The following is a 144,179-nucleotide window of genomic DNA, read 5'->3' as shown; positions in this document are numbered from 1 at the left end:
TCACAGAACTTGTCTTATTGAAGAGAGGGAAGCTTGCACAAAGGTATCTTATTAAATAATGTCACCAACATGAAGTTCATTATTATGCATAAGCCATCCTCAGAACAGATTTGTTAATTGCTACACATTTGCATAATTAATGAACTCTCTGATGAATAATGCCTTTGCAGATTTGTGCAGCATTGTTTTAAAATAAATTATAAAATACATGTCAAATGAGGAGTGCTTTTTTAGAATCCCATAGCATTCTTGGAAAATTAATTACCAAGTGCTTGTCACATTAAAATGAGTTTGTAGTTTTTGTGCTCTTGGTCTAAAATTAATCACAAAATGAAATGTCAGTTAATTAAAATACATCACTGTGTTGCTTTAAAAACTAAAACTGAGGAAAGTCTGGCAAAACTTTGAATACTTTTGTTGGTTATATGGATTTCAGTTTTTATTGCACTACAACAATTATAGCCTTGGGAGTTGTTAACATATTACTATTTCAGCAAATGAAATTTATTTTATTTTATTGCACTTTTATTCTTGAATAATGCTACTGACAAATAAAATATACAAAGGAATGATATGGGAGAAATGCTACTTCTAGTACTGTTGTGTTTTGCATTTGATCTTTTTAGCTAATAAAAATATAAATTTTTAAAAAGTTCATTAGAATGTAAATATTTCTTTGAATATAACATTTCCTCTTTCTAAATGCTCTGATACAGTCTCAAAAGCCATAATTCATGCAAAGAGATCTTCGTGAAATTTGATCAAGGAACAGATGGGAATTATTCAATGATACAAATAAATGACATATTTATTGCTGCCTTCTAAGTTTGTTCGACCTCAGATTTTCATACAGTAATTCTCTTTCAACATGATTATGGGAGATGTAATCTCGATGTATATGGAGGGCACCAGATTAGGAAAGTTTACTCTATTAAAATTTTTAACAGATCTTTAAATTTATTTTTTAATGAACACCTAAATAATCATCAAACCGATATAATTTTTGAAAGCATTTTCCTGGCTTCTTGTCTTGAAAAAATAGGTGTAATTTAGCATTAGTAGAATTGATATGATAAAAAATAATTATAGCAGCAGCACTCCAGCAAGCATTACTAATGCACATTTCAAAGTATATTAATGTTATAATGCTTGAGATGCCTTTTAAAGTCACGCAATTAACATATCACATGGATGTTACTGACTGCTGCATAACTCCATTCAGTGTTTTTAGGATTAGAGATTTATGGTCCAAAGCACTTTTTGGTTAAATCCATGAAACCAGATCTTACCTTCTTGGTTGGTGAAGGACCATGCAGGAAAGCTCATGCACACACATGCTTTTGGATATTATTCCAGCAGCATATCCATCAGGCAAGGAATGGAAGGGGGAGCCTGGAACCCCCCCCCACACACACAGTGTGTCCCCGGGTGGCAAAGTGGGAGGCCCTAACTAGTTTAGCTTTTATGCTATAATGGTCGTTTGGAGGAATCAAATACCTCCTGTGGAACATCAGGCCTGGTGAGTGGCAGCTGCCTCATCAGTATCAACTGAAGGCGGAGACCTCATTGGTCAGAACGACTTCAGAAGAACAGCACATGATGTGGTGGCAGCCACTTGAACAGTGTGTGCATAGCGGTGTAGAAACCAAAGGGAAGACTACTATACTATATATTTCCCTGGAAAATCATGTTAATGGTGGCAAAACCTAACAGTGGCCCCTAGTACGGGCACCCCTTAAATGGGGCAGGGATGCTAAGAATTTCCTGGTCCGCTTGGTTTGGACAAAACTCAGCAGCACTTTTTCATTGGCTGTTGACAAAAATAGGATTGTCAACATGATCGCTAATGTCCGATGGCAGAAGAAGGAGAGGAGGAGGAGGAGGAGGAGGAGGAGGAGGAGGAGGAGGAGGAGGAGGAGGAGGAGGAGGAGGAGGAATGGAAAGTCTAGATTCATAAACCTGCACTCTTTCCTCAATGTTCTTCAGTGTACATGGATTCACTGGAGTTTGCTTGTTGCACTAGAACTAAAATAAGCAAGTTCCAGAATTAAGTATTTTGTCACAGGGATAGCAGGCGGTGGTCTTAAGAGGGAGCTGAATAATGCAAGTATATGGCCTAGCTATTTAATTCTTCTGCAATGCTCTGGGTTCATTGCCTCAATCAAGCACTATGGATAATGTACCATAACAAAGAGTTGCAACATTTTTCATATCAGCACATTGTAAAACATTCATATGGGGTTGTTTCAAAGTTTGAAGCATTTTTGAGCATTTAAAATGGGTTGCTCTGAGCTTAGAATCAGGGTTCTTATCATTCAGGAGCCATTTTGTTCGCAATTTCTTTCTTTTACAGCCCATGCTCAGGACACTCTCCTCCCTCACTTGTCTATTTCTTGGAAAATCGTTACCTCATCTACTCTCCTGCTTTTGACATCACTGGGTCTACCAGCTGAAGAATAACCTTACTTAATTCTCTCCATAGTCAAGGCTATGGTTTTCCCAGTTGCAATGTATGGCTGTGAAAGTTGGACCATAAGAAAGGCCGAGCACCAAAGAATTGAGGCCTTTGAACTATGGTGCTGGAGAAGATTCCTGGGAGTCCCTTGGACTGCAAGGCCATCAAACAGCTTAGTCCTTGAGGTGATCAACCCTGACTGCTCTTTAGAAGGCCAGATCCTGAAGATGAAACTCAAATACTTTGGCCACCTAATGAGAAGGAAGGACTCACTGGAGAAGAGCCTAATGCTGGGAAAGATTGAGGGCAAAAGAAGAAAGGGGGGACAGAGAATGAGGTGGATGGATGGAGTCACCGAAGCAGTAGTCGTGAGCTTAAGTGGACTCCAGAAGATGGAGAGGACAGGAAGGACAGGAGGAGCGTTGTCCATGGGATCATGATGGGTCGGATACGACTTTGCAACTAACAATAATAATTCTCTCCTGTCTTAATCTGCCATGGAAATATTTCTTGTCAACACTGAGTTTAGCATCAGGGATTGTTACACCCACCTTACACCCAACTGCTTCATCTCTTTCTGGCAAGTCAGTTGGAAGAATTTTGTCAGCCATCGACTGCCTCCCTAACCTCCCCCCACATCCAAAAATCCCCACTTTGCTGCAGAAAAGGTTGCATCAGGCCTGTTTTATTGCTTGTGCCAGTGATAAGTACCTACCTGATTGGAAGACTAGAGCAAATTCTCAAGATTTTTCCAGTAAAGCTAGGAGCCAGAAGTGATACCCATTCTTTCTGACAGGTTCCCCTCGCATATATGTGCTAGTTGTTCCCGACTCTAGGGGGCGGTGCTCATCTCTATTTCAAAGCTGAAGAGCCATGTCATCATGTGGCCGGCATGACTAAATGCCGAAGGTGCATGGAACACTATTACCATCCCATCAAAGGTGGTCCCTATTTTTCTACTTGCATTTTTTTAACGTGCTCTCGAACTGCTAGGTTGGCAGAAACTGGGACAAGTAACGGGAGCTCACTCCATTATGTGGCGCTAGGGATTCGAACCGCCCAACTGCTGATCGACAAGCTCAGCGTCTCTACCCACTGAGCTACCGCATCCCACTTTCATGTAAGAAGGCTTTAATTCAAACAGACACATTGAGTTCAAAACTTCTGGAATTATTGAAACAGCCTAGGAACAAACTCTTTGGAGCTCCTTTTATTTTGAATTTGAAACATTTTGTACATCCCTACTACCATAGGAACAGATGCTGTGGCAGATGTCAGCCATGGAATCTGGCATAATAAATGGCTTATTATCTGCCAAAAGATATTAAATAGATACTCTTGGCCTGTTCTAAACAAAGTATGCATGAATATAACTTGAGGTAATCCTTAATGAACATTATATAACAAACTCTATTTATTTTAACATAATTATACTTCATTTCATTACAGCAGACTTTAGCCTTTTCAGTTTCCATTGAACGCTGGCCAAATTATTGTAGTTCCTTAGCAGCTAAAGTGTCAATGGGTCCCATGATAGGTTTAAAAACGAATAAATATTGGAACTTTTTTTAAAAAAATCTGATCATAGACTATTCTGAAAGAAAGAAAGATAGTAATCTGCCCAGATTTCATCTATGAATTGATTCTGTGCTTCTACGTTTTCTTTGACAGCAGTGAGAGCCCAGATTTTGCATTAGCTTTCCATTAGTTTAAGAAACAAAAATTATCTTAATGTTCCATATTCACAGATTATTAGTTTGCAAGCAACGTGTTCTCTCTTTGTTTTATAAATCCAATAAATCTTTACTAGAATATTTCAAATAATTTATAAGAAATTTCTTTTGCTGCCCTATGTGTATTTGATATATCAATTCCAAAAGAATTTTTATTTAAAGTTTAAGAGGCATTGCTATTATTAAAATCATATAAAAATAACTCATTACATAAAGTCTCCTCAAACTAGGAAATGTTAGGACCACAATACGAATTGAAATAAATAAATCTGTCTTTGTAATGTTACACGTAACAATAGCAAATATAAAAAGCTTACCAAGGACTTTGTTTTGTATTAATCCCCAATTTATTATAATTTAATTTCTTTTGGATTAGACTCTTTCCATTTCATTAACCTGCAGGATGAGTCATCATCTCCCTCACCACGGCTGTCCTTATTCTTTAATCCACTCGAGCCAGATTGGCAGAGATTTCTGTAGATTGACATTCCTAAAGCCTACATATCTAAGTAGAATATTCAGACTAGAAACAGATGATACAAGTTATCAAAATCTTTTAGCTTTATTTAAAACAACAACATATAATTTAATTTTCTTGAAAATATACTCTGTATATTTTCAGAGTATTTATACTCTGTAAGTATAAATGTAAATCCTTGCAGAAGTAGGACAGTAAATTCTCCAAATTACCTAAAATAGGAACCATGAGTTCAAAGAGAGTTTGTCCACTCCTTTCTCCATCTGGTATTAAAAAAATATTAAACTTACCTTGCCTTTTACTTGTCTTTGACAAGAACTTTGTATTTTTGCTAGCTTATCTGAATGGATTGGAAATGAAGTGTATGAGTGTAGTCCCTTCAACAGTTCAGAATTGTATCAGTGACAAAGAGCTAGAGATAATACTAATGAAGGAGGATACCGTATTTGGAGCTCAAGGTTGAACTGTGAGGTTCCTGATGATCTCTGAGCTTGGTTCTTTTCTTGCAGATGTTTCATTACCAAACTAGATAACATCATTATGAGCCGAGGTGGCGCAGTGGGTAGAGTGCAGTACTGCAGGCCACTTCAGCTGACTGCTAGATCAGCAGTTCAGCGGTTCAAATCTCACCGGCTCAGGGTTGACTCAGCCTTCCATCCTTCCGAGGTGGGTAAAATGAGGACCCGGATTGTTGTTGAGGGCAATATGCTGACTCTGTAAACCGCTTAGAGAGGGCTGAAAGCCCTATGAAGCGGTATATAAAAATCTGCTATTGCTATTGCTATTGCTATTAGCTTGGCAACCTAGTTTGGCAATGAAATATCTGCAAGAAAACAACCAAGTTCAGAGAACATCAAGGACCCCACAATTAGAGGTAATGCTTGTTAAATTGATAAATGACACAAAGTGGAATGGTAATAGCCATTGTAATTTAACAGAAGACAGAAATAAAAGTAAAAAGAAAATTGATTGGTTGGATAAATGTGCTGAAAAAAAAACGGAATGAAACTCAACAGAGACAAATGCAGAATTCTTCAGTTCAGGCAACGAAAATCAGATCCTCAGTCATACCGCAAGACAGGAGATATCAGAGTCAGCAATAAACCTTTGGGATAAAGATCTCGGATTAATTGTTGTTTGCAAATTGAATATGAATATGTAGCTGCAAGAAAGAGGAGCAACAAGAATTATCAGGAGATTAGAAATTAAGTCCTATGAAGAGCAATGAAATATCTGGAGAATGTTTACTTACTGAAGACTGATTAAATAGTAGAAAACTTTCCTAACAATGAGAGCAATTCAACAGCAGAACTAGTTGCCCAGTGAGGTGGTGGGCTCCTCTTCAGTATATGTGCTCAAGCAAAAGCTAAACAATTGTCTTTAGGGGATGCTTTAATTGGAATTACTGCAACTAAGCAGCCTTTTCCGCCATTATGGTTCTATAATTCTATGAACAATGACTGATACAGTATATTAAGGTATCAAGAAAGGTGACAAAGGAAGAAAGCATAAAGAGAAACAAGGCAAACAGCAATTTTCATTTGTCTGTTAAGATAATACATTTATTTGTCTCCAGGTTTTAATGACACACCTTCCATTTTGTAGGAGATTTCTAAATATTTCAATCTAAAAATATGGAAAATATAAGCCTTCTGATTATGATTGGCATTCACTATTCAGTGAAACTAGGCATTTTACATTATAGAGACAGAGACAGAAGAAAAGGGGGTGGGGAGACAGAAAGATAAGGGAAGTATGGGACCTTTTTCATGTTTGGACTTGCAAGAAATTGAATGACACTCCAAATCTCTAATAATAAGGGGAGACTGCGGGGTTAGTTTGCCCAGGCAAATTATTAAACATCACCACCCTGCTATCAGAGGATCCTGGGGCTGCGCTGCAATGGAAAAACGGACAATAGAGCAGCTGGCACAAGGGAAGGAGGAGGGAGGGAGAAGAAAGAGAGGAAGTAGCCACCTCATTTCCTCATGCCGGCCACCCCACCGCCCATTTCTCCATTACACTTAGATAGCAGGGGTTCGCTACCAATTTAACAACTGGTTCACCTGAACCAGTGCGAACCGACTGAATACCACCACTGGTTTATTTGCTATGTTTACAGATACAGGGAGAATAGAAAGGAAGGAAATTCTGAGATCATTGACTTATAATTCCAAACCATGCAGAGCTCTTAAGCCTTTCACCCAATCAGAATGATTTTAGCTAAAAAAAATTCTATCTGCCTTAGAAATCTCAATTTTTCCACAAGCAAAAAGATGGCTGCTTTTGTCCAGCTGTAGTTTTGCCACAGTAGTTTTTTGACCATGGTTACATCCTTCCATTCCTAACCCAGGGTGAGAAATGAGGAAGATTTTGACCTGAAGTCAAACAAACACAAAGGCCACCATATAGAAAATGGAGGGAGGTTGGTAATCAGGCCTACAACTGATCATAATCATTCATTTGGACACTGGTCTGCAGATGATACCCTCGCGTTCCTTGGTTTCCCTCCCCTGAAATTAATTGCAAAACTTTCACAGATGCCAGCAGCAGTTGACCAAAATTCTTGGGTTATTGCTTGTCAGACTATTAATGGATTTGGCTAACCATGACAATCATTCCATTTCTCCCTCCTGTGAGTTACTTTCTGTGAAATTTATGCATAGGTTTTGCCAAGATTTGACAACTTTCAGGGCATTAACATAAAATTAGACTTCAGAGCTGAACAATGGGTGGCATTAAAATTACCAGCAGGGGAAACCAATTGAAGAGAATTGATTTCCTTTTGCTCTTTTAGATTTTCACTTAGCCTTTTAAAATTATCTTGCTTTCTTTATACTTTCATAAAGATTCCCTGTAGAGTAAGGTAAAAAAGAGAGAGAGAGAGAGAGAGAGAGGACCATTTGCCTGGATGCTAGATTCTTCTCTTCATTTGTGTAGCGTTGGTGAGGCGTGTGTATTGGGGAGGGGCAGGGAGGCATGATAGTCTCTGGCAAAATGGTTGACAGCACCTTAAACAAACGTAACTAAACAACAACTATCCCTGCAAGGCACCCGAGGGAGGGGAATATTTTCTGAGAGACCTATTTTGCGGAGGATGAGTCTGCTTCCTCACAGATTGCTCGCTGAATGCCATTACAGGACACCACTCGTGTGTTAATAAGCTGGGACATCTGGTAACCAGCTTTTTTTTTCTGATTCATTAACTGACTCCATTTTGATGACCAGAGGGTATAATAGGGTGGAAGCCGGAAGGCTTCTTGGTCTTCACAAATGGGGGGGTTGACCTAACTTCGTTGGCTCAAACGTGGCCTATTTCATTTTTGCCTCACGTTTGACATTATTAATCTACACATTTGAAAAATGATCTGTAAAAGTGCAACATGTTGAGTGCCTCTTTTCCTCTTCTGATTGTCGAAAGAATGATGTTGGTTTGATGCTCCAGCTTTGTTCAGAGTTGAAATGGTTCAATTTGCTGGTTAGGAAATGACTTTGTTCAAATGAGGTTTACATGTTTTAGACCAGAACACATTAGCTTATTCTCCTCTGAGGCCCAATAAGGCTGGCTTTAATGCATTCCAACAAAGTAGAATTTAACTTAAATTGAAGCTGGGAAATCAAAGCAGCGTCCCTGCTTCTGTTGATCTGCCTGCTTATCCCTTGAACGCATACAGAAAAGGCTCCAAAGGGCTCCGGAGAGAATGATTGAGAAAAAAAAAAAACCTGACTTGATGGTACATGTTGAAAGATGAAATGGACAATGAAGTTTCCATATGTTCTCCTGATGCAGTAATTAGGAACTGTCACATACCGTTTCATTTTTTTTAACCTTCCTTGGAATGAAGTTTTCTTTAAGGCACATTCACTCTGCACCCTTAAACTGCTCCTGTTCTGTGCTGATGCCAGCTTGACACTGCTCTATGGACAGAGGTGCTTGGACAACAGTTTTCAAGATATTCAGTTTACACTGCAAGCTACCAAAATACTCTTGCAAGCTAAGCTTGGATAATTTCCTGCTGCTGTGCCCATCCCACTTTGTGTTAAAAAAAAAAAAAGCAATTGTCAATTGCATTCCTTTCTGCACGTGGCTCTTCCTGGACATGCGTACTTTAATATAGATAGTCCTCGACTTATGACCACAATTGAGCCCAAAATTTCTGTTGCTAAATGAGACATTTGTTAAGTGAGTTTTGCTCCATTTTATGACCTTCCTTATTATTATTATTATTATTATTATTAATAATAATAATAATAATAATAGTGACCTTCTTTACCAGAGTTTTAAGTGAATCTCTGCAGTTGTTAACTTAATAACACGGTTGTTAAGTGAATCTGGTTTCCCCGTTGTCTTTGCTTGTCAGAAGGTGGCAAAAGGTGATCCCATGACCCCGGGACACTGAAACCGTCATAAATATGAGTCAGTTGCCCAAGTGTCTGAATTTTGATCACATGACTCTGTGGTTGCTGCAATGGTCATAAGTGTGAAAACTGGTCATAAGTTACTTTTTTCAGTAACCCCAAACAGACACTAAACAAACTGTTGTAAGTTGATTACATTTAATTTGGGCTATTTGGAAATTGAGACAATTAAAAAGAATCTCAGTGACTTCTATCTCAAGTGACCATAACTCAAGTGATTGGGGGGGGGGGGATCAAATATTATACAATTAGATTTATTTTTTAAAAAATGTGTGGGGGAGAGTGGATGGCTCAAAAAAAGAAGAAGATAAGAATCCAACAAAACATACTGTAATAAATTCATTTGAACTTTTAAAATTTAAGATAATTTAATCTAATGTATTATATTCATAAAGCATTCCAATAATTGGATCTAAATGCCTGAAGACCTTGAACCATCAATTTAATTGCCTTAATCAGGGTGAAGACATAAGCAACCTGTCTGGTGACAGAGCAATTTGTCCAAAGAGCAACTTCCACTGTAGAGAAATATAGATTATCTACTTTCTCCTGTATCTCCCATAAGGAGGAAATCCACATCATATCTACCTGGCTAGGGATTACTTCAGGCACATAATCTTCCAGGTATCCTGATCCAACCCATATACTTCATAGGTCAAAACCAAAACTTTAAACTGTACCTGGAAACCAGGGGTGAAATGAACTTACCTTTGCTAGCGGTTTACAAATGTGAGAACGTGCGGGACCTTCTGTGCATGCGCAGAGCATCAAAACGGGACATGCCTGCTACTGAGCGCACCTGCAAAGGTAAGTGAAGAGGGGAATCTGCTGTGCCAGATGATTTAGATGAGCTAGAAAGCAAGAAATCTGACGATTCTAGCTAATATAAATCGCGTGTCACAGCTGATCATCAGAAATACCGGTTCACCTGGAACGGTAGCATTTTTACTACTGGTTCAAGCAAACTAGTCTGAACTGATAGCATTTCACCCCTGCTGGAAACCTAGTGGTAATTAATGTAGAACCTGCAGCCCTGCCAGAGTTGGGTTCCTACCAGTTCGCACCTATTCAGTAGAACTGGTTCGTCAAATCTACCAAACCGGTTAGAAAAGGTTCCACCAGTGGACCCGGAAAGCAGGCCACACCTACAGAAGAGGTTCCAAACTTTTTTGAAACCCACCACTGGTCCTTGGATATGATTATTCTACACTATCATGCTCATATTTATAAAACTCAGTGCCTCTGTGAAAGGTAAGGATGACTACTGCGTTTGTGGTGCAATCAGAACATTGCGTGTGTTGAAGTTGTTTTAATGCAAACCAAAGATGCATTTTAAAAACAAGTTTACATCATATTCTTATGCATGCCAGTGCTGTGTGTGAGGTAATTTAAGGTGGTTGTGACAAGTGTCATCGGCATCTTCATATCTGGTCGCATGGGCGGAAAGCCACTGCCATCCGGTCACATGGGTGGCAAGCCACTCCCACAAAGGAGGCCACACCCACAGAGTAGGTTCGAACAATTTTTGAAACCCACCACTGAGCCCTGGGGTGACATGCAGGGGTGGGTTCCTGCCGGCATTACTACTGGTTCGGCGCCCGAAAAAATTTGCCCAACACACAAACCAGAAGTCCGTTTCTGAACTTCCGATTTCAACATTGGGCAGTTTTTCACCCTCCAGAGGCTTCAGGGAAGCTGAAAATCAGGGCCGAAAATCAGCTGGCTGACAGGGCAACACCTTACATGCCCTCAGAAATGGCTCTGGGTGCCACCTGTGGCATACGCGCTATAGGTTCACCATCCGGGGTCTAGGTCTTGGTTCTTGCAAGTTTGCTACCTAATGTGAAATTCTGGGAAGGACTTTTATGTTTTGGATATCCAAGCTGCAACAATTTAGAGGAAGTGTGTTATAGAGAGAATTATACTAGAATTGATTTAGAGACTACAGCTTTATTGGTGAGAACAGGGGAATGGCATTGTCCTGGTTAATGGCACAGCTGTTGGCGGTGCCTGTTCTGGTATCTGTAGCAGGTTGATGTGCAGAGGGCAAAAATGAGCCACATTTCTCAGGAGGACCCTGCATATGTCAAATATATTGTTTCATTAAGCCGATCCATTTATCACACAACTGAATGCCAATTAAATTGCACAGGATGGCTCAGGTATTGAGCAGGCAGTTGGTGCCAAACTTCATCACACCTGAGCTTCCTGGCTTAACACACTGAGCAACCACACAGAGTAGTAGGCACTGACCACACACTTAAGGGAATTTTTTTTAGTGAAACCACCCCCTTTTTAAGAGGAGGAAGAGGAGGATGAAGAACAGCTATTAGCTCAGCTAGACAACTGGTTAACGGTGTCATCACTTTTAACATTTCGATGAAGATGTCAAGGCTAGCATACAGCTTGTGCCAAATATCTCCATAGCGTGCAAATTAGATCAGTGTAATTTCATCAGGTTGATCACCAGAGTTATGTAGCGAGCTTTTCACAGCTTCTGCTACAGGCAGCCAGCACAGCTGAGCTAATATTTTTTATTGTTCCTTCAATGTCAAGGTTCAAAAAGCACAGCCAAGTTCTCTGCACAAAATGTCCATGGCATTAGCATTAGTTCCAGAATCTCATCCTTGGAGCATTTCTCCGGCTTCTACAACAATTATCACTAAAAGTAATAATTGAAACAATGTTTTAACATGATATGTATGATATTTCCCCCAAGTGTTGCTGTGCTACCTAATCATGACAAGGGAGGAATGAATAAAGAATGTTAGGAGCCTACGACAAGAATATACAATCCCAGTGAGTCACACTGTTTATATGGACATGAAAAATTGGCATTGCTTTTGTAATTAACAAGGGTATAGTAGGAATAGTACTAGGCTATAATGTAATTAAAGACCAAATAATATAAATTACATGTCATGTAATATGGTCGAAATATTGATAAGAGGAAAAGAGGAGGTTGATGAATTTTATGATCAAGCTTAACTTGAAACTGACAGAACATTCATGTAACATGTGTTGTTTATGATTGAAGACTGGAATGCCAAGTTTGGAATTATTAAGGAAGAAAATGTAGCTGGACTGTACGGCCAAGGCAACTGAAATGGGGCAGGAGAGTGACAGATCAATTTCTGTCAGTTCAATGCTTTCCACATTGCTAACACAGTCTTCAACCAAAATAGCACTTATTTGCATGGACATCACCATATGGAGTTCACAGAAATTATATTGACTATATATTATTGGTAGAAGGAGATAGAGCTCAGTTATATGATCAAATACTGGTAAAGATAGAAGAAATAGATTGAAAGCCTGAGATGTCAACATCTAAGATACTTTAGAAAATATTCCCTATTAACGTCCATTACTAGAAAATGAAGTTAGATCTGGTCCTTACCAAGTAAAAGGATACAGGAACTGGCATTATACCTGGGAATATATGGTGAGCAACAGAAGAAGAATCAGCAAAGATCTTAATCAAGCTATGCCAGAAAAATTTTAGAAACCAATACAGTGGCCAATAGATTGGGAAAGGTCAATCTACATATCTAACACCAAAGAAAGGAGACTTATCAGAGTATGCAAATTGTTGCACAACATCCTTATTTTCATACACTTGGAAAATAATGTTTAGGATTATCCAACACTAAAGCTCCACATTCCAGATGTCAGATATTCAAGGTAGCTTTTAAAAAGGCTACGGAAGATGAGAAATTATAATTATAGCAACTATGAGTACCTTATTGGAAGACCTGAAGGATCAAGTTGGGAGCAGATCCTCCTGGAGAATATTTATCTATGTGATCATTAAGAGTCAACATTGACTTAATAATACACAATCAGTTGATCAATAGACCTTCATGATCTTAGGTTTCTTAAGAATTAAACTCATAAGTCATTACATATCATCCCTACTCCTGCAATTAAATTATGATCCCTACTTCTGCAATTAAATTAAGTATTGAGTTTAGATTGCAACATAGATCTGGATTGGAAGGAGAGATGGGAGAATGACAAAGACTTTTTTAAAATAAAAATTTACATCACTGTGTTGTTACCATCCTTCAAAAATACAAAAGGGATGGAACTGTTAGCTTCAGTTATTCTTTGCCACCAGGCTGAATCTGCAAAATTTGGAGTGCCAACAAAATATATTTTACATCATTCTTTCATTCAGTCATTTCATTCATTCCATCCTTTAAATCACAGTAAATGTATAATTGTATAGCTTAACAATATTTTGTAACATTCATGGATATTTGTTCAAACTTACGTATATCTCTTTGCTATGGATTGTTTTATATCAGTAACATTTATTGCATTAATTTCTTTAATTAAGCTTAAGGTAGAATTCAGCTCTTACTCTGTGATTTCATCAGATGCTTCTACACCTACATCATGAATGAGGTTAGCACCTAAGGAATTTCTACAGGCATACTGGGCCACAGATGCCAAGCTTCAGGAAGGCTGTGGCAACAGCATCTGGTATCTGAAAGCGATGTAGGCATTTGTGCTTATGGAACAAAATTGCCTCTGGGCATATCACAACTCAAACTGTTCATCTGATGTCAAGGAGCTCTTGTTCTGCTCACCTTTGGATACATCGGATGGGTATTTTATTTTATTTGCTCCGTCAGAACCCATCAAAGCTGTGCATAAACACACAATGCTGTATTGTGAATCTTCTCACATAATAGCCTTTACTTTTATTAGATAGCTAAGCTGACCCTGATTATGTGCAGCAAATCATTAAGGGAAAAATAGGTTACCCTTTACCCCCTCCCCCTCAAAAACCACCCAAACAGCAGATGCTGTTTCTAAGTGTTGAATATTTGCCATACATTGTTATAAGGACATGGTTTTTATTTTTAAGTGCCTGAACACTATCTTTGTGCGTGTGCTTGCATGTGTGCGCATGTGTGTATGTATAATATATATGTGTATGTGTGTATGTTTGTGTATGTGTGTATATATTTATATATGTGTGTGTATGTATACACACACAGAGATACACACATACACATCCTGTTCCCCCAAAAATAAGCCCTCCCCAAAAATATTGCAACACAGCAGCAGCCATGAGGTGACAACACTCGCTGCCTCCTGCACTTCAAAAATAATAAGAACTCCCCAAAACTAAGGCCAAGAGCTTATTTCGGGGGTCAAAAGAAAATAAGACCCTGTCTTATTTTGGGGAAAACATGGTAGGTATATATATATACATACATACATACATACATACATACACACACACACACACACACACACACACACTGTACATATATATGAGTGTGTGTGTGTGTCTGTGTCTGTGTATGTATGTATATATGTATGAATTAAATTTAACAGGATTTTTAATGCTATGCTTCTAGAATACCATGCTAGTATATATTATTGAAAAGTGAAATGTACGGTAAGTCCTATGCATGTAAAATTGTTATGGAACACCAACTTATAAGAATCATCCTTTCAACTTGTGTAAATTCAGATAAATTTCAATCAAAGAATTTTTTTAAAATGTTCCAAGATCATATTGGAAGCTGGCTCCTTCTTTTAATTGTGGCAGAAACAGCAGAACTTCTTAAAGCAACTTGGGGTCCTAAACACGGTGGGGTTCTAGGTTAAGACTGAGTAGGTATCAGCCTAAAAGCACCAAATTTTAGGGGGTGCCAAAATTGAACAGATTTTGGGAAAACACAATTAATAGCAAAAAGCAGTAACAGTACGCTCTGTGAGCTACCATGCGTGATTGAGGGTTAAATATATTTTTTGCAGTGTAAATAGGGTGAAAATATCTGTGAAAAAAAATGTAACTGGACATTATAAGTGCAAAGCTAAAAAAAACTTGAAGGAAAAAAAAAAGAAACAAGAGGCACCTTTTTGAAATCAAAATCAGAAGATTAGCTAAAAGGGTAAAGCCGGCCTGGTTCTCAGGATACATTTAGCCCTTGAAAGCCATGGATGCAGACCTCCCAATGTTTCCAAAGTTAATTTTTAAATACGTGGGGAATAATCATATTAATTAAGAACTTTTGGCTGAGCTCCAGTTCACACAATCAGTTGTGTCCGAGCCACATGGGATCACACAGTAAAGAGCAAAGCTATTCTTGTATTCCTTTCTCTGGAGCGTTGTAGTAATCCCAATCCATTTTCATGTTTTTTTTAGGTAAATTATCACAGTGGTCTAATTATATATATAAAAGCAGCTAAAATATTTCTCCCAATTGTATCAGCTTTCTGCTCAGAAGTTTCAAGATGTTATATATGATCCATCTTTTTTTTTAGCCTCCCGGCAATCCCACTGAGGTAGACTACGAAAGATTGGATGTGATTGGATCAAAATGAGCCAAGAAACCTCATCTTTACTGGGTACAGGTCAGTTTGAGCTTCTCTATGGTGTTTGATGCTTTAAGTGCTGACATTCACACTAGCTTGCACTTATCAGGTTATGCTAATCTTGAACATGGAAGAATAGTATGGAAATGGTATAGGGTCCAACAATACCATCAGATTAAAATGGTATAGGGTAGGGGTGTCAAACTCATATTGTCACAGTGGTGTCATGTGACATATCGGGACTTTTCCCCCTTTGCTAAATGGGGCATGGCCAGCATGTGACACATCTGGCCCGCGGGCCAGGAGTTTGGCAGCCCCAGTATAGGGTCTCCTGCTTGAGCAGAGGGATGGACTTGACGTCTTCCAAGGTCCCTTCCAACTCTATTCTGATTGACTGAAAAGCAAGATCCTATATTATATATTTATATACAAAGTCATATAGTGGCCTGGAATCCACGAAGGCCTATAAGCAGCTCACAAAATAACAACAATGCTGGATGCAAAATAAGGAAAATAACTTCTTGGCACAACATAGCTCAGCAAACAGCAGGTGGGAGAGTGTCCTAATAAATTCAGCTCAAATCCAAGGAACTGTTGTAGCCTTGATCAATGTAATGCCCTCTTTTTAATTAATACCATCTGTGGAGCACAGCTAACTAATTAGGCTCTGGGGCATTTGACTGAGATCTAGTATGCCCCCATTTTTGATGAGTGTTGAACTGGCATATCTTTGTCTTACTGAACTGGTTATATCAGAAGGTGACATGAGGGACAATGAAATGTTCCCGAATACAATATGAGAAAGAAAACAAATGTTTGGAACATATTTCTAATCTGCACTGACTAACCTCTCCCATCAGTATATGAATAGTGTTCCTAAAGATAGCTCAAGTAAATGCTTTATTAAATTACATCTTTTCCTACGTTTCCACACTGAACTCTTATTTTCTGTCTTCTCTTCTTTTATCAAATTGTAACCTCTCTGAGATTGGGAATTTTCCCTCATTGCTTGTAATTTGTTTGGTGGCAGGTTGCAGCTTTACAACCAATCTTTCAAACAGAGTTTGTGTGCTTTTTTAGGTCTGAAAAAGATTGTCAATAATTGGATTATAATCCAGGTGTCCTTTCCCTTGTCTTCCCTTCTCAAAAAGCTACAGGAATAAAATTGCACAATTCTTAGTCTTACTATTAGTAATACCACCCTGCTGATTGGCATATATAACAACAAAAGTATATTGAATTTTAACGTAGCAGTGAGAAACCTTGTATCCAATAAAGCAATTTATTTTACCTACTATGGCAGAGGTGGGTTCCTACCGGTTCGGATCGGTTCAGCTGAGTTGGTAGTAACTCGGTTAGACTCGCGCCCGAACCAGTTCTATGTTCGGTGGCGCCATCTTGATTGTCTGTTCTGCACATGCACAGAAGAATCTTCATTGGAAAAATGTATTTTTTTTCCTTTTATAATGTTGTGCACATGTGAAGACCTTTTAAGGTGCCGATGCGCACATATGCGGAGCAAACATTTTTGCGCACCGAACCAGTAGTAATGCCGGCAGGAACCCACCCCTGCACTATGGCGCTGGCTCTCCCCAAAATTTTATGTGCAACCTCCCAATGTTGAAGCCACTAGCCTAGAAAGAGGGAGACTATGAGTGCATGAAAGCCACCTGGGCAACTTTGGGTCAGCCATTTTCTCTCAGCCCTCACACAATTGTTGTGGAAAAAATAAAGGGAAGGTGTGTTGGATATGTTGGTCACCTTCAGTTATTTGTAAAAATAATAAAAGGTGGGATATAAATAAATAATGAAAATTGTTGAACTGACTGGGAACAGTGATTGCAGTGCTATCCAATGCAATTTATATGTAAATAGAAGATTGCAAAAGGGAGTAACTAGTATCTGCATATAAAACGGCAAATGAATTCCCTACTTTAAAATTGGGAAAAGAGGTTTTTTTAATTGTTATCTCCATGGAAAGGTAAATGGCTCCTTCCCCATTGGGTTTTAGAAAGATTACTTTACACTTACCAGCATCCCCTTGATGTTGGGATTTTAAAATTTGTTTAAGATAATTGATAGTCCCATTGTTTAGCTACGCAGTTAACTTCACATTTTAATTTTGTAATTCTGTCATTTTTTTCACTTGATTTACAGATGTAGAGCATCAAGCTTAAAGTTGTCTGTAATTGCAGAAGTATATAAACTAAGTAAATAAATAAATCTCAAGATAAGATAGATGTCTTCAGTGTAAACTGAAAAAAATGACACAATCTGGGGGTATAAACCAGTGGTGGGTTCTGGACTCTGTTCCAAGCAGTATGGTTGGAACGCCCCCGGCGTCTCCCACATGCACTGGGGCCGCCCACCGCTTGGTTTTTTTTTTTTTTTGCACCTTTCAAAGCACGAAGGACAGATGCTGCTCTGGGAGTACACTCTATGATTGTGGGCTGCAGAGGGTACAACCATAGAGCGTACTCCCAGAGTGGCATCTGTCCTCCGTTGCTGCTTCCAAAGCACGGAGGTAGGATACTGCTCTGGGAGTACGCTCTATGGTTGTACACTACCATAGAGCATACTCCCAGAGCGGCATCCGTCCTCCGTGCTTTGAAAGCCAAAAAAAAAAAAAACAAGCGGCAGGCAGTGCCAGCAGCGGAGATGCCCTGGATCTGCAGGTACTGTAGAGTTAGTCAAGGGCATCGTGAGCCTGCGAGTCACTCACACAACCCCCCTCTCCAGCCATGCAGAGCCACATTCACTCACCTAGGGGCATTCTGAAGGCGCCAAGCCGCGGGAGGCGGAGGGCAGCGAACAGGCGCTCGCGTTGCTTGGTGCCTTCCGGGTACCACTAGGTCAGTCAGCAGCGCTGTGCCCAGCTGGAAAGAGGGGTGGCTGGACGGCTGTTCGCAAGCATGGTCACCTCATGGCTGTTTTGTTGCTGCTGCAACAGTGCAACACAGCCATTTGACCCTGAGGCTGTGCCCGGCTCTTTGGGAGCCCGGTTGCAAGGGACCCCTCCCCAGCAACCCAAAAACAATAAGTCCTCCCCTTTAATAAGCCCAAGGCCATATTTCGTGGGTCAAAAAAAATATAAGACCCTGTCGTATTTTCAGGAAAACACGGTATAACTAAAAGTAGTTATATATAACTTTAGAAATTCACATCGAAAGCCCATATTAAAAACCCAAAAGGTGGAGTGCAAGTATTACAGAGTTTAAATAAAACATTCAAAATTATTTTAAACTCCTTTCTCTCCTTCTCTCAAGAAACTAGATAAGTGTTTTCAGCTTCAAGAGGCATATACTGCTTAAATTTTGTAGGGTGTAATGTGTCCAAAAATTAAAAGGGAAACTGAAATATCTTCATGCATTATATAGTAAGAGCATGTCCTTTCAGAAATACTCAATATGTATTTTAAAATGTTGCTTAACAAGTTTTATTTGTGATGTGAAATATTTCCAAAATAATATCCTTGTTTTATTTATTTATTAAGTTTATATGCCACCCATCCTGCCTCAAGATAATTTCAGGCAGCTTACAACCAATGAGAACAACAAGAAAAAAGATTTAAGCATTGAAATAGTAAATATTAGCACTCAAATTGACTTTAAAATTACTGAAGATGGCAAACAAGGCAGCAAGGTTCATATGGGGGAAGGTGGAGTCTTATCCCAGTCCATTAACTGCCTCCACTCCGGCGCACCCCCATCAAGGACCTAGGCCAGTGATGGCTAAGCCTTTTCTAAAGGCGTGCCAAAATTGTGTGTGTGTATGCTATTGCACGTGCGTGCCCAGACCCACAATGAAATGTGCCCTATTCACCTCCACATGCACACGCCCCCCACACACATGGGGGGAGTTTTCACTCCCCCCCCCCCCGCTCTGGAGGCTTTCATGAAACCTGGAGAGGGTGAAAATGGCCTCCCTTCCCCGGCCCCCTGGAGGCCTTCTGGAAGGCAGAAATGGATCATTTTCAAACTTCCAGTTGGCCTGTTAGGCCCATTTTTTGCCCTCCCCAGGTTTCAGGAAAGCTTCCAGAGCCTGGAGAGGGCGAAAAATGGCCCAACCGGAAGTTTGGGAACGAACTTCTGGTTGACCCATTGGGCTTCTTTTTCACCCTTTCTAGGCTCCGGAGGCTTTCCTGAAGCATGGGGAGGGTGAAAACGGTCTCTCCCGGCCCTCTGGAAGGCCAAAAATCAGCTGGCTGGTGCACGCATGGACATGGGAGCTGAGGGCTGCGTGCCAGAAAATATGGCTCCGCGTGCCACCTGTGGCACACGTGCCATAGGTTTGCCATCACGGCCCTAGGTCAATCAGCAAATCCAGGTCTGCAGACCATTTTGGAAGGCCAAAAGCGAGGGGGTGTATCTCACCTCAGGAGGCACGATGTTCCGGCATGTGGGAGCCATGGCAGAAAAGTTCTTCTCCTGGACCTTGTCAGCCAAAATTCCTTGACAGGGTCCTTAGTATTCTACTTCTGTTGGCATGGGTGGAGCATCCTAATCTCATCGGGATTAGTTAATCTCATCCCTTAGTTAACCTGTTGGCATGGGTGGAGCATCCTAATGGGTGGAGCATCCTAAGAGCCGAGGTGGTGCAGTGGTTAGAGTGCTGTACTGCAGCCACTTCATCTGTTATCTGTTATCTGCAGTTCGGCGGTTCAAATCTCACCAGCTCAGGGTTGACTCAGTCTTCCATCCTTCCGAGGAGGGTAAAATGAGGACCCAGACTGTGGGGCCAATATGCTGACTCTGTAAACCACTTAGAGAGGGCTGAAAGCCCTACGAAACGGTATATAAGTCTAACTGCTATTGCTATTACTATTGCTAATCTCATTGGGATGAGACAATTCCCTTAGTTAACCTCAACCCATGCCATGAAGGGCTTTAAAGGTAAGAACCCACCCCTTGAATTGGACCAGGAAGCAAACTTATATAAATGTTCTTAATGTACAACAAAGATGGTAGAGGCAGGGCTTGATATGTATGTTACATAAAGCACGATATTTCTCTAGAAATACTATGGAAGCAGCAAAACATCTATGGAGATTCTTTGTCATCCAGGTCATAATTGTCCCAAAGTCGACAAAGTTCCTTTGTGTTTCCTTGAAGATGTTTTGCTTCTCATCCACGAAGTTCAGAGTCAGAACTGAAGAAGCTTCTTGGATGAGAAGCAAAATGTCTCCAAGGAAAAACAAAGGAAGTCCAGTTGCCTTTTGAAAAAAGCACTTTTGGGATATATTCAGAGCAGTTTTTAATAACAGCCCCAAGTACTGTATATAGCATGCATATAGTGATCCAACCTGATAGCTATATGAATTGCTATAGGTACTGTACATCTTCCTGCCCGGGGTAGGTTTACAACTGACACACCAGCCTAACAGGATAAACAGACTTTCACATCCCGCTATCTCCACAGCAGCAGTCCTGGTCACAGATAAGACATCCCTTACAATTAGAGGCACCACACTCTTTTCTCTAGCCATGGTACTGATGTTGCTGAAGGACCTGATACCTGGCTGGGTAATCCCCATCAATGACAACATCATCACCTAGCCAGGTTTTGATAATACATGCCAGATCTATCGTCTCATCCAATACCAAACCATGGATAAGAATAATCTTATTGCAGATATACAATATCTAGCATTAACTATCAACCACTTATGGCTCATGGCACCCACAACTGGTTCACAGGATGAGAGGTTAGAAGTGGAGAGAGCTCTCTTTTGCTGGGACAGCCAATCTGACACCTCCAGCCATATAGCCCTCAGCCCAAACTACAAGGCTACTCCTCCTATCAGGGGCAGGTAGGACTCATTTCACCAAAAGATCTTTCCCAATCAGAAATTTAAAAAAAGAGGAATCTCCCCCCAACTACTCAACTTCCAAACCAAAAATGTTCTGTAAAATAACTGCCCCCTGATATCTTCCCACTAGTATCAGGAAGCCACAGAATTTCATCTCACCTAACTTTTGCTTCTGTTGGTCTTGCCACTTGTCATGTTATCTTGCCGCCACCCAAATCACATTCTTCCAGTTGATGGGAAATAAGAAATAAAACCACATTTAGGGAAGTCCCTAGATTAATTACAGATTATCTAAGAATAGAGGCATTCAAAATGTTTTGATTCAAACTGCTTTGTTTTGTGAAATTTTCCATTTTGCATTTAAAATAACAATTTCAAACGTGAACAGGCTACTTACATTTTGGAAGCATTTTAAGGTCAAAACACCTCTTAATTCAAGCACAAAATATTTTAAGTTTGGAACACTTCTGGAGTGCTCAGAAAGTGATTTTCCGTGCTGGATACAACTGGTCCCATACCTGGAATGGGAGACTTTGCAGTTTCATGAAGTTTTGTACTCAAAAGTGCAACACATTTAAGTGTTTTGCATAGCATTAAGAATTGCATTAAGCATTCAGTTAGGATCACGGAATCTTACAGAACATTGCAATAGAAAGATGACAGGTTGAGCAGTTACAAATAAACGATGATTTATTGTGCGTAATGGGTGTGTAATGCCATACATCTGCACCCAGAAATAAAGAAATGTAGGAAAACCGTAACATTCTTCTCATTGAATTCTGAGAATCATTTTGGTCAAGTGAGTAAGGCACCAAGGTAGAAACTGGAGACTATGAGCATATTTAGGCATAAAATTGAATCTGAGCATAAAAGCTGGTTCTGGGCCAGTCACATTCTCATAGCCCAACCCTTACAGGGTTGCTGTGGGGAAAGTCGGAGAAGGAAGGAATATTAGGTATGTTCATCCCCTTGAATTCTTTATAAAAATAATAAAGGCAAGATAAATATGTATTATTTAAATATGTATTTATTTAAATTTCTATGTAGTCCATCTTGCTCTTCAGATAGCTACTATATATTAATAAATAAATTCTGCTTGCAATGTGCTGCTGCACTGCTTAGCTTCCTAAATAGTTAGCTGTCCAGAATGGTAAGTACTTCTATATCTTATAAATCCTGAATTCTGCATCTTGGGAGTTGCTCTAGTTCCACATTTGAGGTTGTCCCAAGTGTTCATTTCACTGCACTAATTGGATGATTTATCTTATATTCACTAGTGGTCCTGATTATGGATATCACCAGTAGAAAGTCTATTATCCTTCTTGTCTTTCCCTGATGCATAAAGTTTGGTTCTGCAATGTGCCAGATTCAGCAATCTGAACACAGTGCTTCTTAACTCCTTCAATTCAGAGATAGAATGAATTGGGAGTTGGGGAGAACAGACCACTAACAAGGACTTTTTTTTAATTAGACGGTTCATTTTGTTCTGTTCATGAAACCAGCTTGCTTGTTGCACTGTCAAAAAGATTCATAGGACAACAATATTTATTGATTCCTTGACTTGAGGGACGGCAGCAAAGCTTGATTTGTAATTGTTTGATTTACTCTGGGCTGCCTGTGCAATTGTATGTTTTTAATGCTATTTAGTATTGTGGGTTTGTAGAACATATAGGAATGGGAGGCTATATAATAAATTTAAACAAACATCGATAGAACTAGAGTTTATTGGATCATTAGGACAATTGTCTGGATTTGCACAACCAAACCATAAATTTATTGGTTTAAAAAATGAAGTTAGCAGAACATAGTAACATTGTAATCTAATGTATTTTTTTCTGATTTCAGATTCTGATTGATCAGGGTTGTTAGTAAACACAACTTTTTTCTGTGTTCACTCCACAGTGGTATGACATTAACCAATGTTTCACAAACCTGGTAACTTCAGCTCCCAGAATTTTCCACCAAATACAACTATTGTTGAAAATTGTAGAACAACTTCTACAATTTTCAGCAATGAAAATTGCTGAAACATCTGGAAGTTGCTAGAGTTAAGGAATATTGATACAGACATTCTAATCCTAATCTAATTGCTTTTTATACCACATTAGCAATGCTTGGGTAACAGTATGAGCTGACAGCCTTTTAAATGCTATACTTCACATATGTGAAGCCACATTGTTGAACAAAGGTTCGAGTCACACACCAAATTAGCCTTCATCATTTCTGGCAACCTTTCAGCGTGTTTATGGAGCTATGTACTGAGAATTTTATATCACTTCGTTTCAAAGCTATTTACAATTCTGCCCTGTTCTGAATAGAATCGAATTCTTTATTGGCCAAGTGTGATTCGACACACAAGGAATTTGTCTTTGGTAGCTTTCGTGAAGTTAAGGGGATAGTAAAAGTCTACCATGCAAAGACTTTCCATTCATAAGCATTGTTCCCATTCATCTCCAAAGATACCCAGTTGGTTCCGCCTCAGTTTTATTTTACAAGCCCTTTACTCCTATTTTATTTTTACACATTCCCCCCGAGTCCTCAATGGGGGGGTTGGGGAGCAATAATCTCGATTAGACACAGCCAAGAACATGTTAGCAACGGACCTCTGGATCCTCTTTAACTTCTTTCCTGAGGGTTTACAAATCCGCCCGGACCGATGGACGCCTTTGGGATAATAAGGGAGAAATAATTTGCTCGCAGACGCTGACTCACGACTTTGGAACTTAACGTCGCCCGAGAGAATTTGCAACCCCCTGGCCGCTTTTCGTGGCCTCTCCTTGGCACATGGTTTGGGGAAGTCCGTGGGCTGAAGGAGCTTTCCCCCCGGTGGAGTAGCCTCAGTCTACCTGTGGCGTAAATATGGGACGGGGCGGGGGGGAGAGGAGGAGTGCCACGTGTAGAGTTGCCTCCAGGTACTTCTGAAAAGATTTTCCCTTCAGTTTAATTTGCCGCCAGTTCCCAAGACCGCAGACTTTTCCCGCCTGGCGCCGCCAGGTCATTCTCCGGGGCAACCCAAGTAAGTTTCATACACACATATACACAAACCTCCCCCCTCCATCTCTCCCCCCCCCCCCCCGCCCGACCGCCCGCTTCGTTGACATCCGCAGAGCCAGGCAGGCATCGGCTCCAAATTGAGAGCAGCTGCGGCGGCCCCGAGAGCTCGGACTCCCGCCCTCCGGGAGTCAACTTGGCGCTGTGTGTGTGTGTGAGGGGGGGAAAGGGTTGCGAAGCGCCCCCGGAAACTCGTCGGAGTCGGCCCGCAGAGCCCACCCCACGACTCGAAAGCTTGCCGCGGGGAGGCGGGTGGTGGTGGTAGTGGAGGAGAGCGAGGGCAGCTAAAGCGCAGCGTCAGCAATAGTAAGTCATGAGAAGCCATCCCGACTTGGCTTTTTGGTAAGGGCGGAGGGAGTTTCTCTGCCGCCCCCCCTCCCCCGTCCCTGCCGTCCGGGCTTAACGGAGCGAAGCGGCTGGAGGCGACCGATTCATTTTTTTTTTCCTGGATAGTTTGAGCCCACCTCACTTCGCCCGCCCACCCTTTCCCTCCCTCCAAGAACCCCAAGTGAAGTGATGTGGGCTGCCTGGGACAAGCCGAAGATGGGATTTTCCTCCGCCCAGCTGCTGTTCTTGCTAAGCTGTTGCCCGACGGCTTGCCGCCCTTACAATCTAGATACTCGCAGCCCCCTGGTCTTCGAAGGGCTCAATGGGACGTGGTTCGGCTATTCGGTGCTGCTGCACAGTTTTGGCACCAGCCGGTGGTGAGTAAAGGAGGAGGAGAGGGGGGGCTTTTCTCTGGAGGCTGCTCGCTTGTCCCGTGGGACTGAGGATTTTGTGACTCCCCCCCCCCGCCATTCAGCCCCCCCCCCCAGCGCATCTTTTTGAGCATGCCTTGCTTTGGACCAGTGGTCCCTTGTTTGGGCCCATGCCCCACCTAAGCATCTCTAAAATCCTGATGCGCCCCCCCCCCACGTGATATATAATTCTTACTTTACTCAAAAAGTGAACTCCACTCAAGGGGAGGAAGCCTAAAAGGCCATTAACTTGGTTTAAACAAGGTTCAAATTTCCCCTGTTAAAAATATAATTCCCCCCCCCCCCCGTGGGGCGTAGGCCCCACAGTTTATGGTTTTATTCAACGGTGGTTTCAAAGCAGGAGGTGAGACCTCCTGTTCTGAGTCAGGCTAGTCTGGGAAAGGGTTTTTTTTTGGGGGGGGGGGGGTTTGTTTCAAGCAAAGTTTGGTGGGGAGTTTTGGCATCGCAGCCTTTCCAATATCCTGGTGTGCCTTTCAGATGACTTGGCATTGCCATTCCTAGTGATCTCTGGAAAACATTTGGAACACGATGACAATATTCTCTGTTTTATTGTTCGAAGAAAAGCTGTCCCTTTGGATGTCCTTACTGTTCTAAAACTGGCTTTTATCCTACCTTACAGGCATTTTTCTTAATACATGATATACAAATGCAGGTCGGGTGTGAAAAATCTGGAAGCTGAATTAACTTTTTAAATTAAATTTACATACACGGTTTGATCTTTTTGTAAAGGTTTTCTTGTTTTTTGTCCTTGAATTTTCTTTTGCAAAGTGAAGTTATAAACATACAAAATGATTTATCCTTATGGACCTCTTTCAGAATTTCCCCCCTTTCAGATTTGGCCATTAATTGTTCCAAGAAACTAAATTCACCATAATCTAGAGGTTACCAGCAGGAAGACAAGTTACTTCCTCACATCAAATTTGAGTTATGGCTTCTGTGTTTTTCCTCATGTGCTGTCCCTTCCACACTTACCACAAACTAAGCTATTAATGCAGAGTGGGGGAGTCTTCCAGTTTTATAAGTGGAAGCATTCATTTCTGTTTCTTTCTTGCTATCTCTGTGAGTCCCAGGCACTGAATGAATGCTTGGTTACTCAAGTCTGGACTGCTTTTGTATGTGTGTGAGTGAGTGAGAGAGAGAGTTTTGAATCTTTTTTCTTTCTTCCTTCAGGCTTATAGCCGGAGCCCCTAAAGCCAGCTGGCCCAGTAATAGCTCTGTGGTGAATCCAGGGGCAATATTCAGATGCCAAATTGGAAATAATCCTAAAAGAGATTGTGAGATTCTCCAAGTGGGTGAGTGGAAACTGAAACATTGATCTTGCCTTTTGGGTTGTCAGATCACTTCCTAAGCAACCATCAGGCCTGGAGAAGAAGAGCAAAGAAAGACTTCTCAGATTTAATAAGCTTTATTAGGAAAAATGCTGCTAATACAAGTATTCAAGCACACAACTTTGCTTCCAGAAAATGGAACCTATGTATAAGCAATTCTGTGTTAGAATCTGCCCATCCTCCTCCTGTGCATTCATTGTCCCTTCTCTGTCCTTGGGGATTTTAATTACTAACCATATCAATGAAGAATCTCTTGCACTGGTAGTCAGTCCTGCTGACCTGAATTTCGAAGTTCTTTGCAATGCTTCAACCACGATCAGTTGATCAAATATATTAGGTAAACGCTTTACAAGAATGTTCTGCATCACCTTATTTCATTATTTATAACATTTATATACCAAATCTACATTGTCTTTTAGTAATTTCCTGGTGCCACTCTTGTCATGATGAAATGATAAAAGATTAAGGTCAGCACATAAGAGTTGATTATTCTGGAAGAAAACAAAGATTTATTAGCTTTTTAGGTAGTGCTTCCCATGGTAAACGTGCTCTCTGATGCTTTAACCTTGGAATTTTTTCTTTATTTTAACATATCTATTAATATTTACTGAACTGTAATATATATTTATATAATATAAATAAATATATAATACTTCAATATAGTTTCTTCAACAAGACATCCAAAACAGCATGTTTTGTTAATTACAAACTAAATTTGAAAAAAAATGCATTCCAAATTGTATATTTTGTCAAAAGTACAGTTCAGTTTCTTTTACCAAATGCTTATTTTAAAAAATACACTGAAATCACAAACAAAAGAAAAGTTTCATAAATTTAAATGGAGTTAGAGGCCATAAACAGCAAATAATTTCTACATACCCATGTAACTCTGTAATGGCTTGCACCTCTTTGAAGTGTATCCATACACTTTTAAGAATATAGTTAAAACATTCAAGACACTGACTTCCAACATAATTAAGATTCAAGGCAATTTGCAGATTAAAATCACTTAGCTGTTGACACTGAATTAGTTCTTGAAGCTAAAACTGTTCTCTCGTGTAGTCTCAATTTCTTCTTACAGACAAAGTTTGAGGAATATTCAGAAGCTTACGGTTATGAGAACTCTTAAAGATTTATAGAAATAAGAGTGTATGAATTTCAGAGACAAAGTTAAGTTTTCATTTTAGCCAGTAAACAAAAAGAGGAGAATAACCTCTAGAATTTTAAAATTAGGCTAAGTGGACATTGATTTTCATTTCAGTTACTGAAATGCATTTTACTCAATGAGTAGATGCTGTAACTAGAAGACTTCATGATAAATTGGCAAAGGAATGCTCTCAGCACTGAGCATCTGTCTGTCATAATGTGTAGCTTTATGTAAAATACAACCATTCAAGGAAAAGGGTCATAGTGAGTGCTATATATTCCCTGTAGGCTTTTTGGGAACATAGTAAAATCTCTGTGTTGATGCATTGAAGACTAGGTGAAAGATCAGCCCTTTTCTTTAAATCTTAAGAATCCCTGTGGACTGGATCACATATCTCTGCTCATTACTTCATAGCTGCAACTTCAAATGGCAGTATTTACAGTATGTGTGAAGGAATTGGGCCAAAAAAAGTTGTTGTACTATTTTACTACCTTAGAAAATATCTTCATATCATTCAATAATTGATTCACAAATCATGCAAAACCATGATTTACTTGCCAAATAAGTCACAGATCACTTGGTTTTATTATTTGTAAATTTTTGTACTGCAAAAGTTGACCAAGTTGACAAGTTGATGTCATGCTATATCAAATCAAAACAAAAACTATTGTAGCTTAGTATGAACTTTAGCAGTTCATACAGGAAGTTAATTGACACATTGCAATGTAGTATGTATGATTTTGGATGAATGTGTTATAGGTCTTATGATTGTAAGTGTATGTTATAGTATAATATATTGTATAATATACCACGTTTCCCCGAAAATAAGATAGGGTCTAATTTTCTTTTGACCCCCGAAATAAGCACTTGGCCTTATTTTCGGGGAGGTCTTATTATTTTTGAGGTGCAGGAGGCAGCTAGCGTAATCACCTCATGGCTGCAGCTGTGCTGCAATATTTTCTGGGAGGGCTTATTTTAGCGCATGCGTTCAAAAGTCCGATTGGGCTTATTATCTGGGGAGGTCTTATTTTCAGGGAAACAGGATAGTGTAATATAATAAAATAAGTTGTCTGTTGATTATAAGAAGAGATGCATTATTGTTTGTTTAGTTATGGCTTCCTTTTCCTAGCACACTATGTTCAAACAGTCCGTGGTAGGTTTATACAGTATAATAAAGCAAAGAGTTTCATGTAGAATTATCATTTAACTTTGGACAGTAACAATTCCATTAAAACCACCAAGGTATTGACAAAACAGACCTTCATTGGTTTCCTTAATTTAAAAACAATTACAGTATCTCTCATTGCCAGCCAGTAAATTCATTTAAACATTGAAGTCTTGCATCCAGGTGCAGCATAACTAAATCCGAAACTAAACTTCCAAGTCTATCAGCCTGGAACTAAAAATACAGCTTTGAATAAATTGATTTTCACATCGAGGAAAGATATGCACTTTGCACTTTCAGCAAAGATGCACTTTCAGATTGGCATGTCATCAGACAGGTCATGGCATTTGAAAAGTACTTTCAGAATGAATCACCACAACCGGTAAGATTTATCGTTTATTACTCTCTGTTTTATAGATAAATCTTACGGTTTTTAGCAGTGAATTAAATAAATTGACTGCTTAGAATTTGCTTTAAGAGTGGAATTTGCATTGTCTGCTAAGTACAGAAGCAATTACTCAGAAATGGAGGATGGAGTCATTTCCAAAGAAGTTGTACAAAAAAGCTGTTGTGATGCTCAGCTCAGCACAGTCACGTAAGTCAAAGTATGTACAGTATAGATTGGTACAGAAGTAAGCAAATTAACTGTAAGGGAGATTTTTTTTGTCTTGGATGGATTTGTCATACCGGTAAACTTTGTTTCAACTTTGTTGAAAACTAAAACATGAAGAAATGAAATTCGTTTTAAGGCAGATCAGAACTTGCACGATGCTACTCGTGTTTCTTTTAGCGGGACAGTTGGAACAAGTATACAAACCCTGCTTCCCTTTGGTTCACGCTTTACAAATAAGAGCCTCTTCTCTACTGAAACTCATCCTTTCTCATGTTACATAATAAATTATGGAACGCAGCAAACAATTTTGATGTTTTAATTTCTGTTGTCTGATATTTTAATGTTTTGATCCTGTAATTGTTTTATTCTATTATTTATGATATTTTAAGCCACCCAGAGTTCCTTGGTTGAGAGATGAGCACCATATAAATTTAATAAATAAATAAAATAAGACTTGGGACACCAAAAGGTTTAAATTGGGCCACTGATGAATTTGAATTTGAATTTATTATATTTCTATGCTGCCCTTTTCCCCTAAGGGGACTCAGGGCGGCTCACAATCCAAGTCAAGGGAGGGGGTACAAATAAGGAATAAAAAAGACGAACAGAACAATACACAATTTAAAAGCACACAACAACCATACCATTCGAGGGGGGGACAAAAGCTCTTTAGCCCCAGGCCTGTCGGAACAGCCAGGTTTTAAGGGCTTTGCGGAAGGCCTGGAGGGTGGTGTGGGTTCAAATCTCCATGGGGAGCTCGTTCCAGAGGGTCGGAGCAGCCACACAGAAGGCTCTCCTCCGGGTGGTCGCCAGTCGGCATTGGCCGGCGGATGGAATTTGGAGGAGGCCTAATCTGTGGGATCTAATCGATCTATTGGAGGTAATTGGCAGCAGGCGGTCTCTCAAGTACCCAGGTCCAATACCATGAAGGGCTTTATAAATCTCTCCCAAGTATCAGACAGAGTAATATTAGCCATACTAGAGAGGGCCATGATTAGATTTGGACCTGCTAGTTATACAGCATGTGCCTTTCCAATGAATTGCAGTCCCACTTGCTAGATGTGCTAGAACAGTCACCTCCAACCACAGACCGGTTTCATGGAGACAGTTTTTCCACAGACTGGAGGGGAGTGGTTTCACATGCATCCAATGGAGGAGCTTTGCTTGTTTGCGCGGCCCGGTTTCTGCCATCCCGCGAACCAGTGCTGGGGGTTGGGGACCCTTGAGTAGAATGAGGGAGAAGGCTATGATCTCATATGAAGAGTGATTGTTTTTCTGGGACTTAATATCCTAAGCCAAAGAAGGATAGTTATACTGAAATATGCTCATAGAATGCAGTGTGGTTTTGAGGGGCTGCCATAAGTTTCAGTTCTAGGCCTTGTACTTATTAATATTTCTGTTAGAAACTTGAAGAGGTAGAAAAATACCAAATTTGCAATGATGCATAATTGGATGGGATATTTATTACTCCAGAAGGGAGAAATCAGATTAAAAAAGAGAACCAGATGGTGTTTGGTTAAGGTGTCGGCCTAGAAACCTGGAGACTATCAGTTCTAATTCTATCCTAGGATGAAAAACAGGCTGGTAACTTTGGGCCAGTCACTCTCTCTTAGTCCAACTCACCTCACAGAGTGGTTGTTATAAGGGAAATAGGGGGAAGAAGGTGTATTGGTATGTTCGCTGCCCTCAGTTGTAAATGGAAAAAAAAAAATAGGTGGGAGTAAAATCAAAAAAAAAATCCAATGTTGATAGGAATATTCTTTATTAGCCAAGTGTGATTGGGCACGTAAGGAATTCGTCTCTGGTACATAAACTGTCAGCATACATACAAACAAAAAAGTAGTAAGTCATAGATTATAATTCATAAGACACAAACAAGTGATAAATAATAAGATCCCTATAGGAGAAGTTAGTAGGAATTAGGTTTATATAGGTTTAGCAATCAACAGAATTAAGTTTTGCATAAAAGCAAAATTCTGCTAGAAAACAGAACTAAATATTGGATGATGCCTATCTGGTTTAATAATACTGTTTGTCAGGAAGATCTTAGAATATAGTAATTGGGCACTGCATTGGGCACTGAGTATGCATCAGCAATGTAAATACCCAAAAATGCAGTTTTAGGCTGTATCAGCAAAAGTTTAATTGCCATATCATAGAAAGTTATATGTGTGCCACGTTCTGCATTGTTTAGAGTCACCTCAACTATTATAACCCATTCTAAGTACTACACTTTAAGAAGGGTTCAAAGAAACTGAAACTGATTTAGACAAAAGTAACAACGATCATGAAGGAACTGAATACTTAATCTCCGGAGAAGCTAAACGAATTGGGATAGTTTAGCCATGAGAAGAGAATAGATATGTGATTGAATTCTCCAGCTTCTTGAAAATGGTCTTGAAGTTCTCAAAAGTTTGTCCTCTTAAGAGTTAATCCATATGAGGCTGTTTTTGGTTTTCTGAAGCATTTTTGTTCATTTTCATTTGCAACATTACATGCTTGCTCATAAACTTGTTTTTACATACATTCCGTTTTTCACTCTTCAATACAAGTAGTAAAAAGGAAGAACCTTTGACATAGTTACATATAGTTTTGTTTTAAAATAATTACCTTTCAAATGCAAATCATGTATTGGCCAAACTGGAAATATGTTGGAGTAAAAAAAAATACTAATTGCTTTTAGAATGGTTTTGTATTTCAAAATAAACATTTTACCTAATTTAGGAAATACAATCCCACGGTTTTACAAAGAATTAACATTTTTGTTTTAATACAAAGTACTTGTCCTGTGCTAGATCATATATGTTTCTATATCCAGAATATTTATTTTGAAAACGAGCTGTGCCTTATGGTATGTTGTATTTTACTTTTTACATTTAGTGTATTGTTTTAGAAGGCTTATGAGAGAGACAGTTATATAAACAGCTAAATAGTTCAAACAGGAGACTAAGCTTAAAATCCAGAAAAATCATACTTCTGATCCTAAATACAACTATTGATGAAATAGGGCTAAGCAGGTTGGATCAGATGATTTGAAGTAATACACAGCCTAACCATTATTTGGGGACACATCTACTTCTGTTTTGTGCACTTATTTGTTTATAGAATGGCAGTTTTGTCAATGGAACCTGTTCTCCATTCCTTAGGATTCCCAGTTCTTGTTGGGCCTGGGAAGGAAACCTTTGTTTTTTAAAAAAACTTTATTAAATTTTAAGAAAAGATAAAATATAAAGAAACAGAAAAATGGGAGTTAGAAAAAGGAGTCCAAAAAGCACAAAATTTGGATTCCAAAAAAGTGTGTAGGGGAAAATAAAACAACTTCCAACGTTATTTGATACATACAAATATAAAATAAAATTTATCTCTTACTCTAAAATCAATAATACACAGTATAATCATAAAGAGTTGCAATCTTCAAATCCTGGAACAAAATTTACTGTATTTTATGATGCTGCTGGAATTACAGAATGTGGCTGAGAAACATTATTATAAAGACTTTGAACTGAGATGGTGTTATGGATTTTCCTTAAGTTTTTATAGGAACACCTATGAATTTCCAGTGATCAGTTGACATGCAGAAATTATTTCCAAGCTCTCTTATGAAAGAATTATCTTGAGAAATCAGTGATTAAGGTTCCTTGCTTATACCATAGTTTTTTCCCCCCAACCTTCAGATTTCTGAACCTTTCCAAATTTGACAAGTGGTAGTTCTAAACTGCTGAGCAAGGGTGAAGAGAGAGGTTGAAAAAGGTTGCTGAACCTAGTGTTGGATGTGACTGAACTTATAGCCAGTTTTAAATATATGTACTTGTACAATGTACACTCATCAAAATCATAAAAGATTGAGAAGTAGAATTCTTATTTTTCAGCAAGAAAATACGAGAAGCTATGAAATATGGACTAAAAGCAAAAGCTATTTGATAAGAGCATTTTAGAATGTGATAGAATAATGTATATCTGCAATAGTTTATAACCGCATAGCCCGAGATCACACTAAGGAAATTGGTGGCCTCCTATGTGGTTTATATGTGGCAAGTGGAAATTGCAAATTCTTATTTACAGCTGGGTGTAACAGTCGTCTTTGTTATTCTGGTTGTGAGGTTTTATTTTTGCCTAGGTTGTGTGGTTTTTTTTCTCCCTGTACTGGATTTGCTATGAAACTAAATTGTTGTTGTTTATTAAATTTATAGGCCGCCCAATCCCGCAGGACTCCGGGCGGCTTACAGAAATAACTAAGAATTCTGAGCACAAAGTTTTACTTATCTACCCTGCCTTTTTCACTTCTCTTTTGCTGGGTCACCTGCCAAATGTGTGTTCTTTCTAATATGGGCACAGAGATAAATCTAAGTGCCATATTTTTTGGCGTATAAGACGCACCAGAGTAAAAACGGGCCCATTGTTTTTCCCAAAAAAGGCATGAATAGCGTTTAGGGGGCTTGCAGAGTGCTCCGGTGTGTGTGCCCCCCCCATGAGCAAAAAATGGCTCATTTTTCGCAAAAATGGGCACGTTTTTTGTCAAACAAATTGCATGCATAGCCTTTAGGCAGCTTATAGAGTGCTCCTGAGGGCTGGGGGGGGGGGCAAAATTGAGTAAAAAACAGCCCATTTTTTCACTCATTTCTGCCCTCCCCAGCCCCCAGGAGCTCTCTGAAAGCCTTCTACAGGCTCTGCATGGCCATTTGTGAAGGGTTGGGGCTTCAGGAGGCAAAAAAATGCTGTATTTGATGTATAAGATGCACCCAGATTTTCAGCCTCTTTTTTGAGGGGAAAAGGTGCGTCTTATACTCCAAAAATATGATATATAGATTTTATATGGATAGCTATTAACTACTTTAGTAGGTGAATTATGTTTACTGACTCAAACTTTATTTATGAACACATACAAATGCATAATAAACACAGGTGCAGGCAGCCTGGGTGAGTGTAAAAAACCTTTTAATTGCATTGTTACAATAAAGCCATCTTTTCCAAGGTTTCATTGTTTTATTTTCATTATTCCGCTTGTGTTCATTTTGATGTTTAGGTTTTTAGGAGAAATGTTTACATAAAGATTATATTTAGGATCAAGATTAACTAAGATTACAAGGACATGTGATGGCCAAAGCTTCAGAGCCCCTGCACTAAATGCAATGTCATTTTCTTTTAGGGTGTCTCCATTATGGTGTAATTTTGAAACGTAACCGGTTTACTTATAATTTTATTTTCACATAGACAAAGCAGAGGTAGTATGTTCAGTGACTTCAAAGTTCTGACAGCACTGAAAAAGTGGACTTAAAACCTAGCACTTGCGAGCATTGCAGCATCCCCGTGGTCACGTGATCTATATTTGGGCGCTTAGCATCCAGCCATCATTTATGACCATTGCTGCATCCTGCTTCAACCGTCCCTCCCTCTCTCTGTCCTTTTGGCTGTCGGAATGCACAGCACAGCCAAAATGAAGAGGTCTCTGTGTTCTGTCACCATAGCCTCCCTGCAGCAGCCAGGGGCAGTGGTGGAGGCAAGCCTAGTGCCCAGAGCATGCACACACACACACTCTCTCTCTCACACACACACACACTGGGGCTTGAGGCCAACTAGAGCAGCAAGCCCAGTGGAGGTGAGGAGAGGTGAAGACAATGAAAGTTAGCTGGGAGAGCAATGGGAAGGAAGTGGTGGGAAGGCACCGCTTTCTGGTTGCCTCTTCATTTTGGCACTGCTACGCAGGGCAACCAAAAGGTCAGATATATTGGGAAGCTTGGTATGTAGAGAGAGTTGAAATGGAGACAGTTCACACAGGGCAGGAGAAGCATGAGGTCCTGGCCTAATGACTACAACTGGGATGGCTGGGACTGCCATATGCTAAGTGGTGCGTTCACATGATATTTCATTTAACAATTGCTTTGCTCAGCGATGGAAGATTCAAGATTTAATGAATTTGTATGCCGCCCAATCCCGAAGGACTCCCGGGCGGCTTACATAAAAACAGTTTAAAAAAAAAATACTATAAAACTTAAAATAAGGAAACAAAGCAAGTTAAAAGAACCCAACATGCACTCAACTTTAGTGGGGCTGGAACTCAATCAAGGGTCAACAGAGAAATTCCAACACCGATTAGGATCACAATTTGAAGACTGCCTGTAACTAAAGAATAACTCTACAAAGTTACTGTTCTTTGAGTACTTTCAAACCTTTTTTAAAATTATTTTTATTAAAGGTGATCCAAAAGGCGAAAGGTGTGGAAAAACCTGCACTGAAGAAAGAGATAATCAGTGGTTGGGAGTGAGCCTAGCAAGGCAGCCAGGAGAAAATGGCTCTATTGTTGTAAGTATTATCTTGCATTTCCGTGGGTAAATGAAGTATTTGGGAAAGGTCTCTTTTTCGATAACAAATTAAACAGAGGGCTGTAGCTCTACAGGCAAAAATACTGCATTTCTGAAACATTTTTCTTTAAAATCCTATAGTAAGATTTGATTGATGGATTAATAGCCTAACTTTGTGGCTCTGAAAGTAGTTTATCCTTTGTCAAGCTATTTTTTCCCCAATCACCATACTTATTTTCCTGTCTCATTTTTATCTAGGTCTGTGGACACAGGTGGAAAAATGTGTATTATATTTCAGAACACAAACTTCCACATGGCATTTGTTACGAGGTACCTCCCAATTTTCGAACCTTGTTAAGTCGAAGAATATGCCCTTGCTATAAGGGTAAGTAAAAGATCTTGCTATTGAATAATAGAAAATAGAATTGTAAACAATTTGGAGAAGAGGCAACCAGTAAAACTTCATGTTCAGCCTCATGTATTTTGAGGCAGCTTTGAATGCAGTCTGTGTTTATCTTATTTAACAACATGGTTGGAAATCCTGCAAAGGAATTTTATAGTACATCTCTCTGTGTGACTGCAAAGGTGTATTACAATTATTTATATAAAAGGAAATGTTAAGGCTGTGTTGGAAAGAAAGCATGATTGGTGTCTCTTCTAGTATTTCCTGCCCGATGTATCCATAGAAAGACATGAATAGGAATGAAGCAAAAAAGGTCTTAGGATTCCTTGAACTTAGGCTGAACTTAGCCCAATACAGCTGGGTTCCATCTATGGACAGAAGCCCATTAAAAATGACAATAATAATAAAATTTCATCACATTGCTTAGTTTTTCCAGGATTCCTCAAGATATTGGCCATTATAACTTTAAAAAATTCTTTTGGTTTCCTCTTTGCTAGATTATCTGACAATCTTCCCCAGGCTGATTTACACTAAAAGTGGAAGTTAGTTGGACCAAGGCAAGCTGGTCTTCATTTGAGGCAGAGCCAAGGCCTGGAAGAATAAACAGAGTTTTAGAGAGAGAGAAATCCACTTGAACAGAACAAGTTTTCTGTAATGAGATCTTTACATCTTGATCAGGGGTCCCAGAATATTTTTGAACTTTACCAACCTGGAACATTCTCATATTCTTTTCACCAGATTGTGTCTGAAATTGTAAAGGGAATGGAAGAAAACAGCAATTCAAACAATTCTTGTCAGTGAAGTCTAAAATGGAAAATAAACAAATAAAAATCCACATAGCATATGTACTTATTAGGAAAATGTTTTCCATAATGAGTCTTTTTATTATTTAAATTATTTAAACTAGAGTTCTGGAAATGAAACTGGGTAGTGATGGTTTCTTTTGAAAAATTTGCTTTTTAAAAAACCTTTATTCTTCTGGCATTTGTAAGGATAATATCTTGCCATCAGGTAATAGTTTAGCTAATTTCAATTTGCTTGTCAAAACGTAGAAAGCATGTTATATTTGTGAAGAATTAATTCTTTTAGTTCATTGGCCTTAATATGTTCTTTTTCTGAATCACATGGTGAATATCCAGATTTTTGGAGAAAATATGGAGAAAAATATGGATCTTGTCAGGCTGGGATATCAACATTTTACACTCAGGTGCGCAAGTTAAGATTATTACTTCACTGTTGAAGCTATTTATTTTACTCATGAAATAAAATAGGTTTAGTTGGTAATATACAGGTAGTCCTCATCTTACAATAATTTAGCGACAGTTCGAAGTTACAACATTTTAAAAAGTGACCTATGACCATTTTTCACACTAATGCCCTTACAGCATCCCCATGATCACATGGTTTACATTTGGATGCTTGACAACTGACTCATGATGGTTGCAATGTCCTGGAGTCATGTGATTTTCTTTAGCGACCTTCTGACAAGTTGAACTCAAGGGGGAAACTAGATTCAATTAACAACCGTGAGACTAATTTAACAACTGCAGTGATTTGCTTAACAAATGTGGCAAGAAAAGTCGTAAAATGAGGCAAAACTCACTTAACAAATTTGTCACTTAGCAACATAAATTTGGGGCTCAATTGTGATCATAAGTTGAGGGCTACCTGTATTGGGAAACTCGCAGTTATTGCATGCTAACTCAAAGGTCTGAAACGAGGCCTTTCTGGGAAGCTGCTGCTTCATCTATCTGCAAACTGGAGCTTCTCCTTTATTCTCCTCAAGATTGAGCTTTCTCTCTCCCTTTTTAACCCCAACCACCACCTCCTTCCTTGGCAAAAGATGAGTGGAATGAGCTGTTGAAAAGAGGTTGCTTCAGGTTGTCCTCTCTAGAAGAGGGGGTATCCAACCATGGCAACTTTAAGCCTCATGGACTGCAACTCCCAGAATTCCCCAGCCAGCAAAGGGAAATTCTAGGAGTTGAAGTCCTCCAGGCTTAAGGTTGCCAAGGTTGGAGACCTCTGCTCTAGGCTGCTTGCTGCATCTTCTTCCTGAGAAGCAGATGTTTTCACAGTGGCACCTTGGAGTTCTAAGCAAAGATGGAATATTGTTGTTTAGTTTCAATCAAGACCAATCTGTAATCCTGGGCTGCGGTTGCAAAGATAGTAAGATTGTGGCAAGGTTTTTAATAAATACAATACCCTGTATACGCCCAACGTTTCTATTTTGAAATTAACAGAACATAAATTAAAATGCGATCTGGGATTATTCACGCAAAGCAATAATAAAACTCACCACCTTCCCTCTGAGGTTGAACTTTTTTTATGCTTTACATGAGAAAATACATATATTGTATAGTGTATTGCTCACAAAACACCTTTTTTCATTTGACCTGCTTGGATGTATTTATCAATGGAATAGCTACTGGAGCTTCTAAACCATGTATTAAAGGTTTACCCTTTAATACTAAGTTGGAGGAGGATGTTGGATGATTGTACATGTATACTGCTATTTTTTTCTTTTTTATGTATATTGAAATGGAATTATAAATACCATCAACACAAAAGGGAGTTTGCTCAGAAGCTGAAATACACCAAGTGAATTAGAGGAAGAGTGGGAAGCAGAGGAGAGAAGAAAGATAGGAAGAGAGGGATAGGAGAGAGGGTGAAGGGGGAAGATGAGGTGTATAAGGAGGAGTGGTAAGGGGAGAGAGGAGAAGGAGAAAGGAAGGGGAAGTAGAGTAGAAAATGATGGAGGGAAGACAGAATGTAGAAAGGGGGAGGAGAGAAGGGGAAGAAAGTGTCGGATAAAGTATAAATATGGTGTATGGAGAGCAGAAGAGCCAATAATTGGGTTTTTTTTCTTTTTCTTTTTTTGTCTTTGGTAGTTGATGGTAAGATGAATTGATGTAAGTACTTAATAATACAACTTGATATTGACTATGTAATAGTATGCATGTGATTATATGTTATGAAAATGGAAAATAAAAACTTTTTATGATGAAAAGGTTTACCCTTTTTGTTTTCTCCTAGGATTTAATTATTATGGGAGCCCCAGGATCAGATTATTGGGCTGGTTCCATCTTTGTTTACAATAAAACAGCAAACATATTTATCTCATATCTGGATGTGAGTCATCAGATAAAGTATGGAAGTTATTTAGGTAAATGTTTTTTATTTAATATTTGCATATGAACCTTCAGTTTAACACACCTCCTTGACGCTATGCTTCCCAGACAAAAAAAAAAAAAGGAAGGTGGTGATCCTCTAGGGCAGTGTTGGCTAACCTTTTTGCCATTGCATGCCAAAAGCAGGGGGAGTGCGGGGGGGGGGTCATGTCCGTGCGTGCCCACACCCATAATTTTATGCTCTTTCCCCCGTATATGTGCACACCTCCCTCCATACATGCCACAACTGCCCTCTCCCGCTTTTGGTGCGCGATGGCACAGTGGACCCATTTTTCGCCCTCCCCAGGCTCCAGAGGCTTTCTAGGAGCCTGGGGAGGGTGAAAACGGCCTCCCTCCAAAGGCCGGAAATGGTCTGTTTTCCGACTTCCAGTTTGTGCGTTGGGCTTTTTTCCGCCCTCTAGAGGCTTCAGGGAAGCCTTCTGAAGCCTCCAGAGGGCGACAAAGGGCCCAACATGCAAACCGGAAGTTTGGGAACGGACTTCCGAGTTGCCCGTTAGGCCATTTTTCTTCCTCTGGAGGCTTCAGAAGGCTTCCCTGAAGCCTCCGGAGGGTGAAAAATCATGGCTGAAATCATTTGTGCGCTGGAGCTGACAGGGCAATGCCTCACGTACCCCCAGAAATGGCGCCGTGTGCCACAGGTTTGCCATCACAGCTCTAGGGAGCAGTGCACTTCCTGACAGGTTTCTTAGTGCCCTACCTGGTTTAATTTTAACTTGTATGTTTCACTCAACAAAGTGAGTGAGAAACAAGTATGCTGTGGAGCTAAGCAGAAGCTTCAGGTATGATCAGCATTAACTTTGAGTCCTCAAAGTTCATATTCATTCGTATTCTTAATAAAGGAAAAGGTTAAGGGACTTTGTTGTCTTCCTGACATATGGGATTTTCCCTTTTAGCGCTGAACCTACAACAGGCCACACAATTTATGGATTGTAATTGTAGTAGAGTTAGACCATGTATAATTGACAGACTAGATTTTATTACAGATTTTAGTTATTTATTATTTTATATTAGAATTTTTAATTGTATATTTACTGAATGCTTTTATTTGTTCTGGTCTCTGGTCTAAGACTGTAATAAATTGGGAGTTGGGGGAGAGAAACAACTTTGAGCCCTCTGTGGACTTCATTTGTATTCTTAGAAAAGGAAAATGTTAACGGACTTAGTTGCATTCTTTATATATGGGATTTTGTGGGGTTATGCAAAATATTTTGAGTGTGAGACATTTCTTGTGCTGTGCTTTTCGTTTAATGTGATGAGGGTTGCAAATCAGATTCTACCAGAGCTGATATTAAGATACTGAAGTTTCTTCGGTTTTTCCCAAGAATGTAGCATGCATTACTTTATTGCACTCTTTATGTAGAAAATCTATTTATTTTAATTCTAACTCAAAGGATTATTTCATTTTCTTTAAAAAAATTATTCGCCTTTTAGATTTTCAACAGGACATATGCAAAGCAGTTCTCAGTGATTGCACTGCATATATATACACACCCAGGAAATTGGTTTTATAAGTCAAACTTACCAATTTTAACTTAGGTGTAAACAAACATTTGAGCATTCCCCTCCCCCTTGTTCAGTCATTCTGCTCAGTAAGATATGTCGAATGTGCCAATTCAGCATATAGTGGCATGTATTCCCATCCATGTTGTGAGATAAGCAACAGAGTCACTTGATTGCCCTTTGGGCAGTATAAATGGGAATTATTCTATAGAAGCATATGTCCACATTCTGTTGAAATATCCTAATAGTTGTACCTAAATAGGTTGCTAAAGGGATTGGATATCCACCTTTTGGACATACAAGCGCAGACTTAATATGTTTATTTGTATGCAAACTCACTCATTCCCAATTATGGGAATCAGTGCTCAAATAAAGAATTCCTTTAATCTAAAATTTCAGATTATTTGCAATGAAACAATGCTGCACCTGAAAACTCACTGCTTCCATTCACTGTTCTTTTATGGATAGGTTATTCTGTTGGAGCAGGTCACTTCCTTTCTGCAAGTAGTTCAGAAGTAATTGGAGGTGCTCCCCAGCAGGAGCAGACTGGTAAAGTAAGAGGTTTTTCTTTAAAGTGGTAGATTATGAAAATATTTCTGTGTAAAAAATAAATTTATAGCTTGCAAAATGACATGAAAGAACTAATTGCCAGAGGTTCTTTGATGATAATGTAATAACACGAGGCTATTTTTTCCCACAAATGTTTTCCAAGGACATGTTTTTCATGTACACTTATGCTGCTTGTTTCAGTGGATGCAACTGCCAATGTGTATTTGTGCTAGATATGGTCAATGTTCCTCAGACTTTTATCCACCAAGTATTAATAGAAGGTTCATTTTTTTCGTTGCTAGAAGACTTGACGTATCCAATTCAGACCATTGCCAAGAGATGTTCCTAAGTTGATCACTCTTGCACTTTAGTGACCCAAGACATTTTGCTGCTTGAAGTGAATTCCTACTACTGGTCTGTATGGAGAAGCTGGCTGGATCAGTGTTGAACCCTACATTATAACTGATGAAGTAACTTCTCCTATTTCAGCTAAGACAGCAAGCAAGATTAGGTCAAATTGTGCAACATAATCACTTTGACAAAGGAACAGGAAGTTCATGAACGTTGCTATGGCTTACTGCAACCCCATTGCCTCAGGCAGTTGCTCCATTCAGGCCATTTCTCATTTTTCACCTTGTAGAAACACAATATTTTGTTAGCTTCTTTTACTGATGAAGAAACTTCTTGGGTTTTGTTTGTTCGTTTAGGGCCTCTGATGCAGCTGTCCTCTGTTGTTTATTTCAGGTTTACATTTTTAAAATTGAACCCAAACAACTATCAATTTTAAGTGAATTAAGGGGTAAAAAGGTAATAATACTTCTGCATTTATAAAGTTTGTTAAATGTCATGATACATTCATACACCTTTGGTGATTTCACGGCTAACCATTTTCTCTTCTGTGTGGGTAGTTTGGTTCTTACTTTGGAGCTACTGTTTGTGCGGTGGATCTCAATGGTGATGGCCTTTCAGATTTACTAGTTGGAGCACCCATGCATAGTAAAGTCAGAGAAGAAGGAAGGGTTTATGTTTACCTCAACTCAGGTTCTGTAAGTATTCCTTTATTCTTGTTGAAGAATGTTGTGGAGTTCATTCAAATGGATAAAAGATTCATTCCTAGGCCTGGCTTTTTCAAAACTATTATTATTATTTCTTTTATTCATTAAACATGAAATTCAGTCATTATTATTATACAATTGTATCACAGCGGCCAGTTGTTTCACCGGATTTGGCATTGGTTACTAGTCGGGCCCCACCCAGGGGCCTAGGACGTCGTAACGTATTTTCTTAATATGCGTGCAGATCCAAGCAGTGCGGCTTTTTGCATTTGACTGATGGTGATTTTGTCAATTTTTAACTGTTTTAAATGTAATTCCAGTGCTTTTGGAATAGCACCCAGTGTGCCAATTACCACTGGAATTACCACTGCTGGTTTGTGCCATAGTCGTTGAATTTCGATTTTTAAGTCCTGGTATCTTGCGATTTTTTCATGTTCCTTCTCGGCGACCCTGCTATCACCTGGTATTGCGATGTCTATGATTGTGACCTTATTTTTCTCAACCAGTGTGATGTCTGGTGTATTATGCGCCAGTATTTTGTCGGTTTGTATACGGAAATCCCACAAGATCTTGACCATCTGATTTTCGGTGACTTTTTCAGGCTGATGTTCCCACCAGTTTGTTGCTGTTTTAATATTATAATTTTTGCACAAATTCCAATGGATCATTTGTGCTACTGAATTGTGCCGCAATTTATAATCAGTCTGCACGATTTTTTTACAGCAGCTGAGTATGTGATCAACAGTTTCATCAGCTTCTTTGCAAAGTCTGCATTTGGCATCATCAGAGGATTTTTCGATTTTGGCCTTAATGGCATTTGTGCGGATAGCTTGTTCTTGCGCAGCCAGGATTAGTGACTCTGTTTCTTTCTTTAATGTACCTGTTGTTAACCATAACCAAGTTTGTTCACTGTCCACTTTATCTTTTATTTTTTCCAGAAATTGGCCATGCAGTGCTTTGTTCTGCCAACTCTCCATTCTTGATTTTATCACATCTTTTCTGTATTCTTGTTTCGTCTGTTGGGCCTTCAGTAGATTTTTGTTCTTTACTTCGATTAATAGATGTTCTTGACTTTCTTTTAAATAATCAGCCAGTGCATGTTTTTCTTCTTCAACTGTTTGCTTCACTTGTAATAATCCTCTGCCACCTGATTTTCGGGGCAGGTACAGTCTATCAGTATCACCACGTGGATGTAAACTGTAGTGCATTGTCATTAGTTTCCTGGTTTTTTCGGTCCAAAAGGTCCAAATCAGCTTGTGTCCAGTTAACTATACCAGCTGTGTATCTTATAACTGGTATTGCCCAGGTATTTATGGCCTTGATTGTATTTCCACCATTCAATTTAGATTTCAAAATTTTCCTAACTCTGTTGGTGTACTCTCGCCTGACAATAGTTTTTACTTCTCCATGCTTGATGTTATCCAACTGCAGAATGCCTAAGTATTTGTAGGCTTCATTTTCTTTGCATTTAATTAATTGGCCATTGGGCATTTCAATTCCCTCACATGCAGTGATTTTGCCCCTTTTTATGGATACAGTGGCGCATTTTTCCATGCCAAACTGCATTGAAATATCGGTGCTGAATACTCGGACTGTGTTTGTCAATGATTGGATTTCTATTTCTGACTTTCCATAGAGTTTCAAATCATCCATATATAGTAAATGCGAAATTTTTTCAGCTTTTTTGGCTGTTTGGTAGCCTAATTTCATTTTTTTTAAGATTACTGATAGTGGGATCATTGCGATGATGAAAAGAAGAGGTGAAAGTGAATCACCCTGGAAAATTCCTCGCTTGATGTTAACCATTCCGTAGCTCTCATTATTATTATTATTATTATTATTATTATTATTATTATTATTATTATTATTATTATTATTATTTCCTTTGCAGGTAGAAATGATTAACATGTTTTAACATGGAAATGCAACAAATGTCTAGATAAAGCATCTATTGTGAAACTGTCAGAATATAGTTATGAAATTTTACAGTGGTCCAAATATTTTAACCCTTCTTCCATGCTATATTTTTTCTTCTTTGCCACACATCTATAAAGAAAAGTCATGTTCTGACTGGTAATGTTAGAAGGAGCCTTTACATCTGGAGGCATCTAAGTTTTTTCTGACTAATTTCTATCTTGCACCAGGTTAGCTTAGAGCAGTGATGGCTAATCTTTTTCATCGCCAGGTGCCAACCTGTGTGCTGGAAATGGCACGCAAAACAATCCCACAAAGAATGTGCAGACTTGCTGGCCTTTGCGGGTGTGGGAGTGCCAAAACCCAGAAGAGGGCATTCCGTCGCACATGTGCGTGCCAGAATCCGAACTTCCAGTTTCTGGCACGTGCACCCAACAAATAACTGGCCTTCGCACATGTGTGCAATGAAAACCTGTGAGTTTGAAGAGCTCTGCTCTTCCGGGTTTTGTCACTTCCATGTGCATGAAAGCAGGCTGGCCAGTGCACATGTGTGCACAGCAACGCAGAAGAGGAACCAGTGAGGCTGCACATCCCGTGCAGGATGGCTCTGCATGTCGTTTCCAGCACGCGTGCCACCATATGCTTAGAGTGATGCAAAACAGTTTCTTGGATGTCGTGTCCCCCTCCCTCTTTATAAAAAAAATTGAAAGATAGTATCGAAAAGCTAGGAAGTATAACTACTTCTTTACATTTTTATAATGCTGTTGAAAGAACATTCATGGAAGTGAAACTGGGCATGTAACTTTTTCATGAAAATGGTTAGCTACGATGGATGGCTTCTTTTCCTTCAAATGTTGTTTGAACATTTGCATAGTCCCACTTTGAAAATGATTGGCAGGAACTCTACTTTTTAACTTCTCGGTATGGATTTTGATATAAACATACGACACTTTTAATGAAAAGGCTTTTTCATTTTATACTTGTAATTTACTAAAGTACCCTTTCACCCAGAAGCCAAGTCACTTACAGAGACTAAATGCCTCTAATTTAGGTTTCTCCTTTGTTAAATGATCCTCTAAAGGAGATGGCAGTAAAGAACTTTGTAGAGTACCATTAAAGTGTATTTCTACACTTCAAAAGTTGCTTTCTTCAGTTGAAGATTTAGTCAGTTACTTGTGTGATTATTTAGGGTCAGGTGAGATATGACTTCCTTAATCAGTTTTCAGCCTTCGTGATTTCATATAGAAAGTGTGACTGAATGACTCCGATACGTAGAACATTTTAATTTGGTAACATGCCTAGATATTTATGAAAGATACACTTAATGGAAGCTGCATGTGGCTTGCGGGATACAAATTATACACCTAAAAATAAAAGAGAACTCCTCATGATTGTAATATAATACCTAGAAACTCGGGGTTAATCAAACTTATTTTTATAGGGAGCAAAGATGATGGAGCTACAGACACCTCTAGCTGGAAGTGATTTGTATGCAGCAAGGTTCGGCGATTCCATTGCCAATTTAGGAGACATTGATAATGATGGCTTTGAAGGTATTTTGTCTTTTTTTTAAAAAAATCTGTAGGCGTGTAAAGGGAGGATGCATTGCTCAGTATTACCTGTAAGTGCAGCTATTCTGAACCATACCTAGAGATGCATGTAATTATTTTAAGAGTGCAGAATTTTGATGCCATTGTTATGTCAAGCAGAATATTTACAGTACAGCCAATCAAAACTGATGATTTCTCATCTATCACCCCCTTTAATTGACAGTAGCAATTTTTGTCTCGAGTTATGCAACTTTCAAGATGATGAATTCTGATTTAAAAAAATAATGTTGGCAGAGGAGCCTGGGTAGGGGTTTCCATGCAACATCCTTTCCCCTTTCATCCCTTTATGTCCCCCAAATCCATTGTGATAGAACTTTTAGAGAATATTCAGAGAGCGTGGGACCTATTCAGGAAATGGAAATCTATTTTGCCCGAGAAATCTATTTCCCATTGGATTTTGCTTGGTATAATTTATAATTGACTGAAACGAATTGTGTAAGAATGTACAGCAGTTGAAGTTTCTCTGCTTGACTGCTTCCCCATATGATCTATGAGAGCAGCTTAATAATTTCTATATAGAGATAGAGCAAATGATAAGTTCCTGCTACATCTTTAAGTTCTCCAATAGTTAATTACAAGATAATTAGCTTATTGGAATATCCTTCCCTAGCTCTGTGGGTTTATCCCCTAATACCGACCTGCCTTTTTCTTCTTCTTACTCTGTCCAGATTTCTCTTGTGATTCCTCTTTAAAAAATAATTGAAGGGAGGGATCTATAGTAGTCATAATTTTGTTTTTATCTAAAAAAATAATTGTACAATGTAATTAATGCATGGTTAATTTCATTTTCCATTGTTTTTTTTTTAAACAGATATAGCCATTGGGGCTCCGCAAGAAAATGATTTAGAAGGCTCGGTTTATATATACAATGGCAGAGAAGATGGAATATCACCAACCTTTTCACAAGTAGGCCTATTTAAATTGTCCTTGTGACTAATATTTTTAATATCTCGCTGTTACAGATTAGCTGTTCATTGGTTTAAGCAGGCTCAATTGTCAAGGATCCCAGTTCAGTTGTTCAATATTTCCAGATAGGTTTGGATAGGTTTTCTCCAGCATGGAGTTCTGGAAGACAATTGCCAATTTGGACTAGATAAGCTAGCATAAATCAGTTTCTCATATTCATATTTTTTATATTAAGCAGAACATGGAAGTGGAAAGCATGCAAGGTAGGAATTCATTGACACAATAGTTCCCCAGTCACAAATTCTGTGTTACACATGCAAAGTAGGAGTAAGCTGGGGCAGAGAAAGAGGAAGGATTGAATACCTAACAAAGATCTTAATTGTCCCAGTTACTTGGTGCTGTCAGTGTTAATTCTTAATCGAAACCCTTATGCATGCTAACTTATTTTGCCACTTGCTTAACAGCCCTTTCCTCTATCAGCCATTAATGGAAAAAAACACTTTGTATCAACTCTTTTCTATTAGTATTGAATGGCAAATCTAAGTGAGTCATAATATCAGACTTAATGGTTCACAAATAGTCCAGCTCAAATGTAGAAACAAGCTGCTTGTGTTAACAATATTTTAAGGTAGCAGCACAAAAGTATTTGTAGAACAGAAATGCATATGCTAAGTTCCAAAGCCACCTGTAGATGTTGAAAATATTTTACATATCCCATCCCTGTCCAAAGTTGTTACCAAATTGTAATATTTAATGAGACAGAAAAAAGACAAAGTAACTAATGTTACTTATAACCAGTGTAATTATAATTAATTATATCATGAATGCATTCCTTTAAATGTGGATGGTGTGAAACCAGTGCAACTTTTTCTGTGTCATTCCCCCCCTTAACTTTTAAGAATATGGTCAATTTTGTGTTGGCCTAATAGACAATCTGAGGATGCTCTCAGGCCAGCTTACCTAATCCTAAGAAGATGTTTGGGATATTGAAGGTATCATCATTTATTCTTGGGACCAGGGGTGAAATGCTCTGAAATTTGCTATCGGTTTGCTTCACGGGTGCATGTGCGCTTTACCCACATACATACGATAGGCGCTAAGAAGCCTTTTCTGAGACTGCAAAAATAAGTAGAACAGCAAGGAGGTGGGAACAGCTGTGCGGCGGGATTTAGATCCTGCTTTCTAGCTAATATAAATTGTGTGGCACAGCTGATTGCCAGAACTTTTTAAAAACTTTTTTTAAAAAAGTTTTTAAAAAGTTCCGACGATCAGCTGTGTGATAATCAGGTATGCCACATGATTTCTAGTGAATATAAATCGTGCAGCACAGGTGATTGTCGCACAGCTGATCATCAGAACTACCAGTTCTCCTGAACTGGTAGATATTTTTACTACCGGTTCGGGCAAACGGTAGTAAAAACCAGTAGCATTTCACCCCTGCTTAGCACTGAATATAAAGCTCCCACAATGGAGGAAGGATGATTTTATTTTCTGTTATTTCTCTACTGCAGCTTTTTTATTTTTGTTTTAATAATAATTTTAGAGAATTCAAGGACATCAAATCAGCAACAGTTTACGCATGTTTGGTCAATCCATATCTGGGAGAATTGATGTAGACAGCAATGGGTATTCAGGTGAGTTAAGTACTTTTTGGGCAATGTTTTTTTTTATTTCTTGCCCACCTGTCTGGGACATAAACCTAAATGAATAAATAAAAATCATTATGAAGCAAATAATAAAATACAATAGAACTGGCATGGAACACACAAGTTCTAAAAAGCGATTTAAAGACAGCCTGTTTATATGTAAATGAATTAATATGCATGGTCCCATATGCATCTACTTAGCATTGAGTTTAATTGAATTAAACAGACCTTTCTAATGCTTTAAAATTGTAGCATTGCTATGCTAATTTTTTTTCAGACTAATGTACTGGAATTTGACAACTTGGAAAAAAGAAAATGGAAAAATAGAACCAGACACATAGTTTTATTAGAGGTCTTTAGTAGTGGGGTAAGAAGATCAAAACACTTACAAATGTTAGTGCAGTATACCTACATGTGACATTAGTATTTTGCTCCATTCTGTATTAGTAAATCAAATTTAAGTATTCTTCTTTCATTGTAATCTTCAGTTTCTTCTGGCTCCTCTGATGTCCAGCCTTCAAAAGTTCCATCCTATCATTTTAAGAATTCAAAATAACAGCTTATTCTCAGGGGAAAGAGTCTTATAATTAAGAATAAAAATTCTGTGACCTTTGAAAAGGCACTAACCATGATTTGAGCAAATATGACTACTCCCTTGTCTCCAAAGCTTTAAACTCACCACTTGTCTTGTCACTGTAAGGAGCAGCTGTAAGGGCACTTGTGGGCGATCTCAAGTTCTCTCCTTGTCTGGAGAGAGCTGGTGTAAAGTTTCCAAAAAATGCCCTAATTAATTTATGAACCGTGAGACAAAGTTCAAAAGAAATCCAGTCATTTATTAGGAGCAACATTTTGGCATGTTCTTCTGCAGAGCTGAAACTGATTCTGGTTAATGGTCTCTGAACTTTACCCCTTGCCAACTCGTCATTCAACTGCAATTGTCAACCCCATTTTTAGTGGAGCAGTCTCTAGTTTACCATTTGTTCCCCAGAAGTTGTGGGCAAAATAATTCTCGAGGGACCTAGAAGATAAGACGCATAAATCTTTTTAGTTTATAACCAGCACTTTGAATTGGAATCAGAAGCAACTTAGCAGGTTAGTAGGCAGACCATCACATTTTGGAAGAGTAGTAGTTTCCAAATTATCAAAGGTAGTCTTATGTAGAGTGCATTGGGGTGCTAAGGGAATGAGTCATAGTTGTCAAAACTTCCTGATCAAAAAAGTGAAAAGATCTGATCTTTCAATTAATGCACCAACTGAAGTTGGGCAAAGCCTCCCAACTTTAATGCTCCACTAGCTTCTCTAGCAGGCAACACCAGGAAGAATCCTAAACAATGAAGCACTCCTTTGGGAGAATTGCACCTCTGTCTACAGTGAACACTGAAGTCGGGATAGAGCCAGCGTCATAGCTGACTACACAGCTTCAAGACATTGGGCAAGGATTTCCACAGTAACCTTATACAGCCTGGACTAGCAGTATGCAGTATCCTTCCTCGCAGACTGGCTGCTGACTTTGCCAATGGTATCATATAAACGTTAAATTGTTTAACGGAGAGAACCAAGTCCTCTTGCACTTCACAGCAGAGCTTGGCTGTTTGTGTCCCGGGCTGGAACAAGAAAGGAGAAAAGCCAATGTAACAGGGTGTCTCCAATCTACAATCTTCACTGGTGGGGTCCAGTGGAATCCACTGGTCCAGAAGAACGCCATGATAATAAATAGGATGGTCATATCATGAAAAACATGTTAGGTATTGATGAACAGGACTTGTTTGTTCTATTGCTCCTCTAGACCACATGCAGCTCGAGAACACTGTTTAATTTTGTTCGTGACTTAGTGAAATGTGAAATCTGCACTCTAGAAGCTTCTATCCAATGAATATCACCCCTGAGAAGCCCAGAAGAAATCATGAAGATGCTCTCTGAAGTGTTCTCGCCAAATGTTGCTGGCATCTTATGTTGAAAATAGAAGCATGCAGGCATATTCACTGATATTTTAACAAGTTGATTTGTCACATTGGGGAAACAGCCTCTGCATGTTTTACTTGAGAGAAGTTATAAAGAGAAGATTCAAAAGAAGAGTGAAATGAAAATAAATCATTATTATAGTACTCATGTTAGCTACTTTGACTCTTAGGAAGTGTGAGGTGAACATTAGATGTGTTGTGCCAGCACAGAGGCTAATGATGTTGACAACATTCTTTTTTTCCTGTATAATGTTGGGGGTAGTTTGTAATCCCAACACATTTGCAGGCAGAACAAGTCCTTCAACAATTCTAGTAAATATTTCCTAGGAAAGCCAGGAGAAATAAGAAAGTGGACAGAACACTTGGTATATTTACACCACAACTGAAATGTATGTCATTCTCTTCCAATGCTTCCTCTCAGATATTGTGGAAAGTGCTTTTTTGACGAGAATATTTTGTTGTAACTCCTTCGTTAACTGAGCGTTTCCCGGAGTGATGCAACAGACCCCTTTAGGCAACCAACAGAAGGACAGAGGGACCGTATGTTCTATGGTGCCAGAAGAAATTAGGACGCATGCACTAACTTTATCCGCACATCCCTAGAGGGGAAATGCTTTTTCTTTGCCCATTGAAACTAGGATATGCTTCAAGGTTTCTTGACTTTTCCATATGTTATTGATTGCATATGAAATTTGAAGCAGCAGCATGTGTAAGAGAAGAAGTCAAGCTGATAAAAGCGGTGCTATGGCATCATGAGGCACTTCCTGCTTTTTTTCTACATTGGATATTGTATTGTACAGAGGCCCCAGAGAAGTGGAATTTGTGCCATGATGCCACAATACTGCTTTTCTCATTCTGATGAATTCAGTAAGATCCCACAGATGTTACTGAGGCAAACTACCTAAAGAACCTTTTTCAAAATGTGAAGGCCAGGGTTGTCCAAAGAACCCCTTTCCCCTGCACATATAATTGGAAAGAAGGCTGCAGAAGCAGGGGGAATTGTAAATTACTACCTTTATATTTTGAGCAGTTGTTTAATTTTTTTTGCTACAAATAATTGATCTTCTATTTAGAGGGCTCTACAATTTACTTTCCTCCATTTCAGATTTCTTGTGGATTTGGAGCAGAAGTAAATAAATTAATTAAAATAATGAAGCCATATTTTGATAAATCTGTTTTATGATTTTAAACATGCCTTAATGTATCAGCATATTCTTGTCATTAATGATGTGCAAACAGCACTTTGATGTAGTCTGGAGATGAATGTGCAATAAAAGAGAAGTGCCAAATAGAACATTTATAATGCTTCAGTCTTCAAACCGTATTTCTGATTCATTTATTTATTTATTTATCCAGTTATTTATTCAGTCATTAATTCATTTATTTTTACAGATGTAGCAGTTGGTGCTTTTTTGTCAGATTCTGCTGTATTACTGAGGTGGGTAGAACATATTTTAGGGTTAGAAGCAACTGAATCATATATGTGTGTGTGTGTGTGTGTGTGTGTGTGTGTGTGTGTGTGTGTGTGTGTTATATTTGTGCTGATAAATAAATAAAGGGAGATAGATCTATTTCAAGCTATTTAGCTCTCATCAGCTAGCCATACTCTTACTGGGATTAAGGGTAAGGGTAAGAGCCGAGGTGGCGCAGTGGTTAGGGTGCAGTACTGCAGGCCACTTCAGCTGACTGCTATCTGCAGTTCGGCTGTTCAAATCTCACCGGCTCAAGGTTGACTCAGCCTTCCATCCTTCCGAGGTGGGTGAAATGAGGACCCAGACTGTGGGGGCAATATGCTGACTCTGTAAACCTCTTAGAGAGGGCTGAAAGCCCTATGAAGCGGTATATAAGTCTAACTGCTATTGCTATTGCTATTTATCAACACAAATATAACACAAATGTAACAAAGGCAACAGTAAAAATATTGGGTTTCTGTCTGGATGGTCTCTTGTGACGAGCCGATGGACAGAGAATGGAAGCAGTTGTCTTCCTCCCATGTTTGGGCATACCAGGGGTTGTGACTTTAAATACATATACATATACATATATACATCATATACATCATATACAACATATATACAACATATATACAACATATATACAACATATATACATATACATATACATATACATATACATATACATATACATATACATATACATATACATATACATATACATATACATATACATATACATATATATATATATATATATATATATATATATATGTGTTTTTTTTTATTTGTGCTGATAAATAAATAAAGGGAGACTAGTATAGATCTATTTCAAGCTATTTAGCTCTCATCAGCTAGCCATACCCTTACTGGGATTTGAACCTGGGCTATATGGCATACTAGGCACACCATGCCATATAGCCCAGGTTCAAATCCCAGTAAGGGTATGGCTAGCTGATGAGAGCTAAATAGCTTGAAATAGATCTATACTAGTCTCCCTTTATTTATTTATCAGCACAAATAAAAAAAAACACAAATATAACAAAGGCAACAGTAAAAATATTGGGTTTCTGTCGTGATGGACTCTTGTGACGAGCCGATTGACAGATGATGGAAGCAGTTAGCTTCCTCCCATAATTGGGGCTTACCAGGGGTTGTAAAAATCATATATATATATATATATGTGTGTGTGTGTGTGTGTGTGTGTGTGTGTGTGTGTGTGTATGTATGTATGTATGTATGTATGTATGTATATATATATATATATGATTTCATCACTCTCTATTAAATTCTGAACTTAATCACTAAGCTAGAGTATTAGTATATCACTTAAATCTTTAATATATGGGACCATTAGAAGTTACGGTCTAAGCAATGGGAACCTTAGAATTTATATATCTCACAGTCAAGTCTTGCATACTAAGATATTGCCATTAGGTGATCATTAACAATCAGAGGATGATTTAAAGGCAAAAGGAAAAGTAGCATTTCTTCATCAAACTGTCTCAAGTTAAAATATTTATCGTACATAGTACAACACTCAATCTGTTTTCAAAGTAAGTATGGTACTCTGATCCAGATAGAGATTTTAAACTTTCAGAAGTGGCCCAATTCTTTCATCCCCATCTATGCCTTTCTATAAATTCTCTTTATGTTATCACACAGAAAGGCAAATGGCACTTTGAGCAGGAAAGACAAGCAAGGAAAGAAAAAGTCAATCTCTTATTTTCAGCTCAATCCTGATCTTAAATAATAAATTAGACATGCATGCTATTTAATTAATGTCATTTGATCTGTTAGAATCTAAATCCTTGTGTATGTCTTTAAAAAATTGAATGCCCGTCATTATTAATATTGATAGAACATTTTGTGATCACAAAATTTCCCCTTTTTTAGGACGAGGGCTGTAATTATTGTGGAATCATCCTTAAAACACCCCAACTCTGTAAACCGAACCATACTGGACTGTGTGAGAAATGGACAACCAGCTGTGTGTGTTAATCTAATGCTTTGTTTTAACTATACTAGCCAAACCATTCCAGGTTACATAGGTAAGCCTCTATATGCTTAGCACTTTCATAACTGAATATTAAAAAAGAAGTTGGTGGTTATGACAAATTTATTACTAGCTAAAGTTTAGCTAGTAAAGTTTAGAAATGAAGCCCTGTGTTTTCTATATGTAAACTATATACATATGTACAGTATAGTTTAGTATAGTATAGTATAGTGTATAGTATAGTATTGTATTGTATAGTGTAGTATATATGTGAATAGTTTATATTATAATATAGATTGTATAATATATACAGTATAACACACACACACACACACACACACATAAATACTGCATATATGTGTGTGTGTGTATGTGTGCATATGTCAGAGGTGGTATTCTGTTGGTTCGCACCGGTTCGGGCAAACTGGTAGTAACGGCAGCGTGAGGCTCTGCCCACCCACCCAGACATCATCAAGAAGGTTCTGTGCATGCCCAGACGTACCACGTGCATGGGTGTGCGCACTCCCGCTACCGAACCAGTAGTGAAGATAAGAGGATACCAATACTGATGCATGTATATATTCCAAATATGAATAGTGGAACTTTTTAAAAAAATACTAAAGTTAATGTGATCCAAGATGGTCCTAGAGAGCAAGTTAAGTTTTTTTTGGTTAAAGGCATTAGGTTAGAGAGAGAGGAAATTCTGAATTCTGGTCTTGCCCTAGGCATAGTAGTCTTTAGCCAGTTGTTCTCTCTCAGAAAAAGGAGACTGCAAGCCATTTACAAAAATGTTGCCATGAAAACAGTGCAGAATTCTCCAGACATCTCTCAAAGGCATGGGCATGCAGGCACACACAAAGAGACACAATGTTAATAATTTGAAAGTAATTTATCCTGGCATGATTAGCCCACAATGTTCCTCCTTAGGGGGTTATGATAATAAAGAGAGTGTTTTGCTCATAATCTTGAGGCTATGTTCCCCTAAAACATATGCATAGGCATTTGTACTATAATTTACTTTTCAAACCAGAATAAAAAGGTTAAGTACATAGTATTTTATGCATATTATTGTGTCTTGGTAAATTACAAACTCAGAACATGCTCAGGAGAAAAGCTGCATATTCTTTAAGCAGTGTCATATTTGTATGAAGACAGAACTATGTCACACTAAAAGACATTAACATGTCCTCGTTATTTACATGCTCGCGCACGAGCACATGCCAGATTCTGAATACACATTTTGATTTTTTTTTTCTTTTTAAGATTTAATAATAAAAAGTGATGTTCCAAAGATTGGACAGAAAATCCTGAAAATGTAGAACCACTTACAACTTGCTTCCTTGTGTATGTTAACATCAGTAGTAGCTCACCATCGCTTTAATGAATATGGAAATGTTTTTGAAGATTTCTTTTAATCCTTCCTCTTATTTTATTTTTTTTAATCTTTGCAGTATTGCTTTATAATCTAAGCCTGGATATTAATAGAAGGCCAGATACTGCAGCGAGGTTTTATTTTTTCTCTAATGGAACCTCTGAAGCCACCTCTGGAAGTGTCCGGATCTATGGCAATAACAATGTTACATGCAGAATCCATCAGGCATTCATGAGGGTAAGATGGTCTTCATAGACTTGTTGGGATGGAAGTATTCACTGAGACGGTTATACAAAAAGCTCCAGCTGACCCCTGTCAGAGGGTTCCACCACAAAACTGCGGTCGACTAAAGCGCGCTCGATGAAACCGCGTACCTGACGTCATCACAGCGCGACAAAAAAAGCACGCTGTGAGCGGTAAAGCTAAAATTAACGCATAAACCTAAACCTAACCCCCCCAAACCTAACCCTAAACCTAACCCTTAACCTAACGCTAAACCTAACGCTAACCCTTAACCTAACCCTAACCCTTAACCTAACCCTAAACCTAACCCTTACCTTTACGTGAATCGGCTTGCTTTAAAAGCGCTTTTTAAAGCGCCCTTTTTTCTCCGCAGTCGTCGCGCTGCTGATGACGTCAGCGACGCGCTTTAATCGGGTGCGCTTTAGTGGACCGTGGTTTTGTCGTGCCACGTGTCAGAGAATCTACAGCAAACTCTGACCGTGGTCATTTGTCAAGATTTATTCAAGTCATGAAAATAGACACTTTTGCTTCTTACATCACAATTTATGTTTCACATCAGTGGTGGGTTGCAGGCAATATGCCCCAGTATGGGCATACCGGAGCACTGGGTACCGCTCCGGAGGGCCCGCCTGCCCGCACTCCTCACCTGTCTTTAAAGTCTTTGGTGCTTCCGCGCACAACGCATACAGTGCCTGCGCAACACTCCGTCAAGCAGCTGGAGCATCGCGGAGGCATCACTGGACGCTAAGATGCATGTGCCCGCTGCGCGCATCCATGTGAATGATGCCGGGCTTGTTCCAACCGTACCGGTTGGAACAGGATCTGGAACCCACCACTGTTTCACATCTATCACAAGTCAACTATGGAGATTTTCAGTCATGCAGATCATGGTTGTCCCTAAGGTGTTTTTTCAAGAGGCAACTGGACTTTCTTGGTTTTCTTTGAAGACCTTTTGTTTCTCATCCAAGAAGCTTCTTCAGCTTTTTTCTTTCTCCTCCTGCAGCTTTTGACCTTGTAAGAAGACACTAAGGTTAAGTGAATTTGGTGTCAGATACCAAGCTTTCATTTTCCAAATCATGCTTTGTTAACACCTGAGAAAAAATAATGATAGCTAATTGGTGTAATGAAAATAATATAGAGCAGATGCAAGGAAACCTTGTGGAAAATCAGAATGAATTGGAAAACATATGAACTAATTAAAACAAACTTGTTATTGAAAATTAGGGCACGGAACCTCCCACATCAAGGAAATAATTTAGTCAACTTTAATATAATCTGTGATACTTTATATAGATTTATTTTCACAAGCACTTAAACACAATATAAAAACTTCCATACTTAGTTAAATGTAAAAAAGTGTACTTTTTCCAGCATAAAAGTGTAGTAATTATGTAGCATACAAGAATTCATTTCTTGAATTTAAACATAAATTTACTGTTTAGTTAAGAATGACTTCCATTATGCTCAATGGGACTTTCATCCTAGTAAATCAGGACTGCACCATTAATCAAAGAGAGAAATAGAGTATCAGCTTCATTGCTGTTTCAAGATTTATGCTCATTCTTCCACTATCCTTCCTTAGTCCTTCAATATAGGCAGCACTTCAATCTGTATTACAGTACAATAAATCTAATGGGCTGAAAACATTTAAATACGACTCAGGGTGAGTTTTATAAATCGATCGAGGAATCAGTGTGGGCCATAGGGGGAAAGGTATCTTTCTTGATATTATGTGGCTAAGACACTGAGCTTGTCGATCAGAAAGGTCGGCAGTTTGAACGGAGTGAGCTCCCATTACTTGTCCCAGCTTCTGCCAACCTAGCAATTCGAAAGCATGTAAAAGTGCAAGTAGAAAAATAGGAACCACCTTTGGTGGGAAGGTAATAGCATTCTGTGCGCCATTGGCATTTAGTCATGCCGGCCACATGACCACAGAGATGTCTTCGGACAGCGCTGGCTCTTCGGCTTTGAAACGGAGATGAGCAGCGCTTCCTAGATCGGGAACAACTAGCACATATGTGCGAGGGGAACCTTTACTTTTATCTTTACCTATCTTTCTAGAGCAATAAAATCTCATGTGCTCTGTGTTATGAAGAACCTTAATAAAAATTATGCTAAAAACATTCTTAAATATACAATGTCCAAGCTATTTGGACTTCATTTTTTTGCATACCGCTGCCTGGGGTTTGCTTTTGAGTGGATTTCCTTAGAAGCATTATAAGAGAGAATTCAAATTTGGGGTGTACGCTGCCGTGCAAAACCTTGTTTCAGGATAAATGATGAAATCTAGAAATATCTTATATTGTTGATTGGTAAATATTGTTTTCCGTTCTATGCAATTCATTTATTTGATTTCGCCATGCTTAGAAAGATGTAAGGGATATTCAGACTCCTATACATGTTGAAGCTACCTATCACCTGGGGCACCATGTTTTGAAGAAGAGAAATGCTGATGAACTCCAACCACTCCAGCCGGTACTTCAGCAACGGAAGGAGGATAATATTGTGCGTAGCAAGGTATGTCATGCTGGCTTGTAGGATGGTAAATGGAGTCTAACAAGCTGAAACTTTTCTGTTTCAGATCCTCATCTGAAGGTTTTTTCTACTTATATGGACTTGATGGTGGGGCTGACTTTGAAGTAGTATTAACTATACTAAATTATGGATTTTATAACATTATCGCACATAAAACCATAGAAAAAGCATTTTCTCATGCAGAAGGGAAGGAGAACTCATGTTTGTGCTAAGTTCTGTAACTATTAAAACCATATGGAACCTGGATCACCATCAGCTGTTGTGATTCATCCATTCTTTTAATGTAATTGAGACATAACAAAGGCCTATAGCCTTGTGTATACTTTGGATGGCTCTAAAAATGTCAAACTGTAAACAAAGTCCCTACATATTAAGCCAAATGACTGACTTATTGCCTTGATCTCCAGAAAACGCCAGGCAGTAGTCCAGACATAACAACATAGGACTTCTGCTGCTGGCATAGTTTTCTGGATCAAGGCAAATATTTTTTTATTTTCTGATACACAGTTTTTCAATATAAAGGATAGAAAAGCAGTTGAACATAATAACAACTGCTGTAAATTGATACACGCTCTCTAGATGCTGTTGTGAAAGGTCAAAGGGATTTGTTTCCACATGAACTTTCCTAGTGGCATCCAACAAAAAATGTCAAAAGTGAAGTAACCTTCTGTTCTTCTCTTATCACTTTGCTTTGGAAACTATTTCATTTAAAAGAAGTATTCTCACCATCATCCATAATTTTGCTGGATCTTGCCATAAGGCAGCGTGATATGACTGTCCCAGAAATTGTTTTTTAATTATTTTTGTTGAGAAATGGCAACAACTGTCTAATTATTTAATTTATTGCTGTATTTTTAGGCAAGTTAGGGGAAATATTTTGCTTCTTTCTAGGGTTTGGCACCTTTGCATATTTGTGTGTCGGAGAGGACTTTTGTGGCTTTTTTAACTGGATATTCCTATAAGAACACCCTGTGTTTGATGTTGTGGTATGTCGGAAGCTTTATGTGGTGATAAGGGCTGCTTTGAACTTTTGGTACATTGATTATAAAAGACAGCCTTTTATTTCAGAAAGGTGCCCTTTAGATTTATTTAATGTAATTATATCTTTTCTTGGTTTTGCTTTTGGATTTTACTTCATAAAGTTATAAAACATTTTTTTTTATCCTTATGAAGCTGTTTTTCAGGTTTGTGGTTTTTTTCCCCCCAAGAAAATATACCCTTTGTAATTATTGATTTAAAAAGCTGCCTAAAATGAGCCTTCGGTACAGACAGAATGGCATTAACTGAAATAGAGGGTGCCAACTTTGTGTAATCTGAAAGGCAGACGGTGACATTTCCTTATTGGTTATTTTGGATTTCATGGTAATAATGTTTTTGAATACATATGTTCAAAATGGTTCTAAAAAGTTGTTTCTGTTCTTCTTTCAAAGTTTGTCTTTGCAAGATTTTGTACTCAAGAAAACTGTTCTGCAAACCTTCAAGTTTCTGGAAAAGTTATATTTCCAAAGTAAGTCCATTATAATTGAGAGAAAGTGAATAAGGTTCGTGAACTTAGCTTTCTATCTAAAAAAGTTCTTTTTAGAAAGATTGGAATCAGGTACCAGAAAGTTCTGCAAGGCATAAAGAATCATGTCTGAGTGGAGTCATAGAGGAGCTGAGTAAATTGACACAAAGATAGCTGAATAAACATGTGGAGCCCTGGCACTGTATGAGAAACTATGTTTATATGATTATATTCTGCAATTATTCTGCTATCCTCAAAACATATTTCACTGGTCTTGTTTATATATACTGAACTATTATATACAGTAGTTTGCTTTTTTTGTTTAGCACACTGTGCAGACTGTTTCCAGTTCAATGTTATTTGTTTAATCAGGTCAAACTGTCCCATTCAACAAACAATGGTTTAAAAAACCTGGCTTGATAATACGTGTGAATGCAACAAATGCATTAATGTCCATGTAGAGCATTGCACTGTAATTTAACAAAATAGTACATTGTTGAAATAGCATAGCAACTCCCTAAGATTAGATAATATAAAATATTCTTATAACCATTCAGTCAGGTGGTACTAGATCACCTTGGTGCTGCCACCTGATTATATAAAACAACGAAATTCCACTCATGCACAGATTTATAATATCTTCCCAAGCTATTTTAGGCAGAGAAGGAATGTTCTCCTTTTTTTTTCTCTAGAAAGCATAGACTTATTAACCGTAGTCTTTGCATTTACTAGTGGAAAACACACCTTTTCCCTGGATCTTTGCATACCCTCTGTTATAAAATTGTACCTGCCACCTAAATGCTGTCTTTTGCTTCCTAGCCTGTAATGATAATTGGAGATCTGGCATTAATGAGAGTTGATTCAAATTGTGGGAACTCCAAGGAGTTTATAAGGGGCTCATAAGTGGTTTCCAGTCACTGATAAATGTAGGCATTGATCTTTCTCTAATCAAACAAGTTAATTTTGTCATCTCTGCTGTTTCTGTCATCTTCACCACCCATTTTTTCCGTTGTGATAGTTCGCAGTCTTTCTATTTTTGTGCATATAATAGTCTCGCAGGCCAGTCTTATCTATCATGATGTTGGTAAAAAGATATATAGACTTCAGTGGTACCATCTGCAAACCTAGTTTTCAGTTAAAAAAAAAAAGTATTTTCACAATCATCGTGCATAAATTAAAACGAAAAGTACTGGATTTTTCGGAGTATAAGACACACCTTTTTCCCTCAGAAAAGAGGCTGAGAATCTGGGTGCATCTTATACACTGAATACAGCATTTTTTGCCTCCTGAAACACCGCCCCCTTCACCAAAATGGCCATGCATAGCCTTTAGGAGGCTTTCAGAGTGCTCCTGGGGGCTGGGGAGGGCAGAAATGAGCAAAGAATGGGCCCTTTTTTCTCATTTTTGTGGGCCCCCACCACCCAGGATCTCTCTACAAGCCTCCTAAAGGCTATTCATGCCCTTTTTTTGAAAAAAAACAGGGCCGTTTTTGGGAGGGCTGCAGAATGCAAAAAGGTTTTTTTTTTTAATTTGCCTCTTCAAAATCTTGGTGCGTCTTATACTCCAGACTGTCTTAAACACTGAAAAATATTATAATTGATTTTCACATTCAAGCAGTGGTTCTGCTGAACTGCAAAATGTGTTTATGGTTTACAAAGACTAGAATTTTTAAATTACCTTTTTATAAAAGCAAAAGTTGCATAATCTGTTCTTCTATTGCATGAATTTACCTGGCCTTCTTTTCAGGGCTGAATTAAAAATTTTCTCCTTCCTAAGGAAACAAGCAAAGCCATATCTTAGAAACATTTCTCTACCTGAATGCTAATCTGATTTCATTTCTTTTTGTATTGTCTTCTTTCACGGCCACAGCCATTCTGCATGATGTCTAAATCATTCATTTTAAATCTTACTTAGAAATTTACAGTCATTCAGTTCCTACTGTTCGACTCTTTCCCTTCTCTCCAGGGACCTGTTTCCTATAGAGATGAGTTGTAGCCTGTTTATGCCCTTCTGAACCATCCAGGAATTCATAGTGATTTGGTCTGTTTTAGAGGACTTCTGTTTCCTCTCAAAAATCTCCTGGAGCTTTCAACATCTGCCCAATTTGAGATTCATCAAATTTTCCTGGGTATCCTATTTCTTAGGGTTGGGATAGAATAGGCTGAAGATTAATGCCACTTTAAAAAATATTTAATTCATTAATTAATTTTTCCATTAGTTTATAGTGATTAGAATTATAGTGCCAAGCCTACTATAAGAATGGGAGATCAATCTGTTTAAATATATAAGGTAAAAGAGGGAGGCTTGACTTTTATGGCAAAATAGTTGGGAAAGGGGAACATCTCCTTATCTTTACTGTTTTTATTTCCAGTCCTCTTCCTACTCTGAAAGTTTTTCTTTTCTATAGATGAAAACTACAAGAAAAAAAACCCTATTCTAATTATGTCAACTTTTGCTGGTTTAAAAAAAGCCCCCAACTTGAATCGTGGCAGGCAGAGGTGTAAATAAATGGGATTGGTTCTATCACATCTCCCTTGTTTTGCTTTCCACAAAGTGTGAAATGCCAAATTATTTTCTTCAGATACTTATTCTTTACCTGCGAACAGCATTCCCCCCCCCCCCCAGGCTACTAACTTCTTACAATCAGGAGACTGTTGGTGTTGTTTTCGACTAACAAATGCTATTAGGAAGCATAAGAGCAGTTGCTTGTCAGATGCATAAGATCAGGTTTATGCATTTCATGCGGCAGCTTGTGAAAACTTATGCCTATTAATAAAATTTGTCAGTCAGAAAGACACTATCAGATTTCTTCTGACATTTTGTTACATTACACTAACATGGCTCTCCTCCAACTGTCTTACCTAAGAAAGCCAGGTAAGAATATTTATGGTTTACTTTAGTGTGCACTTATGTCCATCTGCCCTTTCTAAATTACTTTAATCAGATAACTTAATTAGTTTGAGTTGACAGGTATATAGTTCGTATAAATTGCATGCACTGGGTGAAAGGAAGAACAAGAAACTAGTGAGCAACTGTTAGTTTTGCTTTATGGATGCTTATAATCTACACATCACTCTGCTAACAAAGCAGAACACTATAAAAGCAGAAAGGAGGAAAGGAAGGAATATCAATTATTTATATTTAAAGAAATGTTCAAGTATACCATTAACCAGGGGCCCAGCCACTGAAATATTAGCATTTGTATTTCACATTTTCATTTGAAACTTACTGCTTATGTAGTACTTTTACCTTCTGTTGCTTGTCTTAAGTGCCAATTTTCTCCCCCAAGGTATTAAATGACTAATGTATTGGTCTCAAGCCAGAATGTTTGATAAATGCCTATTTCAGGGCAGCTCTTCTGCAAGTCTTAATTAAAGTTTAATGTCAAATTGAAGTTTACTTTCAAATCCTCTTAGGTGTTTCTTTTTTTTTTCCCTTTTTACTTGTTAACATCATTAGAGAACACTGGGTGAAACATAAGATAGACATGTTCACTCGTGTGCATAAGTCCTGCCCAGTGGTGGGTTTCAAAAAAATTTCGAACCTACTCTGTGGGTGTGGCCTCCTTTGTGGGAGTGGCTTGCTGGCCATGTGTTTTCTTTCTCCCCCCCCTCTCTCCTTCCTTTTGTCTCTCTGTCCTTTTTTCTTTCATCTCTCTCTCTTTTTCTTTCTTTTTTTCTTTTTTTTCTTTCTTTCTTCCTTTTTTCTCTTTCTCTTTCTCCCTCTCTCTTCTCTCTCTCCTCTCTCTCTCTTTTCTCTCTTCTCTGTCTCCCCTCTCTCTCTTCTGTCTCTCCTCTCTCTTCTCTCTCTCCTCTCTCCTCTCTCTCTCTCTCTCTCTCTCTCTGTGTGTGTATCAGTAGTGGGTTTCAAAAATTTTTGGAACCTCTTCTGTAGGTGTGGCCTGCTTTCCGGGTCCACTGGTGGAACCTCTTCTAACCAGTTTGGTAGATTTGATGAACCAGTTCTACCGAACTGGTAGGAACCCACCTCTGGTCCTGCCTTTCATTTACTTTTGATTGACAGTAAAATGACAGGGGCTCTTGTGAAACATAAGATAATGTATCAGCTGCATTAAAAGGGGAACATTTAACCAACAGTGATAGTGGGAGTAGCACACATAGAAGGTATGTCTTGTTAATTATAGTTATATAGAGGGAAATAGATTTTCTAGAAAGGATAAAGAACTAAAGAATCAGTGTTTGAGTAGAGAATGAGGACAAACAAAAGTTTGTTGCGGTGTTTGATATGTGGTTACGGATCATTTGCTCAGCGGTGGGTTTCACATTTTGTTACCACCGTTTTGCTACACATGAGCCTGGCCTTCCGTGCATGTGCTTTGTTCACACGTGCACCATCCGCGCATGCACCCGGCCTCAAAAAATGTGCCTAAATAGGGTGGTATAGAGCTGGGGTGGGGGGCTGGCCCACCCACGATTTCCGCTACAGGTTCAGGCAAATCTGTCCAAACCAGCTGAATACCACCTCTGCATTTGCTATTATACATTGCTTAAATGGTAGGGAAAATTATATCGCACACATACCTAATCGGCTGAGGAATGGAAAAATTCACAATTTAGCAGGAAAGTAGACAACAGTTGTGTGCTGACTACTTCAAATGTGTAGTAAAATGTTTTTTTCATTCCATGGTAGAAAGACAGAGGCAACTACTTACTCTGTCTTGCAAAAAGATCAATGGATTCCTAGTACAGAAACTGAATTTTATGCACTTTTTTTCAGCCCAAAGACCACCCCCCAAAAAGCCGAATAAAAGCTAAATTGGGTCTGATATGAGCTTTAATTAAAATGCATTTGTGTTAAGTAAAGTTAACATGCATATTCCCAGTGCATTTTTTTTTCTTTTTTGTTACATTGACTTTTGCAATTCAATGACATTTGCTGGAGGAACTAAGAGCTTTGGGAGATGCAACATGTGGGCTCCAAATACAGCTGAAAAAATATTTGGTTATAACTATTTTATCTTATCCTTCATCTAGACAGCTCAAAGTATCACACAGGGATTTTCCTTTGACCCAGTGAAACCCATTTGGTGCTGTTATGATATCTGTGATCTAGTTAGCTCTTGTATTCCTCTATTACATACATTTGCGTAAAGCACATTAATCCACAGAACCTGGTTGATATTTCCTCACTTTTTTCCAGGATCTCATTGCTGGTCTATCCTGGAATGAGGTGTTCCTGAGATTTTTTTTTATGCTTTAAGATGGACTTAAACAACCAACTTACTAAGTGATCAAATATATTCATTTGGTAAATTATCACTAGACAATTGGCTGCTTCTCTTCATTCTTGAGATCAAATCAGCTTGCAGGATTTCATCTGAAAAATATAAACATGGGTAGTATACTTCAATTGTCCACAGGCAGTGTTTCATATCAAAGATACATTTCAGAAATGATTACTTTCCAAAATGATAGCATAGGTAAAGGTTCCCCTCGCACATATGCGCCAGTCATTCCCGAATCTAAGGAGCGGTGCTCATCTCCGTTTTAAAGCCGAAGAGCCCCCGCTGTCGGAAGACATATCGGTGGTCATGTGGCCGGTATGACTAAATACTGAAGGCGCACGAAACGTTGTTAGCTTTCCACCAAAGGTGTTTCCTATTTTTCTACTTGCGCTTTCACATGCTTTCGAACTGCTAGGTTCACAGAAGCTGGGACAAGTAACAGGAGCTCACTCCGTTACGTGGCGCTAGGGATTCAAACTGACAACCTTTCTGATCGACAAGCTCAGTGTCTTAGCCACTGAGCCACCGCGTCCCAAATGATAGCATAGTTAAGAGCAAATTCCAGTTTTTCTAATGATAGGATGCACATATTTAATTTTGCAGTGGAAAAGCCAAGTCTAAACTTCTAACAGTAGGATGCAGGACTAAAGAAGTAATCTAAAATTAAATACAGTGTTTCCTTTTCTGTTGTATTAAAATTGCAGGTCAAAAAGAAATGGTTTAAATTATAATGATGTATATTCTTACTCATTTTGTATAGGCCTTATGAAAAGAAACCTTACCTCTCAGTGGGACATGTAAAACAGTTGATATTAAATATCAGCTTGTACAATGCCGGTGATGATGCTTATCAGACCAGCCTTCATATCCAACTGCCTAAAGGTCTCTATTTCACCAAACTTGTAGCACAGGTAAGAAACCTATCTTCTATATCTTTGTACAAAGTAATTTGTCAGACACTTTTTCATTCACTCAGCTAAAAATAAAAGTTTCATTTTAAAACATTTGAAACTCAATTCACAAGACAAACTGAAATAAAACAGATTTAAACCAATGTACAAAACTACAGTCATTCTTCCAGACTGTTTGGTCCTCTTAATATTACTCATTGAGTAAGAAGAAAAAGATGAATTGATTAAAACAAAAGGTTTTCCTTCTTGTTTCATAGAAATCAGTGGGGTTTACTGCAGAATAAGAATGTTAAGGACTATATAGTAAAGGTGTTTATAAAAACCGTATAATTTTTCCTTCCAAAATTTCCCTTTCTTCTTTGGGGCAGACTACAGGTACAATTTTCTAGCAAGGCAAAGTATAATTATAAAGGGAAATGTCCAAGTATTATTTGATGAAGCTGCAAGCAAACTATATGTCAAATACCACTTTTTGCCCAAAATAAAAAGGTGAAAAGCAGAATTTTAACATTAAACACTTTGCTATTTAGACCTATAAATTGTCTCCTCCATGTGGCCAGTGACACATGACCAACACAAAGTAATTTACACTGTGTTGAACGTAAGGACTTCAGCTTTCAATTTGCTTAGAAAAAATTGAATTAAGTTTATAGGAACTGTCAGCCAACATCATCCCTTGTGGAAATCATCCGTTATGGAAATCACTTTTGTTGGGCCACACTACAGACTATGATTACACATGCAACAGAAGATTGTGCCTTCTTCGTGATGGTCCATTTCCTTTCCACTTTTCTCTATCCAAAATAACAATGTCCCATCAACTTCATAAATCATAAGTTTTCTTTATAATTTGAAAGATTTGAAACTTATCAGTAGACATAATGTAACTGGAAAGATAGAATTCACTCTTTTCTCTTTGAGTGATAAGCCTAATCAGTGTTTTCTGTAAAAACCTGTGGTTTACATGGAAGTGAATTAAACTTTTATCAGTGGTAGTGCTGCTGGTATTATTGCCCTGCAAAGTTCCCAGGCAATATGACAATGATTACCACCACAGAAGTTCTGTGTAAATGTTTCCCGTTTTCTTGTTTTATTCAAGAATACCAAATACCTCTGTATTTTTTAATAAAGAGCAACTGGGATGTAGGATTTTGATTTGGAGAAGTGGGATTGCTGTTAACCTTTTCTCCCTAAAAAAGATAAAGGAATCCCTGCAGATTTTACTCCACTGGGCATTGCCCACCATAGGGGATGGTGCTCACTTCTGTTTCAAGGCCATTGAGCCAGGGCTGTTCAGAGACATTTCCGCAGTCATGTGGCCAGTTTGATATCATGGAGAGCTGTTACCTTTCCACTGAAGTGATACCTATTTATCTACTTAGATTTGCGTACTTTTGAAGTGCTGGTTTGGCAGAAACTGGGGTGAGGATGGCTCAGGTCTCAAATACGGGCTGTCAGCTTTTCAGCTGATAAGCCCAGAATCTTAATCACTGAGTCACCACACCGCCATTTCTCCCTAAATCATTTCTGATTATTTTTTTTATTCCTTCAAAACTGCTATTTTCGTTTTGGAAAGACATATTGGTACCCTTTTCTAGCAGAGCAAACCCTTTCAGAAAATAGGGAAAAATTTTAGTCAGGAAAGAAGCATAACGGGAAAAGGTTAGATAGCATTCCGTTTTCAGTCTTCCTTATAATCAAAGTCTCACAGAACATGTAGAGTTTGGCCCACTACCAGGCCATAGCCTATTTGGAACCAGGCTGCACAAGGTAGTATAAAGGTGGCTGAGTGGCTAAGATGCTGAGCTTGTCAACCAGAAAGGTTGGTGGTTCGAATCCCTAGTACGGGTCTTCTGTGTGAGCAGGGGGTTGGACTAGATGACCTTCAAGGTCTCTTCCAACTACCGTTACTGAATTGACTGTTAAGTTGCGGGCTAGCATACTTTGCGCGTGCAGCTTCACTTGCGCAAGTGGCGAGCTGGTTCGCATGCAGTTCCACTGGTGTGAGTGGTAGACAGGCATGCAAGTGCATGCACACTAGTTTGTCACTCACACAAGTGTGGGCATGCAGCCCACTCACAGAGCCCAGTTCCCCTCTCTCTCGTTCCCCCCCACCACCACAAACCGGGCTACCAAGCCGCAAATGTTGAGGACCTCTGATCTAGATAAAGATTTCTGTGGCCTTGTCAATTTGAAAAAAAAAAAAATTTGCAAAACTTTCACCTTCTTCTGTCTTCTTACATATTATTCATTTGTACAATAGGAAGAAACACAGATACAGTTACAAATATCAGAAAAGGAAAGTCGAGTGACAATTAACTGTAACATTGGATATTTATACGTTGATCATCTTTCAAAGGTAAGAATAAATATGAAAAGTGACTTGGTTAGTACATAAGAGCCTATACCCTTCATTGCTATCATATTTGTATACCAAGGAACTATGATGGATCGCCCCAAGTATATGTTTTCTTACCAGAGTATTAGTAATTATTAACCAAAGATGGTATCCATATGCATTTTCTAGTATGTCTAATAATTGGTTAAAAAAGATTAAAATAGATTAGGTTAAAATGTCAAACTGCAGCATCTCTTAGGTATGAGAACAGTAGTATGACTTACGATAACAATTTGGGGCTTCTTTGTTGTAGTTGTTTACATGTTCAGTTCAGTGAAATGTTTGGAAATCATAAAAATGGAGCATGGCTAGCCCTTAAACAGGGTCAAGGGTATATCTTTATAGACAGGATTCCTATGATGCTTAGTAGTTAAATTAAGTTAAGTCAAAGATCTGCATGTTGAGAACTGTATTGATAGTTATTCTCCTGTGTGCTGCTTCGGGAATCCAATCATGGGTTAACTTAGCCTTCTAGCCTTGAGACTGAGTATGCAAATTTCAAAGTCATGCCTCCTCTGACTGGACTTCCGTTTCCTTTCAGTTCTATTACTCAGTCCAAAGCCTACGAGACTTATTTTCAACTCTCTCTTGATTAATTGCTAATTTTTCAAGGTTAATGCTGGATTTACTTGGTTTCCACTGTGGATTTCTTGCTGGATTGGAGGTAAGGCGGCAGATTTCTGCCAGCCGATTCCTCCCTCGCTATTTCCCTTGAAGGGATATCGGATTGCTACAGCTGGAGTGGGGCGTTCTCCGCCTGCCCTCCCTTAACTTCAGCGCGCAAGGAAGCTGAGTCTCCCAGCGCTGCCCTCCACGCCGGATAGCACCCGCCTGCGAGCGCGGTCAGATCCGAGCCTGTGGCTTGTCGGAGCGGGTCTTCCCCTCCTCCCCGCCTCCCTCCTTTGTGCCCTCGCTGGAGCGGCTGCCGGAGGATTACATGGATCGGCTGTTTGGGAATTTCCCCTGCGGTTGCTTTGAATTTCGCGCCTTTGATGCCGGTTGCCTTATTTGGAAGCGTTTTTCACGCATGCGCAGTAATGCCTGGGATGAGAAGGCAGAATTTCTCCGCGCGCTTGAGTTTGCGCACTGCTTTCCGCCCCTCCCTTTTCCCTCACTCGAGTTTGCTGACTCAGGAAGGAGGTCGCTTCTCTTGGTCTCTGCTTCCACGTGGCGTTCTTGGCGAGTGCTTTCAATTGCATTCCTTTGTTTCGCTGATTGAGCTCTTTCAGATTCATATCATGGCTGATCAATCGGTAGTGCAAGGTACTGTCAGGCCAGTTTCTGAGCCCCGCTCCCCTGGCGAGGGGGGGGCCAGCCCTGGGCCTAGTAGGGCCGCGACCAGGGCCTCTACTAGCAGGCCTCGAGCCTCATCTACTGTTCGGGATAAGTCGCACAAGCGCAAAGACAAAGCCAAGGTTCCCCCCAAGGCATCTGGGGCTCCCATTTGTTCCCCTCCGGTTCTGGTTCAGCAACCTGTGTCTCCGGTGAGGGTCGTTGAGCAGGGTTGGTCCCCTGATATTCAGCTTCCCCAGGGCCCTATTCCTGAGGTAGGGGTTTTCGGGCCTCGATCCCCCCCAATTATTTCGGAGGCTAGTGGGGCTTCTCTTCGTTCACCTCCACGCGCTGGGCCTTCTGCCACGTTCACCCCCACAGCTGCAGGCCTCAGGCCTCTGGAGGGCCAGGATTTGGGCCTTCCTGCTGATTTTTACAGCATGATCTCAGGCTATTTCCAGAGGGGTGGATGCGGAATTAGCGCGTAGATCCCAGGTCTCCAGGCCTACTCTGGCCTACTCAGGCCTGGCTCCCCAAGCAGTACAAGGGGATTCTTCCATTCTGCAAACTGATCCTCCTTCCCCTTTACACTCTGTGTTTAGCGCACAATCTCCCTTAGTGGAGGAAGGTGAAATCCAGGATAGGGAACTCTCTGGTGACGAGGGCTTTCCTGTGGACCAGCCTCCGGCCCCTGGGCTCTTCAGGCACACTCTTTTCAAATCCCTGCTGTACAAGGCCAAGACTACCGCCCACATGGGGGAGGCAATTTCTGCAGAAAGTGCTGCTGTGGGCCTGGATGCCACCGAGCGGCTCTTTGCTGAGCAGGTGGCTCTGCAAGATTTTATTCCATCCCCTAAGCTTTTTCTTGATTTAATCCAAAAGCAGTGGGATGAGCCGACCGCAGTTAAGCCCCCTGGGTCTGGTGATAGGAAGCTTTTCACATCTTCTCCAGAGTTGGAGACTCTCCTCCAGTTTCCCACAGTGGATGCTCCCATTGCTGCTCTTGCTTCACCGGCGTTAATTCCTTCTGAAATTTCGGAAGGATTGAAGGCCGAGGACCGCAAGGCCGAATCGGTCATTCGCAAAACTCATCAGGCAGCAGCGTGGGCCTTGCGCTCAGCTACTGCAGCTTCTTTCTTTAATAGGACTTCCTTAGTTTGGCTGAGACAACTACAGGAAAGGCTGGACCCGGAGGAACTGCGCCTCCATCAGGATGTCACCAAGCTGATAGCGGCCCTAGAGTTTTCTGCTGATGCCACCCTTAGCGCGGCAAAATTTGCATCCCGAGCTGTGGTTTCCAATGTGGCTTCTCGCCGTTTGCTCTGGCTCCGCCACTGGCAAGCTGATATCAAATCTAAGTGGCGTCTAGCATCCACGCCCTTTAAGGGCGGGGCCTTGTTTGGTTCAGTGCTGGATCCCATTCTCATTGAGACTCGGGACAAACGTAAGGTGCTTCCCTCCACAAGTGCCCGTGTGACCAGAAGACCACAGCCTTATAGTAGACGGCAGCCCTTTCGGTCTGGGGACTCGGGGTTTACTTCCGCCCCCTATGTCCCCAGCTATACCAGGGGGTTCTCCCAGGCACAGGATCGTGGCCAGGACCGAGCTGGGGCCAGAGACAGGGGGCGCCAGCAGAGTCAGGCGCAGAGTAGATGGTCATTCCGAGGAGCGGGCAACCGATCCTTTCGCAGATACCGCTGACTCGCAGGAGGTAGGGCCCATAGGAGGACGTCTCTTGGCCTTCGCCCACCAATGGGCGGAGCTCACGTCAGACGCCTGGGCCCTTCAAGTAGTGAGTTTGGGTCTCACGCTAGAATTTCTATCCATCCCCCCGAGAAGGTTCATCAGGTGCCCTGTGCCCAGGTGCCCGTCAAAGCGGCGCCTTATGGACACCGAGATATTTCATCTTCTCACCATCAGGGCCATAGAACAAGTTCCCAAAGGGCAGGGAGGCCTAGGGTTTTATTCCATCTTGTTCCTAGTACCAAAGAACTCCGGGGGATGGAGGGCAATCCTAGATTTGAAACAGCTCAATCAGTATATCAAATACCAAAAATTCAAAATGCACTCTCTAAAGAGCATATTGGCTTCCATCCACCAAGGCGACATGATGACTTCCATAGACATCAAAGAAGCGTACCTCCCTCCATGTGCCCATTCATCCGGCACATCGGAAGTTCCTGCGGTTTCACTTCAACGGCCGTCATTATCAATACCGGGCCTTGCCATTCGGCCTCTCCTCGGCCCCGCGCACGTTCACCAAACTTCTGGCAGTATTGGCAGCCTCTCTTCGTTCAATTCCAATACGCATCAATTGTTATTTGGACGACGTGTTGGTGCTGTCGTCCTCTCGAGATCAGGCCCTCCGAGACCTACAGGTCACGATGGACGCATTGCAAAACCATGGATTTGTCCTCAATCTGCCCAAGAGCCATCTGCGCCCAACCACGTCCCTCCTTCATCTGGGAACCACCATCAACTTGATGTCGTGCGAGGTTTTCCTGTCCCCGGAAAGGAGGCAGAGCATATACCACCTGGCGCATCATGTGCTATCTCATCGCCGAGTACCGCTTCTGTCGCTGTCCAAACTGCTAGGGAAGATGATCTCCTGCATCGGCGCGGTGCCCTGGGCCAGGTTCCATGCGCGTCCTCTCCAGTGGTTCCTGCTGCCCTTCCAAAGAGCGCATACCAGTCACTCCCACATCAAGGTGCAGCTCCCGGGCAAGGCCAGGCGGTCCCTGCATTGGTGGATGTCATCCAGGCTCCTCCGGGGATGTCCATTCAAGGAGCCGGACCGCGTTCAAGTTACAACGGACGCCAGCTTATTCGGATGGGGGGCCCATGCCCTGGACAGGATGGCCCAAGGTCGATGGTCGGATCAGGAGCTGGCGAACAGCATAAACTGGCTGGAGTTGCGGGCCATCCGTCTGGCTCTCCTGGAGTTTCGGGACATTGTATCTCATCGCCATGTGTTAATCTTGACCGACAATGTGGCCTCCAAGGCTCACATCAACCGCCAAGGGGGAACGCAGTCCAGAGCTCTGATGCTGGAAGCGGAAAGGTTGTTCCATTGGGCGGAGCCCAGACTCTCATCGATTGGGGCGGAGCACATCTCGGGCGAAGCCAACATTCAGGCGGACTGGCTGAGCAGAGCGACTGTGGATCAGGGGGAGTGGCAGCTCCACCCCATTCTCTTCCAGGAACTCTCTCGCCGCTTCGGCCTGCCCGAGGTGGATCTGTTCGCTCATCCACACAACGCACAACTTCCCCGGTTTTACTCCCGATACCAGACTCCGGGGGCGGAGGGAGTAGACGCTCTACGCAGCCGTTGGCCGGCCGGCCTTCTTTATGCCTTTCCTCCTCTCCCGATCCTTCCGTCGGTCATTCAGAAGATCTTGGCAGAACAGGCGGAAGTGCTGCTGGTCGCTCCAATGTGGCCCAGACGTCCCTGGTACGCAGACCTCGTCCATCTGTCCGTTTCGCGTCCTTGGAGGATTCCGGACGACAAGATTCAGCTCCACCAAGGGGCTCTCCGGCACCCGGGCCCTCAGCTGTTGCAGTTAGCCGTGTGGCACGTGAGCGGGAGATGCTAGCGGCCCTCCACTATTCGGACGAAGTCATTTCTACAATTCAAGCGGCCCGTCGCCCGTCGACTACCCGTATTTACGAGGCTACCTGGCAGGCCTTCTGCCGGTGGTGCCGGCGCACCGGGGTCGATCCCATCAAGGCCTCGGTGCCCCAAGTTCTGGATTTCTTGCAGTCCGGCCTCAACAAGGGGTTGGCACCAAACACGCTTCGCCGTCAGGTCACAGCCTTGTCGACGGTGGTCGGGGGTGGCCAAGGCCGCTCCTTATCTCAGCACTCGCGAGTTCGAACCTTCCTTAAGGGTGCTTCCAACTTACGACCGCCGACGGTACATCGTTATCCCACGTGGGATTTGACCTTGGTTCTCAGGGCCCTAACAGCTGCCCCCTTTGAGCCTCTACATTCCATCAGCCTCCGCTGTTGACACTCAAGACGGCCTTCCTGGTGGCCATAACATCGGCCAGGAGGGTGTCGGAGCTAGCAGCCCTTTCTGTTCGTGCGGATCTTTGCATCTTCCACCCGAACAAGGTAGTGCTTCGTTTGGATCCGACCTTTCTTCCAAAGATAAACTCATTGTTTCACAGAACTCAAGAACTTGTCCTGCCGGACTTTGTCCTCACCCGTCTCATCCGCAGGAACGTCAGTGGCACCATCTGGATGTTCGCAGAGCTCTTCGTCGCTATGTGAAGCGCACGGCGTCGTTCCGAAGATCGGAGGCTCTGTTCGTCTCCTTCCAGCCATCTTCAATGGGACAGAGGGTGTCCTCCCACACCATCGGCCGATGGTTGAAAGCTTGCATTGCGTTGGCGTATGACACCCACTCCAGACCGGTTCCAAGGCGAATCACTCCTCATTCCACCAGGAGTGCGGCCACCACAGCGGCCTGGGCGACGCAAGCGTCTGTAGAAGAGATTTGCAGGGCGGCCACTTGGGCATCCCCCTCGCCTTTTATTCGCCACTACAAGATTGATGTCTTCGCCTCGGCTGAGGCGTCCTTTGGGCGGAGAGTGTTGCAAAGGGTCCTTCCGTCTGCGGAGGAGCCTGACCAGCCTAGCTCCCGCCCTGGGAGTTCATTGCTTTGATATATCCCATGATTGGATTCCCGAAGCAGCACACAGGAGAATGACCGTTGTCTTACCTGAACGGTCCTTCTATGGGTGCTGCGAAGGGAATCCAAACCCGCCCGCAGCTTCGGCTGGTCAGGGCTCCGTTTTGATTGTGACTCTGTGACTTGTTACTGACTGGACTTGACTCTGTAGTGCCGGATGACTTGCGGCTTGTTTGAGGATTGACATAATGCTCCTTCGGTGGACTTCGTAAAGAACTGAAAGGAAACGGAAGTCCAGTCAGAGGAGGCGTGACTTTGAAATTTGCATACTCAGTCTCAAGGCTAGAAGGCTAAGTTAACCCATGATTGGATTCCCTTCGCAGCACCCATAGAAGGACCGTTCAGGTAAGACAACGGTCAATCTACACGCTGCCTTCATAAGTGAATAAGTTATAGACTTCAATAGTGTAATTACAGCTAATTTACTGAATACAGTGCCTATTATGCATTCTGATATAATACAGATTGATTAATGGAAGCTGAAAAAAAATCATTTTTTCAGGTGGACATTAGCTTTGTGTTGGATTCAAGTTCACTCAGCAGAGCAGAAGATGACTTGCACATCCACATTAATGCAACTTGGTAAGTGTTGCTTACTACATGTTGTTACCTTAGACCTATATTTGGGGAAAAAACAAAGAACTGCATAAAAATACATTTCATAATTTGCACAAATTTCACAGAAATCTAATGTAATGGGGCCCCAATATTTCTCTTTGGGGTTGGGTAAATAGGCTATGGATACAGTCCTCAAATGGGTAAAACTCTTGTGTCGAAATGATAGAAAATGTGCTTGCTGGCATTTGATCATGCTACCTATTGCCAAATGTACTATGTAACAAAGAAAATCAAACAGTACCTCAGGTATGTCAGTAAACATTGTGATGCATTTCTTTTCTTCTGTAGTGAAAATGAATTAGACCATGACCTGCTGTCCGACAACAGTGTAGTTTTAGCTTTGGCTCAGAAACACGAAGTCGAACTGAACATTTATGGGTAAGCGAAAGCATTTGGAAATGTGTATAGAGCTGTTGCAAAGCAACATTCAGAGGTCTGCTGATTTCTCAGTGTTTTGATGCTGTGGATGTTCTTGGATGTTCTTTTAATTGCTTGGCCTTTGCTCCTTTTTATGAAAAGATGGTATAAAAGCTTCACAAATGCTGTTTTAACAGGATAACCAGGTAAATTCAGTGTTTGGGCTTTCAACCTTATAGAGGCTTAATGTTGTCCTTATGACTTATAAAGATGGATAGCTGAGATTTATTTGACCTACAAAAGCCCCAATTTCTGAAAAAGATATTAAAGTGCATAGTAGCTCTTGATCCTCATACAGCTTTTTAATAAATGAAAATGTGTTGAGATTTGTGTATATAAAATATGTGTTTAACTTAATTGTAAATATGTATTTAATTGAAAACACACACACACACACACACACACACACACACACACACACACACACACACACACACACACATATATATATATATATATATATATATATATATATATATATGTTTTCTGAGGTTTTCGCGGGTGTTAGTATGTAGGTCTCTAGTTGTTCGGGTTTTCTCCTGCGTAGAATTGGAGATGTCTTGGCGATGTTTCGACGAAGTCTCATTCGTCATCTTCAGGCTGCTTCAGACTACTTCAGGTTTGGTGTTTCCAGGAGAAAATCCCTTACTGGGATTTGAAAGGGTATGGCTAGCTGATGAGAGCTAAATAGCTTGAAATAGATCTATACTAGTCTCCCTTTATTTATTTATCAGCACAAATACAACACAAATGTAACAAAGGCAACAGTAAAAATATTGGGTTTCTGTCGTGATGGTCTCTTGTGATGAGCTAATAGACAGAGAATGGAAGCAGTCTGCTTCCTCCCATATTTGGGCATACCAGGGGTTGTGACACTACATACATACATACATACATACATACATACATACGGAAGATAACGTAAAACTCAAGAAATAGGAAGGGATATATACCAGCATTATTATTATTATTTTTAAAGTGCCATAAATTTGGTAGAGTGCATGCATTTGCAATTTAAAATGCACATGTCTTCTTCAGAGAAGGCTGGAATATATTCTTGTTGCAAATGTTGCAGAGATAAATACAGAATTGTAGATAGAACAGTCATCCCAAAAGAGATGAGTTCTTTTTTGATACGCGGAACCCAGCTGGATATGTGTCTGACTCTACCAGGACAGTCAGTCCCTGCAGATGAGACTTCTATCTCATCTGCACCTTCACCTCCTCCTGTATTTCTCAGAACTTATTTGGAAGGTCACATTCAGGTTTAAAGGCCATATAGGAAAGCAGGAGGAAGGACAGCAATGAAAATTATGAGAGTTGAGTTGGATGTAACTAAGTTTTCAAAGAAGCTATCATATGATTGATCCCACTTTAATCAATGTTTTCTCTGTCATTTGTTTTTTGGGGGAAACACATTATTTATAGGTCTGTGTCTCCAGCATCATTTATTTATGGACCCAGTGAAGAAAATTCACCAGTTTCTTGTATGGAGGAGACAGTCAACGTCACTTTCTATGTATGAAAGTTATTCTCTATTTTCATTGCCTTTTGGAAACATGAATTAAATGAAATTAATTTTTTATAAACAAGAATGCTTTCTCATGAACTGAGATAGATTTGAATCTAGGTCTTTCCAGTCCGAGTCCTAGACATCTTCTACAAAGCTGCTTTCTTAGCCACTGAAGCTCCATCCATATTGAACACTCTCTGAAACATATTCCTTTAATTTTACCCATTATGTCACAGCTACTGTCTTTTCACAATGAGGGAAGTCATCTCAGTTTTTGAACTATAAGTGCCATTGTGGATTGCCATGTTTATTATAATGTAAATATCCGTTTTCAAACACGGGGTTTAATTTTTGCTCCGTATATTCATTGTTTCAAAAAGATTTCCTTGCTGGAGGAATGGCAAATAAGGGCTATTTTTGGCTCTTCTACCACAGTTTTAATTATTTAATTATGCTTTTCCTATGGTCTTGCACTGTCCTTTAATGCCATTTTGTCTACCTGAAGTATGCTTTGGATACAGATCTTTTTCTCTGTGTCATATAATATATGTTGGTATATGCATAATTTTGTATTTATTTTGTTATGTAGTGTATCTTTGGAGGTGGTAACCCTTTGAGAGCTGTATGCAATGTAATTTCATTTTAATGTATGCTGATTAGTTTACATTCAAAGTGATGACAAAGTTATTCTAAGTTCTAATCTGCAATATTAAAACATACAGACGCTTTAGCTTGTAGCATCAGGAACTATGTGTTCAAAATTCAACATTTGGAAGTGAAGATTTTTAATATTGCAATTGTTTTAAGATTTACCTGGAGGACGGTGATAGGGTGCAATAGTTCTGATACCAATTGAGATAAACTACTAATTCAACTCTTGTCTTCTGTACACCAAAGGTCAGTAATCCTGGAGTAAGTCTGGCTCCTGATGTAAATCTGCTGATACAGATACCCAATTCTTTTCTACCAAGAGATAACAAGCTCTTTAATATACTGGATGTCAAGGTATGCTTAATTTATTTTCTGGATTTGGAACATGAAATGGGACACAGCATAACAAATTATGCAATTGTTACCTTCCCACATAAATCTGAAAGCTTTATGAACGATTGTGATATGCTGTATTTGACTTTTATGATTTAAGAGGACGGCTAAACCAGCAGTGCCATTAATGGAAAAAGGTGTAAAGCAGCATAGAGGAGAGTATGTTACAACAGATTAAGACAGGCGGGCGCTTAAGGATCTTTGTGTATTGATGAGTTGCTTTGCCTGCAGAAAACATCATCAGAAAATACTGTGAAAATATAAGAATAGATGAATAATTGAATTTCAACACAAGGGATCACAATCTACAAGCTAGCAGGGATGATGCAAGACCCAGTCCTTTTGTACATGCCTCAAGGTCACACAAACGTACAAAAAGAAGGGGGTCTGGTCTCATGGACGTGTCGTCTTGCAGATTTTGACACACATCCCGTAGATGTTCCTAAGAAGGCGTTTGCCTCAAGATTGATGCTGCCTGCCTGAAATGTTTGTGGTTCACTGATGTGGATTTACACTGTAACTGGCATCTTGCCTTTCAACTGTCCTGTTCAAAATCAGCACATAATTTTAATTCAGAAGTAATAAGTGATTTATTTCTACGCAATTTCCATAGAAAGGGAAAGAGGGTAAGTCCTGAATAGTTGCTTTGAGTTCAAAACAGCTGGTTTGCATTGTTTCAGTCACTTCGGAAGTGTTCTGAGGTCAGGGCGATGGTTTCACACTCAAAATACTCTCAGCACAAGTGACACAGCTGTTCCAACTCAAAACAGTATATTTGGAATTTGAAGCTTTTCTCGTGGCTTGTATTAGGAGACAAGACTCAGTGATGCTGCATCAACAATAAAATGTGTAAGCGAGTGCAGTTGGTTATAGAATATTTGGGGTTCTTTTTCCCAAACAATCATCTTTTTCCAATATGGGCATGACTTGTGATAGGTACTACAAGTGAATTGTGAATTGTGAGCACTGCATGCTTCCCTATCCTGTGAAATGCCTTAAGAAATCTTGCAAAGGGTTGCAGTTGTCTAGATGTCACTTCAAACTGTTGAGATGGACAGCAAATAAATTCAATAATAAAAATATAAAACAACTGTCCTGTTATAAAACTATATCCCCTTTTCTTCACTGTATCCTCATGCCCCAAGATATTTAAAGACCTGGATTAAAGTATGGGTCAAATTTAGTATTAAAGCTTAGCTATAAGCTTGCTCTTCCCAGTATTACTTCAATTTATTTTATTTTAATTTAAGAATGTTTTATTAAAACAGGGTAATCGTCTACTGAGCTGATTTGTTTATGTTCTTATATGCAATGTCTACAAATTTCTTTGGTATCAAAATGTAAGACAATTATGATTTTGCTCATTTGCAGACCTCTGATGGACAATGTACCTATGAAAGTCATAGGAGAGACTGTACTTTACCAGAAGAACAGGGAAATATGGTGCAAGATCTTATTACGTTCCTCACAAAACTGACAATAGGCCACTGGTAATTTCACTGGGTGTTTTTTTTTTACTGATTTGTTAAAGCTGTAATATCATCCTGTTGCATATCTCTGCCTTATAAGCAGAGTTTCAGAACCACAGAGCAGCTTGATTATGCTAAAATAATCGAATTATGCCTCATTTCAATGTTAAGCTATCTGGAGAAAAGTCACATTATACACAAGGGTTTTTATTTACCCAAAGATACAGGCAGGTTATGCTGTCAGGAATTCAGCAGTTGGCAATAAACTTACAAAGAGTTAAGGAGAACTCTGCTGAGGCTTCAGTACTATTAAATCTGAAAGCTTAATGGCTCGTATTCAAACAGTTGACAAGTGCGTTCTTCTAAAAGGCCTTTCCTGATATGAAATAATACTATCAAGGCTTTACGCCATGTAATGCTTACATGTGAGGATTTTCCAGAAAGCAGATTAACTTGCTTTCTTCCAGACAGGAGTTGGCACAAGGTAGCTCAGCAAAACACACATTCTGTCTACACAAAAAATACCATCTCTGTCTCAGGGCTACTGTCCTAAGAAACAATGTGCTCGGTTGATAGGTTTACCTATAGCCTTATAAGTAGAGTTTTCAGAACCACAGAGCAGGTCCTGTGAGGTGGCGCAGTGGTTAGGGTGCAGTACTGAAGGCCACTATAGCTGCCTTTATCTGCAGTTCAGTGGTTCTAATCTCACCGGCTCAAGGTTGACTCAGCCTTCCATCCTTCCGAGGTAGGTGAAATGAGGACCCAGACTGTGGGGGCAATATGCTGACTCTGTAAACCGCTTAGAGAGGGCTGAAAGCCCTATGAAGCGGTATATAAGTCTAACTGCTATTGCTACCTACCCAGCAAAAAAACCCCTACTACCTATTACTCTCCATGGAGCAAAGGTTATAATGCTGAGTTTGTCAGAGCCTGATCAGCTGAGAGGGAGAGTTCTGGTTTACTGTGGCTATATGGATCTCTTGCATCCACCACAGTCACCCAATCACACTGTTAGGGTAACATTTGCAGCAAAACAAAGCAAAGCATCTATGGGGAGGGCTGTCAAGTAGCATGTGAAATATGAAGTAGTGCCTTGCTACTCTGCCCCTCTCTTAGAGCACTTGTTGGAGTTCATGAGTTGGAGTGAACCATTATATTGAATTCCTAGATCACTCATGCAACCTGTTAACACACCGAAGCAGGAATATTTGCTCCTTGCCCATCCTTCTGATCCCAAATCCAGCTATCCCAGGTAGCTGTAATGGTACATAGAGATGACTTTGGGAGGCAGGGCAATGAGACTCAACCAATAGAACAGTCGTATAAAAGTCAGCTTATCCCACAGCAGGAATGTGTGGGTCAAGAGGCTTACAAAAAGACCCTCCCTAATTTGGGGGCTGTAAAGGAGATGAAGGAAGAGAAGCACTTTCAAACTTGCAAGATTATGTTAACGTAACCTTATAATAAAGTAGAATTAAGTCACCTGGTCATGGTTTCCAGTCTGGTATATCTCTCAAGGCTAACAGTAGTGTAGATAGCATTGACTTCAGCCAATTGCCATATCATGCAATCTGCCAAATGTTAGGTGAGGGATTGAGGAAGGAGTAAATAGGACTTCAAAAAATCATCCTCTGTCCATTGAACAGTTGTCTGTCAGCTACTACAGTAGAGAGGGCCGTATAGATATGTTATTCAAAAATCCTCAAGCTGCATTTAAGGGGACATGTAAATGCTTATATTAGCTATTGCCTATGAGCTAATATGATTTGTGGGAGAAGAAATGAATCCCCTATTCTCTTCTAATTTGAGCAAGCCTGGAGTCAAAAATTATTATGTATTCCAGTTGGGGGTACAAATATACTTAGCCTCCATTTTGCATATATATCTATGTGTTGTTGCACTAATTTTACTCTGTATAATACATCTTTATATTCTTTCTCTCCCAAAGTTTTGTATGAAGAATGATCAACTGTGTTTGCAAATATTTTGCAAATTTGGAGACATGGAGAGTGGAAAGGAATCGACTGTTCACGTTCATCTTGAGGCAACACCTTCACTATTAAGCATAGTAAATATTTTAATATTTGTCTATCATACTGAAGGCTGTGTTCTTAAGTGTCAGAGAACCACAGACAAAAAGTCATATTTCAATACCAGATTATGTAGTTGCTTAATATTCTTCCTCTGAATATCTGAATACCCTCAGTTGAAAAGCATTTAATTTTGAGTCGGCTTGGTCCTATGAAAACTCTCCATCTTACCTCCTTAGCTTCACTTATTATTTCTTATTATTTTTTATTTGAACTCTTAAAGAGAGTTGATTTTAAATAGTGTTTTTTTTTACTTCTTAACAATAGGACGAAGCTTCAGTACTTACCTTTGAGATAAAAGGAGAAGTTTCAGCAGATCAAAATCCCAGAGTTATTGAACTCCACAAAAATAAGCAAACCACTCGTGTAAGTATCAGACAGTGAAGGAGAGAAGACACTGGACAATTTGAATATTAATTCAGATCTGCTTGGATTTATTTTCTAACGCAGAGCAGGCATGGTTTGCATTTGGTATTAGTTCTTGCATTATTTCAGCATCCGATGCCTATTCTGCTACATCTAAACCAAGGACTGTTGTGAAGAAACACATTATGTTGTTTGCATCTATTTGCAAGAAAGCCTAATTGCAGTGTCTTTATTGCATGATTATTTCATCAAAAATCGTGCTGTAATCAGAATTAAAGCATACATCTGAAATCAGTGGCATTTGACTTCCATGAAATCTCTTTTGATATATCTACCTTGACGGTAAAACAAGTCACAGCTCGAATCCAAATTGTACTTCTATGAGAAGTGAAACAAAGGCCTCCTAAAGAGTATTTGGAATACGTGTTTGTACCTGCAATAACTGTGTGTTATTTTCTACAGGTCATTTTGGAGGGACGTCATAACCAGAAGACAAAACAGAGTGTCAGTGCCCTGCTTATTGTAATAGGTTCCCTATTTGGACTTTTTTTGCTTTTGCTTCTTGTATTATTTTTATGGAAGGTATGTATTTCAGTATTAATCTACACATCGGTGCATTTTTAATGGGTTGGCTAGATACCCATCCCAAAGGAAAAATATAGCTTTTCTAACACTAAAAGAAATCTGCAGTGTTCTCTAGAACAGTGTTTCTCAACCTTGGCAACTTGAAGATGTCCGGACTTTAACTCCCAGAATTCCCCAGCCAGCGAATGCTGGCTGGGGAATTCTGGGAGTTGAAGTCCGAACATCTTCAAGTTGCCAAGGTTGAGAAACACTGCTCTAGAACACACAGCTTTTGCTATGATTTTTATTTGGCATTCGGGAATAAATGTGGTTTTTATGTAGCCTGTTACATTTTAATGTGATTTGGGGAAATTGACAGCATAAAATGAGCAGAGAATTCCAATAGCCATTTGGACAGATGACAAGGGGAAGGAGAAATGAGGCTTTGGAATTTATAGGGGAAAGTGGTAATCAGATGTAACTCGAGAGATTTTAGGTTGCCTGACTTCCCAAATAAAGAGCTCTTGCTTCGTTTAAACACTTTACAATTTGGGAAATGATACAGATTTAACATTACAGGAAGAATGCTTTTTACTTGGTTCATGGGATCCTCCTGCTGGATGAAATGTGTCTGGGTTTCTTTTTAGTATAAAAATAAGTTTTATTCAGGATATTTAAACTTTGGGATGTATTTTGAGTATAGTTGAATCTTTGTATATTAAAGCAATGGGCAATCTTCTTTTTCTAAAATATAAATATGCATACATGTTATTGCTTTGAAATTGCAAACCTTGTAACTATTTTTGGAAACTCTGTATTCCAGATGGGATTCTTCAAAAGAAAATACAAACGTTTTCCTGAGGAAAAAAATGGAAGTGAAAGTTTGGAGTTTTTTTAAACATATTCACAATGATACCTCAGAGTAGGAAGTTTGGTAGAAGTTAAGAACTATCTGCTACAAGAACTGTTAAGTCTTAAGCCCCATATCACATGTGAAAGAAATAGCCATCAAAGTGGGCTTCCAAAGCACAAATCATAGAAAACTCGAAGGATATACATTTTCAAGAGTTCTAATCAAAAGGAAAGAAAAACTCAAAATGCAAGAACAAGGAAACACTAGGAATTGCTCCTTCCTTTTTAAAAAGTACTTGAGAAGGAGTTAATCATACTTGAATTGCGAATGTATAACTTCGCTTCCCAAGGCATTCCAGTGTTCAGGAGGATGCTAACTAGGCCAATTTTAGTCTCCACACAATGTAGATCCATGTTCCCCCCTTCTAGTTCCTAAAATGAAACCTGTGACATTGGGTTTTTTTTTAGATTTGCCAATTTAGTGATGCTGAAAATTTTTTATTCTACTTGCTCCACCTTGCTCTGGAAATACTGGGAACATCCAGATAAGAAGAACAATTCAAAACGCACTGATGATGTCTCCTCGGATTGTGATGAAACGTTTGCAACCAAATAACCAAGCTCGGAGCTCAAACCAACAGACTAATTACCAATCAGAGCTACTAATACTCAAACACATTTCAAGAAGAACTATGCTTGTATGTAGGATCTCTCCAATGAAAGGAGAGGCAATTTTTTTGTGGAAGGGGAGCAACATGCAATCTTGGATTGTATCTCTTCAGACATACCATGCAACTAACCCGGAATATTGGCACTCTATTAGTAGGGACCCTACTAAGAGAAAAGGCATCCTTGGCAGAGAATGAGGGGTCAAGCCATGGAGAGGAAGAAACTAACTTGGTTTTGATCCAGTGGTGGGTTCCAGATCCCGTTGCAACCGGTATGGTTGTAACGGGACCTGGCGTCCGCTACATGAATGCGCGCATGCATCCTTACCTCTTGCGATGCCTCCGCGATGCTCCAGCTGCTTGGAGCATCGCGTAGGCTCCGTGCGCAGAAGCGCTGAAGAGCTCAAATACAGGTAAGGAGTTCAGGTGGGAGGGTGGGCCCCCCAGAGCACCGTACTGGAACGGTACCCAGTGCTCCGGGCAGGCACCGGTGCACCCGTACCGGGGCGTACCACCTGCAACCCACCACTGTTTTGATCTCTTCCTAGGTACAGTACCTTGAACTGAAAAACCAAATGGTAGCATAGAGCTTTGGGCTCAAGGTCTGTGTGATATTTTCGTTGTTGTGTGACTCTCAACCATGTTTTAAGGGGTTCTACCTGGCTGGATGGGAGAAGTCCTCCCATTGTGTAAAATCAGGGAAATGGCAGTTACCATTTCTTATGCAATCATTTTATTTATTTTTGTATTTTGAAGAAGAAATACAAATCTTTTCCTAATATCTAATGTCTAATCTTTAGACAAATGTATTTTCTTGCACACAATATACAGGTTCAGAATGTTTTGCATAAGACTTAAGAAGATGGTAAAGTACTGCACTTTAACCCTAAGGTGATTATTATTTGAACAAAACAGTCTATGGCATCAGTTGTACCTCAAATGCTCTAAAGCATTAAAGCATTAAAGACTCTGATTTTTTTTAAAAAAAACCAATCTGTTCTATCACTGTATAACCTTACACTGTAAAAAGGAATGATCACCAACATTGAACTAATAACATATTAAATAAAATGGAACATGAAGCTGTCATATAATTGTAGATATTTGAATTCATCCCTAAATGTACAATTTTGTGACATGGGTATTTTTAAAGTGAATATTTATAAACATCAAACTTATTAATAATTAGATTTTCCCTATCTAATTTACTTATGAAGGCAGGTATTTACAATGTTGTGTCATTTAACTCTTTGGAAAGCCTAAGAAAACTTATTTTAAAATGAACGGTTTATTTTCTGACAATCTCTCCCATACCCTCCATGTTAACAATGTAAATGTATTACTGTAATTTGCTTACTAATCTTTTGTACAGAGGCTGCAAACATCTGTATTAGACATAAATGTTTGTATGGCATTTTCCCATCTTAAAAAGGTATCATGTCCTGCTGGAACTACTGCATTGTGCTCAAAGCCTCCTTGAGAAGCATTTGGAAGCTTCAGCTGGTACAGAATGCAGAAACACAGGTTGTAAATGATGTTGGCTATTTGGCACATGTGACACCATTGCTTCAGGGACTGCTAGTGTGCTTCTGTGTGGAATTCAAGGTGCTGGTTATCACCTTTAAAGCCCTTATGAGATTTAACTGAAGGACTGTCTTCTCCCATTGTTTCTGCCCAACCAATCTGATGCAGCAGGATAGACATGCTCCCTTCAGCCAAGGAATGTCACCATGAGATGTGCCTTTTCTGCCATAGCACCTGTCCTCTGAAACACACTCCCTCCTGAGATTAGGAAGGCCTTGAAGACATCCAATGTGCCTGGATTCAGATCCCAAGTGTGTAGCAATGCTGACACTGACAGATTATATCATCTCTTGGTTTCTATTTGTATTTCGTTTATCTTGGTATCTTGTTTTAATCATTATTTGCCATGCAGAGACACTGGTTTGAGATAAGCAGCTGTACAAATTGAATAAATAATTCAATTTTCAATTCAGAATAGAGCTGGAAAGGATATTTGAGGTCTTCTAGTCCAATCCTCTGCTCAAGCAGGAGACTCTATGTCATTCCAGACAAGTGGCTATCCGGTCTCTTTAAAAACCCCAATGATGAAGCACCCACAACTTCTGATGGCAAGTTGTTCAACTGGTTAATTGCTCTCACTGTTAGGAAGTTTCTCAGTTTTAGGTTGCTTCTCTCCATTGTAGTTTCCTCCATTGTTTCTTGTCCTGCCCGCTGGTGGTTTTGAAAATAAGTCGACCCATTATTCTTTGTGGCAGCTCCTCAAATACTGGAATATTACTATCATGTCCCCCCACTTAGTCCTTCTTTTCTCTAGATTATCCATACCCAAATCCTGCAACCATTCTTCATATCAGTGACGTGTGGTGAGCTTCATGGCCGGTGAGACAAGAGCGGAAGCCCCGGCGGCAGCAGGGCTTTAAAGTGGCAGCAGGGCCCCGGTGGCAGGGCTTTAAAATCCTGGTGCCATCCGCTATAGAGCGGGACTTTAAAGCCCTGCTGCCAGGGCCCTGCCACCACTTTAAAGCCCTGCTGCCCGGGACAAGGCAAGGAAGACTTCCTCGGTCGGGCCCAAGAGGGATGTCGGGAAGAGCTACATGTGGCGGGCGGCCTCGGGGGTGCTTCCGCTCAGGGCAGGAGCCCCCTCTAGCCCACCCCAAAACTCCTGGAGCAAAGCAGAAGCCGGCCCACCTGGTTGAGTTCCCAGGGAGCCGCCTCGGGCGCCGCGAGTCACCCTGCAGCTGTCCGGCAAGAGGACCAGGCGAGCGACGGGCCCCGCGTCCAGCGTGAAGCAGTGCAGCACTTCCTCAGTGAAGAGGTCCCACCAGACGACGCAGGAGTCCCGGCTCCCAGAGAGCAGCCAGCAAGGCACTGGCCGGCCAGGCAGCACCAGCAGAGCCATTATGCCGCTGGCTCAGTGCCGCGGCGGTGTCTGCAAGAAAGTCGCAGCTGCGTCTGCAGTGCTGTGACGGACCCAGGTGTGGCCTTACTAAGGCTTTATAAAACGATAGTAATACTTAATGTGATTTTGATTCTATGCCTCTGTTTATACAACCAAGGATTGCATTAGTTTTGATTATTGCCAAAAAACTGACTCCTATTTCAGTGATCATCCACTAGGATTCCAAGGTCTCTCTCACAGTTATTGTTTTTGAGCCAAGTACAGCTAATCTGTACTTGTACCTTTGGTTTTTCCAGCCTGAATGCAAAACCTTGCTTTTCTCCACATTAGTTTTCATTTTATTGGATAGAGCCTATTGTTCAAGTCTCTCAAGATGCTTTTGGAACCTGTGCTTGTCTTCCAGGGTGTTGGCTATTCCTGCCAGCTTTGTGTGATCTGATAATTTGATGAGTTCCTTTCTACTAACATTTATGTCATTTTATAAATACTAGGGCCTTGATAAATCTGTGAAAGTCTTCCCAGTGAATGGAATCATACATGAAAATCCTTTCTTGAAATTATTAAAGCAGGCAGGTCTTTCAGAAGCTGATCCCATCTTACTTTGCATTTGCATGAAATGGATGTTTATGCACAGAGACAACTGGGAGCAGCTGGATGAAAAAGGCAGCTGAGTTAATCATTAAAAAGGAGTGCATTGAATGCAGTCCCATTTATTACAGAACCCCTCTTTCAAAGAATCAGCACATCCCCAGTGATGTTAATAATTGTGCTAGTCAGACAGTTTGGTGGTGTGGTAAGGCACCGGGGTAAAAACTGAAAGACTGCAGGTCCTAGCCCTGCCTTTGGGCACAAAGCCAGATGAGTGACCTTGGGACAGTCACTTTCAACCCTAGGAAGGAGGCAATGAGAACCTTCTGAAAAAACTTGCCAAGAAAACTGTCCAGAAAATCCAAAAACTGGACACAATTGAACAGAAAAAGAAAAATTCTAGCCATATAGCAAGCAGGGAATAGACTTCGTAGCCCAGAGTAATGCACAGATAGTTGTAATAACAATCAAGATATATACTCTTAAGAGTGAACGAAATTGCAATGAAGACATCTTATTATGTTTCCAAGATACAGTCATCTTGGAAATAGTTGTACTTTTTACAAAATGAAACAATGCAAAGAATTTGGTGCTTTTGCTGGATTATTTTTTTACGAATGAATTATATAAGGAACAGGTTTAATATAAGGCCACAATGTACAAATACACTGATTCCTATTTCAAAAACCAGCCAAAATCTGCCTAATGGTTGCCAGTAAAACTATGTTGGGCATGTCTAATTGATGTGCCAACTTCAACTTTTATTTTATTTACTCACGTAAAATTATAATTCAATTCATAGCTAAGTATTTTAGTTGTTTTGCTTTAAAGAACAAACTGAAAAATGTTCACAGTGGTATGCAGATATATTTCTTTTTCAATTAAAAACTGGGTAATAATTTTATATATTAACCATCCTGTAATTTGTGAATTATTAGAAAGGAATTTTTAAGATGTTCTAAAAAGGTCAGGTGAATGCCCAGTTTAATGTAATGAGTTCATTCATTATAATCAACTACTAAAAGACCTGAACCAAATCTGGAACTCCTGATCAAGAGGCAAAGCTCAGTGATAGAAAACTGGCTGTGTTAAAATGAATTTTCATTTTGCCTTCGGTACAGTGCTTTCAAAACTTTTCCCTTCATTACCTCAAAACTCTTTATCATAAAGGGTTTTGGTTTATTTTTTACCCAATGTAGGTTTATTTAAATGTCCCTGTTGTGATTGGGTAATGGGTTTATGGGTTACCCAAAGGGGGAGAAAATACTTTGATCCAATTTGGGCAGCAATGCTTTAGTCTCTTGTGGAACTATGACATAGTACATTCTTGCAGATTGCTAGATTTCCATGAAATACAGTTTGAAAAGCCCTGGTATAGTACAGGCAAGTCAGATCATTCCCTGTGTACAGGACACCATCCACTCGGGGGCAGTCAGTGAATGTTTTCCTCCTTTCATCACTTTGACCTAGCTGTCTAAAAATGATGGTGCAATTTTAGGGATAAGTACCATCTAGTTTTGTCTGAAAACAATGAAGTTACACACAGGAACTTAAAATCATTTTAGAACTGAAAGAGCCAACTTCCCTAACATAGAATAAATGACTTCTACATTATTATTTTTAAATTGGGCAGGTATTGTCCCCTAATTATTTAATATTCCTGAAAATTTGTCAAAGTTATAGGTGTGCGATTTGCTTACAAAACCCAAAACAGGAATCACAAAATATGCTTTCACTTTCACCTGAAGGTGAAAGTGACAGCAATTGTCCCGATAAGAAAGTGGGTATTTTCCCATGACTCTGAACTTTGTTGAGTTGAATCTTGAGATACACAGCATACTTCTAACTTGAATCATCTGGGCTTCCGTGTCCTTATGCAATTTTTGTCATATCAATATGATTGGGGTAGAAAGTAGGTAAATTTTCTCTTCATAGATTATTTCTAAATACAACTGCAGGATTCTTTAAGATTATCCAAAATAACAACATTTCCTCCATATAGATTAATCAACTGGGGATGTATCCTGAAAATGAAAGAAACACAGAAAAATTATGATCGTATTACTGCTTTATCTGAAAATGTACTTTTGTTCATGTGCTTTTGAAAAGAAATACTGTAGATAAATAGAAAAAAAATAGAAGAAAAATAATTTCCCCTATAGTCCTCTTCACACAAATGGAAATCCAATTTGGGGAAATATTTGTGTGTAATTTATTTGTATAACAAATAAGTTGAGGAAAATGGAACTGATGGCGCCAAAGCATGGATGTATTGCTGAGTTGCAGAGAGTTTGATTGTTATTTTGTGTGCTTTTATTTTCACTTGCAACTCAAATTAGCTTCAGCCACATTTCTCAACTTTTTGACAGGCTTTTTGAATGCAGCAAGTACAGGTTGTGCTTGACTTCCAACAGTTCATTCAGTGACCACTTAAAAGTTACAACAGCACTGAAAAAAGTAACATGACTGTTTTTCACAATTACAACCTTCGCAGCATCCCAATAGTCATGTGATTAAAATCCAGCTGCTTGGCAACTGGTTCATACTTATGGCCATTGCTGTGTTTTACAGTCATGGGATCCCCTTTTGTGGCCTGACAAGCAAAGTCAATGGGGAAGCCAGATTCATTCAACTATCAGGTTACTAACTTATTAACTGCAGTGATTCACTTAGCAAATGAGGCAAGAAAGGTCGTAAAAACAGGGCAGAAATGTCTCACTGAAGAATAGAACGTTTGGGTTCAATTGTCATAATTCGAGGATTACTTGTATACATAAAGTCTAACTACAGAATATACTTACCTCCCGATATAACTCCAGATTCCAACCAGCAAGGATATACACAAACATCAAATAGTGTTTGATTTAAAAAACTTATTGACTGGAAAATAGCACTGAGATATTTGTTACCTGACATTAAACTCTAAACTGACTTTTCAATATGTGTGTCATAAAGGATTGGCATGCCAGAGTGTCTTGCCTAATCCTGTACACTTTGCAGCTGGATATACTGGCATCAGACAATAAAAAACAAACACTAAAATTCAAGTCTATAGATTACAGATTGTATTTGGATGTATCTGCTTATATGCAAATATGGCATATAAATGTCAGGTAGAGATAGGCATGATTATGTTTTCCCATTACGAGATGCTCTTTGCGTCAAATGTAAGACTTGGCTATGGTCCAAGAAGAGAAGTAGGCCATCATACAGCAGTGGACAGAAAAATATATTACTGTGAAACTTTAAACGGACAAGCCACTTAAATACTCCAACTTTCCCATTACTCCTAGATCATCTTAGGGCAAATATCTTTTTGCAAGAATTAGAACCAAACGCTGGCTCAATGTGAATTTTCTCATTATCCAGTGTAAAATGTGGAAATATACCATACAAAACTTATGCTAAACTAAAAGGAATTACCAACACTTTTTGTTCAAACATGACAAAATGTAATCCTACCGGATATGAACTTCTGATGCCCATTCCACTAAATCTCCATCTATATTCCAGGGAAATGTATTTTCTTCAGAATCTATGCAATTTAGATTATCTGCAGGGATACGTTTCATTCCAATTCTTGGACAGACTTTTACTTCTTCAACAATGTAAGTATCAATAAAAGGAAAGCTGAACTAAAATACAAAGCATAAACAGTTGAACAGTTTGATATCTGCAGAGGTTTGTCGTATGTCGGCTTCCATTACAGAGTGGAAAAATAATGCTAGAAGACGAATATATCGCTGAACGTTTTAGAATTCTTAGAGGAAAATTTGAATGGGCTTTGGAGAATGGAATTTGCAAAACAAAGTTTCAATTTTAAAAAATTATTCTACATTTTGCTATGTGATTTTATTTTATCTGTTGATTCTGCAGCATTGGTAAAATCAAGAAATAAAACTTAAATGGTACTCTCACCCAAACACATCTTAGGAAAACATGTATATGCTTAATTCTGCATTGGATGATTGACCTTCCTTAGTTCATCTTTGGATACCAGGCAGATAGGATTGTGTCATTATTGTGAACCTTGCTGAATACCCATAAATCCTAATCTATATTTCCCAAACTATAAAGGAACGATCCTTGGTACTTATTAACGAAGTACTATGATACATCCCATTGTGAAAATAGGCTCAGATTCTTCCCTACCTCTCCCCCATGCAATCCAAACCAAATATACTGTGTTGAACAAATGCTGGATAGAAGTGTTTGCTATCATATTTTGTATCAATTATCTGAAACGTGTTTACATGATTGTGGTAAACCATAATCTCTTGAGAGTCTCTTGATCCTTCCTATCACTGGCAGCAACTTCAAAAAATATGGAATAACTAGTTTTCATCACAATATAGCTATCTACATAAAGCAATCCAATAATCAGAAGCCAAGAACAAATCAAGGCTTCTGTTTCGATTTGTTGTGAGAATGATAAGCTGAAGTACTGTACTTGGTTCAGATATCAAAATAAAAAACCATGGAAAGAAATACAATGGTTATCTTGTCACTTCCATTGTCAGGAAAAGCTATACACTGTGTAGGACTTGACTAACTCTGAATATGTGTGTAAGTGAAAATAAAAATAAAAAATGATCTACAAAATGTAACAAGCTTTCTCTTGCCCTAAATACAGCACACAATATATTTAAATATAGCATTTGGGATTTTTTAAAAAATCAGTTTAGAAGATTTGTACTGTAGTACCTCCTGCATATAAGAACCGTTTGTAATAAAACTGCAACAGATGGGCAGAAATAGGCTAATCTGACTTAGTCTGGTGATCTTCAAAATCAGGAAAAGGTAGGCTAATGTATTCTGACAGGAAGTTTAAGACTCGTTATAAAAGCATTAAAATCTTATATCATGAATTTTTTTCCACCTTAAATCTTTGGTTTTATTACATTATCTTTTAAAAATGTGATATATTTTTTTCCTCCTCCTCCTCTTATTCCTTTCTCTGACTTTTGGTGAATGCAGCTGCTAAGAAAATTTAAATCAAATAATGTCAGGTTGCAAACACAAGAGTAATATTTTACCTGGTTTTTCAGACTAGCATATCTTTTCAAATGTTTAATGAATTCTTGCCGGGAAGTATTCCTTACAGTTATAAGAGCTATGCTTCCATCATCCAATCTAGAAATGAGACAGTTCAGTTAAGCAGGCATTAAATAATGCAATTAACAATGAATTAATCAGAAGATGATGCAGTATAATCAGGAATCTACCTTAATAACCCAAGTAATTCATCTCTGCTTTTAAAAATAAAATAATATCCAATGCATGACATTGTCAACCTTAATGTTTCCAGAAAATAACTGCATAGATCTGCATATGATAATATTTGTAGATATAGCTTTTCTCTGGACAATTGGCATATTGGAACAGTAACCAATGACTGGTAGGAATTAAGATGCAAGTAGAAGTGTGTCTAGTCCAGTGTTTCTCAACCTTGGCAACTTGAAGATGTCTGGACTTCAACTCCCAGAATTCCCCAGCCAGGTTGAGAAACACTGGTCTAGTCCTAGTTTTTTTTTTTTAACTTTGTAAGATTTCTTTCCCCATCTGTTCAATCGTGTCCAATTCTCAAGATTGCCTTGCAGTTTCTAGGCAAGATTTTTCACAATTGATTTACAATTGCCTCTTTCTTAGGGCTTTGTGCCTAAAATGGGACTAAAACTCATAGTCACCCAGTTTCTAATCTGGTTTATTCAGAAGGAACTACAAGTTGTGGCAAATCTTGACATTACACATTTTATCAATTTTTGAGTTGTCTTAGATATCACAAGTTGTATGCCAGGGTATTAACTGAACCCATTCTTTCAGGTTTTGCAGCCAAAACAATGCCAGTGATTGTACATTATGTATGGAATATTTATTATAATTACTAGTAGTAATATTACCTGTATATTTTTATGAGGGAATAAAAAAAGATGTGAGGAAAAAAGATATAAGCATAACTGGTATATTTTCCTCAAACAGATGGGCAGTATATAAATTTAATAAATAAATGAAAGTAAAAATATTTTATTACACAATTAAAATTTATTCCCTTACTTATTTTTAAAACTTTTTTCTGTAATCCCAATTTCCTTTGCACTGTTACCCTCATCCATAACATTTAAAGGCTGATGCAGTTTTTAGCCAACCCAAAGTTACAAAACTCTTAAGGTTTGCAACTCCAAAGTGGAAACATTAAAAGGCTTCTATTTATTTCATTTTGCAACGTGCTCTACATGGGGCAGCCCTCGAAGAGTATTCGGCGACTTCAGCTTGTCCAGAATGCAGCCGCGCGAGCGATCGTGGGTGCACCTCGGTTCACCCACGTAACACCTATCCTCCGCGAGCTGCACTGGCTGCCTATTGGTCTCCGGATACGCTTCAAGGCGCTAGTCGTCACTTATAAAGCCCTTCATGGTATTGGACCTGGGTACTTGAGAGACCACCTGCTGCCAATTACCTCCACCAGACCGATTAGATCCCACAGACTAGGCCTCCTCCGAATTCCATCCGCCGGCCAGTGTCGACTGGCGACTACTCGGAGGAGAGCCTTCTCTGTGGCTGCTCCGACCCTCTGGAACGAACTCCCCGTGGAGATTCGCACCCTCACCACCCTCCAGGCCTTCCGCAAAGCCCTTAAAACCTGGCTGTTCCGACAGGTCTGGGGCTAAACAACCGTTGCCCCTATCTCGAATGGTATGATTGTTGTGCTTTTAAATTATGTATTATTTTGTGTTGTTGCCAAATTGTTTGTATCCCCCTTCCCTTGTTTGAGTTGTGAGCCGCCCTGAGTCCCCTTTGGGGAAAAGGGTGGCATACAAATGAAAGAAACAAACAAATTTTTGAAGGGTTTTTTTTAGCCTTCTTCCCTTATGACTGACATTTGGAGTTGCTAAAAGCTATACTTAGCGAAGCCGAGAGGGCCACGGATTCTCCCTGCTGCTGAGGTATTGGTGAATCATAAAATTAACAAGAGTCACAGTAATCTAGCAGCTGAACTAGTAGGTTTAGCAAATGTCAATGATCAAAAAAAAAAATAACAAGGTTGAAATGAAATTCTGGTCTTTCATTGTCAGTTCCTTTTGCTTTTCCTTATGCGTGCAGGTTTTCCCTTTAGCACTTATATTTAGCTTTCACAATAACTGAATTTAATCAGTGAAAACCAAAGGTCTAGATTTCCCCATTAACAAAGCCCAAAGGAGATTATTACTTGTGACTACCACTTAAGTCAGACTTCTAAGATAATTTAATCACCATAATTATCCAATGATTATTCTAGATGGAAGACCGCATCTGCCTGAACAAAAACTGATTACAATTCCCCAAGATGCAGAATCAACTATCGGTCAATTTTTTTTCCCGTGCTCTCCCAACCCTGAGGTTCTAGATTGCGTGCAATCTGAAAAAGCCAAGCTTCTACAAGAAGGTGTTAAGGACATTAGTTTAATCCCACAAATCCTCACTGACCTGGTATTAGGAGCCAAGCCTCTTGGTGCCACTGAACAGAGGCAAGGGATCGCCATAATGCTCACGTTCAGGAAGTGACCCTCGATTCTCTGCCATTCACCTGTGCGGTCTAAATATAACATATTGTATTAACTTCAAGTAACCCTAATTATGTTTGATGAATGATTAAACTTGCAGACTTACCTGATTTAAGTCTCCCTTCCTTCCTTCTAAAAATAATAACAAATTAAAAGTCACTAAAGGATGACTAAATAAATAAATCACAGCTTGCTTGTCGTGAAAATAAGCATCTAACACTGAATTAAAGCAAAATTGTCTTTATGAAAGAACAGCTTTAAATCCTGTATTAATTACATAATTTGAGAGTTCACTTCATTGTTGAAGTAAACATCATTATTTTTTATTCATGTTTTAAGACAAAATATACTACCATAATGGAAAACTACTTGCAGCACAGCAAAATCTAAATGAAACATGACTCCCTCATATTTCCTTCAGGTATATTAAATTGGTCCTTTTAGGAAAACATTGAATGCAGAATGCAATATAACGAACATTAGCAAATTAGTTAAATGATACAATTTCCCCCCCCAAAAAATAAGACAGGGTCTTATTATATTTTGACCTCGTGAAATAAGCGCTTGCCCTTATTTTTGGGGAGGTGTAATTATTTTTGAGGTGCAGGAGGCAGAGAGCATGGTCACCTCATGGCTGCTGCTGTGTTGCAATATTTTCGGGGAGGACATTTTTGGGGCAGGGCTTATTTTAGCACATGCGCTCAAAAGCCCAACTGGGCTTATTATCCAGGGAGGGCTTATTTTCAGGGAAACAGGATATGAACCCTCATAGTTAAATTAATCAGAATTAATATTATGGACAAAATAAAGTTTGGCATTCATTAACCTCTGACTAGTTTACTTACCTATCATTTTCTTGTGCATCTTGCTGTAGATGCTTCGATGAGAGGAATGATATTTCACAATCTTCTGGTCTACGGACAGAACAAGATTTACCGTATTTATCGGCGTATAACACGCAGTTTTAAAACTAAAATTGCAAGCTTAAACCCTGCCTGCGTGTTATACGCCGATACTCCGGGTGGCAGAAGCCCGGGACCCAGTCAAATTCGCTGCGCAAGGTGAAACGGCCGGCAGCAGCCCTGCTCTCCTGCTGCGGCTTCTGTTTCAATAGGGAAGAAAACTTCCTTTCGCTTCCCGGGCTTCTGCCGCCCGGCAGAAGCCCCGGGACCCAGTCAAATTCGGGAAGCGAAAGGAAGTTTTCTTCCCTACTGAAACAGAAGCTGCAGCAGGAGAGCGAGGCTGCTGCCGGCCGTTTCACTTTGCGCAGCGAATTTGACTGGGTCCCGGGCTTCTGCCACCCGGCAGAAGCCCCGGGACCCAGTCAAATTCGCTGCGCAAGGTGAAACGGCTGGCAGCAGCCTCGCTCTCCTGCGGCCAGCGTCCGTTTCAGTCGCTTCCCTTGTCCGTCTTGATTGCTGGAAGCAGTAACAAACGGCGCGTCCGCTCCGCATCGCCCTGACAACCACCCCAGCCGGCGGCTGCCAGGCCTCGCTGGAGTCAATTGCAAAGCTGCGTTCAGCGCTTTGAGGACCTGAGGCATCTTGGGAAATGTAGTTCCCTATCAGAAAGAATGGAGTAGCTGCGAATTTGTAACAACATAATATAACTTGGTGCTTCGCAGGTTACGAAAATCTCGTTTGATTTGCACACTGTTTTTTAAAAGTTAGATAAAGAAATTATGCTGTGAAAGCGACTAGATAGCCCCCCTCCCCTTCCTGTGTGTGAGAAAGGGAAGGAGAGGAAGGAAGGAGGGAGGGGGGAGGAAAAGAAGAAGGGAGGGGGGGAGAAGATGGAAGGAGAAAAGATGGATGGAAGGAGAAAGAATGGAAGGAGAAGGAGGAAGATGGAAGAAGAAAGGAAGAAAAAGAAGAAGGGAGGGAGAAGGAAGGAGGTAGGAAGAAAAGGGGAAGAGAGGGAAAGAGCAGAAAGACAAAGAGGATGAAGTTGATAGGCAAGAGGAAGGGGGAAGGAAGGGAAAAAAGAGGGAGAGAGTGAAGATGAGGAAGAGGTTTTGGTTTTCCAAAAAGCAGTGATTCTGATTAAGTTTTTTTGCTCAAAGAGGTGTTTTTTCATTTCATATTTGCCTTTTAAGAGGAGTTAATGTTATAATTCATGTTCTAATGTTATAAATTTTAATCCAACATTAAGTTCCGAGCTTCCAAGTCATTTATTTTTAATGAAAAAAATTTTTACTCAAATTTTTGTGTTAAAATGGGGGGTGCGTGTTATACGCCGGTGCGTGTTATACGCCGATAAATACGGTAGTTTCATACAAAGAAATATACAAAATTAATATCAAGGCTAAATATTGAACGGTATATCACAGAGTTTATACTAGAATAACTGCAGGAACAGAAAGTATGAATCCTGTTTGAATAAAGTATTGAGAGACAGACAGAGGTGGGTTCCTACCAGTTCAAACCTATTCAGTAGAACCGATTCGTCAAATCTACCGAACCGGTTAGAAGAGGTTCCACCAGTGGACCCGGAAAGCAGGCCACACCTATAGAAGAGGTTCCAAAAATTTTTGGAAACCCACCACTGGTCCTTGGATATGATTATTCTACACTATCATGCTCATATTTATAAAACTCAGTGCCTCTGTGAAAGGTAAGGATGACTACTACGTTTGTGGTGCAATCAGAACATTGCGTGTGTTGAAGTTTTAACGCAAACCAAAGATGCCTTTTAAAAAACAAGTTTACATCATATTCTTATGCATGTCAGTGCTGTGTGTGAGGTAATTTAAGGTGGTTCTGACAAGTGTCGTCAGCATCTTCATATCCGGTCACATGGGCGGCAAGCCATTCCCATCTGGTCACATGGGAGGCAAGCCACTCCCACAAAGGAGGCCACACCCACAGAGTAGGTTTGAACAATTTTTGAAACCCACCACAGGAGACAGACTAAATCCTCAAAAGAATGAATGAAAAATGAATGTAAGAAAAGAAGAATTTGAAGTTGCATGGAATAGACTGAACTACGTCCTACTGAACAGAAATATGAAAAAGAACACTTGGTAGAATAAAGAAGTGAAAGAGGCTATGGATGAAAAATTAAGCAACTAAGAAAATAACTTCCAAAAGGCAGTGGAAAAGAATGGAGTCTAAGAGAGCAAAGAACAGTAAAAAAAAATTAAAAGAGACAGAAAAATGCAAAACAATTTAAATTCTTTTTAATGGAAACATCTCAATGCGCTAAACAAAGAGCTCCTGGCAGAATAAATGTAAAACTAATTTCATTCTATTTAATCATTTTTGATATTTAAGTAAAGTAATGGCAAAAGAAATTTTTAAAGAGAGCGACATACTGAAGAGGGGGGTTGAAATAAATGCTACATTAATGCTTTAAAAATGGTTCAAAGGAAATAATACATTGAAAAAGTATAAGGCATTAATGTTTTTCAGACTACAGAAAAGAGAGTAAGAGTTTTCAGAGGAAAAAAGTATGGGAGGATTGTTTGCTAAGTGTCCCTGAAAAAGTATTTAGAAGAATTCTGATTGAAAAAGTATAAGGTGGAATAATGAGAAAATTTCAGAAATGCAGTGTGCCTCTATGTTATCCATTAGGCCAGAATTGCATTCTTTAGCAAATAATTGAAAAACATACTGTACGAATGGTTAAAAAGGGAAGTTTGTATAGTTGCTCATTTACAGAAAATGCATGGTAAACTGAATAGTCTTGAAATATACAATATTTTTCAAGAACAGTATACAATGGAAATAAATAAATACGTGAGAACAAATGGAATGCTTAGTGAATGATTCGGTAATGACCAAAGAGTAAGACAAGGATGCAGAATAATCTGTTATTTAATATATTTATGAATAAATGTACAACAAACGCCTGTGTGTTAATGTTAGAGATGTTGTTGATTTGTTATATGAAGCTATAAAGTTGATGCTGAACTGTGGGCTGGAAACACAAATGATTTGCAGAAAATACTAGACAAGACCAAAGCTCTCATGTATAGAATAAATACTTGTTAAAAGTGGCTAAAATGACTTTATATAAAAATGTGTTTCTGCCTACTTTGTTCTACAGAAGTAAAAGAAAATGGTCATGGCAGAATAAAGCATTTTAAAAAATCAGCAAATAGGCAATTAAAAAGTGTATATGGTGAAAGAAGAAAAGTTATTAAATAGGAATTGACAAGATCCTTTCAGGGGAGGGAAGGAGACGATTGAAGAAAAGGCAACCATTTTCTGAATGTGGGGGAAGGATGGGCTGCAGAGAAAAGTATGGAGTGATATAGTAAATAGTTCTGTAAACCAGTGTTTTTCAACCTTTTTTGTGCAAAGGCACACTTTTTTCATGAAAAAAATCACGAGGCACACCACCATTAGAAAATGTTAAAAAAAATTAACTCTGTGCCTATATTGACTATATATAAAGTAATTTTCCCACGGCACACCTTACACTATGTCACGGCACACTAGTGTGCCGCGGCACAGTGGTTGAAAAACACTGCTGTAAACTACATTTAGTTTGAATTCCTTTTCTTTTTTCTGAATTCCTGCCTTTAATTTCTTTAGCTCACTACTTCTCACTCTACATAACTGCACTTACTGAAAAGGGAAGAGTGTGATGGGCATGAATGGACAGATGGGTATAGAATTACTCCTTAGCATTAGCCATTAACTTGTGTGGCAGAGACCCTTGTAGACAGAGAGGTAAAGAACTGACTAGCGAGTAACAAACTCTCCAAGATATTGGGAACATATACTGACATTTATTCTTCCCAATCCCTTGAGCATTCAACGAGTTGAAAACATAAAGAGATCCAACCTCATCAGTCCAAACCAATAACTCACAGTAACGGTCAAAATAAAATATCTAACCAAGAAACTAAGTGGATCTGACAGCAGCAGTTTGAGGATTGGTCACCTGCTCACACCAGCAGTGTCCTTATTGGAAACAGCCTCTGGTCCCTTCTTTCTCTCTAAGTAAGGCTTTCCAGCATGAGGAACCAGCCCTCTTCCCTCTGCCTGGGCGGTGGGCTGAGTCCCAGCCAGGAAGCACAGAAGGGTGGGGGAGTTTGTTTATGGAGGGCCGATAATCCAGCAGGTGCTTTCTCTGTAGGCTTCTCTTTGTCATCCTCTGGCATCTGCCATCTCCCTCAATCTTCTTCTCCAACCCTCCCCCTTCCCTCTTTTCTTCAGAGCAGCCTTATGCTTAGCAGACACTGAATCTCTAGGCACTCTGGTTTCCTCACAAGAAGTCTGTTGTTTTCTCTTCACCACAATGTAAAAACTGTCTCTTTAGATTTTGGGGAATTGATAAAACTAGAATGCAAATAATCTAATTTGTATAGCATAATTATTCACTTAAAAATATCCCTACATTAATACCATAATGATTTCAAATTCATCTTACCTGAGGCTTGCTAGGGTCTTGATTACAGCAAAATCTTTGCGCTGATTTGGTGGAATCCAGCGATGCTTTTCAGCCAAGGCTAGAGTCCTTGATCCAAAGCCAAACATAGAAGAGAATCCAAAGCGAAGTAGCTTGATAGGGCTACTGAAGGTGCACATATCCACTGACTTTAGATGCCCTAATATTGTAGCATTAATACAAACATATGTACATTTTATAAGTGGACTCATTTCCTAACGCTATTGTATGTTAATTGGAAAGGGGCTGGAAGATCAAAATCCTAGGACACAATTTTGTACAAGACACAAGAGTGCATTCCTGTGTTTGTAAAAGTCAAGAGGAGTGTGCCTTGGAGTGTGCCTCCAAGGGACAGCATTTAAATGGGACACACACTTCGTCAACGAAACCGTACCCAATACAATTGTCTCATTGCAATAAATTAAAAATAAATTCCAGAAAGCATGTTCCATCCCACAGAAGATCTGAATCATAATTTTGACAAATGTTAGATAGAATCCTGTTTATTCCATGTATAAAAATCAAGACCACTGGATATTTATTATTCTATTCCTTTCTAAAATTTCAGGTGTACAATACTTACCCAATATTATATGCAACGTTGCTGTTTGTGTATGTTGGATTCCATTCAGAGTATGTGTCAAAATATTAGTGGAGCCTGTAAAGATAGAATAATTAAAAAATATTCATGGATGAATTCTCCAAATCAGCATGAAGAATTGTTAAACAAAATTTACAAATATAGAATGATCACCAAATTAGAGTAAAGAAAGATTTAATAAACTATGGTTAGCTTCTGTTTGGAAACACACATTTTCAACATTGGCACAGTTGTACACTCAACAATCAGATTAGGTTTATTGACCATATCTTTTCTCAATCTTGAGCATTTAATTCAGGTGAGGATCCAACAATTTAAAAGGTAACATTGAACTCATTCTTCATTTATATCTTGATTTTGCAGATGGCACTATTATTCCATTTCTGCACTAACTGAACCAATGAAATACAATAGATTTGGTTTTCCTGATTTTTAAATAATTACTTGATAGGATTTTTTTTCTTCTAGTTAAGATTCTAGTCTCTTAACGAGACTAAATAGAATAATGATTTTGCTTAGTATACAAATAAGAGTGCGAGGGATAGAAGAAAGAGGGGTAGCGAGGGTGGGAGAGAGGACTGGAGGGAGGGGGAGAAGGAAGGGAGGGAGTGTATCGGGAGAGAGGAGTGGTAGAGGGGGAGGGGAAGTAGGGTAGAGGGGAATGATGGAGGGAAGAAGGGAAGTTGGAGAGGGGCAAAAGAAAGGGTGTATGGAGGGTCAAAGAGGTACATTGGGTTTCTATTTTGGGGGGTATTGTTGACAAGAGGAATGGCTGTGTTTATTGTTTAATGTTATATGGCCCCGGTTATGCACAGTATATATGTGACTGTACGAAAATGAAATGGAAAATAAAAACACATTTAAAAAGAAAAAAGAAAAAAGAGTGCTTAATAAGCTCAGGATAATTGTACTGAAGGAGTTCCCATTTGAGTTTTGGATTCAGTAAACTATGTTGGTAAGGCCCAAGAATTCCCAATTTAAGCAATTTTGTCTATTTATTGGTTTGACATATTGTACTATGTGAGCCAGCTATTGTTCACCAATTAAACAAATAACACCTTATTGTGATGTATGAACAAAGTATTTGTACTTCTGATTCAAACCCTGCATAATTATTTCATATATTTTTCTTCCCTCAGCGAAGTTTGAGAATTATACATTACTAAATATTCCTTGCCCTATTAAGTTATCATATCTAACTTACCTAACAGAGAAACAAAACCATCATAGGTGGGCAAAAAAGCAATTGGAACCAAGGGACTTTTGCCTTCCTGCTAGCTTCCCCATTGAGTTTCCTTGTGGAAAGCTGTGGAAAGAATTCCTTCCTTCCTTCCTTCCTTCCTTCCTTTCCTTTCCTTTCCTTTCCTTCCCTCCCCTTCCTACCCTCTGCCTTCCCTCCCTCCCATTCCTGTCAGCTTCCCCATTTGTTTTGCTTGTGAGAAACTTGTCTTTCCCTTATGATACCACATTTCACAGATTTAAAGTTTACAGGAACAAGAGCTTTAGTAGTGCATCAGTTCTAGTTATCATTACAATGACTATTCTCTTCATTAACTTTTATTTGGTATTGAAAAGATATTGGTATATAATAAATGTTGATCAAATATTTACAGTTGCAAGTTTTGACAGGCAACTGAAAGTAAAGAGGCAGCGGAAGTAGCCTGCAGTACTGCACTCTAACCACTGTGGTGGCGCAGTAGTTAAGGTGCAGTACTGCAGGCTACTTCCGCTGCTTGCTAGCTGCCTGCAATTTGGCTGTTTGAATCTCACCAGGCTTAAAGTTGACTCAGCCTTCCATTCTTCTGAGGTAAAATGAGGCGTGGCACGACAAAACCGCGTTCGTCAAAATAGCGGTGATAAAACCGCGTCGCTAAAGCCGCGACGTCATCTCCGTGATGTCATCACCGCCGCGACAACAGCGTGGCAGCAGAAGAGCGCTTTAAAACAGCGCGACGGCAGAAAGCCAATTTAAATTAAGGTAAGGGTTAGGATTAGGTTTAGGGGTTTGCTTTAGGGTTAGGGTTAGGGTTAGGGTTAGGGTTAGAGTTAGGTTTAGGGTTAGGTTTAGGGTTAAGTTTAGGGTTAGGGTTAGGGATAGGGTTAGGGATAGGGTTAGGGTTAGGTTTAGGGTGCTGAGTGCTTCGGAAGGCGCGGATTTGCCCTCCGCGGTTATGTCATCGTGGTAGGGTTGCGTTTTTCCTTAGCACTTCGGATGGCACGGATTTGCCCTCCGTACTTATGTCGGCGTGGATAAGGGCTTTGCGGTTTTGTGGTGGAACCAAATGAGGACCCAGATTGTTGAAGGGCAATGTGTTGACTCTGTCAACCGCTTAGAGAGGGCTGTAAAGCACTATGAAGTGGTATGTGAGTCTAAGTCCTATTGCTATGCTATTGCTCCTTTGGAGAATTAAAATTTCCTATTTCCCTAGTGGCGGCTTTGGGTAGCAGTATTAAGAACTACTTATTAATAGCTATCATAGAAATATGTAAATTGTGGCATTCTTTTCTCACACCATGTTCCAAACACATATTTCAAGACGTGATAAGAATCTACTATCTTTTCTGCTTAACACTAATATTAACTTGCTAACCAATTTTCATTCCCAAAGAATACCAAACAGCAAGAATAAAGACAAAAGTATCTATAGTTTACGCAAAGCATGACTGATAAGGTACCAGACAGAAATTGTGAAGGGAAATGTCCTTGGAAATATAAGCACTCCTGCAGAACAATTAACTTAATTAACCAGACGTCATGAATATTCATAAGTCTGTTAATGTGTCCCTCATCCAAATAGATAAATGTGATGTAATGACTTCCTAGTCATGCATATCTAAGAGTCTCATGAAAACTGCACCAACACTGTGATGTTTTGCCCAAGCCATAATGGAAGCTAAGTCTCATAACAATATTTTACACTCCACAAATTAATTGGAAGCAGAAATACATTGCAAATGACTGATTTAAGACTGTAAGATTATATAGTCAATATATACATTTCTTTTGTTTTATAACAATTACATTCCTTTCCCCTTGTCTTTCTAAGTTTTTTCATTCCTTATTGTGTTCCTTAGCTATCATTCATATTCATATTATATGTGAATAAAAGCTAAGGAACTAACCAGAGAAATAAACACAATTGTAATATAATAATTACAGGCATCCTTCATCTGATCTCTTTTATTTTGCCCAAACTATAAATTATATACTATAAATTTATAGCATAAATTTAGATCTCAAACTCATACAGAAACACATTTGCCTAAATAAGTATGATGTATGTGAGGATATACATACTGGAAACAACAGTATACACAAATTTAGGAAATGGATCACATAAAACACCTTCCTTAAAATTCTATTCTTACAGTTAAACTAAGATTTAGCCATTTAAGTTTTGCAAAAAATATATGAAATAAACAAAGGTCCATACAGAGAGTAGTAAGAACAGCTGAGACGATTATAGGAAGCTCACTTCCCATTATTCAGGACACTGCTTATAAGCGCCACGGTATGTGCTTAGAGCTAGAAGTATTGTTACAGACCCACACACCCACTTCAGGGTCTGTTTCTGTTGTTCGCCTGTGGGAGGAGTTTAAAGTATCTCCAGCAGGATTACTAGATCCTGTAACCTCCCAAGATTCTTTTTTTTTGCCATGTATATGTATACATCTGAACTAGACTGTGTTGTTTCTCTGTGTCATATATGTGTGTGTATGTGGATATATGCATAATTGTTATCTTTTGAGATCTGAATGCAACAAAATTTCATTTTAATGTATGCTATTAGTCTACATTTAAAGTGACAATAAAGAATTCCATTCCCAATTCCAATTCCCATTCCCATTCCATTCTAATTCTATTCCAAACCATTTTCAATTGGGGAAAAAACTTTATAGTCTTTGGACTATAAGACTACGACCGGTATATTATACCTTCACTAAATTTAAAACAAACTTAAAAATTAAGACATGTACTATGTGCAACAAACTTTTAAAATTCTACCTCCTTCTAGCCTGAGAAAAGTGAGAGAGAGCTTTTATTTCTTTGACAGATCTAAAGTGACACAAAATTTCTCACTCACTCCTGATACACCTCTACTTAAAATACCAGTAACTAAAAAACATTAAAGAACAGAGAGTAAAATGCTGGAAAAACATCATCTCGTTCTAGCTAGACCAGTTTTCTGCCAGCTACAATCAGGGTGTTTGGTCAGTTACTTTCTTTCTTATAATTTACATAATTCCATGTTTCACACCTACCAACCACTTTATTCCTACTCAGAAAATACCATTATTTATCATCTGGAAGTGCACAAAACAGAGAAAGAGGTGTATCATCTCCAGGAACACTGTTTTCTTTTCCCCTTATGTACCATAATCTACTCCAGAGAGCTTTAGTCTTTCAGAGAAGATCTGGTCACATGTAGGGAAAAGGAAGAAAGAATGGCGTTCTTCCCTTTGTGTTAAAAATTTACTTTTGAACTGATGAAGTAGCTCATAAACATTGACTCTAAATAACTATTATAGTTGATGAGTGATATGAATTATCTGACCCCTAATGATAGATTAGGCTATAGAGGGACGTTCTCACTCAGTTGCCATCTCTATGCACATAGATCTCTCAACAATTAACCAAGATGATTCAGGTTTGCTATCTTTTCAGCATTGTTCATTAAATGATGTAGGGACCAGTACATTTGCTATACAGTACTTCCATAAATGGTTCTTAAATTAAAGGCAAGGTCTGATTTTATAGGAACCACAATTAAATGTGTGAGAATGACAAAGAAAATAATTCTCACAGCTAAAGACTACTGGATTAACAAGATAAGACATATATCATGGGTTCATCATAAGCAAAGGGTACAACAATAACAGCAGAACGATATGTATTTTTAAAAAATAATTATATCTATTATAAAATCTAGTAGAGATTCTTATTCATGCAACCTTCTTCATATTAACAGTGTATGTACTCTCACCTGCTGGTATTATCCCAAGTGGAAGTTGTGATTTGACTGGTACAAGTGCATTATCACAGTTCTTTCCAGCATCCATCTGGGCTCTAACCAAAAGACCGTGAGCAATCTCACTGACAGTGCCATCTCCACCAACACAAACCACCCTGCAAAATAATTAAATAATACATGTAAGACAATTTAGAGTCAAGCATTAGATATTATTAGAAATTTATTATCTTTTCCAGATAGCTTATTAGCCAAGTTTAATTTTTATCTCTACAGAGAAAATAACTTCCACCTTTTTCTTTTGAAAAGAATAACTGTTTCCTCCTTTGCAATCCTTTTTCCCATTTTTCCCACCATCAATCTTCATTGCATCCTAATAATGAATTATATAAAATACCATTCTCGTTGTAATTAAAAATCCATCTCGTTTGTAACAGTAATTAATTTTTTTCAAAAACTCATCATTATTAAATATTTGTAAAAAAGCATGAATTCCATCAGATGAAATGCCTTAGACAATGTATCAAAAAAGATATACTTAGTAAGATAACTTTCTGACATCTTTTATTTCTGGAACAATTTTCCTTTTCATAATTTGCCAAAAGGGCATGCAAACTATATGGCACACTACTGAAAACATTTGCAGATCTAAGCAGATGATACTGTATATACTCGAGTATAAGCCTAGTTTTTCAGCCCACTTTTTGGGCTGAAAAAAGCCGCCTCGGCTTATACTCGAGTCAGTGAAAAATTTGCCTGAAATGGAGGAGAAAAAGGGGCGGGGCCATGCCGCTGGGTGACACTCGTGAATGGCCCAGTGCCCCTGTGAGTTTCCCCTCCCTCTGTGTCAGTTTGCCGCGCAGCGCGCACCGCACCATCCCCCCTCCTCACGTTCTAATGTAATGCAGGGCTGTCTTACGATTCCCCTTCCTCCCCCTCCTGCCGCTCTGCAACGATGTCCCACCTCCTCGTTATGGCAAGCAGCCACATAGCGATGTCCCACCTCCTCTGGTACAGTGATCCAATGATAGGAATCACTGTGCCGTGTGTCATAGGAGGCGGGACATCGCTCCCGCGGCTGCACGGGACATCATCATCACAGCGGGACATCAGCATCATGAGGTGAGTGAAGTATTTCATTGAATACACCGCTAGTTTACTGTTTTTCTTTGAAATAAATATTCAAAAACATTATTGGTATCTATTTTTATTTTTGAAATTTACCGGTAGCTGCTGCATTTCCCACCCTAGGCTTATACTCGAGTCAATAACTTTTCCAGTTTTTTGTGGTAAAATTAGGTGCCTCGGCTTATATTCGGGTCGGCCTATACTCGAGTATATACGGTAATATAAATGAGAAGGAGTCAGATTCTGCCCGCCTTTCACTTCTGCAAACACTTGCTGCATTTTTTTGTGAACTAAGTTCTAATACAGGTGTCCACTACCGGGCTGTGGCCTATTCAGAATTGGGCTGCATGAATAGCTAGCTGTAGCATGCCCATTCACACTCATGTGCATGCACAGCAGCCCGCCACTCACGCCGGCCACCACTCATGCAAGGGCTGCATGCACACCGGCCTACCACTCACGCAGCCCAGTTCCCCACTCAGCCAGGCTGCCAAGCCGCAAAGATTGGGAACTGCTGCTCTAATACATTGTTCGAAAGACTTTGTAATTCTTCTCAGGAGACTATTTGATGTAATTCTTTTTGCATACTAGAACTTCTGTATCAAAAATTGGTTTCCAACCAATTATGACTTATAATAGTGACTACATGGGGACATTCATGTGAGCCCACTTTTATTATTGCATGTGTTTTTAACATTACATTTTATGACTATAAATTACTTTGGGAGAACCTCTGCTCTTAAAAGCCAAGTTAAAGCCTGTACTATTGTGATAAAGGCAGCAAAACATCAGTGCTTCTGTAAGAATGCAGGATGCAGAATGTCATCTAGTGCTTCTGCTTAAGGTGGGCATCATTCTATTGGAGAAGGATGGCTAAGATGACCCCAACTCCTTAGTAGCTCTGATGCTAGTCCTAGATAGGATTGTTTTCTCCCTCAACATGCAGAGCAACAGCTTAAGAGTCTCCAAAATTCATAGCTCTTATCTGACTACTGGATAGATTCTTTGCCAGGCTTCAATGGCTACATCAATTTGTTAGAGGAGGATAAGGCCCTAACAACAGGTCCCTCAGTATTTCAAGATTGCATTACTTGGGGCAGCTTCTGAGGACTACCAATATAGGTAGTCCTTGACTTACAACTAGTGTCTTACCAACCATTCCAAGTTACGATGGACCTTTCAAAAGGCACTTACAACCCAGGTCCAAAATTCTGAAGGCTGATTGTTTTTGATGAAGCCCTATAGAGGTTGAATCCACAATATCTATGAAAAGACCATTCTAAATGAAATGCTTCTGTCCTGTGTGATTAGCCCAGGAAGGCATGCTCTGTGGCTTCTCCCCTAGGAATGTCAGGAGGATGACAGGCCAAAGCAGGCCAACTCTGTGGGAGCCCTGACTCTTTGGAACAACTTATCTGGTCCCCATACTTCCAAATATCAGGAAAGCTATAAAAATTGTGTTTTCCTTCAAGCCTTTAGGATGAGAGATGTCTTTCTTGCAGGTTCTTTTAAATTTAGGTTTTATTACACTTTACTAAATTGTTCTACGGTAGTACAATTTTATGAGACACACAGAGTCTGCGTAATTTGAACAGGGTATAAGCAAAGAGACAAATGCACACATTCCACAAATTATATGCTGGGATTTGAACTTGAGCTGTTTTAACTGCCTAATATGTAAAAACAGGCCAGGTTCAAATCCCAGCAAGGATATTGCTAGCTGATAAGAGCTAAATAACTTAATCTTTAGCCTTTTGCTCAAAGTAACAGCATCCTTACAGTAAGAAGAAGAAGGTTTTTAAAAAATTCTTACCCATGGAAAGAATTTAGATCACATTCCTTGAGCAGTGTAAGAGCATGACCTTCATATTTAGTAACTATGTAAAAAGAAAGACCATAATTCATTGTAAAACTAAAACAATTAATGCCCATTTAAACAGTATTGAACTTCTTAAAGGTAAACCAGTGTTTCTCAACCTTGTCAACTTGAAGATGTCTGGACTTCAACTCCCAGAATTCCCCAGCCAGCGAATTGTCAAGTTGACAAGGTTGAGAAACACTGAGGTAAACAAGTCTTAAAAGATCCAATCTAGTTCACACATCAGGTAGTTTCTTCCAATTACTTCTTCCAAAATTAGAATTTTGCTACTGAAATGTTGAAAATTTGAACTGACAAACTTTCTCAGATAATGAGTTCAATTTAACTCCTGTAATATATAAGAAAACAGATTTCTAAATTAAAAGAACCCTAAGACATTATAAGCTTCCATGATAAATACAACTTTTTGCACCTGCTTCTTGTTTGTGGACCTTTTTTGCTCTTTTGTAACAAGAAAAAATAGATGTTATTTCTAATAGAAACAGTTTTATTACATAATAAATCCCATTATCTTAGTTATTAGTATATAAAATAAATCTTTGCCTCAATTTGCACAAATGAAGTATGGAGGGAATAAAGCTGGGAACCTAATAACAAAACAATATAACATAAGAAGCTGACGGATCACATACACATCAGAATCTGTGGCCTCAGAGGAAATGAATTTTTAAATGTATAATGCTGCTGTTGGTTGCTATTATGTGCAGTACAATAAACACCAGCAAATAAAGAATAAACTGGCATAATGCAGATGGTATAAAGTATTATAACCACATGTACAATTTTCTGGGCCACGGTTGCCAGAAGAGGCAGCCCAGCTGTATCCACTCATCAAAGGTTTCTGGTGACTGATACGACAATTCCAGATGGATTTTTGTGTGTGTATGTGTGTAACAATGTACATTACTATATCCACAATTACATTAATATTTCATGCTTAGCTGTCTTTGGTGTAGCATGTTCCATCAGTTCCAGTGCTTTTGTAGATATTTAAATTCACTGGATAAATGACGCATCACTGTAAAATCCCAATGTTAATATGCTTTAGTATTTTTAAGTTGCTATACTTTAATAAATTTAATAATTGAATATTATTCATTTTTATGGCTCATTATAGTTAAGTAAAAATGTTCTTAAGGGTTAGAAAACAAATTACTGTATAAAATAACATCAATTAAATTATGCATGTGTCACACCATATCCAAACCTCAAAGGTCAGAGTAATACTGTGCAAAGCCCAGAAGCAGCACATTCTCTGTGCATACTTCAAACCTGAGGAGATGAATTGATAGAACATTGAAATAACAACACAGTGGTTTTATGTATCACTGGGATACATAAACATTGAGAAGATATATTCATAGCTCAGCCCCAACCTTCCAATTACCTGTATGTATGTACCATCAACTAAGTGTTGATTCCTGGCAACTGCTTTGACTAGTCCCTGCAGTGTTCTTGGCAATATTTTTGCCATTGCTTGTTTCCTGGAGCCCAGAGAGAGGGATTGGCCCAATGTCAATCACCCATTCTAACCTAGTGCCTTAACTATGACAAAGGCTTAGTTGCCTAGATAACAGAACTTAATGGATACAGTAGACTGAATGATACACTCCAATCTATTGACTACTGAATAATTAATATAACAAAGGCATACATCCTTTTCTCTTGCTGAATCAAAGAGAAGAAATAGGAAGCAATACAAAGCAAAGAGTTTTTTGACTGCAATAAGATAAGAGTATGCTGGAACATGGTGCTTTGTTGCACTTTAAAATACAAGTCCGGTAGTGCAATAAGATGATTTGAAGTATTTGTTCTTTTTTCAACTCTCTGCTTTGTTTTTGCATATGAAGCAGGAAATATTGTTAATTTTAATTATGACTCATCCTAGGGGAAGCTCCAGGAAGTAAAAGTAATCAAGTCTGCCAAAGCTAAACTGCCTGGACTACAAAGCGTCTGAATTGAGTTATTTCCATGGTTGCATGCTTTACAAAGTTCTAAACCACAGACAGTTATTATAATCTAGTTAACCCTAAAACTACAAAAAATAATAATAATTGTAGTCTAGTTAACTTATTTTTATTGTATAATTGCACTCAAATATGTGAAAAAGAATTATTTTAAATTATGTTTAAGTAGTCCACTTTTCTGTTTATTTTTTGGAAGAATATATTCCTGCGTGATTGTCAATGTATGATTATCAAATTATACAGTTGCAAAAACAACTAGTTCAATAAACCTGGTCCTTGTAATTTGTTGAATTATCCTGAAGGAGGAGTGCTAGCCAATAAACTCAGCAGTATTCCTTGAATTATGATTACATATCACCGAATTTTAATATATGGCATATATTTAATGTGAACATCTCAGTTTAAAAATATTAATTCATTTCTACTTTAAAACTAGTAATTAATGTTATCCACTACAATAGATTAAATCAGCTGTAACATGAGACTCAACATTTTTGAACCAAGGTACCTCAAAGGGACTAACTTACAGAATGTGTCCAGAACCTAGGACCCGCGACCCCCAAAGGAATGAAGTTTGGACAAGTTGTGGCTGCTTTAGTGCTGCTGCTTTAGTCACGTGATCATTTTCAACGTTCCATGACAATTTCCCAGCCCCTCACACAATCCCTCACTTCCTCCCCATCCAACTACAGCCAGAGGTGGTATTCAGCCGGTTCTGTCCGGTTCGAGCAAACCAGTAGTGTTGGCTATGGGAGGCTCTGCCCACCCGCCCTGACATAATGCGTGAGCACTGCACGCACATGCACTCACATTTGTAGGGAAGGTAAGTGAACCCCACCGCTGTCTACAGTCGTTTACCTTCCTGATGAGAAGGGAAGGGAGGGAGGAAGAGGGAGAAAGGAATCCCTTTACACCATTCCCAATATATGCCATCCAACCAACTGCCCCCGGAGGGAGGCAGGAATGGAACATTTCCAATGCTGTCCGCCAGCTTCCTACATGATACTTCAATGGGGAAGCTGGCAGGAAGTCAGAAGTTGCTTCCACTCCCACTGCTTTTTTACCCATCTGTGGTCACTCTGTTTCTCTGTTTATGTAAGGAAATATCTCTGATGACCCAAAGGAACATGACTTGTCTAATGTTCAATAAATATTGAAAGCCAACATCATATTTCCAAAATGAAAATATTTAAAACAAAATCAGGCCAAGGGACTTTTATAAAACACCAGCCCCATCTCTGATAAGCAATGTGCTCTGTTCAATAGGGCGACGAACTTGTACCTCTGGATTGACAGGCTGCTTTCCTACTATTGGTATTATCATTTCCTCTCCCAAAATGAGCCCTAGAAAATTCAGTAGGACATACTTTGTCACAGCCTGTACACTGAAACACAAATATCCCCAGTATTAGTGAGTCATGCAATGTACAAATGGATTAAACCGAAGTCTCTAAACTAAAGCATCTTACCAGTAACGTCAGTCATGATGTCAGCCAGTTTGAAGAGGGGAGCAACTTGCTCATAATAAATCCGAGTAGCTTCTTTTTTATGGCTAGTTGGATTGATAAATACTTTTAATGACTTTGGCCGATTTGGAAACCCTAAAAATCAAACAAATGTCACAGCACATTTGGTAACGGGTAGTATAGTTTCATGGATAACAGGCAAATATTTATGCATTTTTGCAACCATACCGCTTTCAGAGTTCTTCATAACCATGGCAGGGGGGGGGGAGGGAGCTAGCATGCTCATTACTTATATCCAACTCCAATATAATCCTGATACAACTAGAGCACTGACCCACTTGTGGGTTTGTAGCTGACAATACCTACCTAAGTGAGTCACCATCAAGAGCATTATGCAGCAGCTATAATAAAAAAAGATTTTAGGTCACAGTTCAAACCTGAAAGAGGGAGAGTGATAAATTGAGAAGAGAATTGTCTCCTGGGAGAATAAGAGGAAGTGCCTAACAGCAAGGATTTGATAATAGTACTCCTTCACAGTTGGTGTAGAGATTTGATACTACAATTTTCAGGATTTGCAGATTATGTATCATGCCACACAGAAGGAGCAGGTGCAAAAGAAATCTGCCCCTGATTAAAAGATTTTTTTTAAAAGGGCACAAAACAAAAGGATACGCAAAAATCAATCCAATTTCATTCACATTTGAAATAAAATTTGAGATTATTTTCCTATTTCATTTTTTTTAAATAAACTATTAATTATCTTTTATCTCAAAACTCATTCCATTCATCACAAATTCTATTCGTGTTTATTTCTGGTGGGATTTCACAAAAGCAAAAGGGCATTTCTTCTGCAGTATGAAAGTTAACTTTCCAATTTATCCATCCTAACCCAGAAAAAAAACCCATAGAAGTAAACAAACTATAATGACACAATTTCTTCTCTTTTGTACTATAATTGTAATAATACAATAGCAATAGCAATAGCAATAGCAGTTAGACTTATATACCGCTTCATAGGGCTTTCAGCCCTTTCTAAGCGGTTTACAGAGTCAGCATATCGCCCCTAACAACAATCCGGGTCCTCATTTTACCCACCTCGGAAGGATGGAAGGCTGAGTCAACCCCGAGCCAGTGAGATTTGAACCGCCGAACTGCAGCTAACAGTCAGCTGAAGTAGCCTGCAGTGCTGCACTCTAACCACTGCGCCACCTTAGCTCTTAACACAATATAATATACAATACTATTAGAGTTCAACTAAAGTAAAATTGGGAGTCATGGAAAAAAAAGGTGCCCAAGTAGAATATAAATGTTCATATTCACATTTTTAAAATGTTGAAATTGTTGATTCGTGTACAATAAGCTCTGAGAAAGCAATCTTTCTCAGCTACCATGTCATCCAATTGTGCAGACCTGCCCAGGATTGTCACTGCCTGCTGTGCTAGCTGGGAACTTCTAAGAGTGACTGTTCATACATATCTAGAAGGTAGCCAGACAGGGAAAGATTGTGTCAAGGGCATGTAATTGGCAAAGTTTATTCTTCTATACACTAATGTTGGTGCGTTCCGGCTACCTGTTCTTCTCCAAGCATTTCTCTGAAAAGATACACTGCTAAGTGCACTGATCTATCCAGTATATACCACAGTGTTTATGTGATCCGAAGTTCATCCTTCACTTTTATTAATTGCCAGGACAAGTTATAGATGTATAAGAAACTGTTGCCTTAGAATTATGAGAGGAAGTGATGTGACAAAGAAATTAAATCCAGTACTGAAAGTAATACTGCATATATATAGATGCTTTCCCTGCTATTTAACGTGAATTCTATACTGTTTTTTGTCCAGCCACTACTTGAAATTGTGTCCAATTCATTAATCTCGTTTGAATTTTTGTTTAAAAGTATCACAATTGCACCCTTCTTCAATTTGGATGGATGTGATGAAAAACGATCCTAACTTGAGAACCTTCTGTAACCTAAAGAATTTAAGAAATTCTAGTTCAATCATTAATATACTTATCAGAATATATTACAGGTAGTTCTCACTTATAGCCACAATTAAGGCCAAAATTCCCATTGCTAAGCAAGGTAGTTGTTAAGTGAGTTGTGCCCCATTTTATCACAGTTGTTAAGCAAATCACTGCAATTTTTTATTTATTTATTGAATCTATATTGCTGCCTATTCGCACATGGGGACTCAAGGCGGCTTACAAAATATAAAATCTCATTTAAAATAAGAAGACTAATAGAAAAGAATCAAAGGCTTTCCTGAAGCAGGTGGAGGGCAAAAAATGGTCCAACATGCCTCCTGGAAGTCCGGAGGCTTCAGTGAGGCCTGCATACATGTGCCGGGGGTGTGTGTGAGCACATGCACGGGGTTGTGCATGCATGCGCAGGGGGAGGGCATTACATTATGGGCACACAACCTCCCATATTCCCCACGCTTTTGGCACGCCTCGACAAAAAGGTTAGCCATCACTGCACAGATAATCCAAAAGTATGACCAATGGCATTTCTGTCCCAAATCCAGGCTTGAATCCTGACTGGTAGGGATCGAGATAATCCATTTCATCCAGAAACCTCTGGAGCCACAGCACAACCACCTTCTCAACTGTTAAGGAAATCATATGGTCATTGAAGAAACCTGGCTTCTCCCATTGATTTTGCTTGTCAGAAGCTGGCTGGGAAGTAAGAAATGGTAGTTACATGACTCGGGGATGTTGCAACTGTAAAAAAATACATGTTAGTTGCTAAGCAACCAAATTTTGATCACGTAGCCATGGGGATGCTGCAACAGTCCTAAGTGTGAAAACCTGTCATAAGTCACATTTTCAGTGCCACTATAACTTCAAACAGTCACTAAATGAATAGTTGTAGGGCAAGGACTACCTGTAAGCTTCTTCAATTATTTTGCCTATGCACTATAACAGATTATACTTGATCTTCTTATTTTTGTAAAGATGACACGGTTTGTGGTGCATCAAGGTTTATTTTCTAAAGAGAAAAGCTCAATATAATTAGGAACAGAACTGTTTCTGAAGAACTGGGAGTTCTGTTTTATTTTGGGATTTTTTCAGAATACATTTTTGAAGTGATGATGAATTTTAAGTCCACATCATTTGACTAGCTCCAACTGAAGAATCTCTCTTTTGTTCCAATTAAACAAAAAATGAATCCAAATAACCTCGCTTCACCCACGTAACACCTATCCTCCGCGAGCTGCACTGGCTACCTGTTGCTCTCCGGGTGCGCTTCAAGGTGCTACTTGTCACCTACAAAGCCCTTCATGGTATTGGGTCTGGGTACTTGAGAGACCGCCTACTGCCAATTACCTCCACTAGACCGATCCGATCGCATAGATTAGGCCTTCTCCAAATTCCATCAACGAGCCAATGTCATCTGGCAACTACCCGGAGGAGAGCCTTCTCGGTGGCTGCTCCGACCCTCTGGAATGAACTCCCCATGGAGATTCGTACCCTCACCACCCTCCAGACCTTCCGCACTGCCCTTAAAATCTGGCTGTCCCAGCAGGCCTGGGGCTAAAGACCCTAACCCCACCCGAATGGTATGATTGTTGTGTTCTCTTTTAACAATGTATTGTTTATGTTCATAACTTGTTTTGTCCTCCCCTTCCCCTAACTTGTGAGCCGCCCTGAGTCCCCTCAGGGAAAAGGGCGGCATACAAATAAATAAACTATAAACTATAAATAAACTATAAGAATTTGCAAGTCTAAAATTGCCCATTTCAGACAAGCATTAACCAGTCAGACAAACTTGATTAAGCTTCTTCCAGTACTATGAAAAGCACTGAGAATTCCACTTTGCTCCTTTATCTGAATGACCTGTACCAGGTAGGTTGTTTTATCTCTTGAAGTAGCCGTGTTTCCCCAAAAATAAGACAAGAGTCTCATTTTCTTTTGACCCCCGAAATAAGCGCTTGGCCTTATTTTGTGGGAGGTCTTAATATTTTTGAGGTCCAGGAGGCAGTGAACGTGGTCACCTCATGGCTGCTGCTGTGTTGCAATATTTTCAGGGTTGGCTTATTTAAATGCATGGGCTCAAAAGCCCGACTGGACTTATTATCCAGGGAGGTCTTATTTTCAGGGAAACAGAGTTCTAGATTTGGGAACTAAGGTCCTTACACCATGGTGGTGAATCTATGGCATGCATGCCCAAAGTGGCACACAGAGCCATGTCACCTGGCATGCATGGCATCATCGGTTTCTGGTGTGCATGCACATGTGATGATCAGCTGGCCTTTGCGCGTGCAGCAATGCTGGAAAGCAGAAGAGCTGGCCTTCCATTTTCTGGCATGAGCATGCGTGCCAGCTAGTGCATGTGGAAGACTTGCTGGCTGGCGTGCATGCACACACCAGAAACTTCATTTTCCGGCGTGCGCATGTCCCCTGGGCAGCTCCTCTTCCTGGTCATGGCCAAGATGAGCATGTGCACAAAGCACTCCTGTGAGCATGAAGTGCTCTCTTTTCGGCACTCAGTGCTGCGCATGCTCCCTTTGAAAAGGTTCGCCACACAATAATCAGTGCATGGAGATGACAATGGAGGAGTGCCCTTCTCATTACTTGTGTAAGCTCCTTCAGTCATTGCATTTAATAACCTAAACGGAGGGCAAGGGAGGGAGTTCCAGGGAAGGATTTTGCAGACACAAGGCTTATTCTATGAAGAGCCGAGGTGGCGCAGTGGTTAAATGCAGCACTGCAGGCTACTTCAGCTGACTGCAGTTCTGCAGTTCAGCTGTTCAAATCTCACCGGCTCAGGGTTGACTCATCCTTCCATCCTTCCGAGGTGGGTAAAATGAGGACCCGGATTGTTGTTGGGGGCAATATGCTTACTCTGTAAACCGCTTAGAGAGGGCTGAAAGCCCTATGAAGCGGTATATAAGTCTAACTAATTGCTATTGCTATTCGTAGTCTGATGAATCATAATAGCTAAGGTTGATAGCACTGGACTTTAAATCAGCAAATACCTTATCAAAGTATCCATAATTACATTACGCTGAGCGTTTCCTAATTTATTTGCTTTCTACAGCTGCCCATCTCAAAGGTGACTCTGGGTGGCATACCCCATAAAATCATCTAACATATCTTCCTCTTCCCCAATGAGATTATTCGGCCAACTTTTAATAAACAACTTTATATGTTTAAATATTAAGTGTTAAGTATTTCAACTCTCACTACAAACATATAGAGGCGACTTGTACAGCTTTGGCAGCGTCATAACCTACATTTAATTTAAGAGTTTATTGTAGCTTTCTTCCCCAAACCGAAGTAGTGCTTTTATAGAGAACAGCCAACTGTTCCTCTCCTGGTAACAAATGTGCCAATATGCACTAGTTTAAACTTGATCTATCAGTGAATGAATCAATGAACCATGAAAAGTAGGGGTTAATCAGGGTGGTCTGGAAACAAAGGCTCCGAGGGCAGCAGGGACGCTATCCTCAGACACACATCTGTGCTGCTTTCAGTATTTAGTTTTATGGCAGCAGGTTTATGTTTACCAAAGTTCGGAGCCCGAAATGATGTCACTGTCATATATATTATTAATCTTCTATACCACCAGCAATAAGAAAATTGCTAGATAGAGACAGTAGTAATGACTACGAATAAACATTTTTCATGCTAACGAGAGATAAAACATAGTTGATGCTACAACTGTTAATGTATAACATTAATGGGATAATTAAGTCTTCCTGCAGGAAGCTTTAGATACCCGCATTAAAGCTTGGTGTGGGAGTCATCCTGTAAAAAAAGGTTCAATAACACTTTGCTCATATCAATAACCATTCCACTTTGATTCCGAAAAGACCGATATATATTGCAAAGATGTTTTGTTTTAGAAATCAGATTTTAAAAGATAGGACAAATGATGCCGTTTCGTCTCAGAAACCCTTATCATAGATACAATGAAAGCACTGAAACTACCCTATTCTGGTTTTAAAGTTTTATAGCAGGATTTCCTAAAACAAGCAACATCATCTTTCATAATATTTTTAGAATTGTATCCCAGTGAACTGAAAAGTCTAGTTTTAATTTAAAAGTTTTGAAAACTGTTAATGGGACATATCCATGTGCACTACAGTAAGTATCAAAAGCATAATCAATGAACATTAAATCATAATAAAGTTCAACACGATCATCTTCAATATATTAAAACCTGTCATCTTAAAACAAAACGAATATTACCCAAGTAGACTTTTATTCATCAACAAAAGTATTATTGATGTCTCTGTATAGTTTCAACTTTGGGACATGTGATGAATATTTAAGATACAATAGATATTTTAGGTTTTTTGTAGGAAACTGGTTGTGAGGTATAACAGAATCCTTAATATTCAGTTTTAATTACAGAACTTTCATTTTTATTTCTATGTCTTTTAGTATAAAACAAACATTTATAACAATCTGATTATATGCAGATATAGTAACATCTATTTTTACAATGCCATTAGACAGGCATGGAGTTAGTAAGAGCACTATGAACAATCACATTAATAATCAGTCTTTTGATACAAAATGAGATACTGAAGGTAATATAAAGTACCCATTTATATAACTATGTATGATTCTGTTTCAGTACTTAAAATACTGAAAAATGAAGAAATTAGCATAAAAGAAGAACTCAATAAATGAGAACACAATCCTGTGTATTAAAGCAGGATTAATAAGGTTCAACCAAAGTACCACAATCACAAAATGCTATCAAAAAATGGCAGGAGTGATCAAGGATGCGGAAGAGGATTTTGGTACAGTTCCCAGTCATATAATTCCCTCCCTTAGGACTATAAACCTAATCACTTTAAAAAGGAGGTAAAAACATTTTAATTCTATCTGACTTTTAAAAGTATATAATTTGCAACATAATTTTAAACTTTGCTTTTTCATATTAATATTATCTTAATTTTATTCCTAAATTTGCTTTTAGTTTTTGGACCAAAGGATAACAAAAATATTATCATATTTTTCTAGGATATCAAATTACTGTTGTCAAATATTTACGGCATTACAGATCTTGATTTATGGCAGTAGAGAGAAACATTTGAGAAAGACAATCATTCCACAAAATTCATCCCCAATTCCTTTACTTCTCATATGTAGAGGTAAAGAAACTGTCATGTCAATGAAGAAATAGACCCCAGAAGCAAACAAAAGTAATCCTGATGAAGACCCTGACAATCTTATTCTCCCAAACCCGTGACCCGACAAATGCGCGCACGACAAAAGCGCGCCGAGAAAACCGCGGTGAGAAAACCGTGATGTTGAAATCGCGCCCACAACAGCGCGCCGACAAAATCGTGCCCACAAAAGCGCGATTAGGGTTAAGGTAAGGGTTAGGGTTAGGGTTAGGGTTAGGTTCAGGGTTACGTTTAGGGTTAGGTTTAGGATTAGGGTTAGGGTTATTACGTTGTTTTCGCGTTTGTTGAAGGCACGCTTTTGTCGGCACGCTGTTGTGGGCGCGATTTCGACATCGTGGTTTTCTTGCCGCGGTTTCATCAGCACGCTTATGTCGTGTGCGCATTTGTCGGTGAACCTCCCAAACCTTGGATGGAGGAGATGGAAACTCCTTATTTGAGGTGTTACAATATTTTGCATGTATATTGGTGTGTTGTCTGGATTTTTGGATCGGTAGTTTTAGTTATCTTTTTTAATAATTATTTTTCTTCTATTCCTATTTATTGTGTTTTAGTCCTGCTGTTTTTGTTTTTTTGTTTTTGTTTTTAGCTGTGTGGAATCACTTGGAATCAAGCAGCATCCAAATCGGATGGATGAAGCAGTATATAAGTAAGTCAACACTGCACAAACTCAGTTATAATAGTGAACGAGTTATTATAAGGATAGCTTTACAGTAGCAATTAATTCACAGGGAAACATGGTTTAGAAAACGTTGCCCAAGTCAGATACAATCTCCCTTACATTTTAAAATAAGTTAAGACATTCACTTTTTTCAAAACAGAAAGGGGGTTTGCAAATCAGCTTAACCCATTTTTAAAACAGTTTAAAAGATTAATTCTAAAACGGTAGCATAAAACAAATGCAAAAATAATTGGAATAAATTTTAAAAGCTACAAAAGCACAGCACCTAAATAGAATTCACTAAAAGCCCACCCTAGCGGCATCAAAAACAACAGAATTATATCCAGTCTTTTCCCCTGGGTTGGCAAGCCTTCTTTGGGAGCATCCATTAAATGATAATCCATTACCTGTAGGTAAACCATGAGTACCAATTTTAGAGCAAGCCAAGACAGTTTGAGACAAAGTGATTGTGTACATGGACAAAAGATTTTTGCATATATTGGACTAATTTGATATGGCATGATAATATGAACACAGTTGATTATCATTAAACTACAACTTATCATTACTGCTAAACTATAACGTAACACTACAGGAATAGGTGATGAGAAGCCACCTCTCGTCCTACCAGTATGGCTGTAAGGAGACTGGAAGTTTTTCCACTATAAAATGCTCATTCTACTTAATCTGAGAAGAATGAATTCTGGATGCAGCTTGCAGGCCCCTTTCCTAAGCAATTTTTTTCTGTCCATCAGACTGGTACGAAAATTAGGGAAGAGCACTCCTAACGGTAGTATGCATTGGCTAGGCAGAAGGGGAGATGTATAACAACCACATGCCTTCTCATCCCAAGCGCCAATCAATCTGAAGCAAGACTAGAGCTGCAGTGCACATCCAGGGGAGAATGAGAGTCTACTTGTATTTGTGAGGTCAGAAATACAGACAGGTAAGTAGAGGCACAGTAAATCTTGAGGAGTAACCTAAATCCCATCAGGTGTGACCACATCCATTGCCACAACTAGTATTTTACTAATCAACGCAAATAAATTGAAATGGAGTAAAAGGGTTGGTCACCCATGGGTTAGGAAAACAAGCCAGGAACATAATTCATAACCTGAAGATGATATAATTTTACAGGATTAAGAAATAACAAGTAATTTCAGCTAATGAAACAGAAGGAAAGGTTTCTCATCTCCTGTTGAACACAGGGATGGAGAAAAGAGCTGAGTTTCATGCACACAAATTATGAGTTTAGTATTACCTATGGACCAAATACACAAAATAAAATCCGTGTAATTTCACCATGTGAAAAGTGTATCAAGGAAACAACAACAGTAATAATAAAAAACATAATAACTATATCAACATGAGAAAATTATTGACATCTTAATTATTCTTATCTGGATATAACCTCTTCTAAAGTCAGTAGAATATATTGTCCCAAAGGTGTTTTTTTCAAGAGGCAACTGGACTTTCTGGTTCTTCTTTGAAGACGTTTGGAATGGAAACGTTTGGAATGGAAGGATTTATTCAATTTCCCACCATCCAGTCAAAGCTGAAGGAGCTTCTTGGATGAAAAGCAAAAGGTCTTCAAAGGAAAATCAGAAAGTCCAGTTGCCTCTTCAAAAAGCACCTTTGGGACAACCATGACCTGGATGATTGAGAATATCTATAGACAGTAGAATGTATTGTTTGATAAAACAGTAACAATGCTGTTATATCTTTTATCACAAAACGTTTTGAAAATGTGAAAATTACTTACCCGTCAAAATGGTCTTCACAGATCTATACCATAAGTAACAATGGTCTTCACTTATGTTACCTAGATTGATGGTGGCATCTTTAAGTTTATTGCCTTCTTTTTTTAGACACACAAAAATAGCAATTCCTAATAGTGTGCCTCCTCTTTCTTGCCCAGCAAAACGACGACGTTTCAATTTTACGGAAAATACATCTTTCATTTCAACAGATTCTTCCTGACGCTGTAAACCAATACTGGAATGTCCTGCAAAAAAAGGAAAATAATAACTACAGCTTAATCTTGTATAGTTCTTAATAGACAAGTGTTAGAGAGTATTATGTATTTGTGCACATACAACCACAATTGGATTGCTCACTAGAAACATTAGGGGGCTATTTATTCTCATAATGACACAAGCATAAGTTGACAAGTAGTTGTTACTGATAGTCTATGGAGATTCTCAATTATGCAGGTAAGGTGCTTTTTTCCAAAAAAAAACAGTTGGACTCTCTTGGTTTACTCCTCTGAAAATATTTCGCTTCTCATCCAAGCTTCTTCAGTTCTGAAACTTCAGTTCAGGAAAAAAAAAATCAAGAAAGTCCAGTTGCCTTTTGGAAAAAGCATCTTTGGGACAATTACTGACAGGCAATCCTTGTGAAATGATCTCCATCAGGTCATGAAGAAATGAAAGTAACTGCAAACAATATAAACCTCATTAATTCAGGAATAAGCATCTGGGACACCACAAACTGATTCCAGTTCGAAGGATTTACTTCTTAATAAAGAAGGTTCAACCTCATTCAGAAGAGGAACAACATTTTTCCAAGTTTTCCCTGAATGTTCAGTTCCCAAATCAGTAAGCTTTGCACATGTCCAAGTTTCTCACCAATGCTAAATAAACAGTATCTATAGAAACATATTCCCTAATTAATCTGATTTTCACACATCTTTTTAGCAATTAAGTAAGACTCATCTAGGTGCAGGTTGAATCATATAGCCAAAGGCCTACAGCCAACAAAATCATGATAGGAAGAGATTTTTGAAAAAAAATCTCCTTACTACATGAAGTTCATAGAAACATTGAATGTCTCTTGTGTTATTTTGTATTGCTGACACATCCAAAAAAAACCTAGTGCTCTTGTTTGTCAGCCATTACAAATAATAGAATGCTGATCATGGTTAGTGTATTACTGTGATCAGTGACGTGTGGTGAGTTTTATGGCTGGTGAGGCAGCTTTTTAGATTTGTGGACTTCAACTCCCAGAATTCCACAGCCAGGCATGTTCAGTTCCGATTTAAAGCGACAGCATTTTTCCCCCTTGCAAAATAAGTTTTCCCATTCTTTTTTTTCTCCCTCCCCCTCCTTCCTCCCTCTCTCCCTCCCTCCCCCCTCTCTCAAACAGACACAAACACACAGAGAACTTGGATCCCTCTCTCACTCACTCACTCTCAAACAAACACAGAAGTTGGATTGGATATATTTTCCAAAGGCTTGAAAGCAGCTCCTCTGCCATACCGCCCTCCTTCCCCTGCTGCCTTCCGATTGGAGCCTTTGATTGCAGGTGAATCACATTGCCTTTTCAGTGAAGCTGGGCTTATATACTTTTATCCAGCTGTGTGTGTGTGTGTGTGTGTGTGTGTGTGTGTGTTTGAAAAGGCAACATGGGTTCTGCATGCAATCAAACTTTTTGAATTCCTCCCCTCCCCACACATGCACCTTTTCCAGCTGTTTCAGAGAGGATTTCAACTCTGCCCTCATGAAAGGCCAGAGCTCTGAGTCAGACTGAGCTAGTTGCTCCCAGAGAACTCTAAAAATTCCCTCTATAGGAGGCGAGAGAACATGTGCCTCATTTGCATAAGGAATTCTTCACTTTTTAACCCTTGGTTAACTCTTAAAAGGCAAAAAAATCCTTATGCAAAAGAGGCCCCTAGTTCTCTGGCCTCCTCCTATAGTTAACACTAAGCACTGTTCCAAGTCACTGTGACTTAGAATCTGGTAGCAACTACCTTGGCTTTAATTATTTTTAAAAAGTTCTTTAAAATTCTTTCCTTTTCCTCATGATTGGTGAGGCCACGCCTTCCCTGCCTCTAGTGACTGCACGTCCCTGACTGTGATGATGGACCACGGCACGCGTGTCACATGTGACACGCAGAGCCCTCTCTGCGGGCACGCGAGCCATCACTTCAGCTCAGCCCCACTACGCATGCCTCCTGATGGCCAGCTAATTTTTGGGTCTTTGCTGTGCCTGTATAGGGGGCAGGGCACATGCAGGAGACACACATGCATGCCTGAGGGAAAGGGTGCCCATTTTTGCTCCCAGAAGTCTGCAGGGAGGCGTATTAGGCCCAAAATGGGGCGCTGGGCTTTTTAGCACACAACGACAAAAAGGTTAGCCATCACTGGTATATTACAAACACTTCTTTAAGTTCTAATATGCTTGGTCTTATGGAGACTACTACCTGGAATTGACAGTTCTCCAACTTTTCTGTAAAGGCGGACATCATAGTGTTAGACACAATTTCAAATGGTTATACAATGTTATTTTAAACAATTATAAATAATTTTAATTAGAAGGAAATTGCAAAATTTTAACCTGAAAGAATGGACTTCTACCATCAATTTCTCATCCAGTTTTTTAAAAAAATGAAAACTTGTACATTTTTAATTAAAACTGGCTTACAAATTTATATTGCAAACTTTTCTTTTCCATTCAAGAATTGTCCATTCATTAGTATGATACTGATTATTGCTAGCCGTTTCAAAACATTAACTCTCCTCTCATATTACCTAGAAGGATACAGGGTGCCATCTGTTCTTACAGGGGATTTAAGTACACATTAGATATCATGCTATTTACTTGATTCAGCTCCCACTTCCCACTGTATTTTTTAAAATCAATTACAAGGAACAAAGATAGTCTTTCCTGCTATTGTTTTCACCGTAAGAGCAGGCCAAAAACCTTCATAAAGTAGGTTACTCTTGTTAGGTTTTCTTCTCTTTTTAACCACACTTAACATTAAGAAAGGCCTCAGCAAAAACAATACTACATAGCTCTTTGAAATATTACTGTAAGCCAAGAGCTTGTCTACATCAATTTTGGCACATCTGCCTGATGTAGAGCATAAACAGGATTAGAAGTGGATTTATCTGCTTGACACTAATTGTACTCACAGTTTCTGCACATGTCCAGTTCTTCAAATACAATGCAAAAATAAGGTTGGCTATGGTATTAATTTCTATCAGCATGTGTTAAGCACTTTAGTTAAGCATATCACATTCATAAGAAACTGAATCTCCTCAAACTTTTCAAATTTTATTTATTAACCAAACTTATTTGACAACTCATATTTTACTTCTCTGAGATTTGCTCTCTGAGATAAAAGGGAAGGAAATATGTTTTTATTCTTACGTATTATTTTGCTTTTTGATATTTGGGATGCAAATATTGGACAGAAGAAAGGAAACTAATCAGAAGAAAACCATTTTAGGTACATATCATCTCAAACAAATTACTACCTCCAAGGACCATTTATACAGATAGATGAATTTTCTTTCTTTGTGGTTTAATATATATTGGATCTGTGGGTAGAGAAGCTTAGCTTCGGCCAACATGGCACAGAGACATCTTATTTTTGGTTCCCAAAAGACTATACAAGTTGGCAAATCTTTGCAAGTATCACCTCTGCCAGGCAGAAAAAAATCAACGAAGCTACATGAATTCTGAAAAATATTGGGATGGGGGAGTTGTACTCTACACTTTTTGAGACATTGGGGGGAGGATAGGAAGAAATATAATTCTGAATGTACATTGTTCTTATAAAAGTGAACAAACCTAAACAGAATACATAATCCAATACAGTTTGTTGGCACTGTACTGTTTTTAGTAGTTTGTGGAAACAAATGGGCATTCAATTAGGCAAGCCATTGCAATCAATGCCTTCCATTACATTGGGCTGTATATTTGGATATATGAAAAGATTTCAACAACATACAGAAACCTATTTATTAACGGATTACTAACTGGTATTGTTAACAAGACACAAATCATAGTTGCTGAGAAATTGATTTTCTCTCTTACTTTGAATGACTAGAGAAATTTAGTTTACTAATACCTATAAATATAGATAAAACATTAATGATGTAATTAATTTTGTATTACTTTATACTTTATTGTATTTAAGTATTTGAATAAATTGACCGTGAAGTTTCCAAAAGATGACCTAATTAATTTATGAGCCTCGAGACAAAGTTCAAAAGAAATCCAGTCATTTATTAGGATCAACATTTTGGCATGTTCTTCTGTGGAGCCGAGACTGATTTCCACTTAATGGCATCTGAACTTTACCCCTGTATCCCCTTCCTTCTGTCTGTGTCATAAATCCACCAACAAGGTGCTGTGGCAGGCTATGAACATGCACATTTCACATGCCAGCTGTAGGAATATGAGACCTGACTCTGGCCAAAGGTATGCATGGAATTCTCCTCCCTTTTCTCCCTTTTTCTATGTCAACTTGATAGTAGTCATGGAAACGCTTTACAAGTTGACATCGACTTTTACATTTTTAATATCTGAAACCTGTAAATTTATACTTGCATAGGAATCAAAACATGTCAAACATTTTATAGAGAAATCAGATAACAATATCCGTCTAAAGCATCTAAAGCTACTCTCTGTGACATTCATAGCAAGCAATGGTAATACTGATACCATTCAGAATTCCACAGTACAAAAGAATGTTTCCTCTCAAAGTATCTTCTATATAAAGAATATAGAAAGAACTACTGCTAGTGCAAAATCTATTAATGTTTCAAACTATTCAAACTATGTAGCATTAAAAGTAAACTAAGCAAAGATACTTATTTACTGATTATGCACATTACCTGGCATTTCCTAACTGTATGACAGAATTGGTAAAAAACAACTAATGTCAGCATTTTTATCCTAGAATGTGAGCTGCTTTACATACATTTAGATAATGCAGTATATATTACACATGCAATTAAGGATACATAACACTTCGGTTTGTGTTAGAGGTAAAATGCAGGCGAATTTGGTGTTCACCTTTCTTAGATCAAGCACAATTTATGAACTTACTTTTTAAAAACTATATCCTGTACAGTACTGGACATCTCATATCACAAAATGTATACTACTATTATTCAGACGACAACAAAAATCTTTCAGTTTAAATTTTGTGTTCTTTTCCCTACAGCGTTCCATATTATGTCCCACTGGAAGGTACTTGCAATATTACAAAAAGATTCATTAAGAATAAAATTATCCATAAATTTGTTGTTGTTAGCATTAAATGTGTACTTTTGTTTGTTTTATTGTTTTGTATGCTATATGATAAAACAATAAACAATAATAAAAAAGAATAAAATTAAGAATGGTATCAGAAATATAACTTTTAAAATGGATAATCTGTTAATAGATATATAAGATGCTGCATAAATGAAAGTTCATTAATAATAAAAAAATGTAAACTCAATAATTACCATAGTTACATTCATCTATGAATATGTCAGTTACATATAAAGTTATGCAAATTTCATTTTCACTGTGCAGCTTTCAGGTTAGTGTGATAGAAATTGCCATCTTCTATTAAATCTTGGGTCTTATTTGTATTATTTGCTATACACACACCAAGAAATGAACATTCAAAATTCTATAGATAGTCCTTGTTTACTCAGCTGTATATATGAAGGTGATTCAAAAGTAATTTTATGATCAATCCTTGCATTTACAACTTTCACAGGTCTGTAAAGCAAAGGAAAGCTGAAGCAAAATCATAAGCACATTCATGATTTAACTTCATGACTGCTTCACTTAACAACCAAGTTGTTGGGTTCTAAATAAGGATTATCTCTATATTGGCAAAGCAAAGCAAAAAAATATTTCATGTCTTGCCCACAAGACATCCAGGTCCCTGGCACAATCTTGGCAGGTAGAAAGTCCAGCAGGTAAAAATCCCAGCCAATTGTTCCAAATAACAAGCTGAAGCTCAGACATATTTCTACTGTATGGTCACTGGTGTGACAAAAGAAACTTGGATTAATAAGTACAGCACATTGTGAGATCATGAAGTAAAAGAGCTGATAGTCCCCAATAGACATATTTATAGTCATAACTATAGACGAGCTTACTCAGCTCTTCCATTTTTTATAATCTCACAGCTTCCTATTAAGCAGGACTTCCTTCTCCTTTTGGTTATTAACCTGTAACAAGGACATGGCTTTATCTTGCTTATTAACATTTGTGTATGAACATTAGGCTCCAGTCCATAATCATTAGCACAGAAATATCAGAAAACTAGGGGAGGGGGAATATGCATTTGTTATAACCCATCATTTCTTTTCCAGTATTTCTTTTCATAATTTACATAATATTGTTTCTCCAAAATATCATCATAACCAAAATATATCAGTCAATAAATAACAAATATGTATTCTTGGGTTCAGTAATTATGTCATTTCTTCATCAATTATTTCCCTGGGGGAGGGGAAAAATCACTGTTTCCATGATACACATTGCTAGATAGGACTAACATCTGTTGTTTCGGAGATTAAAAGGTCTGCAAAGTAATCTAAGCATACTTTTTTTTACACCACAGATGCTATCACCACTTAGTGAATATAGCAAACTAATTTCAACGCTACCATTTAAAAAAAAACACCACATTATCAATTTCCATTTATTTATTTTTTAAATATGTTGATATAATTACACACTTGGTAAGCATAGGAGTAATTTTTAAAATCAGTTTTACCCTTTTTTTTTAAAGTAATAGCCAATAAGGAAGTTTACATATAATACTGTATTAAACAGTACATAAAGGCATAAATTAAATTTTTCAAACTCAATGAGGCACAGAAATAATTGTATTTATTACATGTATTAAATTTATATGTCACCCATCTCATGATTCAAGGCAACTAGAAATTGTGCTTGCATACTGCATAATTATGCTAATTATCATAGTATGTTTTTACAAATTTAGATTTCCTCAAAATCTTCGCCCTCAAAGTATCAAATATAGCAATAGCAATAGCAGTAGACTTATATACCGCTTCATAGGGCTTTCAGCCCTCTCTAAGCGGTTTACAGAGAGTCAGCATATTGCCCCCAACAATCTGGGTCCTCATTTTACCCACCTCGGAAGGATGAAAGGCTGAGTCAACCCTGAGCCGGTGAGATTTGAACCGCTGAACTGCTGATCTAGCAGTAGCCTGCAGTGCTGCATTTAACCACTGCGCCACCTCGGCTCTTCTCGGTATAAATACTCGTTTATAAAAGCTATCATGGCCTCCCTACTAGTAGTAAATTTAAAGCACTGAAATATTACATTAATACAGAATTTTTCTGATTGTAGCATTATAGTCTGATCCAATTATTATTAGTATCTCTGATTTTGAAAAATTTATAAATTTATAATTATAATTAAAAATATTTGAAATGTTTTATTATAGTTCTGGGAATTGTATGGATGTTTATAGTCTTACAGTTGTTTTAAAAATGGAAAAAGTATAATATTCTTTTTTCATTAAAGCTGCATACATTCCAAAAGTTATTTTAAAATATTTCAGGCTACCTCTCTCTATTCATTAAAGTAGCCAAGTATCAGATTTCTATGCAAACTTGGGGAAAAAATGATACTGCTTTAAGACTTTCCTTTATTTTTAATGAGTCAGGTTTTTAAAGCATCTGCATCTATTTTAGGCTCACACAAACACCATTCAAACTGTGAGCTACTTTAATGAATGATATGCTCATGGAAGGACTGAAAAACTAATTTCCTATTTTTTTCTGAAGTGTACACAATCCTAATTTCTGATACTTCGGATATTTCCCATTTTAAAAAACCCGAATGATTAAATATTAAATATGCAAATGTTACTTCAAGGTTAGTAAAATTCATTTCTGCCCCCACTCCAAAGAAACCCATAGGAGAAAAATACTAAACATTTTGCAGATTGTTAGCTATAATTAACCAAAAGGTCAAATACTGAAAGGAAGCAGCAGATACCACCACAAAAGTAACAGATGTTCTTTGAGTTCATCTGGACAAAACAAGCATATGTGAAAGAAATCTGATACTATCATAAAATCAGCTGGTGTCTAATATAATAGCAGACCCTTATGGTAGAGGACTAATGTATGTATCAAACACACAGGTAATGTAACACATTTGTTTCAACAGAACATTGTCATAAGAACATAAAAGTAACTCAAAAGACTAACAGAGTTTATTCAGCAAAAGCTGAAAATACATAAAAAGTTCAGCACATTTTAAATTATGTAAGCTATATTTCACAGGATTCACATTTTCTGTAAATAATACACTGATTAAAGTTGCGATATAAATAAAAATGGAACAAATTGATTTGCCTATAAGTTGCTATGCTGACCAAGTCAAGAAAAATAACTGTCATTTTACTATTTCAATTTTAATATTTAAGTTTTTTACATTACAATTTTTTGGATAGGACAGTAACACATATAAAATATGGCCCAATAACTACAATGCAAGATAATCAGGGGCATATTTTAAATATTTTAATATTCTAAAGTATCCTTAATTGGAAGAGCCTTATTTCCATGAAAATGAATTTACTGCTATTATTTTTAAACTTTGAAGATACAAGTTTATTCTATATTCTGATGTTAACTGTTTATCAAGCATAATGTAGAAAAAAGCCTGCATCATGCAAATAAAAGTCCAATTCACATGACAGGAATTCTAACAGAATCTTGGTAACACAAGAGTGTGGATTGCATGCAGGCTTCCATGTGTAATTCCTTCCATACAGAGCCCCATTCGTTTACTTTGAATAGTACACATACTCCATTGTTAGGGGTGGAGCTTGTAGTTAAGAGGCTGATTTGCTTTGATTTCATCAAATCCCTGAATTCCCTACTCTGGCTAAGGGCATCCTGTGGCATGTCTCCATGGGCTTTCCTCTAGTACTCTAGCCCAGTGTTTTTCAACCACTGTGCCGCGGCACACTAGTGTGCTGTGACATAGTGTAAGATGTGCCGTGGGAAAAACACTTTATATATAGTCAATATAGGCACAGAGTTAAATTTTTTTTAACATTTTCTAATGGTGGTGTGCCTCATGATTTTTTTTCATGAAAAAAGTGTGCCTTTGCACAAAAAAGTTGAAAAACACTGCTCTAGCCCTGCAGAGTAAATTAGCAGTGTCCCATAATGTCTATCACTTATCTCAGTTCTATGCAGGCATATTCTGGGAATTAGGTTACCAAACCACTTATTCCCTTCCCCATTCACCAAGCTACTAAGGAACACAAGAGTGAGGATTGCCACAAACTCTGTTCTGAAGTGGGACGTCATGATGTTTTGTTTTTTCCACCATAATTTTAGTGTATTGTACTGCTGTTTTATTTGCTTCCCAACACCCATTGGGGAACTGGGTGGCCTAGAAATGCTGTAAAATAAATAAATGATCCTCTATTGCTGTAAAACAAGTCATGCCCTATTGAAAAGCTCCAAGTTTCCAAAAGCTCCAAGTGGTGATGAAAATTTGCGCTTTCCTATTCCAGGAGAAAACACTGCATTTCACGATCAGCTCCAACCACACCAACCTTGGCATTATGCAAGAACAGCATGATTTGCATAAGCTTGCCTAACACAGCAAATACCTAGAGAGACATCTATTCCCTCTACAGAAAAATGGAGCAATGTTTTTTCTTTCAGCCACTAATCTGCCATCCTCTTTTTTTTTAAGGTTTAAGCAGGGTTAAGACTAAGGAAAGGAAGCTCAGCTGGAAAGCAGAAAAGAGAAATGTCAGCCTTTACAAGTAAAATAATCTTTCCTTCGCTGGCGGGTCTGCGTGAGAGGGAGTTGCATGTCATACAAGACTGCAAGGCTTCATTGGGTAAACTAACTGAACTCAAACTAAGATTCTTTCAAAATGGCACTTTAGGGCAGTGTTTTTCAACCACTGTGCTGCGGCACACTAGTGTGCCGTGACATAGTGTAAGGTGTGCCGTGGGAAAAACACCTTATATATAGTCAATATAGGCACAGAGTTAAATTTTTTTAACATTTTCTAATGGTGGTGTGCCTCGTGATTTTTTTCATGAAAAAAGTGTGCCTTTGCACAAAAAAGGTTGAAAAACACTGCTTTAGGGCATCACTACGGAAAGGCACACCTGACTTTAATAGGTCTTTATAGCCCCCCTCCTTTTTTTGCATTGGGAAAATAAGCAAAAGTGCTTGCAACTTAACATACAGTAAAGATGCTTGTATTTCTCCTAAACTTTGCATTGGAATCAAGGTGTTCTTTAGGTAAAAATGCAATTTGAAAGTGTGTGCCCCCCCCCCCACACGCACACATATCCCTTTGCAGATAGAAAAGAGAGGTGGAACAAACCGAGATTCTCACTCCTTGCAAGTACCATGTGCAACCTAACATTACATTCTAGATAGCCCATCATTGGCAAACGTGTGTTAACCAAACTTTCTTTTGGCTTTGCTGCTACTACCGCTCAGCCCACACTCCCGTTGACCCCGGTGAAAAGGGACTGGAGAGAAAACTAAGACAGAACAATGCCCACAAGGCAGTCCACTTACAACAGTTCATTCAGTGACCATTCAAAGTTACATCACTGGGAAAAAAAATCAACGTAGGACTGTTTTCCACACTTAACGCATCCTCTGTGGCCACGTGATTTGCATTCGGATGCTTGACAAGGACAGACTCACATGTACGACGGTTGAAGTGTCCCGGAGTCCCAGTGATGGCCTTTTGGTGACCTTCAAAGTCAATGGGGAAACCAGATTCACTTAACAACCATGTGACTAATTTAACAGCTGCAGGTATTCCCTTAGCAACCTTGTGGCACAAACGGTTGTAAGTTGAGGACTACCTGTACTTCTGAGGCAGGGAAGAGGAGTTCAAATTTCATTAAATCAGTGAGTATGACAGAGAGTTAGTAACTTATGTAGGGATCTAGTCGCTGGGAGTTTTGTCCCAGATGAGGGGAGGGGGAAGGGGGGAGAGGAGGGGGGAGAATGGGGGGAGAGGAGAGGGAGGGGGAGAGGGGAGAGAGGGAGGAGAGTAAGGGGACATTATACACTCTCCCTTCTCACTGACCCCCTCACAGAGAGGCGCAGCCCTCACCTAGGGGGCTCTCAGGCGTGATAGGGCTCCAGCTAAGCCTCTGGGCGCTCAGCACCACGTCGCAGCTCTTCTTCTTGATCTCAAAAATACCCCTCAGGAGCGGCTGGTCCTCATCGTCTCCCGCCGCCGCCGCCGCGTCGTTCCCTTGGGAGGGTTCTCCTTTTTCATCCCCGCTGGAATAGGCAGGGTTGGCGTGCCCGGCGCCTCCTTCGGCTTCCTCCGGAAAGACCTCCGGGGGGCTCTCGGCGCAGCCTATTCTCCTGGGTCTGTGCAGTTGGGGCATCTCGTCCTCTCCTTTCCCTGCGAACAAAAGATGGTGGGGGGGGGGGGGGAGGCAGAAGCGTCCCGGCGTAGCGTCGCGGCCGCTGCCAAGGGAGCGAGCTGCTTTCCTCCTCCTCCTCCTCCTCGGAAGCGGGAGGGCAGCCGAATGAGAGGCCTAAGGCGCGTTCCGGGCGCCTGAGTAAGCGCGCCACCGCCGCCGCCCGACTCTCGCCAACTGGGAGAGAAAAGTTTTCTGGCGTTTGCAAAGCGGGGGTTTGGCGGAGGGAGGAGAGGGAGAGGCGGAATTCTAGTTGATCTCTGGAGGCCGGAGGAGGGATGGAAACCGAATGCCAGCAAAACGGCGAATGAAAAGCTCGTTTCGTGGCAACGTGGTCAACCCCGCGAAAAGCAAGACAAAAGCAGAACTTTCTCCGGTTGTCAAACAGTTGTCCCAAAGGTGCTTTCCCCGCCATCCCCCCAAGAAGCAACTGGACTTTCTGGTTTTTCCTTGATGCTTCTTCAGCCCACACACCCCTCCCCACCAAATAACAACTTAACAGTAACAAGAGTTGGAAGGGACCTTCGAGGTCATCTAGTCCAACCCCCTGCTCACGCAGGAGACCTATACTAGGGATTCGAACCGCCGAACTTTCTGTTGGTTGTGCTGAGTACTTCTTTCTGAGTAAATGTCAAAAGCCTGGCTCCAGGTAGGTCGGATTGAGTTTCTGACAAAACCCAGGTGAGGATCTGCAGATGCACGGCTCTTAATTTCATCTGTAGGCTTCGGTTAACAACGGTCATTGGGAGCAGGTCGCAAAGGGATGTAGTGGTAAAATGTAATCTCAAGTTACACTCCCATGTAAGGCCATATACAGCATGTGCATGTCAGTAAGATACTTTATATACATGGGATTGGTGGTCCTTCGTATTATTTTCATTTCTGGTTATCTGGAGGAAAGTATCTGAAAATGCAGGCTTCTCTGTAAACCTGTGCACTAAAGAAGAAGCTTAATGTCCTACAAAAAAGGAATTCTTGTGTGAATAAATAAAATCAATACTGGATTTGGCCAGTCATCAAATACATCTATTTTTTTCATTAGCTACTTCAGGTTTTTGTAGCAAAGTGTGGAAAGAAATGTTCTGTGAAAAGCAAACGAAGCGGAAAAATTGTCCTCAGTGCTGTGTACTATAATCACAAATCATTGGAAAGTGGCACTTGAAAAATTCACATATATTTGAAACATATAAAAATTAAGAATGGAACATTTTTGTTCTTAAATCGTTTCTCCATATTTTTACTGGGAGTAGAGAAACACTTCTGTTTAATTTATAGAAGTCATTCTTGTTTAATGCAGAGACAGTATCTGTGGGCATAGATGATAGATGATAGATAGATAGATAGATAGATAGATAGATAGATAGATAGATAGATAGATAGATAGATAGATAGATAGATAGATAGATAGATGATAGATAGATAGATAGATGATAGATAGATGATAGATAGATGATAGATAGATAGATAGATTGATTGATTGATTGATTGATAGATGATAGTTGATAGATAGATATGCTTTTAGAGATGGTATTACAACTGACTTGATTTTTTTGTAAATACTTTAGAAAAAAGGAGAAAGGGACATACTACAAAGCAAGGGACCCATTTTGAGTGTCGTTGTGAGTAAAATAGTTCCTTAATCCCAATATGGCCTAGAGGCATTCTTAGAAACCAATATTTATTTTGTAAATAGCCATGGACTCTAGGAGAAGGGGAGGGAAAAGTAGTAAGATTTACAATAATTAAAAGAAGCTAAAACATGCAAACAGTATATAGCCATAACAAAAGTCAGCACAATGATTAAGTCAAATTGGCAAGGAACAAAATGTTATGAAAGATATCTGAATTTTACACTGTGCACTGAATGGTGGGATGACATGGAACAAGGCACTCAATAATTATGAAAAACAGCTGTGAAAAACATGATAATACTTTATTAAGTAGCCATTAGGCCATATCACGGTAAACAAAATGTAAAACACAGAACATTAATAACATCATATGCTAAAAGTAGAAAAGAAATCAATAAAGAAAATGGAAACCATATTTCTTTGTCACCCTTACAATTTGGCTCAATCAGTTCAACTGTTTCTCAATTGTACTGTTTTGTTCAAATAAAGGGTTGCAATATATATATAATTTGTTGGATTCTGTACATGCATAAAATACTCTGTTTTTATTGTTCCAATAGGTTGTTCATCTACTGTGCAGTCCAAGATTTTCTCTTATATGTCATTCAAATAATACATTTTCTAACTCAATGGCTTGGCAAATTCAAGTAGGTTCAAAATAAGGGACTTGGGTAAATTTTTCATAGTTAGCCATTGAGTCCAAATCCTGTTTGAATAAATAGCTTCTCCAAGGTGTTTGGATATTTCTGTCTTTAAATACTTGATAATTTAGAATGTACTGTTCTAGGAGCTCATACATATCAATAGGCCAGCCTTATTAAGGATGCCTATATTTCTCTGACCTTCAATGTCCAGGATTCTTTGTGCTCCAGAGGCAGTTGAAAAGTAACATGGAAACCACAGATTGTGATATCACTTGTCAATTGTACAATCCAAGAGGTCAGTTATTGATATTTTTTCTGTTCTAACAGTCAGAGTTTGGGATATTGTTTTTGCATCAATAATTGTGTGCCCTGATTTTAGACAAAGAACAAATTGTATAAATTCCCAATTTGATTATCACTGAAGCAGCTGAGATCTTTTTATTTACATTCACTTAACGGGTTATAGAAGGGCCTCATCCATTTCTAATTATCATAGCTGCAGCTAAGAACTTGGTTGCCTGTTAGAAGTTTTAGTGTGGTGATCGTGCAGCAGCTGATCTGTAATTATTGACACTGATCTGTAAGAAAGCTTGCTAATAAGTGGATGATTTGAGATCACAATACCAGGTGTGATATACTATAAGGAGCAATCTAACACTTGCCAGAGACTTGACTTAGGTGTTTGAATATACACAAGAATGATCCTATAAAAAGAATATTGTAATACTGTATATTCCTGTTATGAGGAAGAGCAAAGCATGAAATCACACTAATGTACTTTTCTGTGTGGAACTATCTATCTGGTTGAACACCAAGACCCAAAAATTTCCATTTAAGTTCTACGTGTGCTTTATCTAGAGTCATACAGCATATAACTAGGCCCGCCAGCAGAGGTGTCAAACTGGCAGCGCATGGGGCGGGTGAATCACTTGCAGGCCACACCCACCTCAGCTCCACAAAAGGGAAAAACATTGTGATACATCACATGACATCAAGTGACACAATCGAGTTTGACACCAGTGAACTAGAGGAAGATAGTCTACAATAAGACCAATCAAAATCTGGTTTTTCATATAAGAAGTACAACTGTCCATGAGTCTAGGTTTGGCTAAAACCTTACCCCAGAATGTTTATCCTAATTAATCCACCACTACCTGTATAATATCACACAGTGACTCATAAACAAAACTTCCCAGAATTGCACAACTAGAAGACTTCTTTTTATTTGTATATATCTGGATCCAATTAACAATAAAAGTATACATGACATAGTACTATTAATATTCATTTTAAATATATACTGCTCAATAATAGTTCAATTGGGGAAAAAAATCCTACTACTGTAGATATTGCCCAAAATGTCTCAAAACATCAGAAGAACGACAATAAATTGAATAATTGAAAAGAAAAAATCATAAGTAGAATTAATATCAGCAAGTTTAATATATTTATCAAACAATATTAAACAATATAAATAAATGACCTAATCTGACAGCTCAAAACCAAAGGGAAAATAAAGCCTAAAACAGAAATAATTACATACAAGGCTAAACAGAACTCCATTTCACAGAGGCAACAGGGGATTCCTGACAATTAATCTAGAAATATTAGTTGGCAGCTAGCCATCCTCCTAGTTCTCACCTGGCTCTCCTCTCTCAATCCATTTTCCATCTCTCACCTGGGGGTGGGGTGGTGGTAAAAAATGTCAATCTTCCTTCTAGCCCTATTTATGCTTACAATTGTGACATTCCCGAGTCTCTCTCCATCAAGCTCTACAGCATTATGTTCAACTGGGTGGGGTGGGGGTGGGCTTTAAAAGCTACCAAGATGGGGATAAGGTAGGTAAAAATGCCCAGCCCTTTGTTAGCATCCCTCCACAGGTTGCACTGAACAATGAAGCCAGTATTTTGGCCTGTTGTGGAATCATTCTGCTCACAATGGGTAGAGTAGGCCAACATGCAAAGAAAACAATTGTTCAGCAGTTATCATTGGATCTGATGCCAACATTAGAATGGTTCCATTCAGTGGTGGGTTTCAAAAATTGTTGGAACCTACTCTGTGGGTGTGGCCTCCTTTGTGGGAGTGGCTTGCCACCCATGTGACCGGATGGGAGTGGCTTGCTGCCCATGTGACCGGATATGAAATTATAAATTAGTACTTATGTCGGTCCAAGTAGCTATTCAGAAGTTAGTGGTTAGAAGCAATTGTAAAGCAAGATATGGAATTAAAACTAGAAATATTTTGTTGGCTATTTGAAAGGGAGTATAATATATATTTAATTTTACACATGTAAGCAGCTGCTGGAATTGTGTTTGCACAACAGTGGAAAAACAGAGATATGTAAATGAATAAATATTACAATGTGCAGGAATAAATAAATTGACAATTAAAATCAAGAAGGCTTTGAATACTTTTTCATGTGGGATTGGTTTTAGCAATTGCCAACTAACGGAAACAGAAATTAGAAATCCAAAAGTATGAAAGAAAACACCAATTATGTAAGGAAAGGTCCCTAAAATGTATAAGGAAATATTACTAGATCATTATTAATGCGTAGATAACTGTGGGACATTACACACCCACCAGTGGTGGATTTCAAAAAAAATTGGAACCTCTTCTATAGGTGTGGCCTGCTGGTGGAAAATCTTCTAACTGGTTCGGTAGATTTGACGAACCGGTTCACCGAATAGGTGCGAACTGGTAGGAACCCACCTCTGGTTCCATTATTTGCAAAAGTGTAGCCTGTGTCCATTTCTTACTGTTTTACTGAATGCTTTTGCCTTATCTGGTTATATTTTTTGCACCAACAAAGGTGCTTTATTTTCGGTATAATCCTTTATCACGTTCATTGGTCATGTTTCTGTCCTAGAATATCCTTATTAATTTATTACCCAGCTTTCCTTATATGTGGCGTCTCTATGTAGAGATAATGGGAAAGAGGCTTTATTTGTTCCTACAGCTTTCTCTCTTCCCCTACTGACAATATTTCTGTAAGCAGAAGGTACCTTAGTTCTCAAGGGAGAGTTTGTGAGCCTGACTGAGAAAGTTGAAGTACAAAAGATTTTAAATGACATTACATCTACAATCTGGCACGCTGCTGGTCTATAAATAATTCCTCACCCTATACTGAAGTCTTGGCACTTTCGCCTAATCTTTCTAGTTTAAAATCTTCAAGTAATCAATGCAGAGATCATTAAGTATATTTACTTAAGATGTCGGTCAACAACTAGTGGAAGCTAGTTTTTGAAGGTACAATAAACTTTGCATTTTAAACTAAGGAGAAACATATCCCTTTCTTTTCTCTCTCTCAGAAGATTAATAATGACATTTACACACACAGTAGGGGAAACGCTATTTCATAAAGGTCAGTGGGAAATTTGCCTCTGTCATTAGTAGCCTATTACATTCACTGAGAATCAATATTTTCAAAATCCAAATTGAACTAACAATTTTCTGTCTATACTGTAAAATTAAACATAAACAGTATAAGCACATGTTTTATAGATACTCTCTGTAAAAAGAACTCTACTTAAACATAGAATTTGAGCTTCATAAATTAGAATATATTGTTGTTTCACACTTTGGTGCTTGGACATAAGAAAGCTGATTATTTTTATACTTTTTCTGTACATATTGTACAGAATAAGAGCCGAGGTGGCGCAGTGGTTAAATGCAGTACTGCAGGCTACTTCAGCTGACTGCAGTTCTGCAGCTCGGCTGTTCAAATCTCACCGGCTCAAGGTTGACTCAGCCTTCCATCCTTCCGAGGTGGATAAAATGAGGACCCGGATTGTTGGGGGCAATATGCTGACTCTGTAAACCGCTTAGAGAGGGCTGAAAGCCCTATGAAGCGGTATATAAGTCTAACTACTATTGCTATATTGTACTTTATATTGTTCTTCATATTGATCCAGTCCTTTTAATTTATTCTTCACTGCCTAGCTTGATTGCCTTAGCCATGTTAATAGGTATAACTTCTCGCTTCACAGCCATTTAAATCCTAAAGTCTTCTGGAATTAGCCAAGTCCCTGGAAGTAAGCTGATCGTAGAATATTTCTGTTCTAGGATCCTCCATTGTCCAGATTCAGATGATCTGTAAGAATCAGAAGGTAATTTCCATGCCAGCAGATTAATGCTTAAAATCATCAAAGGCAGATTAGAGGCCCACGTGTAGAAGGCCATGCTAGATATTCAAGATAGATTTAAAAAAGTCAGAAGAATTAAGATACATTATTGATGATACATACTGAGTAATTTAGAAACCCAAAGAATCTCAAAAAGAAGACAATGTATGCTTCACGGCTTATGGAAGGACCTTTAACATGTCAAGTGTGGAATGTCCTTGGGAAATTGGAAATCCCAGAACATATCATTGTCCTCATGCAAAACTTAAACAGAGGACAGAAAACCACAGTCCTGGAATATGCTAAAGCAGACTGGTTCTAGATGGCAAAGGATGAGGCAAGACTATATATTCTGTCCTTATTTATTCAACCTTCATGCTAAATACATAAATGAAGACAATCTGCAAGCTCTAGTAATGAAAACCAAGAAGCATTTTTGAAAAAAATATAACGATGATTAAATGTAAAGAAACCAAATTAATGCCATTGGGTATGGCAACTAGTCTTAGAATTCACAAAGAAATGGTGGATAAATTTTACCTTTGAGGATCAAATCTCAATTAACAAATATGCCACAGACCAGCACTCTATAAGATAGCATTGAAGATCCTGAAAAAGATGTTCAGGTGTTATAAGATGTATAAACCTAGAAGATAAGAATGGCAGGCAATGTTTTGTCCAGTGACACACCATAGAAGCAATCACTGAATTTTCAAAAAAGTGGGATAGAAAGAATGTTGAAATTTGGTGTTAGAGAACACTCCTGAAAACAAATAGATCATTGAACAAATCAATTCCTGGCATGATGCTCAAATTGTCAGATTCTAAGTATACTTGAGAGACATTATATGAAGACTCCCCGAGAAGTCCATAATGCTAGCAAAGGTAGAAGGAAAGGAAAGAAGACAGTAACCAGCACTGATATGGATGGACTTCATTACAACAGAAATTGATGCCCCATTGGAAGACCTTGAAGAACCAGGTTAGGAACAGGTCATCCTGGTGAAGCTTTATCTGGGCTATTGCTAAAAAGCAGCACCAGCTCAAAGGCCTATAATCAGTCAAGATTGATCAAACCAAATGATCTTAGATGGGACATAAGGCATTTGGGACAAAAGATGTTTTAGCTTGGGTTTAGCAAAAACTGAATTGTCTCAGGAACATAGATGGGGTTTATGCCACAGCTACTGGAAAAATGCATTTTGTCAAAATACAAGATACCAATCTGAAAAGCAGAGAAACGCCTACTACTACTATTAATATTTTTAAAGGTAGTGCATAAACATGTTAACAAAAGTAGCATCAAATATTTCAGCACAATTGTATATCATTACTGATATTGCTGTTGCCACTGATACTTAGTTATTATCAGTGTTATGATATAAGAGAAAATAAATTCTTCCTAAAGGGAAAAAAAAACTGGTTTAAAAAAAAGTTCTGGAAAACATAAAATTGATCTCTCTCAATCCAAATATCTCCTTACCATACACTTTTGCTTGTTTGTTCTCTTAATCACTATTTCTTTTGAAATACTGCAAGCACAAACATTTGACAAGACTTTAAAGTCAATTAACATAGGATAGAAGAGTGAAAATGATTAGCTTCAAAAAAGACAAGATAATTGAAAAGCGATTTTTCCCCAATTCCTTCCAAATATTCATTAAACATTTAAGCAACTAAATTTGCAGAATCTGTTCCTGACATTGGCACTGGTTCTGCAGTTTTCTCTCATCAGATGAAAGCTGTATGTGTTATGTAGGGTGCATTCATGCATAAAAAATATCATTTTCATAAATTAAAATCTCCCCTGCAGTAGGAACATCTGTGCCTGCCTTTGAATAAAAGATGGTGGCATGTGAGTTGCCCCTTGACTGACTAGAAGAATCCTTCTATTTGCAATAAAATCACTTCCTGCAAAAGAATAAAACATAAACAATGTTCCCCTCTCTCAAAAATTGTTCCACTTTGCCCCATTTATGAGTAAGTCTTTGGAACAAGTTAAAAACGAACCATAAATGCTCTCTGCTCTGTTGCAAATTTCTTTCTTGCAATTTAAAGGAGTGATGCTATGCTTCTTGCAAGTCTATTTGTATAATTAGTTATCAATTATCTTTCATATATACTTTGTGGTTAATAGATAGGCTTGGTTCCAAAGCACTGTTTTAGACACAGCCTTGGGTTTCGTTTTATTTTATTCATTTTATCTCTTGTAACACATCACAAACTGCTTTTGAGGGTCCCCACCAATTAAGCAAATAGTTCACCATGCAAGATGGCTGCTTTTGGAGAAGCACAAACACAGAATTCTTCAGCTCTGAAGAAGCTTCTTGGATAAGAAATGTCTTCAAAGAAAAACCAGAAAGTCCAGTTGCCTCTTGAAAAGGCATCTGTGGGACAACTATGACCTGGATGACTGAGAATCTCCATAGACATTTAGCTATGAACCTTCAGATTGCTAATTTACATTCAAATGTCATCTTGATAAGAAATGAGAAATGGGAAGGCAGATACATTCAATCTTCCCTTTTCAGTGAATGAACCTTGATACAGGTCTCCTTTCACTTTCTTTGCTAAGTCCAAGGAAAATATGGTCAGGTGCTTCTTCTCTGTTGCCCAAGCACCATACATGTGACATTAAGTCAGTTTTGACTCCTAGCAACTACTGTATATAGACAACTCCATGCAGCTACTGGGACAGGAATGAGTTTCATCTTAGATTAGTTGCCTTGTGTTTACCATCTGCAATGATAATAAAAGAAGGAAATCTGAGATAGCTAAATTAGGCAACTGCAATAATATTTAACTTGTTTCTGCAACTTACTTTATTCTAGTTCTAGTTTGTTTTATTTATACCTACAGTACTGGAAATCTTCAGTATCTTATTTGCCTTCATTAAGATTCTCTTAAATATTTCAGATATGCGTAGAGAACAACATATTTACCCCATCACAAATCTAGAAGAAGCAGCTGCCAAAAACAATCAATTTCCATTGCCAGTTGGGTTAGATGTTCAGAAATTATTGTAGTATACTGCAACCTCATCTGTTCTCCACACTTTCAAAGAAGTGTGTTCTTGTAATCTAGTGGGTTGAACACAAGTGAATAGTCAGAAGAGACCCGAACTCATTGGTAACCTTACATTGCAATAAACAGGACATACATTCAATTTCTTAACTACTAAAATTGTTGACTGGGCAGGTGCAAAAATAGCCAGGAAAATGATTGAAGCCCAGGAAACAGGCCCCTTATCAGTCAACAGGAGTGCTGATTTAACACCAGCTTGTCAGGTATTTAGGAACTAAGGACTTGGCAGCACAAGGAAATAACAACCAACAATTTAATAACTGACCATCAACACCCCAATCAACTATAGAATACCCCAAAGTACATGTTCTGGTGAGAGAGAAGTTCCTTGAGGATAAGCTCTAGCACAAGTCTAAAAGCTCGGAAGACAAAATCTCTGGTCCCGATGACCGACCCAGATTGGACTCTGCAGCATTATTCTGGGACATATTTATTTGCCTTCATTTGTAATAATAATTATCATTTTATCAAATTTGCCTTCTATATATTACTACTGCTCTTTTTTCATATCTTCACTCATGTAATAATAAAATCATGAGTTTGATTCAAAGCCCCAGTGAGTCATAAACTCAGGTGAGGAACTATGATTTTGCTTTGGCATCCATTGATTATAACCCTATGTTCTCTCAGTAGCAAAAACAAATGTATAAGATAGAACAACTAGAAATGAACTGCAACATCGATGTCACCATCAATATGCTACCGATGTGCATTTTTATTGTATACCGATCAGAGTCACTGATGTAAGATGGGCAGCTATATAAATGTGATGAATAAACAAATAATTAAAGGTTGATGCCTACACATTCACTGGGCATAAAAGGCTCCAATCAACGTGCAGTAATACCCTGTGTCCCTGAAAATAAGACCTATCCCCCAAAATAAACCCTAGCATGTTTTCTGTGTGCACCTAATATAAAACTTACCCCCCAAAATAAGCCCTACTTAACAGCCTCTGCAGCTGACTGCCCACCCATTTCGTGTGGTTGCTCACAGTGCCGCTGCCACAAGGCAAAGGGGGGAGGATGGAGCTGCCCCATGCACCCCACACCAGTTTACTTAAGGGTCCCTGCAGCCAGGCCATCCACACCCTGACACCTGCCTTGTGATGGCAGCACTAGCAGCCATGTGCAGCCAGACCCCAGTTGGCCGCCGGCCCATGTCAGCTTGCTTGTGGCTGCAACAGAGCAAGAGGCAAAGTTGTATGCTGGTGCCCTGGTCACGAGGTGAGGCAGATGTTGGGGTGTGGATGGCCTGGCTGTGGGGCCCCTGAGGTAAGTTGGTGAGGGATGCATGGGCAGCTCTACTCCCCCACCTCACCTCATGGCTATGGCACTGGCATGTCGCTCAGCCTCCTCCTCTGTTTCAGCCACGAGCAAGCAGAGGAAGTGGGCCAGTGGCCATCCTGCTGGATGGGGCTGCCAGAGCCTTCACCATGGGGCATGGGTAGCCTGACTGCAGGGGCCTTGAGGTAAGCCAGTGCAGGGTGCATGGCAGCTCCACACACACCTTCCTCACAGTGGCAGCACCGACACGCTGCGCAGCCCCCTGCCCCACTGTGAGCAAGGCAGAATAAACGGACTCCCTGTACATGGGGAGAAAAAGACACTCCCTGAAAATATGCCCCAGTGCTTATTTTGGCCCAAAAGAAAACAAGACCCAGTCTTATTTTCA

The 144,179-nt window shown here is 39.1% G+C and overlaps 2 protein-coding genes across 2 annotated transcripts; one reads left to right on the top strand and one right to left on the bottom strand.

The window, feature by feature from the left end:
* Positions 1-24,381: 24,381 nt before the first annotated feature.
* Positions 24,382-83,165, top strand: ITGA4 (integrin subunit alpha 4). Its single transcript, XM_032216805.1, is given in 30 exon segments — positions 24,382-24,988; positions 26,213-26,334; positions 35,489-35,595; positions 35,853-35,979; positions 37,137-37,204; positions 39,031-39,160; positions 41,154-41,239; positions 41,979-42,041; positions 42,143-42,280; positions 45,645-45,756; positions 46,625-46,719; positions 48,263-48,353; positions 51,719-51,764; positions 53,677-53,831; positions 55,228-55,385; positions 57,759-57,908; positions 59,357-59,433; positions 65,436-65,586; positions 67,850-67,945; positions 74,452-74,531; positions 74,856-74,945; positions 76,413-76,503; positions 77,395-77,502; positions 78,913-79,006; positions 79,009-79,031; positions 80,959-81,078; positions 81,368-81,466; positions 81,929-82,048; positions 82,854-82,913; positions 82,915-83,165. Coding segments are annotated over 30 exon segments (3,087 nt in total). The 5' UTR covers positions 24,382-24,800; the 3' UTR covers positions 82,957-83,165.
* Positions 83,166-87,701: 4,536 nt separating this feature from the next.
* CERKL (ceramide kinase like) lies at positions 87,702-132,986 on the bottom strand. Its single transcript, XM_032237249.1, has 13 exons — positions 132,704-132,986; positions 121,576-121,818; positions 112,014-112,145; positions 108,512-108,575; positions 105,586-105,728; positions 100,583-100,657; positions 99,982-100,159; positions 95,448-95,516; positions 94,709-94,734; positions 94,526-94,634; positions 92,098-92,194; positions 90,524-90,696; positions 87,702-89,085 (listed from the first exon to the last, which is right to left on the bottom strand). The coding sequence occupies exons 1-13, from the start codon at positions 132,984-132,986 to the stop codon at positions 89,004-89,006; spliced, it is 1,674 nt and encodes a 557-aa protein (XP_032093140.1). The 3' UTR covers positions 87,702-89,003.
* Positions 132,987-144,179: the final 11,193 nt, after the last annotated feature.

Source organism: Thamnophis elegans, chromosome 1 (genome assembly GCF_009769535.1).
Source record: "Thamnophis elegans isolate rThaEle1 chromosome 1, rThaEle1.pri, whole genome shotgun sequence".
NCBI classification, from domain to species: domain Eukaryota; kingdom Metazoa; phylum Chordata; class Lepidosauria; order Squamata; family Colubridae; genus Thamnophis; species Thamnophis elegans.
Note: the sequence above shows the minus strand (reverse complement) of the source record. Positions and strands in the feature narration are given on the sequence as shown.

Coding starts and splice junctions, on each gene's coding strand:
- CERKL (XM_032237249.1), bottom strand. CDS start 132,986: ATGCCCCAACTGCACAGACCCAGGAGAATAGGCTGCGCCGAGAGCCCC. Junction 121,819..132,703: donor CACGCCTGAGAGCCCCCTAG/GTGAGGGCTGCG, acceptor CTTTTTTTGCAG/GACATTCCAGTATTGGTTTA. Junction 100,160..100,582: donor AACGTTGCATATAATATTGG/GTAAGTATTGTA, acceptor CTACAATATTAG/GGCATCTAAAGTCAGTGGAT.